Here is a 144,179-nt window from a genome sequence, read left to right as displayed (position 1 = left end):
AAGAGCAGGCCAATCAGTTAATGTCAGAGGCAGTCCCTGTTCCCATTACTATGGAACCCACTTGGACACTGAACTGCCATGGGCAACATTTGTGCAGGAGTTCTAGGTTATCTCCATGCATAGTACTTGGTTGGAGTATGAGTCTCTGGAAAGACCCCTGTGTGCAGATTTTTTTGGTTCTGTTGCTCTCCTTCTGGAGCTCCTGTCCTCTCCAGATCTTACTATTTCCCTCTTCTTTCATATATTTTAAAGCTCATTCTCCAAATAAGATGCATTTACTTTGGCTTGTGACTGCCACCATTTAACTCTCTACAGTTTTATGTTTCAGTACACTGAATTACCATTCAAGGAGGAAAGCCCTAGTGGACTTTATAATAACCCACTATCACCCTACAGATTAAACAAATAAATGAGCTCTTACAAACCATCATGGATGCATACTTAACCATCTCAGTGTCTCATTGAAGGAGAGGCTATGTGACAGAGGCTCTTGACTGGTAATGAAAGGATCTAGGGTTGTACTGGTAGAAGGAAGGGAAGATTTATAGTTTCACAGTTAGTTGGCATTCCACATAACATGCTTTCAATTGTTTTGTAAACTAACTGTAAGTGTGTTTAGTTCCAAATATGACCCAAAAGAGTTAGCAAACATAACTGTATGTGTTTTGTTGAAGAACTCATTACTTTCTTTAGATCTCACTACTTAATTTTCTGTAATTACAATTATATATAATCACTAAAACTTTCACTACTTTTTAGTATTAAAAGTAATGACATGCCACATAAAGACACTAATATTATAGTTACTGAAGCTTTAACTATTAAAACTCAGAAAGCCACCAAAATGGTTGAATATATGAAGAGTTCCACAGCTCCTACTGGTGATCAACGCAGGCTCCATACCTGAATTCCACATGATAGAAGGAGAGAATCAACCACACAAGCAAACAAGTTGCCTTCTGTCCTTATATGCATGCTGCATGCACCTACATACATACCCAAAAAATACATTAAAATGTAACAATCAAGAACAGATGTACATACCTGTAATCCCAGCACTCAGGGAAGCAGAGGCAGATAAATCTTTATGAGCTTGAGGCCAGCCTGGTCTACAAAGCAAGTCCAAACAGCCAAGTCTATACAGAGAAACCCTTTCTCAATAAATAAATAAATAAATAAACAAACAAATAAATAAGTAAATGCAAGAAAGAAAAGAAAAATATCACTACTTTTAAAAGATATTTTAGTGCAAAAGGATGCACATGGAAATAAGGAAGACACACAAAATGAATCATTAAGGCATAAGCTTAACCTGTTTGCAAAAGTAAATTCATTCATAAATATCAATATGCAAAAGTTATTTAATCCAGGTCTTAGGATATCCTGGAATTATACAAATGCTATCTCATCTAACCTCAAACTGAAACTTAGTAATTGTCTAATGAAAACCTTTAAAACTTGGAAAAAGATTATAGGAAATTATTTATAAAACATTTGTCATCGGGCTGACAGATAACAATTATGCATGTAAAATATACACACAAACACATAAATAGGCACACATGGAATTTATTTAGCATAGTAAAGAATTATCTGATGCAAATGTTTTAAAGAAATAGACAAAAGTGGAAAGAAACATAGATGGTAAAAAAGAGAATATATAGTATTATATGTATTTGTTCTTAAGGTCAGAATTAAAGCTACATCCTCCCCACCCGTAACTCTGATTGTAATGTGAGAAAAGTGTATTTTTGTATTTTAATAAATATTGTTCAATTTTTTTAAAAAAAGCTACATCCTTTTTTCACAGTTTACAATTGAGTCAAATATAATTTTGTCAGAAAACATAAATAATAAAATAAAACTTACTTTAATTCTATATATGACTATTTACTTGGATAAAACTTATTGATGCTTCTATTAGACTGCTAACAGCTAAGTAAAAAGTTTATGTGCCTATTTATAGTATTTAGATTTGTTTAGTCTGAAAACACCATAAAGCACTGATATGCTACGGAATATAAGCACTGCTTGACTTTTCTCATTCTTTCCAATTTTTTCTCAAAAATTGGAACCACATCTTCCTATGTTGTCAATCAGTAAATTAAAAATAAGCCTGATCCCCAAAGAAGTAAACACATTTTTTTCATTTCAAAAAGAAATTAATATTGATCCATCATCTTTAGTCCACTGGAGATCACACCCAGTGTCAAACTTCAAGATCTTCAGTACCACTGACAATTGAATTTCCTTTAAAGCAAAGATGTAGAGAATTGAATTTGTTTAGTGTAAATGGAAAACAGATTGGATATAGCCTGATTCCCAGAATGCTTTAAGCTTTTCTGGGTGAAGCATTATTAAATAAGATACTGGGTAATGGGCTCCAGTCGTCTTTAATTGTGTGTTTGAATCTGATTTCAAAACATGTCTCAGAAGTTTACATTTCAGCCACTTGGTGGTCAGAAAAAAAACAAGTGAGTGATAATTCATAGAAAATTAACAACAACAATAACAAAACATGTTGAGATAGGTGTACCAGTTTCCTTTCTTAAAATTTTATTTTTCTTATTAGTTACATTTTGTTAAATCTGTGTCCCAGCTGTATCCAGCTCCCTCATTCACTCCCCAACCCCACACTCCCTCCCTCATCTCCTCCCTGCCTCTTTCCAAGTCCATTGATAGGGGAGGACCTCCTCCCCTTCCATCTGACCCTAGTCTATCAGGTATCTTCAGGGCTGGCTGCAAAGTCCTCCTCTGTGGCCTAACAGGACTGCTCCTCCCCTGGGGGGGGTGGGGAGATCAAAGAGCCTGCCCTTGAGATCCTGTTAGAAATAGTCAGTGTTCCCCTTTCTTTGTGAAACTACTTGGTTACTGAGCTACCACGGGCCACATCTGAGCAGAAGTTCTAGGTTATATCCATAGATGGTCCTTGGTTGAGTGTCAGCCTCAGAAAAGACCCTGTGCCTGGATATATTTGGTCCTAGAGCAGCATGGAAACCTTTGAACAGTGATTCTGTTATCCATGTTGCTAGGCAGAGAAGTGTAATCAGGGGAGAAGGTGTCTGCTTGCCCTTCCTGAAAATTGCACCCAACAAGGAGTAACTATAAATGCCGTAGCATACTCCTGTCTCAGTTAAGCACATAGAGATATTTGCACTATTTTTCAGATACTGTAAAATATAATAATTAAGCCAGACTTTACCAGAAGATTTAATTCTTAAGCTGTGGTGAGTGACTGTGGTAAGTAGATGTATATAATAGAGAAGAGATGATGACAAGGGGAGGCTAAATTGACGATATGAAGTGTTTGTGTGCACACTGTAGGAAAAGCAAGTTTAGATCATATCTCTGGAGCTCATCACAGTACTGCTCAAAATCATTGCTTTTGGAATCATGGAGGAGGGACCTGTCTACTCCCTTGATAAGCCTTCACCAATTCATTATTACTCTGATGACCTAATATTCTTACCAATGTCTCCCTTAAAAATGCTTTCTCAATCATCTCAGTTGTGTCACTAGCCTCCAAATTCATGAACATTTATTTTGAACTTCAACACCCAAGTCTGTTGTCACCAGTGCAAAAATTCCAGTCTTACTGTGTGATTCTACCTCTTCTCTAATAGAAAGAAGCATGCCTAGAGAGTGTTACTCAGTGACACCCACTCATTGGCAAATGCATTTTCAGCTAATGTACTTTTTCACAGTTTTCTTTCTCACTAATCTTCTGTTCTTGTGAATTATATATATATATATATATATATATATATATATATATATATATATATTTTAAGTCATTATGCTTTATCTCTATTCTTTCATCTAGGTAAGTTATAGTAACTGATCTAAGTAATTGAATTTCGTTGTGATTATGACCTATACTAAGTCTCTTACATTTTGCCATTTAAACTATTTTTATTTAAATATTTTATTGTATAAAGTTGAAAAGTAAAAAATGATAGTTGTGTATACATATACATTCTTAGAGTTTTATTATCTATATGATAGTAGTTTAAAATACTCACTTTCTCCCCCAATTCTTTTTCTGCTTTTGTTGTAGTTGTTGTTAGAGTTCTTAAAATCCAGTTCATTAGAAATGAGCAATAAAATATTTTAACTGTGGTCTCCTGCTATAAGTTAGATTTTTAAATTTGCTCATACACATCTTACTGGAAATTAGTAATCTTTGATTTTCATCTCCTTTTCTCATCTTCCCCATCATTCTATTTATGGCTCTACTCGTTATATCTATGCAATCCATTATTAAATTATTCATATTAGTGAAATTTTGTGTTCTTTTCTCTTTCTAGGTTATTTCTGCTAGGACATTGTTCTCTAACTTCATTCACATTATTACAAAAGAAAGATTCTTCTTTATCCAAGGCTAAAAATAATATAATTGCATATCTTAAGTGTATATAAATTCAGTGTTTTTGTATTCATGTATTTAGTCTTTAGGATCATTTTGATTCATAAAAATATGCGAACAAGGCTGAGAAGATTCCATATGCTGCGGACCCATTCTCCTGATTACAATGACCTACATGACTGTGGTACATTTGTCATAACTAGAGAACCAAAGTTAAGGTGCTATTCTTTGCTACATATTATACTTGCATGAGGTAGACTTAGTTTTTTTTTTTTATGTAAAGATCATTACACAACCATTGCTCTAGCATACTGTCCAGGAAATTTCATGGTAGTTAGCCATAATATTTTACTACACTCTTCTTGACCATTGTGATATCCCAGATCGTGTTCTTGAACTGGGTAGTCTCCACTGCTCCTAGTCAGCTATTTTGTAGACTTTTCTCAAGTTCATATCTGCCTGTTATTTTTCTCTTAATCTGTTTTTTTGATTGAAATATCAAAAGGTGATGATACAAATCCTATCACCTTCTATCTAGGTAAAGGAATCAATACTAGCTTTCATCACCAACCTACAGTGGTAGGATCTGTCTCTGGTTTTCTCCTGCATGCCTGTTGTCTCTGCCTTATTCCACAATTCACTGTGTGGAAGCTACTCAAACCTGAGGAATGAGAATTCATGCTCCCCAAAGTTTGGAATATTTATATAAGCTCTTTAGTATTCTGTGTTACAAGTTTGTTTTTTCTCCTGATTTGCTTATCCAATCAATAATTCACCTATGTTTATGTTGGCCTGTGAATTTACTGCATACTTTGTATTGTAGTCTAATATTGCATTGGCCATCCAATTAAATTTGTTTTAATTATTGTAATTTCAGATAAAAGTTTCCATTAAGTTTGTTGTACATTAATAATTATTTTTTCCTGGAGGTCTAGTGATTTCTTCTCATTATCTTGCCTTAAACCAAAGGCCACTTGTCTCCTGAGTCAATAGACCAATGTTTATTCTAATATAGTACTTCTGAAATTATTTTAACAATATGTTCAAATTTGTGAATCCATCTTTAGTATCATGGTGATAATGGTTTATATTCCCTACATATTCCTTGCTATGGTATATATATTTCTCCTTTAAGTGGTCATCAAGCGCTCTTCGTTGTTATTTTAATTATGTGTTCATTATTTTAGACTGCATATTGCAGAGGTTCTATGACACTCCTCTCAGAGTCAGTTTGTGTTAATTTGAGCAGTTCAATTACTATGATTATCATGAACTTACACTTGATTTTCTGCCTTTTCCATCTAGATAAACCAGTTTCAAAGCTCTAAGTAAGCAAGCGTCAATATCTTATTCAACCTATATAGGTTTTCTTAAGTTCTAGCTTCAAACTGTCTTAATGCCTATCAGTAGAAATCTTATTCTACAACATGGATATAACTAAGCACGTCACTAACAGAGACTGAAAAAAAAAAAAAAAGCCCCAGGTTCTTAGGGACCAGATGTTCTCCAGCTCCTCTCACTCTCCCACCTATCCTGCAGCTTCAGCCTTGTGGCTGCTCATGTCTGTTACGGCTCCATGTTGCCATTCTACGCATACTCAGCCACATCCACATACCTGTGCCAACCCTCCACTTTGAATTCTGTGTATCTATATCTTGGGCACTGCCCACATTTTCAGATTATAGCTAAATCATTAACCAAGTGCTGATTTTGCCTTATTTTTTTTTGTTTGTTTTTAATAAAGAAAAATATCTTAAATGAATAGCATGCATTCAGCTCTGGCTAATGCTAAAAGAGGAATCAGCCTAGAATGGATATTGCATTCCACAAATGCTGTTAGTCTTGTCTCTTTTAGGTTCAGGCTCCAGGTTATACATAGAAGTATATTATTGGCGGCAGGGGATTACAAGTCTACCTTCTGAGGCAGATAGAAGTTTACGGAGTAAATCTATTCTCTAGCTCATAATGTATGATTGAAAAAAATAGATTTAAAATAGGTTTCAGAGCCACAATTGACATATGAAGGACCAAGAACACACATACAAAAAACATGTAAAATTCATTTAACACTACTTTGCTTGCAGTTCTTAGATGAAGACCTATAGCGAGCTTTTCTAACATCAGAATAAATTTGTTTTTGCCTCTGATCAGGCTGGCTAAGGGGCAGGCCAGAGCTGCATCAGTTCAGGACCAGAGTGAATTCATTTTACCTAGTCCTGATTGCTGTCTATCTCGGGGCTGTGGCATCACTGTAAAAAAACAAAAAAAAACAAAAAAAAACAAAAAAAAAAAAAACCAAAAAAAACATTTATGCTGAATTGTTTTTTTATTTATGTGGGTGTTTTGGTTGTAAGAGTCTGTGTGAAGGACCTGTAGAGGCTAGATCCCTTGGGAAAATTTATCCTGCCTACAAGATACAAGGGACAAAGATAGAGCAGAGATTGAAGGAATGCCCAACTAACATTTCGCTCAACCAAAGACCCACCATCTCAGAGAGTGCCAACCCCTGACACTATGAAAGATACTCTGCTAAACTTGCTGACAGGAGCGTGGCAGAATTCTCCTCTAAGAAGCTCTACCAATCTTGCATATATACCACAGGCAAACCAAGGAGACCAACACCAGAAGGCCTGCTAACGCTCCCATGCCCGCCCATTCCTTCAGATGATTCATGGCTGCAGCAATCCATGATGATAATCCTGTGGCTAGTCCTGCGTCCACTCTGGTAGAATTTACTGTGACAATGGCCACTCTCAGCTGCTCCATCGTAGTATCGAATTCTCCAGTCCAATTACCTAAAATATAGCTCGACAATTGTTTAGACAGATTTGCAGCACAGGAAAAATTCTGTGGTATATATGCAAGATTAGAGTCTCACAACAGTGTGATGCAGCCTTGATCATTCAGGCCTTTACAGCCATTGAAGCAGGACATTCTCCCCAAGCATGGTTGGATACCATAAAAAGCTAAAATGTTACGCTCAGGATGCGAGGCTAAGCACTGCACTCAGGGTCAGCCGCTTTGGACCCAGAGAAGAGCATGTCTGGTTGCATGCGGGTTGATGCCCCAGGTCCCGCCTCTGAGAAAAAGGTATCAGACGGGTCTGATGCTCTTTGGGTGGATGACACCCAAACGAACATCAGTACAAAGTCCCAATTTATTTCTAATATCAGAGATCAGACCTCTACTCTTGCCTGATGCATCTAAAACAAAAAGGGGGAACTGTAGAGAGCTGCAGAATGCTATGCCTTAAAGATGGAGCTGGTTTCTGCCTTCCACCTTCCCGATGGTGAGTGCTCTCTGTCACGAACAATTCCACATTTGGCTAAGGCTGAGGATCTGGCTTGCTTCCATGTATGTGGACCTATCTGCATTGCCCACATGGCATGCCTGGGTTGGCTACCCAGAGGCTATTTAAGCTGTGGGCTGGCTCTCCCCAGGGTCCGAGGATTGTTCAAGGTTTCTGAATAAACTGCATTGAAAATAAATAAATAAATAAACATAAACTAAAAAAAAAAAAAAGAAGAAGCTCTACCAAGCACCGCCTCAAAACAGATGCTGAGACACACAGCCAAACATTGGGGAATGCCTAGGTAGTCTTGTGGGAAAGTGGAGAGAGTGGAGAGAAAATGACCTGGAGGTGACAGGACTTCCACAAGAAGACCAACAAAGCCAACTAGCCAAGGCCCAGAGAGGCTTGCTGAGACTGAAGTACCAACCAAGGATCATGCAGCAACTCGACCTAGGCTCCCCTACAGAAAAATGGCAGATGGGCAGCTTAGGCTTCAAGTGGACCCTCTAGTAAAGCAAGTGGAGACTGCCTTGGACATAGACTCAATTGCCAGATTTTTGATAACTTTCTACTGGTGGATTGCCTTGCCAGGCCACAAGGGAAGAGGACATGTTCAGACCTGATGCAACGTGATGGGCTGGGCTGGATGGGAAACAGCACTTCAAAGTGAATAAACTGTAATTAATAAAAGTAAAAATAATTTAAGAAAAAGAAAAGGAGACGAGGGAAGGAGGTTGGGGGACTGGGAGAAGAGGAGGCATGGTGCTACCACAAGGGTGTAAAGTGAATTGTAAATATTATAAATAAATAAATAAAATTTAAATTAAAAAGAGAATAGAGACTGAATAGAGATATACCTTAGCAGTTATGAGCACTGGATGTTGCTAGGAAAGACACAGGTTCATTACCCTAAAACCATATGGCAGTTTTTATATTGCCAGTCCCAAGAGATCTGGCCTCTGCAGGTCCTGCACACAGGCACGGTTTTTACCTTCTTTGGAAACACAATATTAGGTGTTTGTATTCCAATTCACCATATAAGCCATTAAAAATTTGACCATGAAAGAGAACATGGGTGAGCCTGGGGTTTAACTTGCTTTATATAGGCTAATTTAGTGATTAAAAGCCTTGCATTTTCTCTTGTCACTGTCTTTAAAACAATCTATATAAGTGTATGATTGTATATTCAGGCACATAGTGCATTTAGATAATTTACTGACTGGTTTTGTTTTGCAGAGCTGTTGCGGCTCTACATGGAAAATAATGTCCTTCTAGACAACAACTTAGAAGTCTTTTGTGCATACACCACAACTATTATAACCTATTTCAGCTTTTACATATCTAAAATTTTACTGTACATTAATTCTTAATTTTCCATTGTCCTATGCAAAATGATAACTTTGCTATACAGAATGATGCATTATTTTGATGTTTCTTCTCTCATTTTTATAAACTTTCAAAGAATTTCTAGAATAGTTTCAATTTTAGTACTAGATAAATTTATGTGAGGAGAAACACAGACATACTTTGCAGAGATTTATATTTAAATATTTAGTAGCTCCTCAAACACAATTTGAGGTGGTTAAAAATAAAAGCAACTGTCAGTCTATCAAGGAGAGTCACCTTGGATCAAAGAAATATATTCATTTTTTCCGTTTATACAGTATTTTCATTCTCAGGTGCCAGTGGGAAACACTAAAGCTGAACTGACTGCCTTGTGTAGCTGTCTACTTAACCACCATCATAAAATGTGTGCTTTCATTATTAAGTTTATTCATGATGACTTCACCCATGAAATATTTTACCTGATTTTAGGACTGAATCTCAGCAGTCTCTATTCACTTAATATTTTAATAAGATGTGTCATTACCATCCACAAAGAGGAAATAGCCTATTACTTGAAGTTTCTACTATACTAGCTGTGTAGAGTCTTAATCAAAGCTCTAATCACATCATTAATTACATATCTACACACTTATTTCCCTTCCTATCTGCTATTTTAGAGATCAGAACCAATTTAAAAAATTATTACCGAGTTCTAGTATTGGTATGTAGTGTAGCAGATTTCATCACAGATGGTCAACAGCTTCTACTGATAACTACAATCTGCCAGAGTTGGCTCTGGAAACTAACTGGTGAGGAAATTATTATTTCCCCTTTAACTCCACCTCCCTCCCTTCATCGCAATCCTTGGTCTTACAATGTGATTCTTTGCATTCCGTGAACCTGACTGCACAGAAAACTGACGAACTGCCTGCAGATGGCATATTATGAAAAGGGCACATAAGGGAGAAAAATAAAGTAAGACTTAAAGTATACATGGGCGATCATAAAATAAATCATGGGGCAACCTAGGAAGGAAATGTCATAAAACAAACCTAAAGGGAAAAGTTCACAAAAGTGTTTGGATTCCGTTTATCCACTTCATATTGTTCAAGAGCTTTTGAAAGAGTTTTGGAGGCAAAGCAAGAGTTCAAAACTTTACCTGTGTTTTTGAGAGCTAGAGTAACTAAATTTTGTTTATGATATAACTATCCTTTTTCCTTAATTCTCTTGATATATCTTATTGCCAGATGGCTACATCCTCAACACTAAAATCTTATGTTCTTTCTATGATGTAGAAAGAAAGTCAAGAGGATCAATTTAAACATAAAGAGAAATATGCAATTTGACCAGTTTAGTGACTACCAACGATGAATATCAGCATTAATAATGACTTGCCACTATTTAATTACTGGCAGAGTTACAGGTAGATGGAAAAATATTTGCTGGAGTGAGGGGACTCTTGGTGATTTGTTAATGATAGTAAAATACACAGAAAAAAACCTGGAAATATGAAAAAGTCAGTTCAGATCAGGAAGAACATTTATTGGATAACAAATAATAAAGTTCACTAGCACCTGTTTAACCTCAAGCTATCTCCAATTGATATCTATTAACAAACAGAAAAATATTTTCTACAAGGTAGTCTCACTGGGTAAAAAACAAAAACAAAAACAAAATACTTTAAAAACAAGTCCCACGCCCAGCAGTAGACGGCCAGCACAAAACAAACTCAACCATTTCCCTGGATGTTCTTTGTCTCATAATGTTAAATCAGGAACTTAAAAATTAATAACAAAAAGAAAAAAGAAAAACTACTGCTCCTCTTTTGAGTGCACATTATCGTTTCCAGTTTTTTGTTTTCATGGAGTTCTTGTTCGTACAGATGTGTCGCTGATTCTTTATGTCCTTTGTATGATGTTTCTTTGTCTTGTTTTTTGTCCCGTTTCTATTCGTTTGCTTTTATTTTATCTTATTATATTGCATTTTATTTTGTTATTATTCCTTAAATACCTATTGTTTTCCAAAGAGAGACAGAAAGAGTGTGAATCTGAATGGGAGGGACATGGGGAGATACTGGGAGGACTAAATGGCGGGGAAACTGTAATCAGAATACATTGTATGAAAAAAGTTTTCAACAAAAACGAGAGCAGACTAGAAAAATAAAGTAATCATGAAAGTAAACAATTATCAAATTTTATAATGAAAAATGCATGTGTTATGTCATATTCAGCATACATAGCTGATTAGTGGTTTGCAATTTAAACTGATTTGATCAATACTAAATATTTTGATAATTTTATAAAATTTTAGATTAGACTTTTATACTCCTTTTTTGTTCTCCTTGCTTAATTCTCTTCCATCCTTTATTTTCTCAGAGATGCTAACATTTTCTGAATTTTCAGATTTTGCTTTTTACCCTATTTAAATTTTCTCTGTTGTCTCTGCCTTCATTTCACGTGGAAATAAAATCATATCAAGATGAAAGAGCCAAGACCAATTGTAAAATATTGGTGTCTACTCATTTTAAATTTTCTAGTAAAGTCACATGAGCAGTGAGTGTTCTAAGACAAGAGATAGTTGCTAAGTATGAATGCAGTAAGTCCTAATTTATCTTGGATCTGGTTTAATCTTTTAATAATGAAACCACATCTTTCTAGAACAGTGCTTTCCCAACCTTCCTAAAGAGTCATTCCTTTAAGTCATTTCCTCAGGTTGTGGTGACCACCAATGATAAAATTATTTTCATTGCTATGTTATAACTTTAATTTTGCTAGTGTTAAAAATTGTACTATAAATATCTGATATGCAAGTTATCTGATATGTGACACCCAAAAGTTTTGGACCCACAGGTTGAGAACCACTCTTAGACATTTCTGATGCTCTCAATATTTGGAAAACCTGGCCACTACATCTTATGATCATTATATACATAAGCAAAGTCACAGGATGAACTTTAGAAAAAGCAATGTTTATCAATGCCCATTGTTTTGATTGAATTTTCTGTCTTGGTATGCACTGACATACACAGTTCAATATCTTTTGCCTTTATCTTGTCTTCACTCTGCCATAGGCAATCTACAGGGGTTGAGAAATGGAAGGAAATGATGAACCTTACCTTTCTCAGTTCTCCCATCTTCAGTACATCTTTCAATATTTTTGTTCCACTTTCCCAGTTCTGGGGAGGAAAGATATTGTGGAAGTTTCAAGGCAGAACATGTCCATCTTTCCCCTGCTATTGTGCCAGTGCAGCTCTTTCCAGCATAGCGACTATGTACCAGGAGTAGGGCCCAGGTGAGTAGGGCCAATTTATGAGGAAAGAAATGAAAGCTGCAGTAAAATTCCAAGTACATTTTGTTGCTACGTATGTCCTTACTATTCCTGGAGTGCATTTTATATATTATAAAAGGTCCTCATTAAACAAAACATTTGGTGAATGAACAAATGACCTGGAATGAACAAGGCCTGTATATAAAATCTGAGGTGACCAGGACACCTTCCAATTTCAGACACTAATTATAGGCAGCTGTGACCCTCGATTGGTTATTGCTTCAGCTGGAACCCATAGAAATTCAGTATGGGAAAGAATATCAAAGTTATGTTGTTGAATATTCAAAAGTATGGCAGCTAGAAATTGCCTGAAATTTATTTTTGTTTATAGAAGTGTTCACAGCTTTAAAATGAACTACTCCTAAATTAGATGAATTATTTGAGTGAGGAATTCTCATGGGGTTTAGGAAGAAGTATAGACAAAGCTGAAGAAAATCTATACATGCATGGGACTATGCTAAAGAAGTCAGGCATTTTTCTTGAGGATTGCAGCACACATGGTGTCTGGCCCTTTTGAAGAAATAGCTAAAGGATACAGAGCAGCAGAAAGTCTTTGTGTATTTCCTGGTTCCTTATTCCCTCATCCTCACGACTGCCCTTGCCTCTACATGGTGCTTTGTCTAATAGTAGTAGTATTTACCTTTCAATTGTTTGTTTCTTGAAAGGTGTGTACATAGGATGGGGGCAGAGGTATTAAACACATTCATACATACATAGAAATACTCAGAAGTGCACTATCTTTAGAATTTACTTCAGGTAAACCACTGTGCATAGAACCTTCCTGTTTTGACTGAAGGATATCTCTTTCCTGAAGTACCTTTCTCCAACTGCAGCTTTAACACTTTTTTTTCTTGTTTCTTTTTTTAATTTTTTATTTTTTAATTTTTTAATTTTTTAATTTTTATTTTTTAATTTTTTATTTTTTTATTTTTTAATTTTTTTAATTTTTAATTTTTTAATTTTTTAATTTTTGTTTTTAAGTAATTTTATACATTCACTTGTATCCCAGATGTAGCCCTCTCCCTCTTTCCCTCCCAATCCTCCCCTCCCTCCCTCATCTCCTCCCTGTCCACTGAGAGAGGGTGTCCTCCTCTCCTTCTGTCTGGCCCTAGCTTATCAGGTATCTTAAGGATGGTTGCAATGTCCTTATCTGTGGCCTAGCAAGGCTACTCCTCCCTCGGGGGAAGAGGAAGCTCATGAGTTCATGTCAGAAACAATTCCTGTCCCCCTTACTAGGGAACCCACTTGGATACTGTGCTGCCATGGGCTATGTCTGAGCAGGGGTTGTAGGTTATATCCATGCATGGTCCTTGGTTGGATAAACTGTCTCATAGAAGACCCCTGTGCCCAGATATATTTGGACCTTGTGGGGCTCCTTGTCCCCTCTAGGATATATTAATTCCTCCTTCCTTCATATGATTTCTGACACTCTGCCGAAGGTTTGATTATGGGTCTCAGCATCTGCTTTGATACACTGCTAGGTAGAGTCTTTCAGGTGCCTTCTCTGGTAGGCTACTGTCCTGTTACTTGTTTTCTCCTGCTTCCATCCCCTTTGTCTTTCTAGATGAGGATTGATTATCTTACCCCTGGACCTCTTTCTTGTTTAACTTCTTTAGGTGTACATATTTTAGTATGTTTATCCTATCTTATAGGTTTTTTAGTTATTTTGAGCACATGTCTGAGATCCTGTTTCCAGAGTGATCAAGATCCTCTGCTTTTTCTTCCATAATGTAAAAGAGAAAATAAGAAAGCATGTAAACTGCTTGATTAAATTCTCCTACATTAAAGCCTCAAGTATTTTCTTTGTATTTGTGTTTGTTTGGTGTTTTACTTGTTTAATCTACTATAGAGAAAAGAAGTTCAGCTTGCCATACCATTCTTTTGATTGATTGACACATGGATTGGTTTCTTAGTTAAACAGCTGATGTTTTAATCAGGGTTGTGTTACATAGAGCCTGGTCTTTCCTCTGACTTGAAATATTGTCTCAATATCCTTTCCAAGTACTTGAATTATAGACTTAGGCCACCAAGTCTACTGTCTATGTCCTTTTTTTAGTGTGTCTTTGTTATTTGTTTTCTGGTGGGATACAATTGTATCCCAGACTTAAGGAGATACTTAGAATATATTCTAGTTCTCTACAGTTTATTTCTTCTTTCTAGAGTGGACTCATTTTTGGAAACCACAAGATTTTTGATCTCATGCTGTGGCAAGGGGTCATATCCTTTTCTTTTCATAAGCTCTAGAAAATGTTGATATTCTTTTCACCATTTAGTAAATATTTTTTGATGCTTTTTTCCAAATATAATCTGAGACAGTCTGTTTTAAAAACATTACTTCCAGGGGGTATAAAATGCTATTGAGCCTCATACATGCTTGTGTGACAAGGAAGTTGTTTAATGAACTGGGCATCGGTAATTAATTAGGGACACAGCTAATAAGAAATGTAGCTGTAGAAGTGCCAGTGTGGACCTGAATTCTTTTCAGCTTCACGAACATAAGCTTTGTGACACTAGGAAACTGCTTTTAACTCTCGGGAGATGGAACATCATCCAAGTAAATAAAAAATGACAAGTACAGTTTTGATTCTCAAGCACAGTTATGATTATAACCATCTTGAGTTATTCTTAGTTAAATTTTTCTTTATTAATTTTACACATGTACATAATGAACTGTGATTACTATCTTTCCCACACTTTTTTCTCCCTCCCATTCCTATTAAGGCCTGACATCTTCCTCTCCTTACTGTCCCTTTCCCACTTTTGGTAAGGTGTTAAGCCACATTTTGTTTGGTTTGTCTGCTTTACTTTACTTTATATTTGTCTCAAGATTTGTAAACTCTTGCCCAGAAGCAATTCTGGAAACTCTTTCTCAAGAATTTCCTTGCTGCAAATATTTTCTTGAAAAGTAGAAGTATATAGTGTGTAGCTGGTTTGGTACTTTGGGAAGCATAGGATACCCAATAAATGCCTAATATAAGAAATACACAGTACTGTTAAGTATGTACTTATATATATTTGCATTTAATACATTTATACACTTTCTGTAAGTATTAATGTATATATATAGTCTTTACTAACTCTTTTCTTACATAATTTTGGTCAAATAATATTCAAGGTTTATTTATTTCTGTAACCAGTTCTAGCCTTTGTCAAAAATTAATGAGGTTTGGACCTTAACACACACACACACACACACACACACACACACACACACACACTGTTTGTCATTATAGTGGAAATCTAAAAATTTATTCACAGATTATTTTTAAATTTATTTATTCGTTATTAATTACAGTTTATTCACTTTGTATCCCAGCTGTAGTCCTCTCCTTCATACCCTGCCAATCCCACCCACTTCCTCATCTGCTCCCTCCCATTGCCCTCTCCAAGAGTACTAATAGAGGACTTCCTCTTCCCCTTCTATCTGACCCTAGCCTGTAAGATCTAGTCAATACTGGTTGCATTGTGTTACTCTGTGGCCTGGTAAGGCTGCTTCCCCCCTCACGGAAAGGTGATCAGACAGACAGCCCATGAGTTCATATCAGAGACAGTCCCTGTTCTCATAACTAGGGAACCCACTTGGACACTGAGCTGCCATGGGCTACATCTGTGCAGGGGTTCTAGGATATTTCATGCATAGTACTTGTTAGAATCTAAGAAAATAAAAATCATTGCCCAGATTTTTTGGTTCTGTTGCTCTCCTTGTGGAACTCCTGTCTCCTCCAGGTCTTTCTATCTCCCTCTTCTTTCATAGGATTCCCTGCACTTTTCCCAAAGTATGGCTACAATTCTAAGCATCTGCTTTGATACCTTGCTAGATAGAGTCTTGCAGTGGCCCTCTGTGGTTGGCTCCTGTCCTGTTTCATGTTTTCTCCCTCTCCTGATGTCCTTCCCATTTGCCTTTCTGAGTGAGGATTGATTATGTTTCCCAGGATCCTCCTTCTTGCTTAGCTTCTTTAGGCGTACAGATTTTAGTTTGTTTACCTACATTTTCTGTAAGTGGGTATATACCATGTTTGTCTTTCTGCTTCTGAGATACCTCACTTAGGATGATCTTTTCTAGTTCCCACCATTTGCCTGTAAATTTCATGATTCCCTTGTTTTTAATAGCTGAGCAGTATTTCATTGAGTAGATGTACCATAATTTCTGTATCCATTCCTCTGCTGAGGGACATCTGGGTTATTTCCAAGTTCTGGCTATTACGAATAAAGCTGCTATGAAGATGGCTGAGCAAATGCCCTTGTTTTATACTTGAGCATCTTTTGAATATATGCCTAGGAGTAGTATAGCTGGATCTTGAGGTAGCACTATTCCTAATTGTCTGAGAATGTGGCAGATAGATTTCCAAAGTGGATGTACAAGTTTACATTCCCACCAGCAGTGGAGGAGGGTTCCCCTTTCTCCACATCCTCTCCAGCATGTGTTCTTACTTGAGTTTTTGATCTTAGCCATTCTGATGGGTGTAAGGTGAAATCTCAGGGTCAAATCTCAGGTTTTGATTTGCATTTCCCTGATGACTAAGGACTTTGAGCAGTTCTTTTAGTGTTTCTCTGCCATTCTATATTCCTCTATTGAGAATTCCCTGTTTAGCTTTGTACCCCATTTTTTAATTGGATTACTTGATTCATTGTTTTTTAACTTCCTTCGGGCTTTATATATACTGGGTATCAGGCCTCTGTCAGATATAGGGTTGGTGAAGATTCTTTCCCAGTCTGTAGGCTGTTGTTTTGTTCTGACAACAGTGCCCTTTGCTTTACAGAAGCTTTTAAGTTTTTTGAGGACCCATTTATTAATTGTTGATCTTAAAGTCTGTGCTGTTGGTGTTCTCTTGAGGAAGTTGTCTCCTGTGCCAATGAGTTCAAGGTTATTCTCCACTTTTTCTTCTAACATATTTAGAGTATCTTGTTTTAAATTGAAGTCTTTGATCCACTTAGACTGTAGTTTTGTACAGGGTAATAAATATGGATCTATTTGCATTTTTTTTCTACATGTAGACATCCAGTTACACCAGTACCATTTGTTAAATGCTGTCTTTTTTCCATTGTATGAGTTTGGCTTCTTTATCAAAAATAAAGTACCCGTAGCTGTGTGTGGGTTTATTTCTGGGTCTTCTATTCAGTTCCATGGATCCACTGTTCTGTTTCAATGCCAGTACCATGCAGGTTTTATTACCATTCCTCTGTATTACAGCTTGAGATGATCTGTTATACAGGATTTGTTTTAGCAATTCTAGGTTTTCTGTTTTTCCATATGAAATTAAGAATTGTTCTTTCAAGGTCTTTAAAGAATTGTGTTGGTATTTTGGTGAGAACTGCATTGAATCTGTAGATTGCTTTTGGCAGGATGGCTATTTTAACTATGTTAATACTACTGATCCATGAGCATGAGAGATCTTTCCATCTTCTGATATCTTCTTCAATTTCTTTCTTTGGAGACTTGAAGTTTTTTTCATACAGGTCTTTCAGTTGCTTAAAGTCACACCATGATACTTTATGTTATTAGTGGCTACTGTAAAGGGTATAATATCATCCATTTCTTTCTCAGATCTTTTGTCTTTCATAAACAGGAGGGCTACTTATCTTTTTGAGTTAATTTTGTATCCTGCCACTTTGCTTAAGATGTTTATCAGCTGAAGGATTTCTCTGGTTGAATTTTTGGGGTTACTCATGTATACTATCATGTCATCTGCCGATAGCAATACTTTGACTTCTTCCTTTATAATGTGTATCCTTTTGGTCAAATTTAGCTGGGACTTCAAGTACTATGTTGAAGAGATATGGAGAGAGTGGGCAGCCTTGCCGTGTCCCTGATTTCATTGGGACTGATTTAAGTTTCTCTCTGTTTAGTTTCATATTGGTTATGACTTGCTGTATATTGTCTGCATTATGTTTAGGTATGTGCATTGTATCCCTGGTCTCTCAAAGACTTTAAATATGAATGAATGTTGTATTTTGTCAAATGTTTTTTTGGCATCTAAGGAGATGATCATTTGTTTGTTCTTCTTCATTTTTTATACGGTGGATTACATTATGCATTTCCATATATTGCACCACCCCTGAATGCCTGGGATGAAGCCCACTGGGTCATGGTGAATGATAACTTTTATGTGTTCTTGGATTTGGTTTGCAAGTATTTTGTTGAGTATTTTTGCATCAATGTTCATAAGAAAGAAAGGTATGAAGTTCTCTTTTATTGGGGGGGGTTGTTTAGTTTAGGTATCAAGGTGACTATGGATTTACAGAATGAGTTTGGTAATGTTCCTTCTGTTTCTACGTTGTGGAATAGTTTGTAGATAATTGGAGTTAGCTCTTCTTTACAGGTCTCATAGAATTCTGTGTTGAAACCATCTGGCCCTGGGCTTTTTCTGGCAGGGAGACTTTTGATGACTGCTTCTGTTTCCTTGGGGGATATAGGACTATTTAATCTATTTACCTGATCTTCATTTAATTTTGGTAAATGGAATCTATATAGAAAATTGTCCATTTCATTTAGATTTTCAAATTTTGTGGCATATAGGCTTTTGTTATAAGACATAATGATTGTTTGAATTTTCTCCGTGTCTGTTATGTCCCCTTTTTTGTTTCTGATTTTGCGGACTTGGATAGTCTCCCTAAGCTTTTTAGTTAGTTTGGGTATGGGTTTGTCTATCTTGTTGATTTTCTCAAAGAACCAGCTCTTGGTTTCATTGATTCTTTGAATGGTTTTCTTTGTTTCTAATTCATTGATTTTAGCTCTGAGTTTGATTATTTCCAATTGTCTACTCCTTTAAGGTATATCTACTTTTTTTTTCTAGAGATTTTAAGTGTGCTGTTAAGTTGTTTGTATGAGATATCTGAGACTTCTTTCTGGAAGCACTTAGTGTTATGAACTTTCGTTTTAGCACTGCTTTCATTGTGTTCCATAAGTTTGGTTAAGTTGTGCCTTTATTTTCTTTGAATTTTAGGAAGTCTCTATTTTCTTTCTTTTTTTTTTTCTTTTTTTTATTTCTTCCCTGACCAAACTGTCATTGAGTAGAGAGTTGTTCATTTTCCCATGTGTATGTAGGCTTTTTGTTATTTCTGTTGTTGTTGAGGTCTAGTTTTAGGCCATGGTAGTCTGATAAGATACAAGGGTTTATTTTGATCATCTTGTATCTGTTAAGGCTTGCTTTGTGTGTGACTATATGTTCAATTTTTAGACGGTTCTATGAGGTGCTGAAAAGAAAGTATAAGCTTTTGAGTTTGGGTGAAAAGTTCTGTAGACATCTATTAGGTCCATTTGATTTATGACCTCTTTAAGTGCCTTATTTCTCTATTTAGCTTCTTTCTAGATGATCTGGCCCTTGGTGAGAGTGGAGTGTTGAAATATCCACTATTAAAGTGTTGGGATCAATGTGTGATTTGAATTTTCATAATGTTTGATTTAAAAATGTTAGGCGCTCTTGTATTTGGGGCATAGGTGTTCAGGATTGAGATGTCGTCCTGATGGATTTATCTTTGATGAGAATGAAATATCCCTCCTCATTCTGTTTGATTAATTTTGTTGAAATCTATTTAATTAGATATTAGGATAGTGACCCCAGCTTGTTTTCTCTGTCTGTTTGCTTTAAAAACGTCTTTTTTTTCCAGCCCTTTACCCTGAGGTAGTGTTTATCTTTGTTGCAAAGGTGTGTTTCTTCAATGCAGTAGAATGTTGGATCCTGTTTCTGTAACTATTCTGTTTGATGTCATTTAATTAGAGAATTGAGTCCATCGATGTTGATAGATAATAGTGACCAATGAATATTAGTAACTTTTATTATGGAGTTGGTGGTATTATTATGTTTCTATGCTTGTTTTCTTAATTCTTTGTTGTGAAGTTATTTATATACTGTGTTTTCTTGGGTGTAGTTGATTTCATTGGATTGGAGTTTCCCTTTTAGTATCTTTTGCAGGGCTGGTTTGCTGTGTAGATATTGTTTAAGTTTAGTTTTGTCATGGAATATTTTGTTTTCTCCATCTATGTTGATTGAAATCTTTGCTAGGTATAGTAGTCTGGGTTGGTATCTGTGGTCTCTTAGAGTCTACCTGATATCTGCCTAGGCCCTTCTGCCTTTCATAATTTCTGTTGAGGAGTTTGGTATGATTCTGATAAGTCTACCTTTATATGTTTCTTGGCCTCTTTGCCTTGCTGCTATTAATATCTTTCTTTCTTTCTTTCTTTCTTTCTTTCTTTCTTTCTTTCTTTCTTTCTTTCTGTCTGTCTGTCTGTCTGTCTGTCTTTCTTTCTTTCTTTCTTTCTTTCTGTCTGTCTTTCTTTCTTTCTTTCCTTTTTGTTGTAGATTTAGTGTTTTGACTATTATGTTATTATGTGACATGAGGAGTTTCTTTTCTGATCTAGTCTATTTGGTGTTCTGTAGTCCTCTTGTATGTTAATGGACATCCCTTTCTGTAATTTGGGGAAAATTTCTTCTATGATTTTCTTGAAAATATTTTCTGGACCTTGGTACCTGAAATCTTCTTTTTCATCTGTTCCTATTATTCTTAGATTTCATCTCTACATGGTGTCCTTGATTTCTTAGATGTTTTGTGCTTGGAACTTTTCTTATTTTACTTTTTCTTTGAGGGATGTATCAATTTCTGCTACTGTATCTTCTGTGCTTGAGATTCTCTCTTCCAACTCTTGTATTCTATTGGTGGATGCTTTCCTTTGTGGTTCCTGATCTTTTCTCTAAGTTCTCCAGCTCCATGGTTTTCTCTGTTTGTGTTTTTCTTATTGATTCTAATTCTGTTTCCATGTCTTGCACCATTTCCTTCATCTGTTTGAATATGGATTCCTGTCTTTTCCTGATGGCCTCTATTTTTTATTGATTTCCTCTTCATGTGCCTCTATTTGCGCAGCTATATTTGCCTGTATTTCTTTGAGAGCTTTGTTTCCTCTTTACATGCCTCTAATTCCTAGATAAGCATAGATTTGAGATAATTTTCCTGTATTTCTTGTGAATTATAATATCCATTGATTTGGGGGGTTGCTGGTGAAACTATGTTGTCCTGATTTTTGTTTGATGTGTTCTTATATGGACATGTAGTCATCTGCTTATCTGTAAATTTTGCAGTTTGTTCCTGGAGTCTGTACTTCAGAATGGGTCTGTCTGTCCCTGGTGTCTGGAATACTTTTCAGGAAGATGAGTGAGAAGCACTGGTTCAAGAGTGGATGTTGGTGTTTCAGCTGCAGCTCAGGGAGGAAAGTTGAAGGTACGTGTGTGCAAGCATGGGAGTATTTGTGCCAGTGTGCATTGAACTGTGCCTTGAAGGACAGGGTGCTAGAGTGTGTAGATTCCTGGAAGGGTGGAATTCAGGAAGTTCTGTTGGCACTGTTCGCAGGCACAAAGCACACACAGGGGTGCCCTGAATACCTCAGTGGCTTCAGGCCTGTCTACTGTCCTCCTGGTATTCAGACCTGTCTGGGATCCAGGAGTTGTTTGCCTGGACTATACTGGTAGACCCCACAAAACAGTGGCTTTGATGTTGAGAACACTGTCCCAAGGATTCCTATGTTGCTCACAGTGAGGGTGTGGGTGGGAGGGATCTACTGTCTGGCTCCTCAAGTAAAGGGACCCTGGACCTAGGGCTCTGCATACACTCACTTGAAGGTGCCCTCACTTGCTCCCAGGCCAAAAAGGAAAGCACAAGGGTTTCCCATTTTCTCTACTCTCAGATTTGGGTCCGCAGTGACCTGTACTTGGGGCAGCCACCCCTGCAGTCTCAGTGACAGAGCATGGAGGCTCCTGCTTGGCACAATCACTGCTGCCTCAGCAGAGCAGGGAGGCCTGTGCCGGGGGCAAGAGGAAATGCAGGGGGGTTGAGTATTCACCACCTTCAGTCCCGGGAGATGTCTATGGGTTACTCAACAAGCACATGCCCCATTGTTTTTCTTCTCTTTATCTTCCTTGAGGAGCTGCTCTAACTCCAAACCAGTGTTTGGAAGAAAGACTGCCTGCCACAGTTTTATTTTTTTTCCCTGCATTCTCATGAGTTGTTTCTTTACACAGCACAGGATACTTTACCATACCCTTAATATCTGCACTTTGTTGATCCATTGATTCCCGTTTCACTTATGATTAATTTTGGGTTTCTCCATTTCATTGACTTCTTCACTGTTATCCATTGTTGGAACGAACTCTGTTTATTGGATAGCTGTTTTCATTTTGGCCATATTACATCTGTTTGAAATAATAAAAAATCTGTTTGATTTTTTTTTTTTGCAATATATTCATTGTATATCTGGATTGTAGGCCCTCCCTCAAAACCTCCCAGTCCCACCCTCCCTTCCTCTTTCCCCCATCTGCTTCCCCAAGCCCATTGAAAGGTGAAGTTCTCCTCCCCTGTCATCAGCACATACTTTATCAGTTCTCATCAGGACTTCCTGGATCCTCTTCCTCTGTGGCCTGGCCAGGCTGCATTGCCAGGGGCAAGTGATTAAAGAGAAGGCACCAAGTCCATGTCAGAGACAGTTTCTGGTCCCCTACATGGAGACTGAGCAGCCTATGAGCTACATCTGAGCAAGGGGGCTAGGTCCTCTCCATGTATGGTCCTTTGTTGGTGCACTACTCTCTGCAGGACCCCGTGGGCTCAGATATTTTAGCTTTGTTGGTCTCTGATATTTTAGCTGTGTTGGTCTCCATGTCTTTTTAAGCCTTGTCATTTTATCAGTCTCCAATGTAAATTTCATCTTTTGGGTAGTTTTCATATCAGTTTCTCAACCTGAGAGTTATTACCTCTTTAGCAAACTTTGATTTTCAATAATATTTACATTATGATTCAGAATAGTAGCAAATTTACAGTTATGAAGTAACAGCAAAAGTAATTTTGTATGTTAATACTGTATGAAAGGGTCTCAGCATTAGGAAGTTTGAGAACCATTCCTTTAAATAGTTCATACTATTTCCACTTGCCTTGCTACAGAATGACTTTTAGCAATTGATGTCTTCACCCTTAGTGAGATAGTAGTTTTGAGTTCATTAAAATATGTTCTTTTTGTTTGTCTTAAAAGCTGATCAAATAGCAGGTTGATAATATAAATGGCTTGAAGTAATCAAACACAAGAGAAGTGATATCATAACTATATATCTTATAGTTTTAGAAATTGGAAAATCCAAGATTCCATTATTTGGAAAGGACTTTGACTTTTGTCTGGATCCTCAGCTGGTAAAGAAAGACAAAATTTTTCCTGCTTCTTCTCACAGAAGCACTAAGCACACTTAGTAAGCTCCACTCTTGTGACCTATGATCTAAGGAGGTCAAAATGCCTTCATTTTAGCCATTGTGGTGTCAGTACCTTAGTCCTAGGATAATGCAAATATGTAGCAAATATTGGTTATGTAAATAAAACATGTAGGAAAGGTTATACACTATCAAAATAAATTGTGGCACTTTCCATAGAGAAGAAAATTAGTTAGCCGATAGGTTATGGACAGCCATACATTTTTGGATATTTGCCTTGCTACATAAAGCTTCAATGTGATAGCAATCAAAGGCACTTTTAAGACAGAAGCCAAATCATCTCTGTATAATCATTCAGGTCAAAGTGAGGAGAAAGGATAAGGACTGTGATGTTCTGAAATACAGTACTTTTGCTGAATTTGCTGAAGAAATAGAAAACCCAAAGCCTTGGCCTCCTTGCTCTGAATGTTCATCTTGGTTTCTCTAACCTGACCCTCAGTGTAAGCTCTGATTCTTAGACGAGGTCATTTCCTGGCCAGTGGAGGAAGCCATTGCATTATATTTGAGACCCAATCACTGGAAGTCAAAGGTCAGGATATTTGATTGAAGACATGGCATTAGGAAAGTGAACATTTCAGTAATTGCTTAGAACTCGGTATGAGACAAATGATAAGGTAGAGACACCTTTGATCCACTGACCAGCTCTGCATCTTTTTGCTAGTGTTATATCTCTAGAGTTCATATAAATCAATTTACAGGAACATTATTTATTTCTCTCTCCAAGACAATTTGCCAGAATGAGGTCAGAATGAAAGATTAATATGACACCTAATACTGTAGCAAGAAGAAAACTGTTTTACAATTAGGGTTGAGTCTTAAAGAGACAGCTATTTTTTGTTTGACTAAAAAATATTAACTTTACTTTCCTCCACTAACTACCCTGTCAAAGTCTTTTAAGTGTATCCAATGGCAATGGAGACAAAGGCACATGGAAAGGAGTTGGGTATAAAATAAAAGAAAAGACACTTCAAAGTTCTGTGGCTTTTGGAAATGAGAAAATGTCATGGAGATTGTGTGAGGATTAAAACTGAGTAGTGATTTTAAAGGTGGTACACATGCAGGGTAAAATACAACTGAAACATAGAAAGTCATGGATCAGATCATTTGTGAAAATGTGGATGTGCCTGGACAACTTTCTTTCCTTGAATCTAGTCTCCAAAAAATATTCACTGCAGGACCTTGGTCATCTATGGAATCAGAGGATTGTTAACTTCATATAAGTTGGAAGGAAAATAGCAGTTACCACATACTGGGGAAATTATGGGCAAGGTAAATGGGGGAGGGTGTTCATTGGGAACAAAGGCCTAGTCGTAGGCTTACACAGGCTCATCATAAGGATAGGATTTCATAAAAAGAGAAAGTGGAATGTCTATAACTGTCCATGAGTTAATAGGCACTAGTTTAGTCATGAATGCCTAAACTACCACATTTGACTTCACACAATTCTACAAACACAGGGCCAATGAAAACCTAAATTAGTAAAAAAATAAAATATAAACAGTGGATGCTAGGGATTCTACCAGGAACATCTCCTTGGTAAACGTGGGGCTTTGATAAATTGTATCTATGACAGATCCAGGGTTTTCCTTCATTCCTTATACTTTTTTTTTTTGTAGAGAATCAAACATACCAAACCAAGAATTTGTATAGTATTTTTGTATTTTAAATTTACTTAATCATTACTAAACCATGGTTTTAAAATATATCAGAGCAGTCAGGCATAATGGATCATGCCTGCAATCCCAGCACGAAGAGAGGCAGAGGCAGGCAGATATCTGTTAGTTCGAGGCCAGCCTGGTCTACAATGTGAGTTCGAGAGCCAAGACTACACAAGGAAATCCATGTAGCAGAACAGACAAATGAAAAATTGAACAGAGAATAGAATACCTTATACTATTTTTGTACATGTTTCTTTTTTTTGTACATATTTCAAAGACTGAAATTTAATTGCAGAACTGAGGGCAGAATAGAGAACAAGTAACATGAAGTTTGTTGAAATTCCAAGCTTTTCCACTAACTCTTCTGTAGACTTAGGAATTTAAGAGAAATAAAAAAAAAAACAACTGGGAACTTCTCATTGTCTGGCAAACTGCAAATTCCTAGTATGGCCCATGGATAGGCAGAATGACAAAGGGGACTTAATTTTCTCAGGTTATTAAATATTGTCACTGTCCCTTGTTCTCTTGTACACATTATTCCTTCTGCAGTTATTTGAAGCATTGATTCTTTATTTTACATGAAGAAATTCAAATTCATTTGCCCTTTAAAAACTCAACTGCTAAATGTGCATGTCTTACGGTAAATGTTGCTCAAGCGTCAATGATTTGTTATAACTGCATGGGGGACACACATAAATCAAAAATGCATTTAGAGCTCTGTCCAAATTATAAATTCAATAACTTGGGTGCAAATTATAAATCAAATGACTGCTGTGCAACTGTCAATCAATTGAAATAGATTAATAACCCCAACTGAAGCAAAATGATGAACTACAGAAGTTATGGGAACAGCATGACTTCAGCTCTGATGTGAGAGTTGTTGATGGCTCAGGCTGAGTACTTCTGTAAGAAGCAAATAAGAAGAGGGTGATTTACCAATGGGCGGTGCAAACTCTGCTCAGCTCTGCTCTTGTGGTTGTTTTGAATCACGGCCACTTTCCATAAGATGTTTTGTAAGTATAAATGAGGGATTAAGGATCTCAGAGGGAATGCAGTTTGTTCTATACCAAATACCAAAAAACATAGAGCTGGATTCTTCCTCTGATATGGACTGCTCATCTGTTCTACCAGGCTGCTGTTCATGAGTTTCCAATGAGAAGAGGTTATCTGATGATTGGAATTCATTCCTACATCTTCAGTCAAATCCCACGTCCATGATTCGAGAAGAAAAGACTCTTAAGAAACCTGTATGTGAGAGAGAATATGTAACACATTGAACTTATTTTTATTTTTTAGAATGTGAAGGTGAAGGCTCTGTATTAAAGACAAACAGACCATAGACTATCGACTATATATACAAACACAGGAGCCCATTGGCCAAATTTCTGATTTAAGCTGCAATAATACACTATGCCTTCCATCCAGTCACCTTTTGTCAGGACTTTAATCTGATTCTATACTTAGTCCCGTGGTGACAGTGGAGTAATCAACACGAGTGAACTGATATGTCTACATAGTGGCCTGAGTGAGACATCCCGGTGGTCTCTGTTATGTTAACACTTGGGTCAGAGTGATTGTTGGTGTTTGGGTAGGTAGCAGACATGGCCTCATCTGGGGAGTTTAAAGATTTGTCTCACTTTTAGTTTACACTCTGCCTTGTGCTTGAGGTTCAAGACGTGAGCTATTCAACTTGCTTCCATGACCGTCCCCTCCCTGCTTCTCCCTGCCTTGATGAATTCTTATAAAATCTGGAATCATATGTCCAATAAAATCTTCCTTCTATAATTTGCTTTGATTGTGGTGTTTCATAACAGAAGTAGAAAGTAATGAATGCAGTGAAGGTATGCTGAGTTTGATTCTTCTGGGTATATATCCAGGGGTGGTAGTGGCTTACACGGAAGTCTTGGTTTTTATATCCAGGGGTGGTGTAGCTGGCTTATATAGAAGTCTTGGTTTTAATATTTTGGGAGACTTACTTACTAATGTTCATGGTAAATGGATTAATTTACATTACCATTATTGGTGTGTATGTGTTTCTTTATCCTGCATTTTTCTCAATATTTAGTATTTATTGTTTTCTTGACATTAGCCATTCTGACTGAGATATCATGGAAATTTAGTCATTTTCTTTTGAGTCTTCGTGATGGTAAAAGGTGCTGACCACCCTGTCATTATTTTATTGCCCACAGTAATTCTTCAAGAGATAAAAGCTCATTTCAAATGGATCATTTTATAATTTTATTTGCTTTCTGGGTTCTTCAAATATGCTAGACATTAACTGTCTATGTTATAAATACCTGGCAATTCACTTTTCCTCTTATTTAACCTATTTTCAAAATGGGCTTCTTTGGTAGTACGGAACATTTCTTTGATTTTTTTAAACATTATACAATAAACTTTATGAATTCTTGTCATTTTCAGAGGTATTAGAATATTTTCCCAAAGTAGCTTCTTCAATCTCAATTTTTGTGTTTCCTGTGTTGTTGTTGTTTTGTTTTTTTTTTTTTTTTTCTAGTACTCTCAAATTTGTAAGCCTTATACAAAAGCCATGGATTTACTTTTGGGTGATACTTTTAAAAATATTTACTTTGGTTCTATGTGAAAAGTTTCTACCATCGAGAGCTTACGTACACCACATGCAGGCCTCGTGATCATGAAGTCCTGAAGAGGGACTTTCATACCCAAATTAGGGTTACAGATCGTTTAAGCTGCCAGATATACTCTGGAAACTAAACTCGGATTATCTTAAAAAATTGTAAGGGCTATTTATTTCAGGAACATCACTCCAGCCCTTTGGACTGTGGGATGATGTTTCTGTACAGTTGGTAAATAAGAATCTATTTTCAGGATATTAAAATTTGAATATACAATTTGATCAGAAACTGTAACTATTGTGAAAAATATTACAGAAGGACAAAATACTCAAAAACATTCACAGATCACATGGAAAAACACATTAAAAAGATCATAGTTAATAATCAACTTAAAACATTCCTATAATTCAAACATACTTAAACATTTAAAAATTGATAAAGCAATACAGAATGTAAGCACAATTAACAGAAATGTTCTCATCATCATCTCAATAAATGCAAAACAAAACAAAACACAACAAATGAACATAACAAAACAAAAATCCTTCCACAAATTCTAGCATAATTTCAGGATAAAAACACCTACATGGTGAGAGAAGAATGATGACTCAACATGTACACTTAAAAAGTCAACAATCTTCCTTTTAGTTGAGCATTAATTCCTTTATGTACAACTAAGGCATGAGCTACATTGGCTAAATGATTATTCAAGGTCTGAGCAGTCTGCCCAGTATGACTCATGGCTAATGCCCTGGTGGTAGCTCCAACAGCCGTCAATGAGATGGTAGTAACAATGGTGGCTGTAGTTCCAAGATCCCTTTTCTGTCTGAAGAGAGTCATAGCGTGAGGGGCATCAATGGGCACAGGCACCCAGTGAGGCATGCGAGTAACCAGGGCATACCTAAATTTACTAGCATTCCAGCATTGGGCAAAAAAGCAAGTATCATTACCACAATTACTTGGCTCTATCTGGCTAATAATGAATAAAAATGGGGGATATAGACAAACAGGTGTGGGCTTATAGGAAATATTATGAGAAGCCTTAACCCCTCGTTGGAACATCCTGCGTCAGTTCTAGAACAAGCAGTGGTGGTGTCCGAGGTCTGAGTAGGTTCAGGAGACCATTGCCCCCAGGGGCGAGACGTGCTCCATGCCAATTGACTAACTCCATGTTTTCCTCCAATTTTGAAAGTCATTTAAGGTTCTTAAATTATTTTTTTCCCTTTTTTCTTAAATTTTTCATCAATTACACTTTATTCATTCTGCATCCCCCCATAAGCCCCTCCCTCCTCTCCTCCCAATCCCACCCTCCCTCCTCCCTCTGCTTGCATACCACTCCCCAAGTCCACTAATAGGGGAGGTTCTCCTCTCCTTTCTGATCTTAGGAAGCTTGATGGTGTTCAATCAGAGGATTGACCTCTTGCAGGAGCAAATTGATACCCTATGGCAAATCGCTCAACCTGGCTGTCAATGAAAGTATGCTGGACTTTGTGTCACTAGCATACAACATGAGAATTTTTCCTGTGCTGCAAATCTGTCTAAACAATTGTCGAGCTATATTTTAGGTAATTGGACTGGAGAATTCGATACTACGATGGAGCAGCTGAGAGTGGCCATTGTCACAGTAAATTCTACCGGAGTGGATGCAGGACTAGCTACAGGATTATCAACATGGATTGCTGCAGCCATGAATCATCTGAAGGAATGGGCGGGCATGGGAGTGTTAGCAGGCCTTCTGGTGTTGGTCTCCTTGGTTTGCCTGTGGTATATATGCAAGATTAAAGTCTCACAACAGTGTGATGCAGCCATGATCATTCAGGCCTTTACAGCCATTGAAGCAGGACATTCTCCCCAAGCATGGTTGGATACCATAAAAAGCTAAAATGATACGCTCAGGATGCGAGGCTAAGCACTGCACTCAGGGTCAGCCGCTTTGGACCCAGAGAAGAGCATGTCTGATTGCATGCGGGTTGATGCCCCAGGTCCCGCCTCTGAGAAAAAGGTATCGGACGGGTCTGATGCTCTTTGGGTGGACGACACCTAAATGAACATCTGTACAAAGTCCCAATTTATTTCTAATATCAGAGATCAGACCTCTACTCTTGCCTGATGCGCCTAAAACAAAAAGGGGGAACTGTAGAGAGCTGCGGAATGCTATGCCTTAAAGATGGAGCTGGTTTCCGCCTTCCACCTTCCCGATGGTGAGTGCTCTCTGTCACGAACAACTCCACATTTGGCTAAGGCTGAGGATCTGGCTTGCTTCCATGTATGTGGACCTATCTGCATTGCCCACGTGGCACGCCTGGGTTGGCTACCCAGAGGCTATTTAAGCTGTGGGCTGGCTTTCCCCGGGGTCCGAGGATTGTTCAAGGTTCCTGAATAAACTGCATTGAAAAAAAAAAAGTCAACAATCAGCCTCAAATTAAACATAAAGTTCCAAAATTATGTTCTCTTGAAATTTAGTATCGTTAGGCTATTTTTATTTATTGGAAAATGATGTAAAAATAATATTATTCTGTGGTTTATCTTTAAAATTATCCTAGTTGTTACAGACAGGCATTTTGTGAAAGATCATTCAGATGTCAAATTTTGTATAAATATTGGTCATCTATGAATACTCACACTCATGTATATATGTATGTATACATATTTAAATATACATATATATATATATGTTTAAGTGCTTCTCATTTCCCCAGCATACATTTTTGGTACATTTGTCAAACTCATGAAGCTGTCATTGGGGTTCATTCCGTTTGGGTTCTCAATTCTGTGCTATTGGTGTCGATATTTGTTTTTGTGCCAGTACCGTATTGTCTTCACATGATAGTTTGCAACCAGGGATGGTGACACATCCTGCAGTACTCTTCTGACTAAGGAGCGATTTGGTTACCCTTGGTGTTTTGAGCATCCATATAAAATTTTTAGTTTGTTTAATTTGTGTATATGATGAAGGGTTTTGTTGTTTTTTCAATTAAATTTTTATTTTTTATACTAATTACAGTTTATTTATTTTGTATTCCAGCTGTAGCCTCCTCCCTCCTTCTCTCCCAATCCCACCCTCCATCATCTCCTCTCTGCCCCTCTCTAAGTCCACTAATAACGGAGGTCCTCCTCCCCTTCCATCTGACCCTAGCTTATCAGGTCTCACCAGAATTGGCTGCAATGTCCTCCTCTGTGGCCTGGCAAGGCTGCTCCTCTCTTGGGATAGGGAGTGAGGGTCAAAGAGCCAGCCACTGAGTTCATGTCAGAGATAGGCCATGTTCCCCATCCAGGTTGCATTGAGTCTATAGGTTGCTTTTAATAGAATGACCATTGTCACGTGATTTATTATTCCAACCCGTTATCATGGGATCTCTTTCTGTCTCCTGCTATCTTCGTCAGTTTTTTTCCTTCAACCTCTTGAAGTTTTCATTGTAGCTATTTCATTTCCTTGATTAAGTTTATTCCTAGGTTTTTGTTTACACTTATTTCTTTGCTTGTTTGTTTGTTTGTTGAGGCTGTTGAATTTTATTATTTCCACAATTACTTTTTCAGCCTGTGTATCAATAAAGTAAAGGAAATCTACTGATTTTAATTCAATAATTTTGCATATCATGCATTTAGGGTCTCTTATGTATAGTTTGCCTTCTTTTTCTGTTTGTATCCATTTTATTTCTCCCTCTTGTCTTACTCATCTCCATTTGTAATATGTTAAGGCAATATTCTTGGCTTTGACTCATGAGCAGTAGGAAGTAGAATTTGGAAAGTGAATCATTGAATTCCATCAGTGTACAGAGTAATGAGACTAAATATAAAGAACACAGAACATCAAGGTACTCTCCGTCTAGCTCTGAACCTTTCTCTATTCACACATGTACACGTGTATACATGCGCACACACACGCCACACACGTTGCCTCTATGCAAATAGAATCACATTGAAAAATAGTACAAATGTTGCAACTATTTGTGAATTACTATAATTTGCATAACAAATCAAAGCCCAGCTGCAACACACACATCAAATGCCAAAGATACAAATTTCAATTAATATGTGGCTTCCAACCTCGAGCAGGAGGCTCTAAGGGCATTGCTGGGAATAAAATATACGCTGACTGAGCAGGCTCACTTTTTCTAAGACTAAAACTCTGACTTACAAATTCGGCCATTGTGAAGAATGCCAAACAAAGGAAAATTCGAAAGTGTTAGAATTAAAGTCACAATTGTCTCTGTTGTTCTTTTTTTTTTTTTTTTGAAAAAAATGTGTATTTCTTTTTTATTAATTTTTACAATTTTAGATATTTTTATTTTTAATTTTTTATATTATTTACAGTTTATTCACTTTGTATCCCAGCTGTAGCCTCCTCCCTCATTCCCACCCAATCCCACTCTCCTTGTCTCATCTTCTCCCATGTTCCTCTCCAAGTCCACTGATAGGGGAGGTCCTCCTCCCCTTCCATCTGGCCCTAACCTTTCAGGTCTCATCAAGACTGGCTGCATTGTGTTCCTATGTGGCCTGGTAAGGCTACTCCCCACTCATATGGAAGCGATCAAAGAGCCAGCCACAGAGTTCATGTCAGAGACAGTCCCTGTTCCCCTTATTAAGGGAACCCACTTGGATATTGAGCTGCCATGGATTACATCTGTACAGGGTTTCTAGATTATCTCCATGCATGGTCCCTGGTTGTAGTATCAGTCAAGTATCAGAAAGACCAATTAGCCCAGATTTATTTGTTCTGTTGCTCTCCTTGTGGAGCTCCTGTCCTCTCCATGTCATTCTATCTCCCCTTTCTTTTATAAGATTTCCTGTACTCTGCCCAAAGTTTAATTATGAGCCTAAGCATCTGCTTGGACACATTGCTGGGTAGACTCTTTCAGAGACACTCTGTGTTAGGCTCCTGTCCTGTTTCCTTTTTGTCCCTCTTCAGAATTCCATCCTGTTTGCCTTTCTGAATGAGGATTGTTCATACTATATCGAAAAATATGGCTACTAAATTTTTTTCTCTCTTTTTTCTATTTTATTTTTATTTGTTTTTATTTTATTAATTAAACTTCATTCACTTTGTATCTGCCCATAAGCCCCTCCTTTCTCCTTTCCCAGTCTTACCCTCCCTCTCCCTTCTTCATGCATGACCCTTCCCAAGTCTACTGATAAGGGAGGTCCTCCTCTCCTTCCTTCTGATATTAGTCTATCAGATCACATCAGGAGTGGCTGCATCGTCATCTTCTGTGGCCTGGTAAGGCTGCTCCCCCCTCAGGGGGAGGTGATCAAAGAGCAGGCCAATCAGATTATGTCAGAGGCAGTCCCTCTTCCCATTACTATGGAACCTACTTGGACACTAAACTGACATGGGCTGCATTTGTGCAGGGGTTCTAGGTTATCTCCATGCCTGGTACTTGGTTGGAGTATGAGTCTCTAGGAAGAACCTTGTGTTCAAAGTTTCTGGTTCGGTTGCTCTCCTTGTGGGGTTGCTGTTATCTCCAGATCTTACTATTTCCCACTTCTTACATAAGATTCCGTGCACTCTGCCCAAAAGTTGGCTATAAGTCTCAGTGTCTGCTTTGATAGTAAGCAGGGCAGGGCATTTAAGAGCCCTCTGTGACAGGTTTCTAGGTTGTTTCCCGTTTTCTTCTTCTTCAGAGGTCCATCCTCTTTGCCTTTTGAGATGGGGATTGAGTTTACAGATTTTAGTAGGTTTATCCTATGTTGTGTGTCTATATAAGTGAGTATATACCTTGTGTCTTTCTGCTTCTGGGAAAGCTTACTCAGGATGATCCTTTCCAGGTCCCACCATATAGCTGCAAATTTCATGATTTCCTTATTTTTCATTGTTGAGTAATACTCTATTGTGTAGATGTACCACAATTTCTGCATCCATTCTTCAGTTGAGGGGCATCTGGGTTGTTTCCAGCTTCTGGCTATTACAAATAAAGCTGCTACAAACATTGTTGAGTAAATGTCCTTATTGTGTACTTGAGCCTCTTTTGGATATATGCCTAGGAGTGGTATGGCTGGATCTTGAGGAAGCACTATTCCTAGATGTCTGAGAAACTGCCAGATTGATTTCCAGAGTGGTTGTACAAGTTTGCATTCCCACCAGCAGTGGAAGAGGGTTCCCCTTTCTCCACAACCTCTCCAGCATGTGTTGTCACTTGAGTTTTTCATCTCTGCCATTCTGATGGGTGTAAGGTGAAATCTCAGGGTCGTTTTGATTTGCATTTCCCTAATGGCTAATGAGGATGAGCATTTCTTTAAGTGTTTCTCTGCCATTCAATATTCCTCTACAGAGAGTTCTCTGTTTAGCTCTGTTTCCCATTTTTTAACTGGATTACTTGATTTGCAGCTTTTCAGCTTCTTTAGTTCTTTATATATACTAGATATTATCACTGTGTCAGATAAAGGGTTGGTGAAGATTCTTTCCCAATCTGTAGGCATTCGTTTTGTTTTGATGATGGTGTCCTTTGCTTTACAGAAGTTTTTCAGTTTCATGAGGTCACTTTTATTGATTATTGATCTTAGAGGCTGTGCTGTTGGTGTTCTGTTCAGGAAGTTGTCTCCTGTATTAATGAGTTCTAGGGTTTTCCCTACTTTTTCTTCTAATTGATTTAGAGTATCTGGTTTTATGTTGAGGTATTTGATCCACTTGGACTTTAGTTTAGTGCAGGTGATAAGTGTGAATCTATTTTTCTTTTTCTACATGTAGACATCCAGTTAGACTAGCACCATTTGTGGAAGACGCTGTCTTTTTTCCATTGTATGGTTTTGGCATCTTTGTCAAAGATCAGGTGTCTATAAGTGTGTGGTTTTATTTCTGGGTCTTCTGTTTTGTTCCATTTATCCACCATTCTGTTTCTATGCCAGTACCATGCAGTTTTTATTACTGTTGCTCTGTAGTACAGCTTAAGATCAGAGATGGAGGTACCTCCAGAAGATCTTTTATTGTAGAGGATTGTTTTAGCAATTCTGGGTTTCTTGTTATTCCATATGAAGTTGAAAAGTTTTCTTTCCAGGTCTGTAAAGACCTGTTGGTAATTTGATGGGAAATGCATTGAATCTGTAGATTGCTTTTGGTAAGATGGTCATTTTTACTATGTTAATCCTGCCAAGCCATGAGCATGGGAGATCTTTCCATCTTCTCATATCTTCTTCTAATTCTTTCTTCAAAGACTGGAAATTTTTTTCATAGAAGTCTGACTTGATTGGTTAGGGTTAGACCAAGGTACTTTATGTCATTTGTGGCTATTGTGAAGGGTGTTGTTTCCATAATTTCTTTCTCAGCCCTTTTATTTTTTGTATACAGGAAGGCTACTGATTTTTATGAGTTAATTTTGTATCTAGCCACTTTGCTGAAGGTGTTTGAAGCTGTAGAAGTTCCCTGGTGGAGTTTTTGGGGTCACTCACATATACTATCATATCATCTGCAAATAGTGATAATTTGACTTCTTCCTTTCCAATTTGTATCCCCTTGATCTACTTCAACTATCTTATTGCTCTAGCAAGGACTTCCAGAACTATGTAGAAGAGATATGGAGAGAGTGGGCAGCCTTGTCTTGTCCCATATTTCAGTGGGGTTGCTTTAATTTTCTCTCCGTTCAGTTTGATGTTGGCTATAGGTTTTCTGTATATTGCCTTTACTATGTTTAGATATGTGCCTTGTATCCCTGATCTCTCCATTACTTTAAACATGAATGGATGTTGAATTTTGTCAAATGCTTTTTCAGCATCTAGGGAGATTATCATGTGGTTTTTTTTTTCTTTCAGTTTGTTAATATGGTTGATCACATTGATGGATTTCCATATATTGAACCATCCCTGCATACCTGGGATGAAGTCTACTTGGTTATAGTGGATGATATCTTTGATGTGTTCTTGTATTTGTTTTGCAAGTATTTTGTTGAGTATTTTTGCATCAATGTGCATAAGGGAGATTAGATTGAAATTTTCTTTCTTTGTTGGGTCTTTGTGAGGTTTAGGTATCAAGGTGACCGTGGTTTCATGGAATGAGTTTGGTAATGTTCCTTCTGTTTATATTTTGTGGAATACTTTGAAGAGAACTGGAGTTAGCTCTTCTTTGAAGGTCTGGAGAATTCTGCACTTTAACCATCTGGTCCTGGGCTTTTTTTTGGGTGGGAGACTTTCAATGACCTCTTCTATTTCCTTAGGTTTAGAATTAAATATAGTTCTATTTAATTGATTTACCTGGTCCTGATTCAGCTTTGGTAAGTGTTTTTTAGGAGTTGCTGCTGCTTACCTCAGGCATAGAAACCTGAGTGGTAACTTTGGTCCTTGTTAGTCAAAAGGGTTCTCCTCTCACCTGGAGATGTCCTGAAGACAGCTGCCCTGCTTCTGGGTTTCTTGCTGTGACTTTAGTGATCTGCTGCTGTAAGGTGTGTGTCCTGTGGTTTGGTCAGTTTTGTTAGAGATCACTGGTTGCCCCTTGAAGCAGTATCTGGGGATTGATCTTGGGGATGCTGTGCTTTTGTAGGTCTGAGGTTCAGGCTCTGTGCCCCAGTACCCAAGCAGTAATCTGTGGTGGGTGGGTACTGCTCTCCTGTTAACAGCAGGTTATCTGGCACACAGCAGGTCCCTGGGTTGGGCAGGTTTGTGGGTCATTTTTCAGGGCTATACTGGGTGGCCTAATCAGTCTCCTTTGCTTTGTTCCCTGTGAGGATTTCTCCAGACAGTGACTCCCAGTCTCTGGTGTCCTGGGGCACACAGCTCTGTCTGTGCCAAAGAGCTGGACACACAGTAACTGTGTTCTTGGCTGGAGCCCAGTTCAGTGATGGCGGCTCTTACCCGCTGGTCTATGAGACTTCTTCCAGGGAAAGACTGGGTGACCCAAGTCAGTACCGTTTCCTTCCTTCCTTGTGGAGTTTTCTCTCGACTCGGACTCCCAGTCTCTATTGTTTTTAGTGCCCACCAATCAGCCTGGGAAGGTGATCAGGACATGCAGGCGTGTGGTTCTGGTCTGGAGATCTAGGTGCCTGCTAGACCCAGGATCTCTTCTGGGTTCTGGCTGGGTGACCTGATTGTGGACTGGACTGATTCCCACTCCATGGGGATTTCCTCTCACCTGGGAAACGCAATCACTGTTGTTTTAAGGCCCAGAGTTCAGTTTCTTTGTCACTGTATGGAAAATGTTGTCCTGCTCCTCAGATGCAGTGTTTTCCTGGTGCCACCATCTTATCCCTCCTTCTCTGTTGTTCTTCTTGTGGAGTTCTTGTTTCCTCTGGGTCCACTTATTTTTCACCAACACTCTTCCACAGGACTCCCCAAGTCCACCTAATGCTTGGCTGTGGGTCTCAGCATTTGATTCAATCAGCTGCTGGATGGGGCCTCTGAGGACAGTCATGCTAACTTCCTTTGCATAAACATAGTAGAGTATCATTAATGCTGTCAAGGGTTGGCTCTCTCCCATGGGGTGGGTCTCCAGTTGGGCAAAGCCTTGGTTGGACATTCTCTCAGTCTATCTTTGTCTCTATCTTTGTCTCTGCACATCTTACAGGGAGGGTAAATTTTGGGTGGAAGGTGGATTTGTGTTCCTCTCTCACCACTATAAGCTCTTCCTGGTTAGAAGGTGACCAACAGAGTATAAACTAAACTAGGCCTGTGAGGGATTACAGAAACAGAAGCACCAACCAAAGAGCATGCATGAACTGGAGCTAGGCCTCCTACACATATGTAACTGATGGGCAGCTTGATCTTCATGTGTGTCCTCTAATAAGTTTAGCAGGTGCTGTCTATGATATGGACTCTGTTGCTTGCTTTTCGATCATTTCCCCCTAACAGGGCTGCTTTGCCAAGCCTCTGTGGATGATGGTGAGCTCAGTCCTGATGCAACTTGATGTTCTGGGGTGGGCTGGCATTTGTGGGTGTGGGGGCTCCCCTTTTCTGAAAAGAAAGGGAGGGTGGATTGGGAAAAGAGTGTGTGAGAATGGTACCTGGAGGAAAGGAGGGAAGGGGGTATGAGCAGGATGTAAAGAGAATAAATAAATTAAAAATAGATTTTTAAAAAATTGCAAGTGTTGATCACCTCGCCCTGATGGGAGAGCACCCCTACCAGGCCACAGAGGAAAACAACACAGCCAGTACTGATGAGACCTGATAGGCTAGGGTCAGATGGAGGGGGAAGAGGACCTCCCTATCAGTGGACTGGGAGAGGGGCATGGGAAAAAAATGAGAGAGGAAGGGTAGGATTGGGAGGGAATAAGAGAGGGGGCCAAAGCTATCATACAAAGTGAATGAACTGTAATTAATATAAAAAATTAAAATAAATCGCAAGTATCATATCTCCACAAAAGGAGTTTTCCTTTCAGTTTTAGTTGTAGTAATCATAGGGGAGCAACTGAAGAATGTGATATTTGATTGGCTCTTCTGCAAAAATATTTAATCAGTAAGTATTAAGTATTACTCTTTTTTTTTTTAAATTGAAGAAAAAGCATCAGAAAAGGCTAGCATTTTCTTACACTACTCTAGATATTGTATAATTGACTGATTTAGATTTGAATGGACAACTCTGGTTAGTTGGAACATTAGTGAAAGAAAGGAATAATTCTTCAACAAAGATGTAATAATCCCTGAAAAAATAATAGATGGTAAATAAATGGATGCAAAATTAAACATTATGAATAAATAAATAATGGCATATAGTTAAAGTTCACAAAACTGCACTACCTTGTTGCAAGTCTCAGAACTGAAAATCCTTTTTCCCTTTCTGTCTCAACCTTCGTGAAATACAGTGAACATGTTTGTGAGGTTAAAATTCCCTCTGAAACAACATGAGATGTTCTTTATTCTATGTAACATCTCATTTCCTTTTGAGGGAAAGGAAGGATTTTTGAAAGAGGCTTTTATGTTTCCTTAACAAAATAAATACAGCTATGTGTTTTGAAGCCTTACTGAATGATACCATACGGTATGAATGGGTATGTGTGTGCGTACAGTGTATAGACTGAAGTCTTAGGAAAGGAGCAGTCTTGAGTCCTAATGATCAGTGCTTGTCAAAGGCTGACCTTGTAAGTTGTTATTCCTCCCTTGTATCCAACATCTTGACATACTCAATGAGTCAGTAGCTTGTTACTGTTTGAGAGTTTATAATCACCTTTGTTCATCTGGCTATGTCAATCTTCAGAAATTTCCTATGTTTTTCAGCAGGCAATTATAGTCAAGACAATATCCAGTTTTTAAGAAATCACATTTAGTAGATCATTAAATCGTATTTTGCTTCTGTAAAATCAATTTATTTATACTAATTTTAAATGTTGCTCATTTTGTAAAAAATATGAGAAAATTATTTTTTACACCAAAGTACTCAGCATCTTCTCATATTCTTTCACTGGTTATGATAGTATTATACATGAGGTAATGTTGTCTATTATATTTTAATTGAGAGATTGTAATAATATTTTAATATAAATTTACTGAATCAATGGGATTTGTTGATAAGAAATCAAAAACACATGGAATAATTAATATGTTACCTTATTTTTTATTTTCAATATTTAGCAGAAATTAGATACAAAATAGCTTGATAAAACCTGAAGAAATCTGGCTTCTCTTTTGGTCTTTCTAAAAGTAATATATATATATATATATATATATATATATATATATATATATTTACTACACACACACACATATTTACAATTTTTTGAAAAAAGAATCATAAATCCTTTACCCAAAATTATCTTCTGGCAATAGAACCTCGTTCTGCACTTCTCAGCCAGTTTCTATACCAGATATTTGTTGTCAATAAACAGTACACTTCAATGTTTCCCCACTGAAACATTTCATCATAAATGGAATGATTACTAACTATGCAAATCAAAAACAGTGTGCAGAACACTTTAGGTTCCATCTAAATTTATTTGTCCCTAGCATAGGAGCTATAATCTCATATAACGGAGATAGCAAGTTTTCTTAAGTGTTAGCCCTTCATAGATGATTGCTCATAAATGATGGCTATTTTAAAAATTGTCTGTGTACCAGATTGACTTCAGAACACTTAGGCTCTCTCACAGGAAAAAGAAGTATTGACATAAACAATGTAAGAAATGATGTCTCTGTATCATGAACATGTCTGTAATCATCTTCTTCTGAACCTCCTGATGTAATCTCTATGGTTTTGTGGATGAACAGAGTCGTCTATTAGCCAGATATCATCACACATTGTGTACACATAGAGCATCAAACTGTAATAAAAAACATCATGAATATGGACAAATTTCATGCTTCAAGAAGTAACTTAAATTGGAAATGAAATCTTGTAAATGACATTTATGGACCTATATGTTCCAGTACATTAAATAAAATTTCAGTAACTATTTTTTGAGGCAGGTAGCATTTCATTTCCCTGTTTGTTTAAAGAATATATTAATAACTGTGTAGGTACTAAATTGTCTTTCATATACATGTGTTTCCACATACATGAGCAAGAAAAAGAGAGGCAGAGACACACTTTCTATATTCATGTCTAAATAATATTCTATGTCATGAATAATTTATAAAAAATATACAATATATTCTTTGTATATGTACTAAAACAAGAAAAGCTGGATAATCAGAAATTTCATGTGGGATTAGATCAACATTCAAACAAAACTATATATTAAGGCCATGATAATGTAATTGCAGCAATCTAGACTGCAAAGTGAGGAGTAAGACAAGCATTGGTGACAGGGGCTTTAGCCAGTTGAGGCTAATGGAAAAGGTTAAACCCTTTGTCCTTGAAGACATAGAGGACTAATAAAAAAGATGAAAAGAAGTGGGGAATTAGCTAATCAAAACAAACTTTGATTAAATTTATTTAAGGTGAATGAATGAATGAAAAAAATTGAAGAAGGCAAATAAAATAATCAAGATGGATTTTCATTATATGAAAATATTAAAGAACATTGTGATGATTTACCACTAAAGAAAGTTATCAAAGAAAAAAAAAAACTATTGGAACTAACAAGAAAGTTGAACATTTTAAAAAAAAACACAGATAAAAAGCTCATGGTAAAATTTTACAAAATTACTCAACAGATTCTGTAATATAGAGTAAAACGATGTCATAACATGCTAAATGATGAAGCATTGATGGGTAAAGAAAGGAATGAACAAACACCATAAGAAGTACTTTCAGTCCACTGAAAGGCAGCAGAACCACATCTAGAGGGCACTGTTTTATGACACCAATTTGTGCTTCCCAAGACAAAACTGGAAAACAAAATGTTCCTCTAAAGGGCAAATAAAGATTTAATAACAACAGAAAAAAGATAGTTATCAAGTTTTATTTCTGCTTGGAACACATAGTACAACTAATAAATAAAACTATTCACGGAACAATAAGTGTACCTGGCTTAGGTTTGAGGATGTATGAAGCATATATTTAAAAAGAAAAGTTTAGAGCTTAGATGGGTACCAATAGTCATACAGATTCAGTAGTAATTTTTTTAACCTTTAATTTTTTATTTTTATTAATTACAGTTTATTCACTTTGTATCCCTCCTGTAGCTCCCTCAATCCCTCCCCTCCCAATTCCACCCTTCTTTCCTCTTCCCCACTAAGGCCCCTCCCCCAGTCCACTGAGAAGGGAGGTCCTTCCTTCTCCCCTTCCCTCTGATCCTAATCTGTCAGGTCTCAACAGAAGTGGCTTCACTATCTTCCTCTGTGGCCTGGTAAGGCTGCTCCCCTCTCAGAGGGAGGTGATCAAAGAGTAGGCCAATCAGTTCCTGTCAGAGACACTCCCTGTCCCCATTTTTATGGAGGCCAATGGGATACTGAACTGCCATAGGCTACCTCTGTGCAGGGGTTCCAGGTCATCTCCATGATTAGTCCTTGGCTGGAGTATCAGTCTCAGAAAAGACCCGTATGCCCAGACTTTTTGGATCTGTTGCTCTCCTTGTGGAGCTCATGTCCTTTCCAGGTCTTATCTCCACTTCCTTCATGTGATACCCTGGCTTTGCCCAAAGTTTGGCTATGAGGCTCAGTATCTGCCTCAATACCCTGCAGAGTAGAGCCTTTCAGAGGCCCTCTGTGGTAAGCTCCTATCCTGTTCCCTGTTTTCTCACTCCTCCAATGTTCATCCTCTTTGCCTTTCTGAATGGGGTTTGAGCATCTTAGCCAGAGTCTTCTTTCTTGATTAGCTTCCTTAGGTGTACAGAGTTTAGTATGTTTATCCTATATTATATGTCCAATATCCACTTATGAGTGAATATATACCCTGTGTGTCTATCTGCTCTGGGATACCTCACTCAGGATGATCTTTTCCAGTTCCCACTATTTACCTGCAAATTTCATGATTTCCTTGTTTTTAATTGCTCAGTAATATTTCATTATGTAGATGTACCACAATTTCTGTATCCATTCCTCAACTGAGGGGCATCTGGGTTGTTTCTAGCTTCTGGCTATTACAAATAAAGTTGCTACAAACATGGTTGAGTAAATGTCCTTGTTGTATACTTGAGCATCTTTTAGATATATGACTAGGAGTAGTATACAGCTGGATCTTGAGGAATCACTATTCCTAATTTTCTGAGAAAGCCAGATTGATTTCCAAAGTAGTTATACAAGTTTACATTCCCACCAGCAATGGAGGAGGGTTCCCCATTCTCCACATCCTCTCCAGCATCTGTTCTCACTTGAGTTTTTGATCTTAGCCATTCTGATGGTGTAAGGTAAAATCTCAGGGTCCTTTTGATTTGCATTTCCCTGATGACTAAGGACATTGAGCATTTCTTTAAGTGTTTTTCTGCCATTCTATATTCCTCTATTTAGAACTCTCTATTTAGCTCTGTAACCCATTTTTTAATTTGTTAACTTTATTTGTTGTTTTTTAACCTCTTGAGTTCTTTATATAATCTGGATATTAGCCCTCTGTCAGATACAAGATTGGTGAAGATCCTTTCTCAATCTGTAGGGAGTCATTTTGTTTTGAGGACAGTGTTGTTTGCTTTACAGAATCAGTTTCATGAGGTCCCATTTATTGATTGTTGCTCTTAGAGCCTGTATTGTTGGTGTTCTATTCAGGAAGTTGTCTCCTGTGTCAATCAGTTCAAGGCTCTTTCCCACTTTTTCTTCTAACAGGTTTAGTGTGTCCATTTTTTTACTCAAGTTTTGATTCACTTGGATTTATTTTTGTGCAGGGTGATAAGTACGGATCTATTTGCAGTTTTCTACATGTAGACATCCAGTTACACCAGCACCAGTTGTTGAAGATGCTGTCTTTTTTTCCATTGTATGGTTTGGGCATCTTTGTCAAAAATCAGCTGTCCTGCCCAGAGCAGGGCAACAGCCATGAGCACAGTAAATTTTATATATGTAAAATATTAAAATACATTAATGCAAAGAAATTAACAATAATGACATATTTTAGTGACAGAACAGAAATTAGGAGCCTAGTCAGATTAAAATTCTCTGTGAAAGCATAGAATGACACAGAAAATGTTGAGACTATCAATGTAATTGATAGTCTAAAAAATGAAGTACTTTCAGATGTTATATAATAAAACTACATTTCTAAGGTTAAAATTCTTCGGTTTACATTTAGAAATGTTAAGTATGCATTTTATTTTATTAATTTTTATTATTAGCTACATTTTATTAACTCTATATCCCAGCTGTATCCTGCTCCCTCATTCCCTCTCAATCCCACCCTCCTTCCTTCTTCTCCTCCTTGCCCCTGTTCAAGTCCACTGATTAGGGAGGACCTCCTCCCCTTTCATTTGACCCTGTTTTATCAGGTATCTTCAGGACTGGTTGCAAAGTCCTCCTCTGTGGCCTAGCAGACTGCTCCTCCCTTGGGGAATGGGGAGGTCAAAGAGCCTGCCATTGAGTTCCTGTCAGAAATAGTCCCTGTTCCCCTTACTATGGGAAACCCAAATGGTTACTGAGCTACCACGGGCTACATCCGAGCAGAGATTCTAGGTTATATCCACACATGGTCCTTGGTGTAGTGTCAGTCTCAGAAAAGACCCCTGTGCCCAGATATATTTGGTCCTTGTGGAGCTCCTATCCTATCCACGTCATATTTACTCCCCCTTCTTTCATATGATTCCCTGAACTCTGACGAAGGTTTGGTTATGAATCTTAGTATCTGCTTTGATACACTGCTAGGTAGAGTCTTTCAGAGGCCTCTGTGGTAGACTCCTGTCCTGTTACTTGTTTTCTCCTACATCCAATGCACATCTCATTTGTCTTTCTAAGTGAGGATTAATCATGTTACCCCTGGTCCTCTTCCTTGTTTATCTTCCTTAAGTGTATAGATTTCATTATGTTTATCATATCTTATAGGTCTATATAAGTGAGTATATAGCATGTGTGTCTTTCTCCTTCTGGGATATCTAACTCATACCATTTTCTTAAGAATTCCTGATAAGTCTACTACTCACTTATAATTCAGTATATACCATGTGTGTCTTTCTGCTTCTGGGATACCTCAATCAGGATGATCTTTCCTAGATCTCACCATTTGCCTACAAATTTCATGATTTACTTGTTTTGAATTGCTGAGTAGTATTCCATTTTGTAAATGTACCATGTTTTCTCTATCCATTCCTCCCCTGAGGGACATTTGGGTGTTTCCACATTCTGGCTTTTACAAATAAAGCTGCTATGAACATGGTTGTACAAATGACCTTGTTGTGTACTTGAGCATATTTTGGATATTTGCTTATGAGTGGTATAGCTGGATTGTGAGAAAGCGCTATTCCTCATTGTCAAAGAAAGCTCCAGATGGATTTCCAAAGTGGTTGTACAAGTTTACATTCCCACCAGCAATGGAGGAGGGTTCCCCTTTCTCCACATCCTTTCCAGCATGTGTTGTCACTTGAGTTTTTGAACTTAGCCATTCTGATGGGTGTAAGGTGAAATCTCAGGGTCATTTTGATTTGCATTTCCATGATGACTAAGGATGCTAAACATTTCTTTAAGTGTTACTTTGCCATTCTATATTCCTCTAGAGAGAATTCTCTGTTTAACTATGTACCCCCATTTTTTAATTGATTACTTGATTTGTTGCTTTTTAATTTCCTAGCTTTTTCTATGTTTTAGATAGTAGCCCACTGTCAGACATAGGGTTGGTGAAGATCCTTTCCCACTGAAGCTAAACATGAAGGAAGACCTCGGGATTGATGATAAATTCTCATTGAGAAAGACAAATGGGATGAACATTGGAAGAAGGGAAAAACAGGAAAAAGGACACAAGCCTATCACAGATGGTCTCTGAAAGACTCTACCCAGCAGTGTATCAAAGTACATGCTGAGACTCATAACCAAACTTTGGGCAGAGTGCAGGGAATCCTATGAAAGAAGAGGGAGATATTAAGACCTGGAGAGGATAGGACCTCCACAAGGAGAGCAACAGAACCAAAATATCTGGGCACATGGGACTTTTCTGAGACTGAAACTCCAACCAAGGACCATTCATGGATATAACCTCAAACCCTTGCTCAGATGTAGCCCATGACAGCTCAGTATCTAAGTGGATACCCTAGTAAGGGGAACAGGAACTATCTCTGACATGAGCTCACTGGCCAGTTCTTTTGTTCATCTCCTTGAGGGGGTAGCAGCCTTTCCAGGCCACAGGGGAAAACAATGCAGCCAGTCCTGATGAGACCTAGCCAGTCCTAATGAGACCTGATAGGCTAGGGTCAGATGGAAGGGGAAGAGGATATCCTTATCAGTGGAATTGGAGAGGGGCATGAGAGGAGATGAGAAAGGGTGCTACAGCTGAGATTCAAAGTGAATAAACTGTAATTAATAAAAAAAAATAAAAATTTAATTAAAAATTCTGATAAATGTCCTATATGATGTATGAGTTCTATTTCTGGCCCTTTCATCTTGATTAAATTTAACATTTTTCTAAATATATTTCATTGTTTTTATTGTTATTGACATTGCTGTGGTCTATTTCCTGGACTGGTTTTTATATAACATGTTCACCTTGACTATGGAAGTTCTCTGAATCATGGTGTTTTCAACCATGGAGAATCATCTATGCAGAATTTCAATATACCCAACGTCCAAGTTTCTCTATTGTTATAAAGCACAGAAACAAACAAAAAAAAATCAAGTTGGAGATGCATGGGTTTATATGGTTTAAATGTTCCAATCACAGTCTATAGTTGAGGGATATAATCAGGAACATTAGGAGAAGGAGCAGAGAAAAAAAATCAAGAAAAGCTGCTTACTGGCTTGCTTTATAACCATGTTCAGAGACTTTTGCTATATATCTGAGGACTATCTGCCTATGGGTAAGATGGTAAACAGTAAACTGAGTCACACATATCCAATATACATGTCCAGAGGCCAATGTGATGTGTGAAATTTTTCAATTGAGAGTCACTTTTCCAAATGAATCTCTAGTTTGGTGTTAAGCTGACAAAACCCTAACAGGTAGAGCAGAAACTATGAGTATTTTTGGTATACACACAAATTTATTTCAAAACCAACTTTATTACAAAACCATTTCAAAGACAGAAGGAATTCATTATATGTACGTTTTGAACTAACTTCTGTGTATGCTTTCTGGGTTTAATAAAATATTGGAGTATTTATTAATTGTTTCTGGAAAAATGTTTGTTACTATGAAGTTGGACTAAAGCCTTTTTTCTTTTGTACCTTGTTAAGAATGGCAGGAAAAAAATCCTCAAGTTAAGTGTGCTTTTAATTTTTTTTTATTTTGTATGGACTCTCTCTGTGTGTGTGTGTGTGTGTGTGTGTATTTAATTGTTTTTGTTTGAGAAAGAAGAAAAAGTTGGGTATGGATCTGGGAGGATGAACAAGTGTGTCTGTAATAAGATATAGCATCTTTGGTTATATATCCAGTGATAGAGCTGGATCCTGTATAGCTATACCCACAAATTAGGCACCCTTCAACTCTCAAAGAGAAGCTTCTTCATTCAGTAGTTGGCAATTGAAACAAGAGCTACAATGGGACAATGTGCAGTGAAGTGAAAGAACTTAGAGCATGGAGCACTCTTACATAAAATAATGTTTTTATCAACCCTCTACCCTCAAAGCTCAAAGACCTATGCAGAAGAGAATGTAGATATAAAGAACTAAAGAAGTTAATAAGCAATAAATCAAACAATCCAATTAAAAAATGGGGTACGGAGTTAAACAGAGAATTCTCTGTAGAGGAACATAAAATGGCAGGGAAACACTTAAAGAGATGCTCAACGTCCTTAGCCATCAGAGTGATGCAAATCAAAATGAGCCTGAGATTTTACCTTACTCCCATCAGAATGGCTAAGATCAAAAACTCAAGTGACAAAACATGCTGGAGAGGATGTGGAGAAAGGGGAACCCTCCTGCATTGCTGGTGGGAATGTAAACTTGTACAACCACTTTGGAAATCAATCTGGGCTTTCTCAGACAATTAGGAATAAAGATGCTCAAGTACACAACAAGGACATTTCCTCAACCATGTTAGTAGCAGTTTTATTTGTAATATCCAGAACCTGGAAACAACCCAGATGTCCCTCAGTTGAGTAATGGATACAGAAATTGTGGTGCTTTTGCACAATGGAATACTACTCAGCAATCAAAAAGGAGGAAATCATGAAATTTGCAGGCAAATGGTAGGATCTAGAAAAGATCATCCAGAGTGAGGTATCCCAGAAGCATAAAGACACACATGGTATATACTCACTTTAAAGTGGCTACTAGACCTATAAGATAGGATAAACATACTGTACACCTGAAGAAGATAAACAAGAAAGAGGACCTGGGGTAAGATGATCAATCCTCACTTGGAAACACAAATGGGATGGACATTGGAAGTAGGAGAAAAGAAGTAACATTACAGGAACTTACCACAGAGGGCCTCTGGAAGATTCTGCCTAGCAGTGTATCAAAGCAGATGCTGAGACTCATAACCAAACCTTCCATAGAATACAGGGAATCGTATGAAAGAAGGGGGAGTTAGTATGACCTGGAGAGGACAGGAGCACCACAAGGACCAAATATATCTGGGCACAGGGGTCTTTTCTGAGACTGATACTACACCAAGAACCATGTATGGATATAATCTAGAACCCCTGCATGGATGTAGCCCATGGTAGCTCAGTATCCAAGTGGGTATCCTAGTAAAGGGAACAGGGACTATTTCTGACATAAACTCAATGGCTGGCTCTTTGACATCTCCCTCTCCCCTCAAGGGAAGAGGAGCCTTGCTATTCCACAGAGGAGGAAGTTGCAGCCAGTCCTGAGGATACCTGATAAGCTAGGGTCAGATGGAAGGGGAGGTGGATCTCCCCTATTAGTGGACTTGGAAAGGGGCGGGGAGGAGATGAGGGAGGGAGGGTGGGATTGTGAGGGAATGAGGGAGCAGACTACAACTTGGATACAAAGTTAATAAATTGTAACTAATATTAAAAAATAAAAAATTAATTAAATAACAGAAAGATTATAAACACAAGTGGAGAACAACTGTAAGGAAATAAGGTTTTGCAGAAAAAAAAAGGGATGCATATAGACTCAGAAATTTTGACAGCACACATAGAAGACATTCTTACATTTCTGCCATTCATTTGAGGATGAGAAATGGATAAGAAATGGTAGATTTATGATTATGAACAATGTGATTTGCCAATGAAATAATCCAAAATATGTCACATACATTAATTTCATTAATGGAATTATGTTTGACTTTCAGAATCAGAAGTTAATGAATTTTTTCCAGAAAATTAGATAAATCTTTAATGCTTAAATTTCAAACACTGATTATAGTAGACTTTATACATTTGTGGAGACAATTATTAAGTAATCACATAAAGGAAATATAAAGTACTCAATTGCAAACAAGTGGGCCATGCATCGAGAGAACGTAGGTCCCCTGTTCAAAGGAAACCCATTGGCTGCTCAATTTCCAAATGGTTTCTGTAGTAAGGGGTACAGGGGCTGTCTCTGACATGAGCTCAGTGGCAGGCTCCCTGATCACCTCGCACTGGTGGGTGTAGCCTTGCCAGGCCACAGAGGAAGATGATGCAGCCAGTCTTGATGAGACCTGATAAGCTAGGGTCAGATAGAAGGGGAGGAGGACTTCCTCTATTAGCGGACTAGAGAAAGGGCATAAAAACAGAAGAGTGAGGGAGGATGGTACTGGGAAAAGACAAAGGTAGGGCTGCAGTGGAGATACAAAGCGAATAAATTTTAATAAATAAATATATAAATAAAATTTTTAAAAAATATTTCCTTAGCATATTTTGAGAATTGAGTACAGATATTGGTGAAGATGATGATAATCTTTACAACAAAGGATTAGTTTGTAATTGAGTACTTTATATTTCTTTCAAGTGAACCTAATAAATTTTAGGAAAGAAACTCTAAATAATTTATAATTGTTTTATCTTGCCTAACTGACATTTGTCTATCCAGTATAGCCTGTTCATTTTGCAAATAATTTAATTTGCTCCTTAATTATTCCACCTTAAAATTTTACTATTTTGGTAGTTGTTGGGATAAATGCAAGATAAGATGATAAATATACATTTTTAAAACCAAGATGGGTTTACTGTCTTGCTTTACAGATAGACTATAAAAAACATAACACCATCTGTTTCAACTAGCAAAATACCAGTAACCAAGTAGGAAAATATATAAATACAAAGATATTTCTTACAGGAAGGAAGAGACATGCTGAATTGAATTCTCTGATATGAGAACAATAATTTATAGTTATCCATCAGTGTATAATGTGGGGAGCTAGATGCCTGTTATACTGAAGAGTTAAGGGACTCTAAATTTTTTTTAAATAATTTTGATTTTTTATATTAACCACAGGTTATTGATTTTGTATCCCAGCCATAGCCCGTTCCCTCATTCCCTCCTAACCCCATCCTCCCTCCGTTTGAAAGCAAGAAAAGAAGTTTGGGTTAAGAATGTATAGTAAAACATAACATTGCATATGCATATGAACTCATCAAACAAGAATGTTCTAAATATATGATGTGTAAGCACTTGATGAAATCATGTAATCAAATACAGTCATCAAAAGTCCTTCTTCCAAAAGATAACACAACCATTTTTGTATGACTCCCTCTTCTTTTGTTATTAAAAATCAACAACCTAAAGTTATTCAAAGAGATGATTCCATAAAGGTATAAGAAATAAATTTTTCAATTGTTAAACATAGTGAATCCATGCATTGCCCTTCCCTGGGCTACTAGAAGATGATGCATCTTTTATTAGTGTATCCATGCTATACAGTCAACAATCATAATATTGGAGCACTCACGCTCCAATAATGTGGATTGTTCCTGATGGTTCCAAGATGGAAGAATAGAGATGTTGTATTTTGGACATGAAAACTGAAGATATAAAATAAAATGTTACCAGTTTGTAAAAAAGGAATAAAGAAAAATTGCTGTGGTTTCTGAAGTATATTTTAAGGAAATACCTTTTATCAACTTCTGCAGAAGCTCAGTGAGAATGTTCTATACTTGTTTTTACTCAAGCTGTAAAATCTACAGATAAAGTATGGTAAGTGGTGGGATAAGGTAGGAAAAATATAGCACCTACAGGTTTTGGTGCTATTTGTGGCTTGAGGGCACAGGATCTTTGAACATCCCCATGGATAAGGAGAAATTCTCTATATTTGGAATTAGAGTCCCCATAAGTACTTGATCCAGTGAGCTAAGCAGGAATATACTGGTCATTTTCAACTCAAGTGCAAATGAACATGATAACCTGTTAATTTTTATTTGAAGGCTATTTTTTTGAGGCTGAGGATGACCTGTTAGTTTTTATTTGAAGGCTATTTTATCTGAGCCTCCTTTAAAAAAAGAAAATGAAACTAAAAGTCATGTAACTCTGATAAGCATTAATCTACCCAGATCCTGTATACAGAATCTGTATACACAACAAAGTGGTGTGTATTGTTTGGGGATCTTGATAGGTCAGAATGAGACATCACCAGTTGTGATTAACAGTATAATTGTGAACTCATTTCTGCTACTGTATAGATTTCCTCAGACATAGCCCAATCTACCATTCAGAAAACCATTCTGTAAAACTACCTGAGTAATCACATGCCTGTAATCTTAGTACTCTGGAGCTGGGGGTTAGGAGGATCACAATTCAAAGCCAACTTCAGTTACAGAAAGAGTTGAGGGCTAGTGTGGGTTATAGGACAGTCTTAAAGAAAGCAAACCTAAACAAAAACTGATTCCCACATCAGAAGTGTGTGTTACCATGACATACCACTTGCTTTGATTAAACAGAATAGTGAAAAACACGGTAGTCTCATAGGACCGATAGGCAGCTCTCTGTAGTTAAGAATTTCTTATATGAATTTGGAGACATGTGACTGCATCCAGCTCAGGTTGCTCAGTGGTTAAACAGGGAGGAAAATAGTCAATAGTGTGGATTAATAATTGATAATCAATTAAAGGAACCAATGTGCCTTATGACCATGAGTACAGCCTATACTTGTGGTCTCCACTTTGTGGGTGTTTGTTGTTTGGAAGAAGGCATGCTCTTTTTGTGTGCCCCAGGAAAGAAAAAGTCAGTTACTGTAAGGATATCATCTTTGAAGATGATGTTTGGAGTTCATCACAATTTCAGGGTTGAGCAGTGACTTATAAGCCTGTCACCAGCAGAGCATCTACTTGTGTCAGCAGCTCCTACAGAAACCTGGGTCTCCTATGGCAATCAGCAGTGTCAACTCCCCCTTGCAAAGCCAAGCTTCCTATAAAACTTTTTATACATCTCGAATGCCCTGCTGCTTTTTCTCTGGCTTTCATGCTCTTTAAGCCAATTTCAAATATTCATTTAACTTCAGTTCATTTTGGTGAAAATATGTGACACAGGGAATAGAACACGGTGTGGTGTGCCTGAGGTTTGCAAACCCTGAAGGGTTTTTCAGGGCACATTCTACAACCCCTCCCCCACTCCTGCAGCGCATCTGAACAGTCAGCAGCTGAAGGAAAGCTCTGCATATTTTTCATTTTGGCCTAGAGCCAGCCCACTTTGCTACTCAGAGAGAGCTTTGAAGCCTGCAATTTATTTATTCAGGCATGGATAAGGATATGCCACTTGCTCTGTTCCTGAAGCCTCACCCTTTGATCCCAACTGGCTCTAGTGTTTATTTGTTTAACATAGAATATTCAAATTTCAAAACTCTGCTTTTTCACAAACAGCTAAATAACAAATTCCTTTGATGGCTTTTGTCTAATCTTGTGCTTTCAGCCATATATCTACAATAATGATTATCAGTTGAATATTTACATTTCTGTTCAACTCAAGGTTTAGTTATTTATTCTCAATTTCATGTAGGATACTCATTTTAAGTTATTATTATAACAAAAAAATATAAACAAAAATAATAATAGAAACTACCATTTTATTCAAAACTTAACTCTTTGCTGATATACATGATTACTGTGTGAATTCTCTGAATTTCTTTCTATATGGCTTTAAACATTTGGGGATAGATATTTGTTTTTATTTCATTTTTGCCTACAAACAGAGTCAGGGAAATTATTTATGGGAATCTACATTTTAAAAGTCCTCACTCTCTCAGGAAGTGTTCCACATCGCGACCCCCCCCCCCCCCCGATCTTCACCAGAACCACGCCCCCTCCCCCCCCATCTTCACCAGAACCACGCCCCCCCCCGATCTTCACCAGAACCACGCCCCCCCCCCCCGATCTTCACCAGAACCACGCCCCCCCATCTTCACCAGAACCACGCCCCCCCCGATCTTCACCAGAACCACGCCCCCCATCTTCACCAGAACCACGCCCCCCCATCTTCACCAGAACCACGCCCCCCCATCTTCACCAGAACCACGCCCCCCCCATCTTCACCAGAACCACGCCCCCCCCATCTTCACCAGAACCACGCCCCCCCATCTTCACCAGAACCACGCCCCCCCCATCTTCACCAGAACCACGCCCCCCCATCTTCACCAGAACCACGCCCCCCCATCTTCACCAGAACCACGCCCCCCCCCATCTTCACCAGAACCACGCCCCCCCCATCTTCACCAGAACCACGCCCCCCCCCCATCTTCACCAGAACCACGCCCCCACATCTTCACCAGAACCACGCCCCCCCCCATCTTCACCAGAACCACGCCCCCCCATCTTCACCAGAACCACGCCCCCCCCGATCTTCACCAGAACCACGCCCCCCCCCATCTTCACCAGAACCACGCCCCCCCCATCTTCACCAGAACCACGCCCCCCCATCTTCACCAGAACCACGCCCCCCCCCATCTTCACCAGAACCACGCCCCCTCCCCCCCCCGATCTTCACCAGAACCACGCCCCCCCCATCTTCACCAGAACCACGCCCCCCCCATCTTCACCAGAACCACGCCCCCCCATCTTCACCAGAACCACGCCCCCCCCATCTTCACCAGAACCACGCCCCCCCCATCTTCACCAGAACCACGCCCCCCCCATCTTCACCAGAACCACGCCCCCCCATCTTCACCAGAACCACGCCCCCCCCATCTTCACCAGAACCACGCCCCCCCCATCTTCACCAGAACCACGCCCCCCCATCTTCACCAGAACCACGCCCCCCCATCTTCACCAGAACCACGCCCCCCCCCATCTTCACCAGAACCACGCCCCCCCCCCATCTTCACCAGAACCACGCCCCCCCCCATCTTCACCAGAACCACGCCCCCCCCATCTTCACCAGAACCACGCCCCCCCATCTTCACCAGAACCACGCCCCCCCCATCTTCACCAGAACCACGCCCCCCCCATCTTCACCAGAACCACGCCCCCCCCCATCTTCACCAGAACCACGCCCCCCCCATCTTCACCAGAACCACGCCCCCCCATCTTCACCAGAACCACGCCCCCCCATCTTCACCAGAACCACGCCCCCCCATCTTCACCAGAACCACGCCCCCCCATCTTCACCAGAACCACGCCCCCCCCATCTTCACCAGAACCACGCCCCCCCATCTTCACCAGAACCACGCCCCCCCCCATCTTCACCAGAACCACGCCCCCCCCCGATCTTCACCAGAACCACGCCACCCCCCATCTTCACCAGAACCACGCCCCCCCCCATCTTCACCAGAACCACGCCCCCCCCCATCTTCACCAGAACCACGCCCCCCCCATCTTCACCAGAACCACGCCCCCCCCATCTTCACCAGAACCACGCCCCCCCCCATCTTCACCAGAACCACGCCCCCCCCCATCTTCACCAGAACCACGCCCCCCCCCATCTTCACCAGAACCACGCCCCCCCCATCTTCACCAGAACCACGCCCCCCCCATCTTCACCAGAACCACGCCCCCCCCATCTTCACCAGAACCACGCCCCCCCCCCCGATCTTCACCAGAACCACGCCCCCCCCATCTTCACCAGAACCACGCCCCCCCCCCCGATCTTCACCAGAACCACGCCCCCCCCCATCTTCACCAGAACCACGCCCCCCCCCATCTTCACCAGAACCACGCCCCCCCCCATCTTCACCAGAACCACGCCCCCCCCATCTTCACCAGAACCACGCCCCCCCCATCTTCACCAGAACCACGCCCCCCCATCTTCACCAGAACCACGCCCCCCCCATCTTCACCAGAACCACGCCCCCCCCATCTTCACCAGAACCACGCCCCCCCCATCTTCACCAGAACCACGCCCCCCCCATCTTCACCAGAACCACGCCCCCCCCATCTTCACCAGAACCACGCCCCCCCCATCTTCACCAGAACCACGCCCCCCCCCATCTTCACCAGAACCACGCCCCCCCCATCTTCACCAGAACCACGCCCCCCCCATCTTCACCAGAACCACGCCCCCCCCCCGATCTTCACCAGAACCACGCCCCCCCATCTTCACCAGAACCACGCCCCCCCCCCATCTTCACCAGAACCACGCCCTAGCTGTCGTGCTTAATTACAGCGCTAAATTTACATGTTCCGTCAGGTCTCACCCTCCCTACAGGCCCAGGAGAAACTATGCGTCTGTACTTGGCATGTCGCCCCCAAGCCAGATAATTTTTTCAGTTGTATTTTGCTTCCCTTCCTGAAATGACTGGGATTATCTGAATAACAAAAGAAAAGGGGAAGGGGAAGGGGGGAGGGGAGAAGAGGAGAAGGAGGAAAGGCAAAGCCACTCTGTGTGATGGTTAGTTTCAATCGCCGAGGTAATGAGACATAAAATGTCAGGGAGGAAGTGCCTCTCCGGAGGACTCTGGGAAGCATTTTCATTAGGGTACAGAGATGAAAAGTTCTGCCTAGTGTGAGAAGCACCATTCTTCGTGGCTTGAGCTTAGCACAACGTTAGTCAGTCACTCTGTGCTTCTTTATTGTAGATACCATGTGACCTCAAGCTCTGCCTGCTGTGACTTCTACGTCTTGATGTACTGTAACTTGGAACTGTGGGCTAATATGAGCCCTTACCCCCGCTTACAGCTTTGTCAGAATGCTTTCATAAATAACTCTTTAGATCTGATTGTTACAGTACTGTCAGTTTCTCACATTGTAAATGAAGTGGTGTGAATCTGTCTAGAGTTAAATGGGCAATACTTTCTCTGTTGTTTCAGACGACTAACACTGTCATTGGATTGTTGTTCTGCACATTCCTCCTATGCACTTATTTACCAGGATGATAAAACACTAATAGATTCTTATTACTAACCAGAGGGCAAAATGGGTTTCACTTTGACATTTTTGTGGTTGTCCTCGCATTTTGCAGTGAATGCCCAGAGCAAAGTAAAAGAGTTGGAATATAATAGAAATGAAGCAAAAATGTAAATGACAAGGCAGGGGGCAGATGGATATTTTTTGTAAAAATTATTCAATATAACCTTTTTCCCCTGAATAATGATCTACCGAGAGGATATTTTAAATTGCAGTTTCATAGATTTACAGGTCTTAAAGCTAAAGGTAAGCTGAATAATAATCTCTTGCAAACCAAAGCTTCTAGGCGGGAGATATATCACACTCCCTGTCCACATACTGGTTAATAATATCTTCCAAGATTACAAAGACGAGTACTTTTATTTTTATTTTATTTTTTTACTTCTGATGTAAAAATTGCATTCTATTATCTTTTTTGCGGGGGAGAAGGGTGGGATTGGAAGAGGATGAGGAAGGGGCCTACAGCTAAAATTAAAAAAATGAAAAAAATGTGATTAATAAAAAATGAATTAATTAATTTTTTAAAGAATGCATTATATTATCTTAATGTATTATAGAATTTAAAGTTTGAACCATTATATCCATTTGAATATTTAATGAGCAAAACATCAGATAAATGCTGATATCATGTAATAATTAACACAATGGAAGTATATCACACTGAAAAGGAAACAGGAATGTTGATATATCTATTACAAATATAACCAGTTAAGTTTTTTTTTCACAAAGAGAAACCTCTGCTTGATGAGGTGAATTATGGAGCTAGGAAATGATATTTCAGCCATTAGAGACCTCTTCTATAGGAACTGGGAACTATGTAAAAAGTTGGCATCCCAGGGTTGCTCAGCGATTACATGACTTATTGAAGGAGTTATGTGTGTTAATGGAGATGCAAAATTTATTTGTAAATCAGTTTAAAAATTATCCCGCAGAAGGTAGAAAGGAAAAAATAATAATCTATACCTTTAAATAAGAACACCAAAGTGTCTTCAGTACTTTTCCCATGGCTCTCAGATCGTAATTGACATAAGGAGGAGTTTGTTCCAGTGGTCACAGTTGTAAAGAGTACTATGAGGGCTTCTCAAGTAAATATTCTATCCCCCACCCCAATCCTAACCTTGCTCATGAGGGATTTGGAAATGGAGTTTCCCATTTTCAATGAGTCAAATTAGTAAATCAATTGCCATGAGAATCACTATAACTAGAGAATGATCATTTCTTGGGAGAGAAGCTAGAATGTAAAACTCTGTAGTTTATAGAGCAAGAATTTCAGAGAAACGATGATTAGAGAATATTTAAATACAATGGAGTTAATAAAAAAAAAGATTTCACAGAACCATCTTCCCCTGTCCCTGAAAACGTGTAGCAATAACAGAATTATATCTCGTATGAGAGTCACAGACACAAGTATGGAGTAACATGCACAGCATATGGCTGGAGAGTGAGAGAACGTCCTTATCAAACAACTTCCTGTAACCTGTTCTAAAGGACTTAAGTATTGTCCTAAATGGACAGAAACTCGAGAGATTTTGAAAAAGGAAGTGAGAATATGGACTTAAATTTAGTAAGATTTAATTTATACTTCTCCCTTTGAATCTCCAGCAATAAAAAGTTTGGAAGGCAACACATGGCCTCATTAGAAAAATATGTTGATCCATTATGGGGAGGCATGGGCTAGGGAAAGATTTCCCCCCACACACATACACCCCCCTCTCTGTCTATGCAATTAAAATTACCTTTTGATGTAGCTTACTGTGATTCGCTGTCTCAGGTTCCTGTGGCTCCAGAGTCTCCAGTCTCTTTGGACTTCCAGCTAAACTTTGAGAACTGTTGTTTCCTCTGGAGATGATGCCAGAAGAAATTTCTTTTCTGCAATTTTCTGTCAAATGTCTCTTGTCCTATGCAACATTTCTGTCTGATGTCCTCTGCTTTTGGCAGTATTTGGCAGTGGGCTTTCTCCTCCTCCAATCATGTTGGGTTTTCTTTCCAACCATGTAGGCCTCTAGATGTAATTGTTGTTTTTATTTTCTCCGAGAGGGGATGAATGGAGATTATTTCCAAAACTTTCTACATCTTTCTGAACACTTTCTGGCTTGTTCAACTCAGCTGTTCTAATCTAAACACCTTTCCAATTTGATTGACTCAAACTAGTTTCTCTTGGCCTCTGACTGAATTTATCTGCCTGATCTCAAACTAATTCTGACAATATGTTATATTCTTCTGTCTCCTTCTCATTCGCTGACTCATTCTGTCTTCACCTATGTCTAGTTTGTTCTCTCTGCAAACTGTTTCTGTAAAACTGTTTTGGTAATTGGCTGTAGGTAAAAAGTCCTCTCTTTCTCTTCCTGGGCTGCTCTCAAATAATCTCTTATCCCTGCCCTGTTCTTTTGAGAGCTGGGCATATCTTATCCCTTACCCATTCTGTCAGTTCTTTCTCTGATTCATCACTTTGCCTGTCCCTCAATTAGATTTCACTTTCAAATAAGGCTGTTTCTTTTTATAAACTGTTACCTTCATTGTTTAGGATTAAAGGTGTGTACATAAGGGCATGTCTGCATTTCAGCCAAATTACGAAGACCTAGAAGGTCTTTGGATATGATCCTTTGCAAGAGCAGCCATGTGTATTGGATTAAAATTCCTCTACATGCCTGTCCTGGAATGGTTAATAATTTTCCTTCTCCTAGCAGGTATAAGTGATAATTAAGTTATTAAGCTTTATCCTAGTGGTTAAGTTTTCTTTCTTTCAATCATTCATTCATTCATTTATTCGGGTTATAGGTGTAACGAAATAGAATATAATGAAATAAAACAACAAAAAATAATTCACATCGAAGTTTTACAGCACAAACCAACAGAAGGAAAAGACCCATGAAGAAGATACAAGAATCAAAGATCCAACTGGTTGCATGCTCAGGAATCCCATGAAACACTTAACTGAAAGCCATAATATATATCCAGAGAGCCTGGTGCAGACCGGTACAGGCCCTGCACATGCTGCTTCAGTCTCTGTGAGTTCTTAGGAGCTTTGCACATGTTAATTTAGAGGATATGGAATTCACGGTAACCTCCATCCCCTCTGGCTTTTATACCGTTTTTGACTCCTTTTCTGTGAGGTTCCCTGGGATCTGGAGGGAGGGGCTTAATGGAGACATCCTATTTAGGGCTGAGTACACCAGGGTTTCTCTGTATAATGTCTGGCTGTGGGTCTCTATTTGCTACTTACTTTCTTTTCTTCTCTTCCCACCTTCTCTCTCTGTCTCTCTGTCCTTCTGTCCTTCTTTCCTTCTTCTGTAAGTTTATATATACTGTGCATGCTTGTGTTAAGAGTATTCATATGTGTGTAGAAATGTAGACGTAGTGTATACATGCATATTTTGAAACATGAAATTGTAGTTGGGCCCTTTGTGGATGGCTTCCAACTTATATATTGTAGCAGGTCCTCTTGTTGAACTCATTAATCTCTTTCTAGCCAGTGTTTCCTGGGATTTAAAGTCTTTGCTTATGCTTGGATTAGGTATGGACTGCCACACCCACCTGACTTCTATGGGGGTTCCTAGATCTAAAATGGTCCTCATATTTATACATCAAGACCTTCAGCTCTGAGCCATCCCTGCAGCCTCCTAACATGTGTTTCTTTCTTTCTTTCTTTCTTTCTTTCTTTCTTTCTTTCTTTCTTTCTTTCTTTCTTTCCTTTCTTTCTTTCTTTCTTTTTCTTTACATTTTACAGATTCTTTATGGATATCATATTGTGCACCCCAATTCCATTCATTCCATATCCTTTTGTATCTTCCCTCCACCTTTGCAAACTCCCCGCACCAAATAAAATAATATAGAAAAAACTTTTTTTTGGAAGCTGTAGTGTGTCATAATATGCCATTAAGTATACCTTTTTGTCCACACACATTTACTTCCAAAAGTTTATTGTAGAGAATCATTGTTTTGCTTTGAGGCCTCTGGCTTCTGTTGCACTATCTATACTGGATATTCATGGGGATTCTGCTCAGAGATCCTGTTTTATCCTGTTTCAAGGAGATCTTAAGGCTTTGGATCTGTGGGACTAGCCCTTTCACATGACCCAGAAAATCATATACTGGGTAGATGTTCAGGTGGGCAAATTCAAAGCTATGGATCTGGGCCTAGGAGGGAGCTGAGTTAATCACGCAGCCAGCTCACCTGTGCCCACACCTCCACATTTAGCATCCAGCATGCTCTGTCTACCTCACACTATGTTGCAACCAGCAAGGAGCTGGGTCAGCTTTCCTGCTCTCATGTCCTCCAGGCCTGCTCGCTCATGCCTTCAGCACCAGGGCCAGCTCTGCTGCGTGCCCACGAAAGGTGCAGGGCCCACTTTCCCTCTTTCCCTGGTGTGGCAACCAGTAAGGACAAGGACCAGCTCTTCCACTCTCATGACCTCAGTGCCAGCTCACCTGACTGCCATAGGCAGAGGAGGTGAGGATAGAGGATCATTCCCTAGCCCATGCCGCCCCACAGCAGATCAACATACTTTTCTAATGATGACCTTTGTTGCCTTCCAACCTCTTCATTGCTGGAGAGTCAAAGGGAGAAGAAAAGCTATGCAAGCAGAAGTTAAATCTTACTAAAATTTAAGTCCACATTCTCACGTCCCTTTTCCTAATCTCTCCAGTTTCTGTCTGTTTAGGATGAAACTCAAGTCCTTTAGAACAGGTTACAGGAAGTTGTTTGATAAGGCCTTGAAAGGCCTTGATGAGGCCTTGATAAGGCCTCACTCCTCAGCCGTATCCTGCACCTGTTACTCCATACTTGCGTCTGGGACTGTGATGTGAGTTATACTTCTGTTATTGCTACAGGTTTTTGGGGACAGGGGAAGATGGTTCTGTGAAATCTTATTTTTTTAGTTTAATGTTTATTTTTATATTAATTACAGTTTATTTACATTGCGTCCTATCTGTAGCCCCCTCCTGCTATGGTCAGATGGAAGGGGAGGAGAACCTCCCCTATCAGTGGACTTAGAGAGGGGCAGGGAGGAGATGAGGGAGGGAGGGTGGGAAATCTTTTTTTAACTCCATTATATTTAAATATTTTTTTAATTATTGTTTCTCTGAAATTCTTTCTCTATAAACTGCAGAATATTACATTCTAGCTGCTCTCCTGAGAAATGATCATTTTCTAATTATCATTATTCTCATGGTAATCAATTACTAATTTGACTTATCATGTACAGAGGGAGTATTTTATACATGACAATAAATCTTTGAAACATGAAAAGTTTTGCTTTATACCACAGTATGTGGTCAATTTTTGTAAGTGTTCTTTCTGCTTGGGGTGAAATTCTCTGTTCTTGATTGTAATGTGCACTTATCCACTAGATCAAATTGGTTAATTGCATGATTAAAGTCTTTTGTATTCTTAGTGATTTCTCTCTGCCTAATTTACCAATTACCAAGAGAAGCATATTAAAATTCTCCTTCTCAATCATTTGATTTGTCCCTCTTCCCTGCAGATCTGTAAATTCCTTAGATATTTTGAGCTTGATTGTAGGTGCATGTAAGTTGTTAATCTTTACATTATGTACTGTACTGCAATTTTGTCAGTGCCTAGAGACCCTCACGGCTAAGAGTCCCCGTGTGTCAGAACTCTGGCTATGACTTATTTGCGTCTTCTATTAATGCCATCTTCACATAGCAATCAGCGGGCATGTTGTATCTCTTTTCTGTAACCAGACTCCCTGCTGTGCATTCATTCAGCTATGCACTGGAGCAAGTTTACAACGCTGCAAACTGATGCTATTTCCGTTAATTTCAATATTTTTGTCTGTTTTCTAAGTACAAAAGAATCCCACACTACTTTAAAAAAGAAATTATGTTTTATGTAAACATAGTTAAATATTCTGTCCTAGAGACCCGTTTCCTTCTTATGTGCCATGCAGTAGAGATATCTGCCTTGCAATGATAGTAAAATATATTTTGTATGTTATAGAATTGCATTATTATTAATGAAAATCAATCTTTATAATTGGAAAGATGTCAACTTTCAAAATTATTAAAATATTCCACATTTTAATACTATAAGTAATATGTGACATCATGCTAGGAAGACTCTGCTAATATTCTAATAGTAGTAATCTCCTACATCTATTAAGCCATGAAGTTGAAATAAGAGTAACTTTCATATATACATATATGTGCATTAATATCCTGAAACAACAAAAAAAGGTCCATGAAAAAAGGAACAGAACAAGGACATTTAAAATTTTTCGAATAATGAAGAGAAACTACGAAGAAAAAGAATCATGGGAACTCACATAGGCCTCACAATGTACTTCGAAGAAAAATTGCTACTGTATGCACTTAGAAAGAACAATGACGTGTGGACTTGTGAAAAACATACCAATTAACCTGGAGATTCCTTAGTGAAATATATTAAAATAGATAATTAATTGATCCAAACATTATTTCCCCTGATTTTTCTTTCAGTAAGCATAGTTAGCAGTATTAAACCCTTCAATCAAGGCGTTAGAGATGCATCCGGTCTTCATGTCCTTGTGTAACCTCCATCACTGTAGTGAGAGCAATTCTCATCAACAAGCTTTTAGTGACCAACACTTGGCAGAAAGGGCAAGGTCTCAATTTTAAAATACATTCATGAAATGGTTGAAGGGTTCATATTTTCTTTTTCCCATTTGCTTTCCCTTTCTTTCTCAACTCGGTTTCCTCCTCAGTTCTCCACTGTCCTCCTCTTGCTCCCTCCATTTTCCAGTGAAGTAGAAGCTAACTGCAACCTCTACAGGAGAGTTCATGTGTTCAGCTAGAGGACAGGAACAGGAGACACGCTGTCACCATAAGCGAATCAGCCCCTTTGATGCAGAGCCTTCCAGCGACTGCCACACAGTGGGCACTGTAATGGATATCTTCTGCACAGCTGCAGGTTGAAACAACTGTTCAGGTCGTGCCAAATAACCTAAGATCCTAAGATCATAAAATCCTGCACCTGCAGCATTAGGAAACACACCTTTTCTCTCAAACTTTCAGGTCTAGGAGTAATTTGTACTCAAGATTAGAGAGGTAAAATACAATGTGTATCAAGATGATATACTATAGATTCAGACACAGAAAAAGATGGGGCACAGTGACAACTTAAATTTCAAGAATATATATTTTAAAAACTGTGTTTTTACACAATTTAATGATAAGCATCTTTAAAAACATTTTCTATATAAAATATGTACTAATTCTGCATGAAGGACACTAAAGGTTTTATTAAAACTCAATTTTCATTCAATTCCTTTTATTTCTAGATATTTAAGGAAAAATTCAATGCAGGCTTACTGGTTTAAAGAGGTAGAATCAACAGCTGTGGGTGAACTGACATTATAATTGTTTGTATTGAGGAATGAAGAAAAAACACAGAATCAGAAACAGAAAATAGAAAAGAAATGAACTGCATCAATAAAAAAAATGCATTATTAAGATGATGGAAACAATGTAGTAACTTGCTCACCACTTAAATTATGTACATTTTTCAGAGCATGTTTGGAAGAAACCTTTTCTTTACCTCTTCTATGGTGTTCCCTGAGATTTGGGTATAAGAATTGCACTGAAGATGTATCATTGACTGGAGCTCTGCACTCTACTGTCTCTCATTTTCTTCATTTAACCAGTTGGGATCTTTGTGATAGTCTTCATCTGCTGCAAAAAGAAACTTCTTTAAGAAGAGTTAGAGCTGTCCGTTGGCTACATCTGTACAAGTGGCCTACGCCCATTTCATGCACAGCCCTTGGTTGGTGCTTTGGTCTCCTCAAGACCCCTGCACCATGTTAGCTGGCTCTGTTGGTGCTTTTATGACTCTCCTTCCCCCTCCAGGTCCTTCTATCCTTCCCTCTAGGCTTCCATAAGACTCCCTGTTCTCCTCCCAATGTTTGTCTGTGAGTCTCAGCATCTGTTTTTATTTGCTGCTGAGTGGAGCCTCCCAGAGGACAGCAATGCTAGACTCCCATCTGCAAGCATAGCAGCATACCCTTAATAGTGTTAGTGGTTGGCTCTTTCCCATGGTGTGGGTCTCAGGTTGGGCCAGGCCTTGGTTGGACATTCATTCAATCTTTGTTCTATCTTTCTTTATCCCTGCACATCTTGCAGGCAGGGTAAATTTTGGGTTGAATATTTTGTGTGTGTAGCGGGGGGGGGGGGGGGGATGTGGCCGGTAATATCTCTGACATGGACTCTGTTGCCTGCCTTCTAATCACTTTCTCTTGGTTGGGCTGCCTCGCCAGACCATAGGAGAAAAGGATTTGTTCAGTCCTGCTGAGACTTGATATGCTGGAATGAGTTGTCAGGGGACTCCCCTAATCTGAGGAGTAGGGGAGTGGATGTTGTGAAAACTAAAAAGGCTATTTAATAGCAACAGAAGCAAAAAAAATTGGGCAAAGGGGTCTTTTCTGAGACTGATACTCCAACCAAGGACCATGCATGGAGATAACCTAGAACCCCGGTATAGAGGTAGCATACGACAGCTCAGTCTCCAAATGGGCTCCCAAGGAAGAGGAACAGACTCTGTCTCTGACATGAACTCATGGGCTGGCTCTTTGATCACTTCCCCTGAGCTGGGGGCAGCCTTACCAGACCACAGAGGAAAACAATGCAGCCGTCCTGATGAGACCTGGTAGGCCAGGGTCGGAGGGAAGGGAGGGAGGACCCCCTTCCATGGGAAAGGGACATGGGAGGAGAAGAGGGAGGGAGGGCGGGATTGGGAGGGGATGAGGGATGGGGCTACAGGTGTGATACAAAGTGAATAAATTGTAATGAATAAAAATTTATAAAAGGCTATTGATGCCTACTATTAATAGCCTATAATTTTTATGGTGATTCTAACCCACTACCATATCAGTAAAAGACATAGCCACCTGTCGTATTTTTAATATGCCTTAAAACATGGGGCTTGTCAGATATAAACTACCTAGGCTACCTTATTACCTCCCAAACTGACGTCCCAAGCCATTTGCTTTAATAATTCTTCTCTGGGCTACTTCTGATCCATAATTCCATAAATATTTGCTTATGGTATTTATTTGGGCTGCTTCTCTCTAGCCATGCCAATCTTGCAAATAAGGTCTGCTAACCCATCAGTCTCTGCTTCTTCATCTATCTACTTGTCTCTCCTTCTCCTGTGATCTTTCTGTCCTCCATGCCCTCTAACCTTGGCTGTGCTTACCTCACTTCTTCCCTGCCCATGTGCAGACATTTTTTTTGGTCAAACAGGGAAAGTTTGGAGGCAAGGTTACACAGCAACATTTGGAGTATGTGACAGTCTGCTCTTAAATGACACCAAGTAGACACCATAAAGCAAAATAATCAACAATCAAATATAAAGCACCTTACAGGGGAGGAGGAACAGAGGAAGAGAAATGGAGGATGGAACTGAAAAGACAGGAGGGAGGGAGCTACAATCAGGATGCAAAGTGAATACAAAAAGGAGAAAAGTCTACCTGCCAGGGATTAAAGAAATAGAAACAAGTAAAACAATAGCTACACTTACTTTTTGTAAAGATAAATATTTAGAATACATCTCAAAATTACTTATGAAAGCACAGTAACCAAAATGCGTTCTTTTTAAGTTATAATTTCATTTGTTCATGTTTTCTAATAACCAGTTTTGGGCTGACAGAGTGTCCCCTTATCTTTTGTTTACTTACATTGTTAGATTTTGCTTTTATTCAGTTTTCTCCACTTGTTTGATTGTTTGACTTAGACTATCTTAGTAACATTTTTATACCTTTTTTATTTTTTATTAATTACAGTTTATTCACTTTGTATCCCCCCATAAGCCCCTCCCTCCTCCCCTCCCAGCTCCATCTTCCCTCTCCTTTCTTCTCCCTTGCCCCTCCCAAGTCCACTGATAGGGGAGGTCCTCCTCTCCTTCCTTCTGATCTTAGTCTATCAGATCCCATTACTTTAAAAACTGAATGTTACAATTTTCTGGATAGATCTTTGTCTCACAGCTTTGACATGTAATATTTTATGATCTTCATCTTCATACAAGTACTTATTTCTCAATATGGTTTCTTTGTAATCTCTGATACAAGTTAATTATAGGCGAGAATTACAGCATGAAAATATGTGAGTTGCTGTTATTTACTTCTCATTACTTTTTGTCTAATTTTATTTTTGTCAGAAAGTAAAAAGGTTTTTGCTAATCAATTTGCAAATAGTAACTTTTCTTCTCTTATTTATGGTCAAATATATCACCCATTCCTTAATAAATCATACACATTTCAATAATTTTTAGTTATATTTTACATAAATTTATGGAGTAATTAATAAATGTGTATCGGTTTTATCAAAATTAATAATTATGTTTTCAAACATGTACTTATTTTTTATTGCTTTTGATCCATTTCCTTTTTTTCTTTACTAATTACACTTTATTCACTTTGTATCCCCCCTGTGGTTCCTTCCCTCCTCCAGTCCCAATCCCTCCCTTCCTCCACCCTCTGCATGCATGACCCTCCCCAAGTCCACTGATAGGGGAGGACTTCTTTTCCTTCCTTCTGATCCTAGTCAATTAGGTCTCATCAGGAGTGGCTGCATTGTCTTCTTCTGTGGCCTGGTAATGCTGATTCCCCCTCAGGGGGAGGTAATTAAAGAGCAGGTCAATCAGTTCATGTCAGAGACAGTCCCTGTTCCTATTACAATGGAACCCACATGGATACTGAACTGCCATGGGCTACATCTGTGCAGGGGTCTTAGGTTATCTCCATGAATAGTCCTGGTTGGAATATCAGTCTTATCTCCAGCATTATGTTATTACTTGTTTAAAAATCATTAAAATTCTGTCAACTTTTATTTTTTATACTTTTAGTTTATGTTTTGACAAAAATGTTGTTTTGACATTTAAAATCACTTTAATTTTCTTTTACAATACTCTTTGTATGATACAATGACCCTCTTACTACCAAGCATGGTTCTTTCGGACATTAATACTGTATAGTTCATGTTTGTAATCTAGGTCAACTCTATTTTATCCTTGCAAGTTATCATTTCTCCACACTTTTACTTCAATTTCACCTCTCCTTCTGACTTCATGTTGACTCATGTTGAAAAGAAAACCTATTCCTCTTTTCATTGCTAACTTTATACTTACTCATGGATCATAGGTACTCATTTCACCTTGCTTTAATTTAGATTGAGGAAATTCATTTTTCCAAACTTTTCTTTTATTCTTGACTTTATATTTTTAGTTTTATAAACAAAATTGCTCTCCCTCACCACTGTAAAGTACTAGGAACAATCAAAATCAGATATTTTCTTTACCCATTTCATAGAAGATTCACAACAAAATTTAGCTTTTAAATCTAATTTTTCATCTCTAAAAGCAGGAAACAAATGTGTTTCCACAGTTATTCATAGTAATTCACATTTATTAATTTCTTTGTTTAATTAGATTTAATTTGTTCTATTTTATTCTTTATCTTTTTAAAGTATAATTTTATAATTTTGTTAATTAATATTTTATTTCTGAAATATCTCTGAATTATTTTTGTTGTTTCTATCTATAATTTGGGTTGATAATGCCTGCACACACATACACATACAGTTATTATCTCCCCTGTACTATTAGTTTCCTCCATTTCTTAACTGGACTGTGCTCTTTCTACAGTTAGAGAACTCTATTGCATGTGTCATAAATAATGTCCATGACATAGTTGGGGTAATCTGAAGAAATAAATCTGTCCTGTCCTCACTGCCTGCTGTATCTTTACCAATAATACCTTCTGGTCAACACTATGTGTTATTTTATCCAACTTTTGAGAAGTAATGAAAACCTTTTTCATGTACAATAGTTTTTGATAAGAGTTATTCCTGATTAGCACTATATCGAAAAAAGACAAAATGATATTCATTATCCCTTTAAGAAAATAATCAGTCTCTAGTTGCAGTTTTTCTGGTCATGCAGTTGCCTAAATATTTAATTTTCAAAATGTCCACATGATCATATTTCAGGAAAGTAATGGAAACTTATTCCTGAGCCCAGACGATAGCTGCATTGTATTATGAATTTAATTTGGGGCAATATATGGTTTCTAGAAAATCTTAATAAAATAGAAAACATCTCCTTTGTTTTCCAAATGGCAACAACAAGAGGATTATTAAATCTTTCTAGTCTTCTTATCTCTGATATGAAATCTGAAAAGAAATTCTTATGTTGTGATTTCAAAGCAGCTGCTTTTTGTGCAAAGCAAGCATCGCTTAATTCCTAGGATCGGCAAGGCTAATATCAGAGATTTACCCTCAACATTTTAATAACCACAGCTGTGCTTACTCATGGGCAGAAAAAGGCAGAAAAGCAGAAATCTCTAGCATTTGTGTGATCATCAAAAATATCATTCCTTAGGGTGACCACAGTCCAACCATCAACCATTCATATTCTGCAAATAAACTGCATAATTAGCAAGATGTCGAACTCCCAAGGTGGAAAAGCTATATTCAGACAGAATTAAAAAACTGACTGAGTTTTTTTCTACATTATTTTTATGTACAGAGATTTATATATTTATAACTGTAAGATACAGCTGTTTATTTACTAAAAGTCATGATAATGCATTTAACATATATTTCAAAACTGTCTTTTCATACTGTACTAATTGGACTAATAGAGAAGAATAATTTTAAAAGATGACTATTAAAACTTTTTAAAAATTGCATACATTATCTCATAGTCATTCTATTCAGCACCTTCTATTGACCAAATTTTTCAGTGGTATGTATCACCACGCTGAATGCAACCTTTTGAACAGTAATAATAAAATTATGTCTTCTTTTGTATTCTAAACTTGGCTTCTTTCGGGTATACCTATTTTCATCAAAGATATTGTTAAAAATAATGTGGTATACAACAGAATTTCCTAAATTCATAGTGTTCCACCCCCAATGCTTCTGTTATATCTGAATGTAGATAATGGCTGCTCCTTTGTATATTTACATAGCTTGTCTCCTCCTAAGTAAGCCTCCTAATCATAAAAGCAGGAATAATTAAGCAACAGATGTTCACACAGTGCGGGAAGACTGACAGCTTTCCTTAATCAAAACTGAAGAAAACTGTGAAAAAGATAGATTAACACCATTAGCCAGAGACAAAATACATCATGGAGTTGCATGCACAGTGACAGGTATTAGACAGGTATCAGGGCTCAATACATTTCTGTGCCCAAGAACATTAGAAGCTAACACTGTTCACATTTATTAGTGCCTGAAATTTATATATAACTGTATAGTAACTAGACCTTAAAGTACTTTTAACTTCTTACACTTAGCATAGTTTGTGTAAAGAACCTCTGTTCTCTCTTGCTAAAACTTGCAGGAAGGGATCTGTGTAAGAAACAGAGATAGAACAAACATACCATCATCAAGTTATAGAACTCAGCTCAGTAATTTTTAAATATAGTTGTATAATTCATAAGCAGGCTAGTGATCTTACTTAAAATATCCCTATAACAAGTGGTCAGGGCTTGACTAGTAAGCACAATGTTCTGGGTCTATTCTCAGAACTAAAAACATAAGCAAAGCAAAGCTGCTACAAATGTGGTTGAGCAAATGTCCTTGTATACTTGAGCAAATTTGGGTAAATGCCTAGGAATGGTATAGCTAGGTCTTGAGGAAGCACTATCCCTAATTGTCTGAGAAAGCGCCAGAATACTACTCAGCAATTAAAAATGAGGAAATCATGAAATTTGCAGGCAAATGGTGGGACCAGAAATGATCATCCTGAGTGAGGTATCCCAAAAGCAGAAAGACACACGTGGTACATATTCACTTATATAGACCTATAAGATAGGATAAACATACTGAAATCTATACACCTAAAGAAGATAAACAAGAAAGAGGACCCAGGATACAATGATCAATCCTCACTTAGAAAGACAAATTGGATGGACATTGGAGGTAGGAGCAAACAAGGAACAGGACAGGAGTGTACCATAGAAGGCCTCTGAAAGACTCTACCTAGCAATGTATCAAAGCAGATATTAAGATTCATAAACAAACCTTCCGCAGAGCGCAGGGAATAAAACAAAACAAAACAAAACAAAAGTGTGGAGGGGGGGAGTTACCCTGAATTGGAGAGGACAGGAGTTCCACAAGGACCAAATATATCTGAGCACAGGGTTCGTTTATGAGACTGTTTCTCCAAACAAGGACCATGTGTGGATGCATCCTAAAGCCTCTGCTCAGATGTAGCTCATGGTAGCTCAGAATCCAAGTGGGTTGCTCCGGCCAGCGGAGCTTGTAATTCGGGGGATAGAAGAGAATCCGATCCTGTGAAAAGATGAGCAAGAGAAAAGAACAAGTCCAAGCAAATAGGTGCTTGTCAAGGACTAACTTTACTGAGCAGAATCAGCTTTTATAAAGGGTTCAGGATAAGGAAATAGGGCGGGTAAAAAATTACAGATTCTTCTCGGCCAGGGGCCTGAAACATCTTGTGATAAGCCACGGTTCTGTGAGCACATCTCTGCTGCTGCCAAGCAGTATGTTTACCGCAGGTAAGGAAACAGGCAAGTTGAGGCAGGTTGGTGAGTTTCCACAGGTGGTCCCTGACATCTCCAAGCAGTATGTTTACTGCAGGTAAGGGAACAGGCAAGTTGAAGCAAGTTGGTGAGCTCCTACAGGTGGTCTCTGAAGTTGGCGAGTTCCCTCAGGTGGTCCCTGACAGTGGGTACCATAATAAGGGGAACAGGGACTGTTTCTGACATGAACTCAAAGGGAGGCTCTTTGACCCACCCCCCACCCCACCCTCCAGGGAAGAGCAGCCCTGCTAGGCCACAGAGAAGGATATTGCAGGCAGTTCTGAAGACACCTGATAAACCAGTATCAGATGGAAGGGGAGGAGGTTCACCCCTATCAGGGGACTTGGAAGGGGCAAGGAGGAGATGAGGGAGGGAGGGTGGGATTGAGAGGGGAAGAAGGAGTTGGATACAGCAGTGATACAAAGTTAATAAACTGTAACTAATATTAAAAAATAAAATTATATTAAAAAAGAATTAACAGAAATTTTGAAATAAACATGAGCAAAAGAAGCTAGGGGAAAAAATAAACAAAGCAAAGGAAGAACTCTAGTGTATTTACCAGAAGATTGTTTTCATTTTCCTCTGTGTTTTTCTTTTCATGGGTTCTTATATTCATTTGTTTATTTGCTTTAGTGTGTTATGATTCAGACATCATGTCTTGAGAAAGATTATTACATTGAACAGAGAATAGTTGGGTAGAGGAAATGGTTCAGTAGGTAAGATGCTTGCAGTGCAAGGGTCAGGATCTGATTTCAAATACACAGAATCCATGAAAAAAGCTATGTGGATGTAAGGGTCTATAATCACATCTTTCCCAGAGAAAGATAGGTGGTGCAGACAGGGAGATGTCCAGAAGCTCACACCCAACTGATGTTGGTGTATATAGCTGGCCTGTCTCCAACATGGTAGAAAACAAAAGTCAACAAAGGAGTTTGTCCTCTGACCTCTACACCTGTGCCATGCTATGAACACCAGCAGTGTGTGATCCCACATTCAAACATACATACATACATACACACACACACACACACACTCAGAATAAAAGACAACATTATTATTATTAATTATTATTATTAAATAATTGTTATATTTACAATGGGAAGAAATAACACGGAAAAATACATCATCCCAAGAACATAGGGTCATGTTTTAAAGAGCAGCTTTTGAATTTGTTTTCTGTTTTGTGGTAAACATCTTGATTAAAACAACTTGTGAAAAGGGGGATTATTTGGTTTGCACCTCCATATCACAGTCTACTACTAAGGCAAATAATGGCATGCTCTCAAGCAGGAACCTGGAGGCAGGAACTGAAGCAGAGGCTATGCAGGAACACTCCTTATTGGCTTGCTCTCTATTGCTTGCTTAGTTTGCTTTATTACACAACCAAGGACCAACCACCTACCTTCCCAGAGTGGCAAGAGTAGAATAGGCTCTTCCACATCAACCATGTAAATAGCCCACAGATTTGCCTACCAACCAGTCTAATGGGGGCAAATTTTCAACAGGCTTTCCCATTTGCCAAATGACTCTGACTTACCTAAAATTGATAAGTAAGAAGCACAACATGTTTGAAGAAAATGTCCCGTCCAGCAGGAGTTCAACGGGTTCCTAAGGAGGGGCGAAAAGAATGGGGGCGACAAGAGACACAAAGAATGAGAGCAAATCTATAGTCTGATCTCCCTCTCATTTATTTGAAAATTTTCACACAACATTATAGGGAGAAGGCAGGAAGGGAAAATGTGTCAGCAATATAGTTTACAAAACATAACAGGGTGATTAATGATGATGCAGAACATTGCAAGAATGTTTACTAAAAGAGATACTACAAGAATGTCAACTAAGACATCTCAAAATGTCTAGCCTGACACACAGATGTCTCATAGGTTCCAGAAACATAAATCTCTCACCTATGACCTTGTTGCAGCTGTCTGTAACTTTCTACTAGCCTTGGCTCCTGGCATCTCCTCCCTTTCTCAAATAATTTAAGAGGCTAGCAGGTAGGTTATGAACATGAGGTCTTTTGAAGACAGTGGGCATTAACCAGAGGGGAGAAGTAGTGACCTGATCCTCCCAAGGATTTTGCAGCCTTTTTGGGTGTCTTTTGGGGGAGGAGAGGAAGACCCCATCAACACCTGAGGGCATCACCAGCAGGTTGTGGTCAGGGGTAATCAGACACCAACCTCTATGCAATCAGGTTCGCTTCTCAGGGAACTCAGAAGCGGACAATTGGGTCCTTCCCCTGCAGTATCTTGTCCTATACCCCTGTGGTGCCAATGCCACATCAGGCAAGCATTTATCTGAGTTTCATCCTCTTCTCATGGGAGCCAAACACAAACAATCAAGACCCATGTGATGGACTGTTACCAGTCTTCCTCAGGCTCAGCTAAGCCTCTGTCAGCCAAATCAAGTCTGTGATAATGAACTTGTATGGGTTTAGATGCCAGGGAGAAAATTTGCTGTTTTACAAAGCTAGTAAGCCTTTGTATGGCCCATGGGCCAAAATATATGAGAAAAAGGAAGCCCACCATGGGTCCCAAGAATGAAGGGAGGAGAGTGGTGAGCAAGGGAGAGGTTGAAAACCAATTATGAAACCAACCTTCCTCTTGTTTTCTCCTCTCTAAGCCCTCTCTAACTTTAGCCATGCAGTCTTTCAAAATGCCAGAACAGTCCATGTAAAAACAACATTCTTCCTTGAGGGCAGCACATAGTAGTCATCTTGACTGGCAGGGTCTTCTTTGACATTATCATTATCAGGAGAAAACTCCACATCCACTTGTTGCACCAGGCGTTCCAGCAGCCATCAAGCTGCATCATTTTCCTGCAGAAAAAATAAATAAATAAATAAAACATACAACTCCTCGTCCCCATATGAGTACAGGGTTGGTTCCATGCCATTGATTTGTTAAAAGATGCCTCCATTTTACTTAAGTAAAAGATTTTTGGTTTCTGTATGCCAAAATCTATCTGCTGCACATTTACCAAGTTTATCCAAATTTTAAAATTCAGATCTATTTTTTTTTAATTTAGGTGTCCAGGGGAGTGGCTCCTCTTCTTTGTTTTTTGTAAGTAAATCTTAATTGTTTAGTGGGCACGCTCTAGCATGCCTTGTCCTTGAGGATTGTAAGGTATTCCAGTTATATGAGAAACTTGAAACTGTTGACAAAATCTTTTAAAGGATTTGTTAGTATATTCTGCTCCATTGTCAGTTTTTAAATTGCTTAGGAACTCTTAGAACATTAAAAGCCTGTAGACAATGAGCAATAACATTTTTTTTTTGCAGCTTTTCCTGGTTGAGGAGTGGCAAAAATAAATCCAGAATAGGTATCAATGCAAACACACACACACATACACACACACACACACATATATATATATATATATATTATATATTAATATCCATTTGCTAAATCTGATTTGGAACCAGTCCTTTAGGATTGACTACCAAATGAGGAACAGGCTGAAATTGAGGATTTGTACTACAAGCTTTGACTATAGTATGGGCCTATTCTTTAGTCAACCTATATTTAAGTATCAAGGTTCGACGATGAAGATAATGCGTGTTATGGACATCCTGGGCTCTTTTTAACTGTGAACAATAAACTTTGGTGGCTTTATCTGCCAATGAAATTCCTTTAGACAGGGGTCCTGGCATATTAGAATGAGCCCTCAAATGTCCTATAAAAAAAGGGAAAGTTTCTTTCTTGTATCAAGTTATGAATTTGTAAAAATAAAATTCCAGCAGGAGAAAATATCTGAATTTCACCTGCAGTCTCTAACCTAGGCAAAGACTGAGCTACATATGCACTATCTGTAAAAATGTTTAAAGACTCCTTATTAAAACTCTGAAACACAGCCAACACTGTAGATAACTCTGCTATTTGTGTAGATGTGCTAGTCACTTGAGAAGACATTGTTGCTGCACAGGCAGCAACACCAGATAACGAATCATCAGTAAATACCGTTAAAGTACCAACAATTGGAATAACTTTTGTTTTAAATGGGAAACCTATAGGTTGCATCTATAAAAACTGAGTTAATTCGTTTTCTTGGCCTCAACAAGTTGGACTCTGTCATAAAGCTTATATATGTTAAAATGTAATATTTTTCAGATCTCTGACAAGTCTGAGAGCCAGAATATTTGAGTTACTCTTTGTCATCTGCTCTAAACTGTATACTATGAAATGAGATGTTTTAATCTTAAATTTTCACATATATTTTAAATGTTTTAGAACCAAATATTAGGTAGATCTATATAGGCAAACTTTATGGTTACCCATTTTAATATTAACCTTAAAAAACAACCTAAACAAAGAGATTAGGTAAAATTTAATCTTCTACTCAACTATAATCTTTAGCATAACTTTAAATCTGCTCTTTTTAAACTAAAATCAAAGCAAAACTTTTAATTAAACATAATTTATAAAGTGGCTAGCAAATCTTATTAATCCTATCATATTTTATTAAAACTTAACAGTAAAAAATTAAAGGATGAAAGTTTTATTTAGCATTAAACAGAGAACTATACTTAGCCTGCAGTCTTTAGCAAAAATAGACTATTCTGGCCATACCAAATCTATAGGCCAGAAAGAAACAGCATTAAATCATTTATTTTAGGTACTGGCAGCCAGGCATATATTTTATATAATGTTTAACAATGATCTGAATATAACCCTGCATAACATTGGGCTAACATGGAACTGTAGTCCTTTTTGTCCTGTAAAAGAACCTAAGCAAACATTTTGCATTGAAGAATCTCCAGCCTTTTTAAATGAAGAACAACATATTTTATAGGTTTTTTTACATGATATATTATAATAAGTGCAGTTTTTGTTTAATTGGCTTCAACAGCATGACATGATTTTACCTTGTAAAATTAATAAAATAAATACCAAGGTCTTTTGACCTTCCCCAAAGGGTTGAGAAACTTTGTTGTTAGACTGTCCAAGGGTTATTATTTTAAAATACCTGATAAATTTTGAAATGTTTTATAGATTAACTCTGATGGTCCAGGACCAAACTTAGAGGTATTGATTTAAACTATCTCATGTCCAAAAATATTAATATCGTCAGTCAGATTTTAAAATACTGCCAATTTAAGTCCACATATAAACACATACACACATAGATTCCAGAAGGATCAGAGCCCCCATGGCCCTCTCTTCAAAAGTTCCAGCGACCCTCTTGCCTTTATGGGCCCTTTCCCCCGGGAACTGGGGCGTCCCCCAGACTCCCTTGACCAGACTGGAAACTCTCCAAGTTTCCCAGACCTCGAGAGCAAACCAAAACCAGAAACCAAAACAGACAGGCAGCAGACAAAAACAAAATACAGAGACAAAGACAAGAACAACCGCAGTACCTGCTTTTTAAACATTTAAGTATATTTTTTTAAAACCTGTTCTTGTAATATTAAAACAAACCATTCTCTTTAGGAGTGAGTTTATAGAGCATAACCATGATTTCAAAAGTCAGAACTAGACTTAAAACTAAGAATTTATCAGTGCACACAATTTAATCTTTGAAACTAGAAGTGGCTCCATCACTCTGGCCCTTGTCAGAGATCTGACACTGACTGAAACCTGTGGGAGAAGGGATGAGCAGAGGAAGGGGGCAGAATGATGCTGCTCAGGTCAGCATCCAATTTTGAGGGTGAGAGTGTTCCCATCCACCCTAGTTCTGCGAAAGCCATTTAAGCCATCCAAGCCTCGCCCGCTGTAGGGGGAGGGAGAAGAAGAAGTGCAGCGTCCCCGTTCCTCTGCTCACCTAGCCCCGCTCCATGCTTTCTACCCCAGACTGCCTGGAGGTCTTTTTTGTTGTTGTTTGTGTTAGAGGGAGGCAGGCACAGGAGGTCAGTCTGAATTATGAGGCTTGGCAGTTTCCTTCTCTGACTGTTTTATACTCATTATCTAGAGCTTGTCTCCTAAACCATTTTTTGCTCTCAAATTACACAAATCTGTTTGAGCTCCTTTATGAACATTTGAAATAACCTTAGAAGTACTTTTTTTTTCTTTTTTTTTTTTTGCCTGTTTGGCTGCTCTAATTTTCCAAGTAGCTCTTTAGCTTGTGAGATTCTTTTTTATTTGCCATTACTCCTTGTGTGTTTAAGGACTCATTGAGACCCTGTAAGAATAAGTCATGCTTACTCAATTCTTGTCCCATAATTCATCGTTCTGATTTACCTTTCTGGATTAGACTCAGACAGATGGCTCTGTGGAGATCTGTCATGCAGGATCTTCGCTCACTTCCCCTGTAGAAACGGCGATCCTATGAAATTGTGTGGGCCCACAAAGAACGACATTCAATTCAATTCCCATGCCTCAAGTTCACGTTGGGCGCCAATTATGTCCCATCCAGCAGGAGTTCAACGGGTTCCTAAGGAGGGGCGAAAAGAATGGGAGCGACAAGAGACACAAGAATGAGAGTAAGTCTATAGTCTGATCTCCCTCTCATTTATTTGAAAAATCTCACACAACTTTATAGGGAGAAGGCAGGAAGGGAAAATGTGTCAGCAATATAGTTTACAAAACATAACAGGGTGATTAATGATGATGCAGAACACTTCAAGAATGTTTACTAAAAGAGATACTACAAGAATGTCAGCTAAGACATCTCAAAATGTCTAGCCTGACACACAGATGTCTCATAGGTTCCGGAAACATAAATCTCTCACCTATGACCTTGTTGCAGCTGTCTGTAACTTTCTACTAGCTGGCCTTGGCTCCTGGCATAAATGGATATAATGTCTCAAGAAAGAGAAAAGAGAAGTAACATGATATTGTGATATAAATAACTTCAGGTATATTGAAATTGGAAAATGAGTGCACCTTCATCCCATAATGTCTTGGGCTCAAAATGCCAACACAGTGTCACCCTAGCTGTTCCTCAGTATACCTCTCAGCCTTTTCTTCTAGCCTATTTTCATTTCTTTGTTACTTTATCAACCCACAGAACCACTTTTCTATCACATACCCACAGCTGCCACCCTAGACTGGGATTTAGGATAGAGCATTGTTCAACCCTCATAAGAGAAGCTTATTCTCTCAGGAGATGACAATTAGCACAGAGAGCCACAACAGCACAATATGAGAGTTAGATGACATCAGGGCACACATCCATAAATGGCATGATTTCATAAAACTCCTCTTCTCAAAGCTCATGGAGCTATGCTGGAGAGAAGGAAAAAGGTTACAAGAACCAAAGATGATGTATGACTCCAAGGAAATAGGATTTTTCAGACATAACAGTACTGCTATACATGCAAATTGACAGAGACTGGGACAGAACATAAAAGATCAGAACAGGTTCAAATCAGACAAAATCCCAGCATTAAGAAGAGGAGATGGTGGCAGGAAGGGAATCCAAGATGTCAGTGCCCGGGGGACATTGTGTCTGAGGAGCAGGACAGCAATGTCAGCACACTGACCAACAGACTGAACTCTGGGCCCTAGAACACCAGTGACTGTGTTTCCCAGATGAGAGAAAACCCCACAGTGTGGGAATCAATCCGGTCCATTCTCAGATCACCCAGCTAAAACCTGGAAGAGTTCCCAGGTCCCAGCAGGCACTCAGTTGCCAGCCCAGAGCCACATGCCTGCATGTCCTGATCACCTTCCCAGACTGAACTGTGGGCACTGAAACACCAGAGACTGGGATTTCTAGTCACGAGAAAACCCCACAGTGAAGGAAGTAAAGAGGATCAACCTCAGGTCACCCAGTCAATCCCTGGAAAAAGTCCTGGGGACCTTCACCTGTCTAACCCACAGCTGCCAGCCCATACACCTGATGGTGATTAGACTCACCATTCAAAACAGAATTGTGGGCCCCAGGCACCAGAGACTGGGTTTCTGTGTTGGGAGAAAACATTACAGTGAGGGAAACAGCAGGTCCCCCTCCCACACACACACATTGAAAAGTTCTCCAGAAAAGTTCCCGGGTTCCTGCAGGTGCCCAATCGCCAGCTTGGAGCCACTATACACCTGGCCTGCGTGCTCTAAGTGCCACCCCAGACAGAACTGTGAACCCCAAAACACCACAAAGTTTGTCTCCCTATTGGAGGAAACCCCATGGTTGGGGAGGAAATATCTGGTCCAACCTCAGGACATTCAGCACTGAAAAAAATTCTGGGTCCATGCAGGCTCCAGGCTCTAGACTCCTGCTGCATGCAGGAGTGCTGTGCTCACCTGCCACCAACCTCAGACTTATAGAAGCCTGGGATCCCTGAGATCAACTCCCAGATACTGCTCCAAGGGGCAACCAGTTTTCTCTAACTAAACTGAACAAACCATGGGGGTCCCAGGTTCTACAAGAAGGGATGTGCCTAGAAAGGAGTGTAAGAACAACAGCAGCATCTCACTAAATTCAGAGCAAGAAGCACAGCAACAAGGCAGCTGTCTCTAGGACTTTTCTGGGTGAGAGAAGAGCCTCCCTGACTAACAAAGACCACAATTACCACTCAGGTCTATATGCCTGAGGTGAGCTATGGCAATTTCTGAGAAACACTGGCCATTCAGTGACCATACCCCAAAAGGTAAGGAAGCCCCCTTCAGAAAAAATCATCTTCTTTTCAAATGGATTCTCCCCATCCCAGAATTCCAGGAAGCACCAGACACTAACAGCCAACACCTAAGAGAGGCCAGTGGGTAGAGTCCAGTGTGAAAACTTAACCAACAAAAGACAGAGCAATATGATATCTCCAGAACCCAGTTATCCAGGGGCAGGCAGCCCTGGACACCCCAGCATAAGTGAAATTCAAGAAGATGACCTTACATCTATGGTTATAAAAGGATAATAGAGGAAACAAATAAAATGCATAAAGAATTAGAGGAAGATAAACTCAAATAGATTATGGTCATCCATAGAGAAATGGAGGAAGATAAAGACAAACAGATTATGGCCGTCAGTAAAGAAATGGAGGGTCCAGCCAGGTTGTGGACTTTAGGGAGGAAATAATTAAATCACTGAAAGAAATAAAAGAAACAGAGGAATGTTCAAAAAAAAAAAAAAACAGCTGAAGAAATTGAAGGAAAATATAGTCAGACAAGTGAAGGAAATCACCTTCAAAACAGCTCCAAATCTGAAAATAAGAAACAGCTCAAGATCTGAAGAGAGCATTGGAAAAATTAAAGAAAACACAAATGAAGGAAATTATGGAGAGGAAAAACTTAGGGAAGAAAACAAGAACTACAGAGGTAGGCATTACCAATAGACAACAAGAGATGGAAGAAAGAATCTTGGGTGTGGAAGAAATCAATATATCCATCAAAGAAAATGATAAATCTAAAAAATTCCTGACACAGTCTGTCCAAGAAATCCAAGAAAATATGCAAAGACAAAACCTAAGAATAACAGGAATATAGGAAAAAGAAGATTCCCTCTTCCAAGGTCCAGAAAATATTTTCAACAAAATCATAAAAGAAAATTTCCCGAACTTAAAGGAGAGGCCTATAAGCATACAAAAGACCTACAGAACACCTAATAAATTAGACCAAAAAAGAAAATCTTCCCACCACATAATAACCAAAACAGTAAGCATACAGAACAAAGAAAAAATACTAAAAGATGGAGGGGAAAAGCCAAATAACCTATTGTGGCAAACCCATCAGAATCACACCTGACTTCTCAACAGAGATTATGAAAGCCAGAGGACCTTGGCGGATATCATGCAGACCCTATGAGAACACAGATGTCAGCCCAGGCTACTATACCCAGCAAAACTCTCAGCCCTCATAGATGGAGAAAACAAGATATTCAATGACAAAAACAAATTTTAACAATATCTACACACAAATCCAGCATTACAGTAGATACTAGAAGGACAAATACAACCCAGGAAAGCTAATTACATTTAGGGAAAAAATAATCTCATTACAGCAAAACTAAAAGTAGCCAAGCACATAAACACACTACCACAGTCAACATCAAAATCAAAGAATCTAACAACCACTGGTCATTAATCTCCCTCAACATCAATGGACTCAACTCTCCAATAAAAAGACACAGACTAACAGAATGGATACATAAAAGAGGTCCAACAATCTATTGCATACAAGAAACACACTTGAATCACATACAAAGACATTACCTGAGGGTAAAGGGCTGGAAGACAGTTCTTCATGGAAATGGACCCAAGAAGCAAGCAGGAGTAGCCATTCTAATATCTAATAAAATGGATTTTCAACTAAAAATAATCAAAAGATATAGGGAAGGTCATTTCATACTCATCAAAGGAAAATTCCACCAAGAAGACATTACAATTCTGAACATCTATGCCCCAAATACAAGAGCACGCACATATGTAGGAGACACATTAATAAAAGTGAAACCACACATAGATCCCCAAACCTTAATAGTGGGAGACTTCAACACCCCACTCTCAACAAAGGACAGGTCAACAAAACAGAAATTAAACAAAGAAACAATGACTCTGAGAGAGGTCATGAATCAATAGGACCTAACAGACATGTACAGAACCTTTCAAACACAAAAAATTTACCTTTTTTTCAGCACCTCGTTGAACCTTCTCCAAAATAGACCATATAGTTGGTCACAAAGCAAGCCTCAACAGATACAGGAAGATTGAAATAATCCCTTGTATCCTGTCTGACCACCATGGACTAAAGCTAGACCTCAACAACAGAAAGAGCAAAAAGCCTACACACACATGGAAACTGAACAATGTGCTACTCAATGACAGCTGGGTCCGGAAAGAAAGAAAGATTTCCTAGAATTCAATGAAAATGAAGGCACAACATACACAAACTTATGGGATACAATGAAAGCAGTGCTAAGAGGAAAATTCATAGTATTAAATGCCTTCAAGAAGAAATTTGAAATGTCTCATACAAGCAACTTAAAGGCTCACCTGAAAGCCCTAGGGAGGGCGGAGGCGGGGAGAAGCAGACATAACCAAGAGGAGTAGACGACTGAAAATAATCAAACCCAGGCCTGAAATCAATAAATTAGAAAAAAATAAAACAATTCAAAGAATCAATGAAACCAAGAACGGGTTCTGTGAGAAAATCATCATGATAAACAAACCCTAAGCCAAACTAAGAGGCAGAAAGACACCATCCAAATCAACAAAATCAGAAATGTAAAGAAGCACACAACAACAAACACTGTGGAAATCCAAACACTCATTAGGTCTTACTTCAAAAGACTATATGTTACAAAATTTAAAAATCTAAATGAAATGGACAATATTCTTGATAGATTGATTCCACTTACCAAAACTTAATCAAGATCAGATAAAATAATTAAATAGTCCTATATCCCCTAAGGAAATAGAAGGTGTCATTAAAAGTCTCCCATCCAAATAAAGCCCAGGGCCATATGGTTTCAGCACAGAATTCTACCAAACCTTCAAAGAAGAGTTAACACCAATACTCTTCAAATTATTCTCAAAGGAGAAACAGAAGAAACATTACCAAACTCATTCAATGAAGCCACAGTCACCTTGATATCTAAACCACTCAAAGTCCCAACAAAGGAAGAAAATTTCAGGCCAATCTCTCTTATGAACATTGATGGAAAAATACTCAATAAAATACTCACAAAACAAATCCAAGAAATATCAAAGATATCATCCACTATGACCAACTTGGCTTCATCCTAGGTATTCAGGGATGGTTCAATATTCAGAAATCCAACAATGTAATCCACCATAAAAAAATAATGAAAGAAAAGACCACATGATAATCTTCTTAGATGATGAAAAAGCATTTGATAAAATCCAACATTCATTTATATTTAAAGTCCTGGAGAGAGCAAGGATACAAGGCACATACCTGAACATAGTAAAGGCAATATACAGCTAGCCTATAGCCAACATCAAACTAAACTAAATGGAGAGAAAATTAAATCAGTCCCACTGAAATCAGGGACAAGGCAAGGCTGCCCATTCTCTCCTTACCTCTTTCACGTAGTACTTGAAGTCCTTGCTAGAGCAATAAGACAATTAAAGGAGATCAAGAGCATTCAGTTCGGCAAGGAAGAGGTTAAATTATCACTATTTGCAGATGATATAATAGTATACATGAGTGACCCCAAAAATTCTACCAGGGAACTCTTACAGCTGATAAACACCTTCAAAAGTGGTTGGATACAAAATCAAGTAAAAAAAAAAAAAAAATCAGTAGCCCTCCTGTATACAAAAGACAAAAGAGATGAGAAAGAAATTAGGGAAACATCACCCTTCAAAATAGCCACAAAAGACATAAAGTACTTTGGTATAACTTTAACCAAACACATGAAAGACTTGTATGAAAAAAAAAAATTCAACCTCTAAAGAAAGAATTAGAAGAAGATATCAGAGGATGGAAAGATCTCCCCTGCTCATGGCATGGCAGGATTAACATAGTAAAAATGGCCATCTTGTCAAAAGCAATCTACAGATTCAATGCAGTTCCCATCGATTTACCAAGATAATTCTTTACAGACCTTGAAAGAACAATTCTCAACTTCATGTGGAATAACAAGAAACCCAGAATAGCTAAAACAATACAGTACAACAACTGATTTTCTGGAGGTATCTCCATCCCTGATCTCAAGCTGTACTTTAGAGCAACAGTATAAAAACTGCATGATACTGGCATAGAAAGAGAATGGTGGATCAACGCAATTGAATAAAAAACCCAAAATAAAACTACACAATTATGGACATGTGATTTTTGACAAAGATGCCAGAACCATACAACTGAAAAAAGATAGCATCTTCAACAAATGGTGCTGGTCTAACTGGATGCCATCATATAGAAAAATGCAATAGATCCATACTTCTCACCGTGCACAAAACTAAAATCCAAGTGAATCAAAACCTGAATATAAAAATGGACATACTAAACCTGTTGGAAGAAAAAGTGGGGAAGAGCCTTGAACTCATTGACACAGGAGACCAATTCCGGAACGGAACATCAATTGCACAGGCTCTAAGATCAACAATCAATAAATGGGACCTCATGAAACTGAAAAGCTTCTGTAAAGCAAACGACACTGTATCAGAACAAAAGGACAAACTATAGATTGGGAAAGGATCTTCACCAACCCTGTATCTGTCAGAGGGCTAATATCCAGAATATATAAAGAATTTAAGAAGTTAAACAGAAACAAAGTAATCCAATTATAAAATGGGGCACAGAGCTAAACAGAATTCTAAACAGAGGAACATCGAATGGCAGATAAACACTTAAAGAAAGGCTCAACATCCTTAGTCATCACAGAAATGCAGATCAAAATGACCCTGAGATTTCACCTTACTCCCATCAGAATGGCTAAGATAAAAAACTCAAGTGACAACACATGCTGGAGAGAATGTGGACAAAGAGAACCCTCCTCCATTGCAGGTGGGAATGTAAAATTGTACAACCACTTTGGAAATCAATCTGGTGCTTTCTCAGACAATTGGAAATAGTGCTACCTCAAACCCAACTATACCACTCCTAGGCATATATCCAAAAGATGCTCAAGTATACAGTAAGAACATTTGCTCAACCATGTTCATAGCAGCTTTATTTGTAATAGGCAGAATCCAGAAACAACCCAGATGCCCATCAAAGGAGGAATGGATACAGAAATTGAGGTACATTTACACAATGGAATACTATTCAGCAATTTAAAACAAGGAAATCATGAAATTTGCAGGGAATCGGTGGTATCTAGAAAAGATCATCTTGAGTGAGGTATCCCAGAAACAGAAATACACACACAGTATATACTCACTCATAAGTGGATATTAAACATATAATATAGGAAAATTATACTAAAATCTGTACATCTTACTATGCTAATCAAGAAGGAGGACCCTTGGTAGGATGTTCAATGTTCATTCAGGCAAAAGTGATGTACTTTGGAAGATGGAGAAAACAGGAAACAGGACAGGAGCTTACCACAGAGGGTCTCTGAAAGGCTCTACCCAGCAGGGTATCAAAACATATGCTGAGATCGTAGCCCAACTTTGGGTAAAGTGCAGGGAATCATACAAAAGAAGGGGTAGGTAGAAAGACCTTCAGGGAACAGCAGCTTCAGAAGGAGAGCAACAGAACCAAAAAATGTGGACACAGGGGTCTTTAGTTAGACTGATGCTCCAAACAAGGACCATGCATGGAGATAACCTAAAACCCCTGCAACAGAACAAGCCCATGGCCTCAGTGTCCAAGATGGTTCCCCAATAATAGGAACAGGGACTGTCTCTGACATGAATGAACTCATGGGCTGGCTCTTTGATCATCTCCACCTGAGGGGAGAGCAGACTTACTGGTAGTCTGTTCAGAGGAAGACAAAGAGGTCAGCCCTGATAAGACCTGATAGACTAGGGTTAAATGGAAGGGGAAGAGGACCTCCCCTATCACTGGACTGGGGGAGAGCCATAGGAGAAAAAGAAGGAGAGAGGGTAGGAGTGGGGATCCTACCCCACTCAGCTGGGATACAAAGTAAATAAACTATAATTAATAAAAATAAAATTAAAATTAAAAATGAAGAGGAAATATATGCAAAATTCCATAATAATCAAAAAGCCTATTTGTAATTGATACTTATTTGAAAAAGAAAAATTATTTTTTCTTCAATGGAGTGTCGTGGGATATATCAACTATCCTCCATTGCAGGTCGCAAGTCCAGGAGTAGTTAGCCAGCATAAAACAAATATTTTGTTTCTGTTGGGTGTACTTTACTTTTGTTTTGATTTTTTTTTTGAGGTTGTTGCTGTTGTTCTTTTGTTTTTCTTTACTTTGTTTTGACTTTGTTTCTTCGGATGTTGTTTTTTTTTTTTTTCCGATTTGTGAGAGACAGAAAGTAGACAAAGATGAGAAAAAGAGTGAGAGAGAGAGGAACAGAGAGAAAAATTGACTGTTTAAGGAGGATCTGTGAGGAGCTACAGGAAAAGAAAGTGTATGATCAAACGAATTGAATGAAAAGAAATTTGCAATAAAAGTAAGCTAACTTTTATACAGGATAAAGAGAAATTAGAGTATGAGAAGAGGAGATATGAGGAGAAAAATAATTACTTTTACAGTAAGATTAAGGCACTTCAATGAGCATTCTCTAAGTTATTGCTATTGTTAGTGATCTATCAGCTGAAAACAAGTCAACTTACTCATTACTTCTCAGTCTTTCCCTATGCAATTCCTCTTCTCCATGCCACTTAGAGAGATGTACCAGGGTAAATATTGTGGCTCATTCTGTGAGAAACCTTCATTAGTCTTCTCCTCAACTGGCACTGAGGCCCTTTTCAGGCTGACTATTTTACTTGGGATTGGAATTGTGGATAAATATGATTTCTCAGAAGGGCAGTAAAACGGACCATTAAAAACGTAGCACAAATTAGCTTTTTCAATGTAATTGACTGCACACAGAGGGACCATAAGGGATTTGGGACAAGAAGTAGGCCCATTTCAATGCAAATAGAAGGAACAAGAGAATTCAAAAGAGGGTGTGCTAGGCAGTCAGGGAGAGACCTGAGCAGAAAACAAAAATTAGACTTTTAATAACCTGGAAGACAAAGATTAGCTTTTAAATATCAACCTTGAAAAATATTTCTACAGTGTCTTCATGTGCTGAAACTGAAATCAGCTGTGCCAGTGTAGTTCTTGATCCTTCTCACAGAGAAGGACAAATCCCCTTTCTTCTGTCTTTTATTGGAATAGCAGACAAGAAGTATGAGGTTATATGGCTTTAAGCTTCTGCCGAGCACTGACTTCAAACACTCATGATTCAAATAGTATATGCTTGGTGAACATGTGTGTGTGCATATGTGCATGTGAGAACACATGTATGTGTATGTCGGTACATTTGTAAACATGGTTTTGTGTGTAGATGAATATGATTGTAAAGCCAACTATTTCAGCATTTCAACATGACCAAGAAATGAGAATTAAAAGAAGTTTTCTGGAGTTTTTATGGCTTGTCTCAGTTCACACATGGAGACATTCTGAGAAGTATGGTCATTTTACTTATCCTTTATTTTATCATCAATATAGAAGGCATAATCAGAGATTAAATTCGCAAAAAGATGAAATAATATCAAATTTTGTTAAGTCATGACAACAAATTAGTACTTAAAGGCTTTTTCTACCTCTAAAACTTTTAGAACCTAGATCACATAAATGACAGTGTTCTAGCTGTGGCTGAAAATATTTTCCATGAAAAATTAGATGCAATAGATAAAAGACTGTCTTGCAAGAGTTATCTTGAGTCTTTAAAATTCTGTGGACTTCTTTCAGGAAGACGTCTCATTTACATAATCAAGTATACTGCATCCCCAATACACCTAAGCCATTCTGGGTCAGATTTTTATTCTTATTAATTTACTTATTTATTTGCTTTACATCTCTATCACAGCTCCCCTCCCTCCTTTCTTGTCTTTGATTTGATTCCACTCATCAACCTGTCTGTTTCATTCCAATACCATGTGGTTTTTATTACTATTGCTCTGTAAATACAGCTTGACATCAAGATAGTGATAGCTCTAGAATTTCTTTGATTGTACAGGAATGTTTTAGCACTCCTCGGTTTTTGGTTTTTCCATATGAAGTTGAGAATTTCTCTTTCAAGATCTCTAAAGGATCATGTTGAATTTTTTTAATTTAATTTTATTTTATTAATTATACTTTATTCATTTTGTATCCACCCATAAGCCCCTCCCTCCTCCCCTCCCAGTCCTACCCTCCCTCCCCCTTCTTCATGCATGCCCCTCCCCAAGTACACTGATAAGGGAGGTCCTCCTCTCCTTCCTTCTGATCTTAGTATATCAGATCACATCAGGAGTGGCTGCATTGTCATCTTCTGTGGCCTGGTAAAGCTGCTCCCCCCTCAGGGGGAGGTGATCAAAGAGCAGGCCTTGGTGGGAATTACTTTAATTTGAATTGAACCTGTAGATTGTTTTTGGTGAAAGGGATATTTTTATTATGTTAATCCTACTAAACAAAGAACATGCCAGATCTTTCCATCTTCTGATATCTTCAATGGCTTTCATCAAAGACTTGAAGTTCATTTCAGAGAACTCAGTTGCTGGCTCTTTGACCACCTCCCCCTGAGGGGGGAGCAGCCTGACCAAGCCACAGAAGAAGACTATGAAAGACAATCCAGATGAGACCTTATCAACTAGGATCAGATGGAAGGGGAAGAGGTCACTATCAGTGGACTGGGGAACAGCATAGGAGGAGATAATGGAGGGAGGGAAGGTGGGATTGGGAGGGAATAAATGTGGAGTCACAGTTGAGATACAAAGTGAATAAATTGTAATAAATAACAATTATATTAAAAGAGACTTGAATTCTTTTTTAACTTATATATTTTTTAATTACAGTTTATTCGCTTTGTATCCTAGCTGTAGCCCCCTCCCTCATTCCCTCCCTCTTTCATCTCCTCCCTGCCCCTCTCTAAGTCCACCAATAGGGGAGGTCCTCCTCCCCTTCCATCTGACTCTAGCTTATCAGGTCTCACCAGGACTGGCTGCAGTCCTCCTCTGAAGCCTAGCTAGGTTATTCCTCCCATGGAGGGTGGGAGGGTCAAAGACTTCTTGTCAGAGACACTCCCTGTTCCCATTATTAGGACACCCACTTGGAAATTGAGCTGCCATAGACTATGTGTGAGCAGGAGTTCTAGGTTATATCCATGCATGGTCTTTGGTTGGAGAATCAGTCTCAGAAAACACCGCTGTGCCCAGATATATTTGGTCCTTGTGGCAGTCCCATCCTTTCCAGCTCTTCTTAACTCTCCCTTCTTTCATATGATTTCCTGCACTCTGCCCAAGGTTTGGTTATGAGCCTCAGCATCTGCACTGGTGGGAATTTAAACTTGTACAACCACTTTGGAAATCACTCTGGCACTTTCTCAGACAATTACGAATAGTGTTACCTCAAGATCTAGCTATACCACTCCTAGGCATACATCGTAAGATGCTCAAGTATATAACAAGGACATTTGTTCAACCATGTTTTTAGTGGATTTATTCTTAATAGCCAGAATCTGTAAACAACTCATCAATGGAGGAATGGATACAGAAACTGTGGTACATTTACACAATGGAATGCTACTTACTCAGCAATTAAAAACAAGAAAATCATGAAATATGCAGGCAAATGTAGGTTCTAGAAAAGATCATTTTGAGTGAGGTATCCCAGAAGCAGAAAGTCACACATGGTATATACTCACTTATAAGTGGATACTAGACCTATAAGATAGAACAAACATAATAGAATCTGTATACCTAAAGAAGCTAAACAAGAAGAGGTTCTGGGGTATGATGATCAATCCTCACTTAGAAAGACAAGTGGGATGGACATTGGAAGCAGGAGAAAACAAGAAATAGTATAGGAGCCTACCATAGACGGCCTCAGGAAGACCCTGTAGGTCTTTCTATCACCCTCTTCATTCATTAGATTCCCTGAACTCTGCTCAAAGTTTGGTTATGAGTCTCAGCATCTGCCTTGATACCCTGCAGGTAGAGTCTTTCAGAGGCCCTCTATGGTGGGCTCATGTCTTGTTCCCTGTTTTCTCCCTATTATGTCCATCCTGTTTGCCTTTTTGAATGAAGATTGCTCAACTTATCCAGGGTCCTCCTTCTTGCTAAGCTTGTTTAGGTGTATAGATTTTAGTGGGTTTATCTTATATGTCTAATATCCACTCCTAAGTGTCTTTCTGCTTCTGGGATACATCACTCAAGATGATCTTTTCTTTTCTTTTTTTTTTTTTTCAATGCAGTTTATTCAGGAACCTTGAACAATCATCTGACCCTGGGTAAAGCCAGCCCACTTTAAATAGCCTCTGTATAGCCAACCTCAGCATGCCACGTGGGCAATGCAGATAGGTCCACATACATGGAAGCAAGCCAGATCGTCAGCCTTAGCCAAATGTGGAGTTGTTTGTGACAGAGAGCACTCACCATCGGGAAGGTGAAACCAGCTCCATCTTTCAGGGGTGGCATTACGCAGCTCTCTACAGTTCACCTTTTTTGTTTTGGACGCATCAGGCAAGAGTAGAGGTCTGATCTCTGATATTAGAAATAAATTGGGACTTTGTACTGATGTTCATTTAGGTGTCATCCACCCAAAGAGGATCAGACCCGTCCGATACCTTTTTCTCAGAGGCGGGACCTGGGGCATCAACCTGCATGCAATCAGACATGCTCTTCTCTGGGTCCAAAGCAGCTGACCCTGAGTGCAGTGCTTAGCCTCGCATCCTGAGTGTAACATTTTGGCTTTTTATGGTAGCCAACCATGCTTGGGGAGACTGTCCTGCTTCAATAGCTGTAAAGGCCTGAATGATCATGGCTACATTACGCTGTTGTGAGACTCTAATCTTGCATATATACCACAGGAAAACCAAGGAGACCAACACCAGAAGGCCTGCTAACGCTCCCATGCCCACCCATTCCTTCAGATGATTCATGGCTGCAGCAATCCATGATGATAATCCTGTGGCTAGTCTTGTGTCCACTCTGGTAGAATTTACCATGACAATGGCCACTCTCAGCTGCTCCATCGTAGTATCGAATTCTCCAGTCCAATTACCTAAAATATAGCTAGACAATTGTTTAGACAGATTTGCAGCACAGGGAAAATTCTCATGTTGTATGCTAGTGACTCAAAGTCAAGCATACTTTCATTGACAGCCAAGTTGAGCGATTTGCCATAGGGTATCAATTTGCTCCTGCATGAGGTCAATCTTCTGATTGAACACCATCAAACCTCCTTTTAGTTGAGCATTAATTCCTTTTTGTACATCTAAGGCATGAGCTACATTGGCTAAAAGGTTATTCAGGGTCTGAGCAGTCTGCCCAGTATGACTCATGGCTTAAGGGAAATGCAAATCAAAACAACCCTGAGATTTCACCTTACACCCATGAGAATGGCCAAGATCAAAAACTCAAGTGACAACACATGCTGGAGAGGTTGTGGAGAAAGAGGAACCCTTATCCACTGCTGGTGGGAATGTAAACTGGTACAACCACTCTGTAAATCAATCTAGCGTTTTCTCAGACAACTAGGAATAGTGCTTCCCCAAGATCCAGCCATACCCCTCCTAGGCATATATCCAAAAGAGGCTCAAACACACAAAAAGGAAATTTGCTCAACCATGTTTGTAGCAGCTTTATTTGTAATATCCAGAAGCTGGAAACAACCCAGATGCCCCTCAATTGAAGAATGGATGCAGAAAATGTGGTACATCTACACAATGGAATATTACTCAGCAATGAAAAATAAGGAAATCATGAAATTTGCAGGTAAATGGTGGGATCTGGAAAGGATCATCCTGAGTGAGTTGTCCCAGAAGCAAAAAGACACACATGGTATATACTCACTCATATAGGCATATAACATAGGACAAACCCACTAAAACCTGTGCATCTAAAGAAAGTAAGCAAGAGAGAGGACCCTAACTAAAATGTCCAATCCCCATCCGGAAAGGCAAAGAGGATGGACATCAGAAGAAGAAGCAAACAGGAAACAACCTAGGAACCTACCACAGAGGGCCTCTGAAAGCCTCTGCCCTACAGACTATCAAAGCAGATGCTAGGCCTGATGGGCAACTGTTGGGCAGAGTGAATGGAATTTTATGTAAGAACTGGGAAATAGTAAGAGCTGGAGAGGACAGGGTCTCCACAAGGAGAGCAACAGAACAAGAAAATTTGAACACAGGGAACTTCCCAGAGACTCATACTCCAACCAAGGACTATTCATAGAGATAACCCAGAACCCCTGCACAGATGTAGCCCAGGGCAGTTCAGAGTCCAATTGGGTTACATAGTAATGTGAAGAGGGGCTGCCTCTGACATGAACTGACTGGCCTGCTCTTTAGTCACCTCCTCCTGAGGGGGAGCAGCCTTACCAGGCCATAGTAGAGGACAATGCAGCCACTTTTGATGTGAACTGATGGACTAAGATCAGAAAGGAGAGGAGAACCTCCCCTATCAGTGGACTTGGGGAGTGGCATGCATGCAGAGGGAGGAGGGAGGGTGGGATTGGGAGGGGAGGGAGGGGCTTATGGGGGGATGCAGAATGAATAAAGTGTAATTGATGAAAAATTTTAAAAAAAGGGAAAAAATAATTTAAGAACCTTAAATGACTTTCAAAATTGGAGGAAAATATGGAGTTAGTCAATTTACATGGAGCACGTCTCGCCCCTGGGGACAATGGTCTCCTGAACCTACTCAGACCTGGGACACCACCACTGCTAGTTCTGGAACTGATGCAGGATGTTCCAACGAGGGGGTTAAGGCTTCTCATAATATTTCCTATAAGCCTACACCTGTTTGTTTATATCCCCCATTTTTATTCAGTATTAGCCAGATAGAGCCAAGTAATTGTGGTAATGATACTTGCTTTTTTGCCCAATGCTGTAATGCTAGTAAATTTACTAGCTGGTTACTCGCATGCCTCGCTGGGTGCCTGTGCCCGTTGATGCCCTCACACTATGACTCTCTTCAGACAGAAAAGGGATCTTGGAATTACAGCTGCCATTGTTACTGCCATCTCATTGGTGGCTGTTGGAGCTACCACCACGGCAAGATGATCTTTTCTAGTTCCATCCATTTGCCTGTAAATTTATTGATTTTCTTGTTTTAAATTGCTTAGTAGTATTCCATTGTGTAATTATACCACAATTTCTGTATCCATTCCTCCTTTGCGGGGCATTTGGATTGTTTCCAGATTCTGGCTATTATGAGGGAAGCTGCTACTAACATGGTTAATCAAATGTCCATGTTGTGTACTTGAGCCTCTTTTGGATATATGCCTAGGAGTGGTATGGCTGGATCTTGAGGAAGTGCTATTCCTAATTGTCTGAGAAAGCACCAGATTGATTTCCAAAGTGGTTGAACAAGTTTACATTCCCACCATCAATGCAGGAGGGTTCCCCTTTCTCCACATCCTCTCCAGCATGTATAGTCACTTGAGTTTTTGATCATAGCCATTCTAATGGGAGTAAGGTGAAATCTCAGGGTCGTTTTGGTTCACATTTCTCTGATGACTAAGGATGTTGAACATTTTTTTAAGTTTTTCTCTGCCATTTGATATTCCTCTACAGAGAATTTTCTGTTTAGCTTTGTACCCCATTTTTTAATTGGATTACTTGATTTCTTGCTTTTTAACTTCTTGAGTCCTTTATATATTCTGGATATAGCCCTGTGTCAGATATAGTGTTGGTAAAGAGCCTTTCCCAGTCTGTAGGTTGTTGTTTTGTTCTGATGACAGTGTCCTTTGCTTTACAGAAGTTTTCAATTTCTTGAGGTCCCATCTATTGATTGTTCATCTTAGAGTCTGTGCTGTTGGTGTTCTCTTCAGGAAGTTGTCTCCTGTACCAATGAGTTCTAGGCTCTTCCCCATTTTCTTTTAATAGATTTAGTGTGTCTGGTTTTATGGTGAGGTCTTTGATTCACTTCAACTTTAGTTTTGTGTAGGGTGATAAGTATGGATCTATTTGCATTTTTCTACATGGAGACATCTACGTAGACCAGCACCATTTGTTGAAAATACTGTCTTTTCCCCATTTTATTGTTTTGGCTTCTTTGTCAAAAATCAAGTATCTATAGGTGTGTGGGTTTATTACTGGGTCTTCTATCTATTCTATTTCTCCATCATTCTGTTTCTATGCCAGTATCATGCAGTTTTTATTTCTATTACTTTGTAGTACATCTTGAGATCCGGGATGGAGATACCGCCAGACAATGTGTGGTTGTACAGCCTTGTTTTAACTATTCTGTTTTGTTTGTTTGTTTTGTTTTGTTTTTACATATGAAATTGAGTACTGTTCTTTCAAGTTCTGTAAAGAATTGTTTTTGTATTTTGATGGGAATTGCATTGAATCTGTAGATTGATTTTGGCAGGATGGCCATTTTCACTACGTTAATCCTACTGATCCATGAGCATGGGAGATCTTGCCATCTTCTGATATCTTCTTAAATTTTTCCTTCAGACACTTAAAGTTTTATTTATACAGGTCTTTCACTTTCTTGGTTAGAATCACACCTAGGTACTTTATAGTATTTGTGGCTATTGTGAAGGGTGTAGTTTCCCTAATTTCTTTCTCAGACCTTTTGTCTTTCCTATACAGAATGGCTACTGATTTTTTTTTTTTTTTAGTTAATTTTGTATCTAGCCAATTGGCTGAAGGTGTTTATCAAAGCTGAAGGAGTTCTCTGGTTGAATTTTTGGGGTCGCTCATGTATACTATCATATCATCTGCCAATAGTGATATTTTGTCTTCTTCCTTTCTGATTTGTTTTCCCTTAATCTCCTTTAGTAGTCTTATTGCTCTAGCTATGACTTCACGTACTATGTTGAAAATATAGATAAAGTATGGGCAGCATTGCCTTTTTTTTTATTTCAGTGGGATTGATTTAATTTTCTGTCCATTGAGTTTGATGTTGGCTATAGGCTTGCTGTATAATGCTTTTACTATGTTTAGGTACGTGTCTTGTATCCCTGATCTCTCCAAGACTTTGAACATGAATGGGTATTGGATTTTCTCAAATGCATTTTTGGCATCTAAGGAGATATTCATGTGGTTTTTTTCCTTCAGTTTGTTTATATGTTGGATTACATTGGTGGATTTCTGTATGTTTAACCACCCTTGCATGCCTGGGATGAAGCCTAATTGGTCATGGTGGATGGTATCTTTATGTGTTCTTGGATTTGTTTTGTGAGTATTTTATTGAGTATTTTTGCATCAATGTTCAGAAGAGAGATGGGTCTAAATTTTTCTCTCTCTCTTTTTTTTTCCTTGGGTCTTTGTGTGGTTTAGGTATCAAGGTGACTGTGGCTTTATAGAATGAGTTTGGTAATGTTCTTTCTGTTTCTTTTTTTGGAATAGTTTGAAAAGAATTGGAGTTAGTTCTTCTTTGAAGGTCTGGTAGAATGATTCTACCCTGTAACCATCTGCACCTGGTCTTTTTTTTTTTTGAAGGGAAACTTTTGAGTGTTGCTTCTATTTCCTTGGGGGATATAGAACTTTTAATCTATTTACCTGATCTTGATTTAATTTTGGTAAATTGAATCTATCAAGAAAATTGTCCATTTTATTTAGATTTTCAAATTTGTGGCATATAGGCTTTTGTAATATGACCTGATTATTGTTTGGATTTCCTTCTTGTCTCTTGTTATGTCCCCCTTTTCTTTTTCTGATTTTGCTAATTTTGCTAGTTTCTTTCTGCCTTTTAGTTAAGTTTGTCTATCTTGTTGGTTTTCTCAAAGTACCAGCTCTTGGTCTCATTAATTCTTTGAATTGCTTTCTCTGTTTCTAATTCATTGGTTTCAGCTCTGAGTTTGATTATTTTCAATGGTCTACTCCTCTTTGGTGCATATGCTTTTTTTTTTTTTTTTCCCCCTTGGGCCTTTAGTTAAGTTGTTTGTATGAGATGTCTCAAACTTCTTTCTGGAGGCACTTAGTACTATGGACTTTCCTCTTAGCACATTTTTTACTTAGTACTATGGACTTTCCTCTTAGCACTTCTTTCATTTAGTACTATGGACTTTCCTCTTAGCACTAACTTTCATGTCCCGAAAGTTAGGTAAGTTGTTCCTTCATTTTCATTGAATTTTGTGGTCAGATTTGACCTAATCATCTGGGCTTCCCAAAACAGTGGCCGGGGACACATGGCAGAAAAATCACTTTGGAACGTGTGTGCATTTTATAAAGGGTCAGGTTGTCTGCTTCATCATACAATTTCAGGTTTGTGGGACATTACATCAAGTTAGTATCCTAAAAATTAACTGAAATTTGTGAATATTTGTGTTTGTGAATGAGAACTTCTGGAAAGCAAGTGAGATTGTGGAGACTGACTTACCAATTAAAACTTCAACACCTAGGAAGACTGTTGCAGGTACTGAGCCTAGTTAAAATTTACCTTGGGTTATCTTCAGTTCACTCAAGAGCCATTCTTTGCTCAACCCAGTGTTCAACCTAACATCCTGACAGTAACTAAAGAACATTTTGGAGTGTATTTAGTTAATAAACTCTAATTTCCCACAAACTTAAAGGCTGAATAGCATCAGATAACATCTGGAGCTGATATCGAAGTTTCTCTACTACGCTGTAACTACCACTTCATGATTCTATCAGTGTATTTATGTGCCTTCATTTATGACTTCTTTTGATCTGCTACTATACAAACTTTGTGAAGTCAATTTGCTGTTGGTACATGGAATTTGGAGAAACCCAAATCTATATATCTGGATCACAATCAATCAAAAGTGTTCCAGAACAAAGTATCTTTTATTCCCTTTAAGGTGATATGTGTCTATAATCTTTAATAAATATATCTTATTCAGAGATTATGGATTTCGAAGATGTCAGTAGTAAGAGCCTATGAGAAACTTGAAGAGAATATGCCCAAGCTGTTCCTATATATGTCTCCAGCTCCACTATTCTAAGTTATGAAGGGACACAGCTATTGTTATCTGAAGTCCAAGGAAACAACAAGAGAAAACATACCTTTTGACTGACAACTAGTGTCTTTGGAACAAGCTCAGATGACTATAAGGAACCAAATAACTCTAAAAAATGTGAGCGCAGTCTTTTCACCTGTGACTTGTATGGCTTCTTCTCTTGATATAATGTGTATTCTCCCATAAAAATCACACTTCAGCTCACATGGATACTTAGATCCCAAGTATAAGATTCATTCTGGTGCAGGCCTTTGAGGCTTTAATTAAAAACAAAATTAAAACAGAAAGATTGTCTTTGAACTCGTGTTGTTGCAGGTGTTCTTCAGACTTTATTCATGAGCATTCCTTCTACAATCATTTCAAAAACTTTCAGTAAGGCAGTATTTCAGTCATACAAAACCTGTCATCATATCCTTAATATAAGCCAGACGTATGATATGAAAATAAAACCATTGGTGTTTTGTGCACAATGTTGTTCATCTTAGAATTGAAGGCAATATGGCAATGAAACATAATGAATGAACTAACAAGCTGAAAAGTCAGCCTCAGATCTTCCTGTCTTTCTCTTTCTAATCCCTATGTTTTGATGAAGAATTTGCACTTTATCGTTTTAGGTACCTTTTCATATTTTATTTATTAATGCGACCTCCAACACAAAATACAACAAGAAAACAATCCATTTTTATATAGCATTTCTTGTTTACACCATGAAATTTAACAGATTGTGAAATATGGAATGATGCATGAAGCATAGGCTCATTGAAGATACTAAGACATATTTACCTCAGAAATTCCATAAGCAGGTAAGTTCGAAAAATTATTACAAGGAACCAAGGATAAGTTTAAGCCATTAAAATGTGTTATCAAAGAGATTTTTTTCCATCACAGAGACATGGAAATGTTATAATAAAAATTTCATACACAAAAAATTTCTATAAACAGAAAAATTTAGTATAGTACAAATTTCTTTCTTGTGATAAAATCCAGTGTCATTTTCTGTTAACCACCTGGCAGTCATTAAAAAGTTCATGGAAGATGGCTGAATTCACCTTCTTATATCATTTTAAGTGGCCTAAGTAGGAACAGGTGTCTGTGCCTTATCAAATGTAAATGACCCTTTACAAACACCTGCCTACTGGAGTCCTCTATGATCCTGGAATACTGCTTTGCTACCAAGATTTATTTCAAAACTTATATTTTATTCAGTATTCTTTAGATCATCTAACTCTATAAATTCCCATCATGTATGTACAAGAAAACTAAAAACTGAACACCATTTCCTGCACCTATTATACTCTGCATCATTGATCTTTTACATGAAAATAAGCATGTTCTTATAAAGAGGACCAGGCATTTTCCAATGTCCAGGAAGACAATTCCCAATGCATACTAGGTTGTAAAGGCTGCTGAAGTTATACATAAAGCACATATTTAAAATTCCACATGCACACAATATTTAAATTAATTAATTGAAAAATAATCACTGCAATCTTTCATATAGACTAATGAATTCAAAGGCATAACATGTTAGGAACTAAAAAGAGAATGGAGGGCATGCCAAAGAAAACTCCTCAATTGAATTGCCTAGGGCAAATTTGCTTGAGGTCCCCCCTGGGAGGGATTTTCTTAATTGATGTGGCTAGATTCAACCCACTGCAAGCAGAGTCATCCTCAGGCAGGTTGGGCCTAGGCTGTGTAAGGAAGTTATCTGAGGAAGCCAGAAAGCCTATAACGCTTCTACTTTAAGCTCCTGCCTTGGCTTCCTTCAACAACAGAATACAAGTTGGAAGATTAAATAAATCCTTTCTTTCTCAGGTTGCTTTTGGTCATGCTGTTTATCACATCAACAAAAGCCAAACTACAATAATGTGATATATTCCATCCTCCTATTTATGGATATTCTGCTCTAATGTTTAAAAACTATTGCAATTTTCATAGTGTTATTTCTTCTTTTGAACATGTATTTTTTAAATATCTAAAAGTGGAGTCATTGGGTTATAAGTTATTCATACAATGAATTTCATGGAAGACTGCAAAACAATGTTCAATTTTTTGTGTGTTTTAGTTATCTTCTAATTTTTGATGTCTAACATGCACATATCATTTCTTGCAATTGACATAGCATTCTTTCTCTAACACACACTCTCTCTCTGTGCGTGTTTGTGTGTATGTGTATTTTTGTGTGTATGTGTGTAATTTTAGTAACACATTAAGATACTCAGCTTCTCCATAAGCAGACATTTGGGGAACTGGACATTTAGTATCAATATTAGGTTTTGAAGAATGGAGGGCATACAATTAAACCTGTAGTAGAGTTCTCAGGAACACACGCACACACACACAAAATCTTTGCTTAGTTTTCCTATCTAGTTCAAAGACTTTTCTCTAGTTTAGTTTGTTTATACCAGTTAGGAATTTAACTTTTTTTCATCATGTCATCTGATTTTGGCAGCATTGAATGAGGGGAATTTTCTTTCCCCACTGATTTTCTTCATTCCCCTAGTTAAAATTAAAATTAATTGGCCATGTTTATGATGCTCCTGTCTAAGATTGAAATTGGCAGTATATTTGTAAGTCCATCTCTGGATTTTCTAGTCTATTACTTTGAGATATTTCATCTATCCCTCTGCCAATAACCACAATATGTTAATTACTGTACTCATCTCCTGTATGAGAAATGTACAGAGGCTTCACAGTAAATCCCTGAAATGGTTGCTTCATTTGCTAGCTGCCTTAGCACCTCCACATCAAATTCTTTGATTTCTCCTGTAAGAAGATTCATCCCTTACCCCACCATGCTTTGTTTCTCTGCATTATAATTTAGAAAAGGGTTTTCAATCAAAAAGTACAGTAAGTATAGGACATGTATCATTTTTGTTAATAATTTCAGTCCTGCACTATCTGAAGTGATAGTTTATTCACACATTCTTCCTCTAGCTTATTTGTTTACTGTGGAACCTTGTCTGTAACCAGAGAATCTATCACAACAGAGGCAACAACCACCTGTATTGACTTATTATGTAATAGAATGATGTAATCAATATAATTAGCAAAATATAATGATATAATATATTATATACATTATATATATATTAACTGATGTTTAAAAAATTCTGAAACCTTGCTTTCCTTCAAAGAGAATCATACAAACACTTAGCATTGGCATTCTTTAGTACAAAAAAATGGGTGAGAGTTAAGTATGTACGTATGCCATTGGGTTTGTTGTTCAGGAAGACTCAGCCTAGGCAGTTGAGTTCAGCAATATATACTTAATTCATGGGTTTGGCAGAAGTACATATTTAAGGTTTTGTAGAAATAAAAATTGCTAATAATGTTTATGATTGAAAGCTTACAATTATTATGGTGCTATTATTTAGCTCTCTGTCATAATCAATAAAAAAAAAACACAGATACCTAATAGATTTTACATAGGTCTATTTCTTGTGGAGCTGTGCTACCTTGTTAAGCTACCTTGTTACCTCCCGGTCCCTATCCCATGCCATCTGCTTTAATCGTTCCTGTCTGGGCTACTTCCCATCCATAATCCCAAAACACATTCATATGCTTTCCATCTGGGCCACTCCTCTGCATGCAGTTCTCAGAGTTCATTCCTCCTGGCTGGCATGGTTCTTTACCTATCCCATGGTGGCTGTCCTTCTTTCCCCTCTCATACCTGTCATCCCTTGAGCCTCTACTATTTCCAGTGATTGAACATTGGCCATGCCTCCCTAACTTCTCTCTTGCCCAGGTGTGTAGGCATTTATTCAACCAATCAGGTATATTTTGGAGGCAAAGATTACAAACATCATTTTGGGGTATGTGAGTGTCTGCTCATAAAAGACGGCAGGCAGACCTCAAGGGGAAAAATAATTGAAAATCAAATACAAAGCACCAGACCATGCCATTATGCCAAGGCAGAAAGAGAGAGGCTTTTCACAAAGATCAGAATCCTGATCCTGGCACACACCTGTGGTGGAAGGCCACTGTTCCACCAGAGGCCATACCAGCACCCAAATCCCCAGGTAAACCTTCCCCTGTTTGACGACCATCAACATTTTTCTGGGACCCACCCAGCCTAATCCCAGTAGCTGTTTCTCTTCTTCTTATCACTTTACCCCAGCCACACCTCCAGTGGGAACCCACTGATCCACTAGAAGCCATATGTCACCAAGAACCCCTAAATCAGAGTCCATGCTGGCTACCAGAACTCAAGACCTCAACTCAGGCAGAAAACCTCTGTTCCATCATGGGCCACCCCAGTCATCAGAAGTCCATCCCTTAACTCAGGCAGAAAACCTCTCCTCAAACACAGACCATTTCAGTCTTAAGACTAGAGAGGAACAAAGAAACAAAATATCCATCCAACAAAGACAAACTCTGAAATCAACATCTAGACCTATAATCACCCCAAATCCAGATGCCTAGATACCAGTATAAGAACATAGCCAACAATGGCTAATGCAATATCAGAGCTCAGCTATCTTACTACAACAAGCCCTGAATACACACACACACACACACACACACACACACACACACACACACGTGCACATGTATACACACACATATACACATACACCTTAAAACAAACTTTATGATGATGATAGAAAGCCTTAAACAGAAAAATGAATAAGCCCATTAAAGAAATTGGAGAAAAGACAAAAATTATTGAGGGCAATGAATAAACCCTTTAAAGAAATATAAGGAAAAATAAAGAAACAGTTGAAGAAAACAAATAAACAGTTCAAGACCTGAAAGTGGAAATAGACCCAGTAAAGAAAACACAAATTGAGTACATTCTGGAAATGGAAAGTCTATGTAAGCTAACAGGAACTACAGATGCAAGTATCACCAACAGAATATGAAATTAAAAGAGAGTATTGCACTGAAGATACAATGGAAGAGATAAATACATTGGTTGAAAAAAAAAGTTAAATTTAAAAGATCCCTGTCACAAAACATCCAGGAAATCTGGGACATCATGAAAAGACCAAATGTAAGCATATTAGGAATAAAAGAAGGGGAAGAATCCCAACTCAAAGGCCTAAAAAATTATTTTTAACAAAATCAGACCAAAAAAAACTTTCCTAACCTAAAGAAGGACATGCCTATAATGGAACAAGAAATTTGCAGAACAGCAAATAGATTGGACCAGAAGGAAAGTCAACTTATCTTATAATAATCAAAACAGTAAAAGGCACAGAAAAATGAAAGAATTTTAAAATCTCGAAAAGAGAAGAAAAAAGAAAGTAACACATAAGGGTCAACTTGTTATAATTACATCCAACTTCTCTGTGGAGACTCTAAAAGGCAGAAGGGCCTGAAACAATGTCCTGCAGATGCTAAGATACAACAGATGCTGGCTTAGTTTGCTATATCCAGGAAAACTTTTAATTGCCATAAACGGAGAAAACAAAGTCAAGTTTAAACAATATCTATTTGCAAATCCAGCCTTACAGAAGATACTACAACAAAAAATTCTAACCCAAGAAGGTTAACTACATGCAGGAAATACAGGGAATAAATAATTTCACAGCATCAGAAACCAAAATGGGAAATACACACTTCATCACACACTCACACACACACACAAACATAAACACACACACAAATATACTACCACCACCCCTAACAACATAACAACAGAGATAAACAACCGTTAATAATATTGACCATTGATATCTCTTAATATCAATGATCTCAAGTACCCAATAAAGTGACATAGGCTAACAGAATGGATATGAAAACAGGAGCCATCCTTCTACTGCATAAAAGAAACACACCTCAGTAACAAAGATTACTTCAGTGTAAAGGGATGAAAAAAGATTTTCCAAAGCAAATGAAACTAAAAACAAGCTGCTGTAGCCATTCCAATATCTAACAAAATAGACTTCAAAGTTAACCAAAAGAGATCGAGTACACTTCATACTCATCAATGGAAAAATCAACCAACGTGATTTTCCAATTCTTAACATTTATGAACCAAACACAAGGGCATTCAAGATGGAAATTCTACTAAAGCTAAATTACACAGTGACCCTTAAACATTAATAGAAGGAGAATTCAATACCCCTCTCTCACCAATGAAGAGGTCATCCAGACAAAAATTAAACAGCAAACTACTGGAGTTAACACACCTTATGAATGAAATGGAACTAAAAGATATATACTGAACATTTCACCCAAACACAAGAATATACCTTCTTCTCAGTACCACACAGACCATTCTCAAAAAAAATGACAACATACTGGGTCATGTTGCATGTCTCAACAGATAAATAAGTAAGTAAGTAAATAAATAAATAACTAAATACATAAATACATAAATGAAATGATCCCCTGCATCCTATCAGACCACCACAGATAAAACTGGATTTCAACAACAACAGATACAAAAATACTAAAAAATGCTCACAAACCAAATTTAAGAACATATCAAAAATATCACTCATCATGAGCAAACAGGATTCATCCCAGTTATTAAGCAATGATCCAGCATACAAACATCTGTCAATGTAATCTACTATATAAATGAACTGAAATTTTAAAAAAATCACATGATCATCTCATTAGATCCTGACAAAGCCTTTGACAAAATCCAGCCATCCTTCATGATAAGTCTTAGAGAGATTATGTATACAAAGCACGTATGCAAACATAATAAAGGCAGTATACAACAAGATTATAGCCAACATCAAATGAAATGGAGAGAAACTCAAATATGTCTGCTAAAAATCAAGCACAAGACAAACATGTCCATTCTTCATGTCTATTCAATATGGTACTTGAAGTTTTAGCTAGAGCAATAGGACAACTAAAAGAGATCATAAAATACAAATTGGAAAAGAAAAAAGTGAAAGTATTACTTTTTGCAGTTGATATGATAGTATACAAAAGCAACCCCCCAAATTTCATGGAGTTCCTACAGCTGAAGAACACCTTCAGTGGAATGTCTAGATACAAGGCTAACTTAAAAAAAAAAATAGCCCTCCTAAAACAAATGACAAATGGTCTGAGAAAGAAATCTGAAAAACAACTGTAACCTAGTAAGTGAAACACCTCTATGGCAAGAACTTCATGTGTTTGAAAAAAGAAATTTAAGAAGCTTCAGAAGATAGAAAGATCTAACATAGTAAAAATAGCAATATTACCAAAATCAACCGACAGATTCAATGAAATCCCCATCAAAATTATAACATAGTCCTCACAGATATTGAAAGAATGATACTCAACTTTATATGGAGAAATGTTAATTAAGGATAGCCAAAACAATCCTGTAGAGTAAAAGACCTGGAGCTATCTCCATTCCTGATTTCAAGGTACCTTGCAGAGCTATAATAATAAAACCCACATATTACTAGCATAAAAACAGGCAGATTGATCAAAGTAATAGAAACAAAAACCCAGACATAAAGTAAATCCACACACCTATAAACACCTGCATTTTTATAAAGAAACCAGAAACATGCAGTGGAGGAAAAAAAAAGTATCTTTAACAAATGGTGCTGGGCTAAGTAATGTTTGCATGTAGAATAATGCAAATAATTTCGTATCTATTACTCTTCACAAATTCAAGTCCATGTAGATTAAAGACCTCAACATAAAACTAGATACAGCGAACCCGATAGAAGAGAAAGTGGGGAATAGTTTTGTACACTTTGGCGCAGAGAGACTACTTCCTGAACAGAACACCAATAGCATAGGCACTGAGATCAACAATTAATAAATGGAACCTTATGAAACTGAACAGCTTCTGTAAGACAGTGTCAACAGAACAAAATGGCAGCCTACACAATGGAAAAAAAGAATTTCACTGACTCCATATCTAACAGAGGGCTATTATCCAAAACATGTAAAGAACTCAAGAAAGGAGACATCAGCAAACCAGATAATCCAATTAAAGTGGGGTACCTAATCTAAACAAGAAATATTAAGAGAGAATTATTATCTCAAATGGCCAAAAAAGAACCCTAAAAATCAGTTAAACAGATGTTTAATATCCTTAGTGATAAGGGAAATGTAAATCAAAATGACTTTCATATTTTATCTTGCATTTTTATCTTAGAATGGCTAAGATAAAAACCACAAGTGACAGCTCAGGCTGGTGAGGATGTGGAGCAACAGGAACACTCCTCTATTGCGCGTGGGAGTGCAAATTTGGACAGCCACTCTGAAAATCAATTTCTCGGTTTCTGGGAAAATTTGAAATAAATCTACCTCAAGACCCAGCTATACTACTTCTGGGAATTTATACAGAACACTCTTCATCTTCCCTCAAAGACATGTACTATGCTCATAGCAGCCTTATTTGTGGTAGCCAGGCACTGGAAACAACCCAGATTTCCCTCAATGGAGGAATGGTTAAAGAAAATGTGATGTATTTATACATAATGGAGTATTACTCAGCTGTTTAAAAAAAATCATCAACTTGCAAACAAAAGGATGGACTTGGAAAGGAATTATCCTGAGTGATGTAACCTTGACCCAGAAAGGTAAACATGCTATGTATGTACTTATAAGTGGATATTAGCCATAAACTAAAGGATAATCATGCTACAATGCACAGAGGGTAAGTAACAGGGAGTACTCAAGGAGGGGACACACAGATATCCCTGGCAAAGGGAAATAGAATAGATTTACTTTGTGGGCCAGGGACTGAGGATGGGAACTGTAAAAATCAAGCAGAGCATGAAAGGAGAAAATACAGTGAGATATGACTGGATGGGGGGGGGTATTTTCTTGGCAAGGTAGAAACCTGTTGCAATGGAAACTTCCAGGACTCCACAAGGGTTATGCTAGTAGAGACTCCTCATGATGGGGAGCCGGAATAGGCCATCTTCTCCAACTAGGTAAAGCTTCTAGGGGAGTGATTGGAGCACCAACCTAGTCAGAAAACCTGTGATCAACAATTTGTCCTTCTTGAAAGTTTTCTGACATGAACTCAATGGCTGGCTCTTTGACCCCCCCTCTTTCCCAGGGAGGAACATCCCAGCTAGGCGACAGAGGAGGACATTGCAGCCAGGCCTGAAGATACCTGATAAGCTGGGGTCAGATGAAAGGGGAGGAAGTCCTCCCCTATCAGTGGTCTTGGAAAGGGGCAGGAAGAAGATGAGAGAGGGAGGGTGGGATTGAGAGGGAATGATGGAGCAGGCTACAGCTGGGATACAAAATTAATAAACTGTAAATAATATTTAAAAATAAAAAATACATTAACAAATTACTATCATGCAACAATAAAAATAAAAATAAAAAAAGAAAGATGTGCTAGAGTAAAGGCAGTCCCAAACTTGTTGGAGTATCCAATCAATGTCTAGCCAAAGTTGGAGACCCACTCTAGGAGAATGAGTCCACACCTGACACCACCTGGAGTGCCAGTAGCCAGAGTCTGGATATTCCAGAGATCAATATAGAAACAAACACCACTGGCAAAAACAAGCAAGCAAGCAAGCAAACAAACAAAAACAACTCAGAGACCAGGGAGCCTAGCATAATTTTCCTCAGGAAGGCGTCATCCAGCAACTTATAGGAACGGAAGCAGAGACCCAGAGCCAAACTTTAGTTAGAGCTGGGACAAACAATGAAAGAGGGTATAGAAAGATTATAAGAGCCAGAGGAGGCAACACAAACAGGCTCCAAAATCAATTTAGTAAAGATTACAGGGTCTCACAGAGACTGAAATGACAGTCAAGGAGCCTGTGTGGGTCTGACGTAGGCCCTCTGTCCATACATCATGGCTGTATAGCTTAGTGTGCTTGTAGGAATCCTAAGGGTGGGAGCAAGACATGTCTGACTCATCCACCTGCTTTTGGTACCATTTACCTCCTACTGGGTTGCCTCCTCCAGCCGTATTAAGGAAAGTGTCTAGTCTTATTCTGATTTGATATGCCTTATTTGGTTGATACTCCTGGGACATGTATTTCTGAAGGGAAAGGAGAGTGGATCTGAGGAGGAACGGGGATGGGAGAGAGTGTGTGAGAAGAGGGAGGGGAAACTGTGGCCTAGATGTAACATGTGAGATAAGAATAGATAAAAATGAAAGAATATTCAGAATCTGAGGAAGATTCAAGTACTTCATGGTGAATGGTAAGTACATTTTTGTGAAGAGCGCACTGTTAAAGAGCAACCTTTGGAGATACACGCCCTGTGAAAGACTTACTTGAGACCTCGATATATTTGTTATTCACCGCTCATGCACTGATCTCTGAATAGGTTCAAGTGCGCAGTAACTAATTCTTGACGAGGAGGTGCTTCAGATATCGACACAGCTCATATGTACAATAGGACCATCGAGTACCTGGCTCTCACTGTGAGCATCACCGACAGAGAGCTGCTGTCTGTAAGAATTTAGCGCAGTGCTCTCATCAGGCACCAGAAGCAGCAAACGTCTGAACCTTCTGTGAGATGGATATCACAAACATGATGAATAAGTGACATGTTCTGGAGCTTTAAAAGACAGCATAACGGGGGATTATAACATTAATGCATACTGAGAGAAAGGTCAACCCTTCCAAATTCAAGTTCCTAGTATATTTTGAGAAAATACGTTTAATATCTACCCTTCAATATACTACAAATATACCATAAATTCCCTTAACTTATGAATATCTTGATTTCTTTTTTTTCTCTTGCTGTGATAGTCTATTTTGGCTAAAGCATCTAAGGAAGGAAGAGTACATTTTAGGTCACAGTTCCAGGTAGAGTTTAGCGAGGCAGAAACTCACAACTGAAGGGGGTGCTTGCAGTTATTCTAAACTTTTATCAAACTGAAAATGAAGGCTAATTATCAGAAAGTATAATTCTCAAGGATAGAGATATAGGATGAAATATACAAAAGCATGTGTGATATATGGAATGTACATAATATAGTCATAAACATGCATGGTAAGAATGCACAAACAATGAATTTTGTATTTTCATCTTTCTTGCTGAAATTAAAATAGTAGTTTTTAGTCTACATGATGAATTTCAACTTCGTATAAATAAATGATTTTTCTTTAATTTTGACATTACAATTTCATCAGTTCCTTTCCTCTCTCCAAATATTTCAACATACTCCATCCATGCACTTTCAAAATCATACCTCTATTTCATTAATTATTTTACATGAATATATGCATATACATACAAATTATTCTATTAAATTTTACATAGGAGTAGTATAATTTAAAAACTATTGATTTGCTGCATCTTAATAATTGTGATGCATTTTCTAAATATTTTCTGTCTATCCCAAAAATAGTTGACCAATGTTTACACAACTTGAAAATACTCATGCCACTAGAGAAAGCCCATGCCTGTCATTGCCTGGATGTCCAGGAAGAAGAGGCAGGACAGCACAGACACCCAGAACAGAACTGAACAATAATTAATTATTTATAAGTTTAAAAGCCAATAAAATAATTTCATTTTAAATAAAATTTTATTTGATATGTTAATTACAGTTTATTCATTTTGTAACCCAACTGGAGCCCATTCCTCATTCCCTCCCAATCCTGCCTCCCTTCCTTATCTCTCCCATGCTGATCTCCAAGTACACAGGTAGGGGAGGTCCTCCTCCCTTCTGTCTGACCCTGGCTTATAAGGTCTACTCAGGATGGGCTGCATTGTCCTCCTCTGGCCTGTCAAGGCTGCTCCCCACTCCGGGTGGGAGGTGATCAAAGAGCCAGCAAATGAGTTCATGTCAGAGACAGTCCTTATTCCCCTTATTACTGTACACAACATGGTGACTGAGCTGCCATGGGCTACATCTGAGCAGGGGTTCTAAGTTATATCGATGAATGGTCCTTGGTTGGAGTAGCAGTCTCAGAAAAGACTCCTGTACCCAGATTTTTTTTTTATTCTGTTGCTCTCCTTGTGGAGCCCCTATGATTTCCAGGCCTTACTATAGCCCCCTTCTTTCATCAGATTCCTTGCACCCTGCCCACAGTTTGGCTATAAGTCTCAGCATCTGCTTTGATACACTGCTGGGTAGCGTTTTTCAGAGGCCCTCTGTGATAGGCTCCTGTCTTGTTTCCTGTTTTATCCTTCTTCCACCGTCCATCCTATTTGTCTTTCTAAATGAGGAGTGATCATCTTAATCAGGGTCCTCTTTCTTGCTTATCTTCTTTAGGTGTACAGATTTTAGTATGTTTATCCAATAGTGTATGTCTAATGTCCACTTATAAGTGAGTATATGCCATGCGTGTCTTTCTGCTTCCTGGATACCTCACTCAAGATGATATTTTCCAGTTCCCACCATTTACCTGCAAATTTCATGATTTCCTTGTTTTTAATTGCTGAGAAGTATTCCATTGTGAAAATGTACCACAATTTCTGTATCCATTTCTCTGTTGGTGGACATCTGGGTTGTTTCCATCTTCAGCCTATTACAAATAAATCTGCTACAAACATGGCTGAGCAAATGTCCTTGTTGTATACTTGAGCATAATTTGGGTATATGCCTAGGAGTGGTATAGCTGTGTCTTGAGGAAGCACTATTCCTAATTGTCTGAGAAAGTGCCAGATTAATTTCCAAAGTAGTTGTACAAGTTTACATGCCCACCATCAATGCAGGAGCAGGTCCCCCTTTCTTCACATCCTCTCCAGCATCTCAGGGTCATTTTGATTTCCATCTCCTTGATGACTAAGGAAAGATGTTGAACATTTCTCTAAGTGTTTCTCTGCAATTCTATATTCCTCTACAGAGAATTCTTTGTTAGCTCCGTACCCCATTTTTAATTGGATTACTTAATTTCCTGCTTTTTAACTTCTTTAATTCTTTATATAATCTGGATATTAGACCTCTGTCAGATATAGGGTTGGTGAAGATCCTTTCCCAGTCTGTAGGCTGTCATTTTGTTCTGCCAACAGTGTCCTTTGCTCTATAGAATATTTTCAGTTTCATGAGTCCCATTTATTGATTGTTGATCTTAGAGCCAGTAATGCTGGTGTTCTGATCAGGAAATTGTCTTCTGTGCCAATGAGTTCTATGACCTTCCCTAATTTTTCTTCTAACAGATTTTGTGTTTCTCATTTTGTGTTGAGGTCTTAGATCCATTTGGACTTTAGTTTTGTGCAGGGTGATAAATATGGATCTATTTGCACTTTTCTACATGTAGACATCCAGTTGGACCAGCACCATTTGTCAAAGATGTTCTCTTTTTTATCCTTTGTATGTTTTTAGCTTATTTGCCAAAAAAAAAGTATCTGTAGGTTTGTGGGCTTATTTCTGGGTCTTCTATTCAATTCCATTGATCTGCCTTTCTGTTTCTATGCTAGTACCATGTAGTTTTTATTACTATTGCTTTGTAGTACAGTTTGAGATCAGGGATGGTGATACCTCCAGACAATCTGTTGTACCAGATCGTTTTGGCAATTATTTGTTTTTTGTTTTTTTTTGTTTTTCCACATGAAGTTGAGACTTTTTCTTTCGAGGTCTGTAAAAGAATGGTGTTAGTATTTTGATGGGAATTGCATTGAATCTTTTGGCAGGGTGGCCATTTTCACTATGTTAATCTTACCGTTCTATGACCATGGGAGATCTTTCTATCTTCTGATATCTTCTTAAATTTCTTTCTTCAAAGACTTGAAGTGTTTTTTTTTTTTTTTTTTTTTTTTTTTTTTTTTTTTTGAACCAGTCTTTCACTTGCTTGGTTAGAGTCACACCAAGGTACTGTATATTATTAGTGGCTATTGTGAAGGGTGTTGTTTCCTTAATTTCTTTCCAGGCCCTTTTGTCTTTGGTATACTGGAGTACAGGAGGGTTTTTGATTTTTTTTTAATTAATTTTGTACCAAGCCACTTTACTGAAGGTGTTTATCTGCTGAAGGAGTTCTCTGGTTGAAATTTTGAGGCCTCTCATTTATACTACCAAATCATCTGCAAACAGTGATACTTTGCCTTCTTCCTTTCTGATTTGTATCCCCTTGATCTCCTTTAGTTGTCTTATTGCTCTAGCTAGGATTTCAATTACTTTGTTGAAGAAATAGGGAGAGAGAGGGCAGCCTTGCCTTGTTCCTGATTTCAGTGGGATTGATTTAATGAAGTTCATCATTTGTCTATGTAATATAAAATGTGAAAAACTCAACATATTTTCAAAAAAACATGAGTGATAAGAGCTTTCATCTTTCGCTTTTGTTCAGCATATTCTGCAGTTTACATTACTATAGCAATAAAAGTTAAAAAATAAAACAAATACAAATATCAGTGGAAGAAATGAAATTATTCCTATTTGCAGACAATAGGATCCTATACTGAAGAGATACTGATGATTTAAGAAAATTGTTAGGACTGTTACACACTTTTGGCAGAGTAACAGGATACAAAATCAGCGTACACAAAACACCAGCTTTCTTGGATACGGATAACAAACATGCTGAGAAAGAAACCGAAAATCATTTCTCTTATAGTAACTTCAAGAAATAAATGTAAGAAACTTAAGCAAGGAAGTAAAAGATACTGAATAAAAAGCTGAGTTAAAAATTGAGAAGCATACTAAGTGACGACATTATCAAAAAGCATTCTATAGATTTAATGCATTTATCACCAAAAATCTTAATGCATTCTTCAAACAGACAAATAAGTTATAAAGTCTATGCAGATAAGCTCCTGTCCTGTTTCCTGTTTTCTCCTTCTTGTGATGTCCGTCTTGTTTCCTTTCTGAATGAAGACTGAGCATCTTATCCAGGTCTTCTTTCTTGATTAGCTTCCTTAGATGTACAGATTTTAGTGTGATTACCCAATAATATATGTCTAATATCCACTTATAAGTGAGTATATACTATGTGTGTCTTTCTGCTTCTGGGATACCCCACTCAGGATGATCTTTTCTATATCCCACATTTGCCTGTAAATTTCATGATTTTTTTTGCCTGTTCTTTTTTTTTAATTTTTCTTCATTAATTACACTTTATTCACTTTGTATCCCCGCTGTGGTTCCTTCCCTCCTCCTGTCCCAATCCCTCCCTTCCTCAAACCTGTGCATGCATGACCCTCCCCAAGTTCACTGATAGGGGAGGACTTCTTTTCCTTCCTTCTGATCCTAGTCAATTAGGTCTCATCAAGAGTGACTGCCTTGTCCTCTTCTGTGGCCTGGTAATGCTGCTTCCCCCTCAGGGGGAGGTAATTAAAGAGCAGGCCAATCATTATGGCCAACCTTTGGGCAGAGTGCTGGGAATCTTAGAAAAGAAGTGGGAAACAGTAAGATCTGGAGAAGACAGGAACTCCATAAGGAGAGCAACGGAACCAAAAAATCTGAGCACAGGGGTCTTTCCTGAGACTGCTATTCTAACCAAGGACTATGCATGGAGATAACCTAAGACCCCTGCACAGATGTAGCCCATGGCAGTTCAGTATCCAAATGGGTTCCATTGTGATAGGAACAGGGACTGTCTCTGACATGTTTTTTTTTTTTTTTTTTTAATTGCTGAGTGGTATTCCAGTGTATAAATGTACCATAATTTCTGTATCCATTCGTCAACTGAGGAAAACAGGTAACAGGACAGGAGCCCATCACAGAGGGCTTCTGAAAGACTCCATCCAGCAGGGTATCAAAAACATTTGCTGAGATCATAACCAAACTTTGGGCAGAGTGCAGGGAATCTTATGAATGAAGGGGGAGATAGAAAAACCTGGAGTGTACAAGAGCTCCACAAGGAGAGCAACAGAAAGAAAAAAATTTGGGCCCAGAGCTCTTTTCTGAAACTGACACTCCTAACAAGGACCATGCATGGAAATAACATAGAACCCCTGCACAGAAGTAGCCCATGGCAGCTCAGTGTCCAAGAGGGTTTCTCAATAATAGGAACAGGGGCTTTCTCTGACAGGAACTCATGGGTTGGCTCTTTGATCACCTCCACCTGAGGGGGGAGCAGACTTACTGGTCCTCAAAGGAAGACAAAGAAGCCAGTCCTGATAAGACCTGATAGACTAGGGTCAGATGGAAGGGGAGAAGGACCTCCTCTGTCATTGGACTGGGGAAGGGGCATAGGAGAAAAAGAGGATGGGAAGGTGGGATTTGGAGGGGGTGGGGGAAGGGCTACAGCTGGGATGCAACGTGAATAAAATGTAATTAATAAAAATAAAAAAAAAAACTATGTGGAAGTGCAGCAGACCCCAAAAATCCCAAACATTCTGTGTGGCACATGAGGTACCACATTAAGTGATTTCAAATTTTGCTGCTGAGGCAAAGGATCAAACAGTATGGTACGGCCACAAAAAGACAAGTCCAGTGGGGTTGAATAGAAGATCCAGAAATAACTTCATGTAGCCATTCTACTTTAACCCTGTCTTCCTCGTATGCCTACATGTGAGCATGCACATATGCTAACACGCATCCATGTATACTTCACAGTTACAAACACAAAACAACAATGAAAAGGAATAAAAAAGAAAATGTTTTGGAGGAAGGCAACCTCTTCAGCAAACGGTGCTAAGAAACTTGAAACTACACAAAGAAGACTCAAACCAGATGTTTTTCTTCCCCAGACTTTTCTAAATCTAATTCACAATAAATCAAAGACTTTAATGAAAGAGCTGAACTCTCAGAAACTAGAAAAGGAAAAAAAACCACACACACACACCAGGAAACAGTTGAAGTTATAGGAATAAGTAAGGAGTTTTTAGAAAGGATTAGTAGCTCAGAGAGAATGCCAAATGCCAAATGGGATTAGATAAAATGTACACACTTCTTTGCAGCAAAGAAAATAGTCAAGTAAAGAAACTGACTACTGAATCAGAGAAAAGCTTTGCAACTTGTACATATAACAGAGAACTGATGTCTACAAATAATAGAGAACTCAAAATCAGGACCAAATTACTCCATGCATCAATAAGTCAATGAACAAAATCAATGGACAGCTCTTATAAAATAAAATAAAATTATCAGAAAACAATGTTTAATATCATTAGCATTCAAATCTACATTGAGATTTTAACCCATACAAATTGGAATGTCAGTCATTAAAATAAGCAACAATAAACACTAGTAATGTGGAGGTGTGGGAGGTTGCTTATGTATTGATAGTGGGAATATCAATTAGTCTAGTAGTTATGGTAATTAATGACTTCCTTTAAGAAAACTATTTAATACATATAAATATAGATACACACAATGGAATTTCAGCCATCATAGCACAGAGACACTTGTATGTACATGCTTATCAGCCATGAAGAAGAGTGAAATTTTTATGTCCAGGAAATAGATGAAACAGGAAGCATCATATTATGCAACCTTGGACTAAAAAGACAGATTATATATTTTTCCTCACATATATGGGTCATACATTAAGTGCTAGCCACCATACTGACTCCACAGGATCACGATCACTGACAGTACAGCCCGCCCAATCCCACAGTGACAGAGAATATGCTGTATACTCACCAAAACCAGGCAGAAACACCATACAAGCTAGGCACACCAGGCACTGGGCCTCCCAAGCTTGGAGAGCACAGTGGAGAGCCCCTAGGACTTCCCAGAAAGCATCTGGACTAGCAACCCAGTCTCCAGTTACAGCAGGACTTCCTAACCTGGTGGCAGAGCAGCACTGATCTAGGGGGGCACATCAGCCCTCCAGCTTAAGACCAACCAGGGCCAAACCAGAGAACAGAGAGCCTGGTTACTCTGATCCCTACTGAGGTGACTGCCTTGAGATCTCCAGCTGCAGCGGGACATCCTAACCTGGCAGTGACAGCAGCACAGAGCTGCTGGCGGAGCACATCAAACAAGCAGGGCCAAACCAGAGAGCAGAGAGCCCTGATACCCCTATCCCTCCCAAGTGACCTGCCTGTAAGTGAGTGCACCCTCAAGAATCTGCAGATCCCTAGATCCAGGGTCCCTCTAAAACAGAAGCCAGGCATCGAACCCCTCCCACCCACATTCCCACTTTGGGAAACAGAGGGTCACTTGGGACATTGAAGCCCCTGCTCTGTGGGTCCAATTGAGGATTCAAGGCAGTAAATGCCAGAAATTGCACTGTGACCATCACTAAAGCCTGCTACATATACAGTGCAGAGCCCCTCCCACACACTCAAGGGTTCAACATTATCTATCACTCTGCCCCCTGAGGCACACTTCCACGCACACACACACACACACAAACATACATAAACACACACACATACACACATACATGCACACCTGCATTTGCATCATTTGCACCTGCGTACTTTTCTCCTACAGGTACAGCTAGTCCTCACCACACGCTGAGGACATGGGACCTCTCTCAGCTTCTTGAAGAATTCTCCAGATGCTAGAGAGAAACAGTACTAGTCTGAACTGCAGAATCCAAAAACAAACAGGGAAGGTTTCAGATAAGACAATGGCTAGGGGTAGGCGAAAGAACAGTTCCAACATAAATTAGGATATCATGACTTCACCAGCAACCCCCAAAACTGACGGATACTCCAATTCAATAGAAGCATAGGAAAATGACTTTAAAGATATGCGTACCCAACTATTTGAGGCTCATAAAGAGGAAACAAACAGCTCTCTCAGAACAATAATCATGCAAATTCAGTCAGTTAAAGAGGAAATGAACAAATCTTTCAAAGACTTAGCCAGTCAATTGGAGGTAAAAAAAGAAGAAATAGACAAAATTCTCAAAGAAACACAGGCAAACATAGCCAAACAAATAGAGGCACAAGTAGAGATAAAATTAGTGGTATATAGAAAGGAAATGAACAAAAAATAGAGACCATTATAGAGAGACAGAAATCCACATTCAAACAGATGAAGGAAATGGTGCAAGGCATAAAAACAGAATTAGACTCAATAAAGAAAACAAAAACTGAGAAAACCCTTGAGCTGGAGAACTTGGAGAAAAAAATCAGGAACCACAAAGGTAAGCATCACCAATAGAATACAAGAGATGGAAGAGAGAATCTCTGGAGCTGAAGATATACTAGCAGAAATTGATACTTCTCTCAAAGAAAAAGTAAAATCAGAAAAGTCCCAAACACAAAATATCCAAGAAATCAAGGACACCATGAAAAGATGAAATCTAAGAATAATAGGAATTAATGAAAAACAAGACTCCAGGCTCCAAGGTCCAGAAAACGTTTTCAAGAAAATCATAGAAGAAAATTTTCCCAACTTAAATAAAGAGATGTCCATAAATATACAAGAGGTCTACAGAACACCAAATAGACTAGACCAGAAAAGAAACACCTCAAGTCACATCATAGTCAAAACACTAAATCTACAGAACAAAGAAAAGATATTAAAAGCAGCAAGGGAAAAAGGCCAAGTAACATATGAAGGTAGACCTATCAGAATCACACCGGACTTCTCATCAGAAACTATAAAAGTCAGAAGGTCCTGGGCAAGTGTCATGGATACTCTAAGAGATCACAAATGTCAACCCAGACTATTATAGCCTGCAAAGCTTTCAATAAACATAGATGGAGAAAACAACATATTCCATGACAAAACTAAATTTATGCAATATCTACAAAGCAAACCAGCTCTACAGAAGATACTAGAAGGAAAACTCCAATCCAATGAAAACAACTTCCCCCAAGAAAACATGGCATATTATTCCAAAAAATATTCCAACAAAAATGATAATATTCCAATAAAATGAAAAGAAAACAAGCAATGAAACCCAGTAAGATCACTGACTCCAATACAAAAGAAACTAACATTTATTGGTCACTATTACTTATCAACATCAATGGACTCAACTCGCCAATGACACAGACTAACAGAATGGGTGCATAAACAGGATCCAACATTCTGCTGCATCCAAGAAACACACCTCTGCAACAAAGATAAACACTACCTCAGAGTAAAGGGCTGGAAAATGTCTTTCAAGCAAACGAACCCAGAAAACAAGCTGGGTAGCTATCCTAATATCAAATAAAATAGACTTTCAACCAAAATTAATCAAAAAAGATGAGGAAGGATACTACATTCTCATCAAAGTGAACATCCAACAAGAGGACATCACAATTCTGAACATTTATGCCCAAAATACAAGAGTGCCTATGTTCATAAATGAAACATTAAGAAAACTTAAATCACACATCGATCCCAAAACCTTGTTAGTGGGAGACTTCAACACCCCACTCTCACCAAAGGACAGATCATCTAGACAGAAACATAATAAGGAAATAAAGGCACTTACAGAGGTCCTAAATCAAATGGACTTAATAGACATCTACAGAACTTTCCACCCAAATGTAAAAGAGACCTTCTTTTCAGCACCTCATGGACCCTTCTCCAAAATAGACCATATAGTTGGTCACAAAGCAAGCCTCAACAGATACAAGAAGATTGAAATAATCCCCTGTATTCTATCTTACCACCATGGAATAAAGCTGGACATCAACAACAATGGAATTAGAAAAAAAGCCTACAAGCACATCGAGACTGAACAACTTGCTGTTCAATGATAGCTGGGATAAGGAAGAAATAAAGAAAGAAATTGAAGACTTCCTAGAATTCAATGAAAATGAAGGTACAACATACCCTAATTTATGAGACACAATGAAAGCACTGCTCAGAGGAAAATTCATAGGACTAAATGCCTTCAAGAAAAAAATGGTGACATCTCATACAAGTAATTTAATGGCCCAGCTGAAAGCCCTAAAGAAAAAAGAAGCAAATGCACCCAAGAGGAGCAGATGGCTGGAAACAATCAAACTCAGGGCAGAAATCAATCAATTAGAAACAAATAAAACTATTCAAATAATCAATGAAACCAAGAGCTGGTTCTTTGAAAAAAATCAACAAGATAGACAAACGTTTAGCCAAACTAACCAAAAGTCAGAGAGAAAATATCCAAAATCAGCAAAATCAGAAATGAAAAGGGGGACATAACTACAGACACTGAGGAAATCCAAACAATCATTAGATCATACTACAAAAGCCTATATGCCACAAAATTCGAAAATCTAAAAGAAATGGACAATTTCCTTGATAGATTCCATTTACCAAAATTAAGTCAAGATCAGGTAGGAAGATTGAATAGTCCTATTTCTCCCAAGGAAATAGAAGTAGTCATCAACAGATTCCCTTCCAAAAAATGTCCTGGGCCAGATGGATTCAGTGCAGAATTATACCAGAGCTTCAAAGATGTGTTAACTCCAATTCTCTTCAAACTATTCCACAAAATATAAACAGAAGGAACATTACCAAACTCATTCTATGAAGCCACAGTCACCTTGATACCTAAACCAAAAAAAGACCCAACAAAAAAAAGAGAACTTCAGACCTATCTCTCTAATGAACATTGATGCAAAAATACTCAATAAAATACTTGCAAACCAAATCCAAGAACACATCAAAGATATCATCCACCATGACCAAGTAGGCTTCATCCCAGGCGTGCCAGGGTGGTTCAACATATGGAAATCCATCAATGTAATCCACCACATAAACAAACTGAAGGAGAAACACCACATGATCATCTCCTTAGATGCCGAAAAAGCATTTGACAAAGTTTAACATCCATTTATGTTTAAAGTCGTAGAGAGATTAGGGATACAAGGCACATATCTAAACATAGTAAAGGCCATATACAGCAAGCCTATAGCCAACATCAAACTCAATGGAGAGAAACTTAAATCAAACCCACTGAAATCAGGGACAAGACAAGGCTGCCCACTCTCTCCATATCTCTTCAACATAGTACTTGAAGTCCTAGCCAGAGCAATAAGACAACTAAAGGAGATCAAGGGGATACAAATCAGAAAGGAAGAGGTCAAAGTGTCACTATTTGCAGATGATATGATAGTATATATGAGTGACCCCAAAAATTTAACCAGAGAGCTCCTCCAGCTAATAAACACCTTCAGCAAAGTGGCAGGATACAAAATCAACTCAAAAAAATCTGAAGACCTCCTGTAAACCAAAGACAAAAGGACTGAGAAAGAAATAACAGAAACAACACCCTTCACAATAGCCACTAACCACATGAAGTACCTTGGGGTGACACTAATCAAGCAAGTGAAAGAACTGTTTGAGAAAGACTTCAAGTCTCTGAAGAAAGAAATTGAAGAAGATATCAGAAAATGGAACGATATCCCGTGCTCATGGATTGGTAGGATTAACATTGTGAAAAATGGCAATCCTCCCAAAAGCAATCTACAGATTCAATGCAATTCCCATCAAAATACCAACTCAATTCTTTACAGACCTTGAAAAAAAGATTCTCAGCTTCATATGGAGAAACAAAAAACCCAGAATCTCCAAAACAATCCTGTACAACAACAGATCATCTGGAGGTAGCTCTATCCCCGATCTCAAGTTGTACTACAGAGCAATAGTAATAAAAACTGCATGGTATTGGCATAAAAACAGAAAGGAGGATCAATGGAACCGAATAGAAGATCCAGAAATAAACCCACACACCTATGAATACTTGATTTTTGACAAAGCAGCCAAATCCATTCAATGGAAAAAAGACAGCATCTTCAACAAATGGTGCTGGTTCAACTGGATGTCTACATGCAGAAAAATGAAAAAAGATCCATATTTATCACCCTGCACAAAACTAAAGTCCAAGTGGATCAAAGACCTCAACATAAAACAAGATATTCTAAATCGGTTAGAAAAAAAGTGGGGAACAGCCTAGAACTCATTGGCACAGGAGACAACTTCCTGAACAGAACACCAACAGCACAGGCTCTAAGAGCAACAATCAATAAATGGGACCTCATGAAGGTGAAAAGCTTCTGCAAAGCAAAGGACACCATCATCAAAACAAAACCACTGCCTACAGATTGGGACAGAATCTTCACCAACCCTTTTTCTGACAGAGGACTAATATCCAGTATATATAAAGAACTAAAGAAGCTAAAAAGCAACAAACTAAGTGATCCAATTAAAAAATGTGGAACAGAGCTTAACAGAAAATTCTCGATAGCGGAATATGGAATGGCAGAGAAACACTTAAAGAAATGTTCAACCTCATTAGCCATTAGGGAAATGCAAATCAAAACGACCATGAGATTTCACCTTACACCCATCAGAATGGCCAAGATGAAAAACTCAAGTGACAACACATTCTGGAGAGGTTGTGGAGATAGGGGAACCCTCCTCCATTGCTGGTGGGAATGTAAACTGGTACAACCACTTTGGAAGTCAATTTGGTGCTTACTCAGACAATTAGGAATAGTGCTTCCTCAAGACCCAGCTATACCACTGCTAGGTATATATCCAATATTTGCTCAAGTACACAACAAGGACATTTGCTCAACCATGTTTGTAGCAGCTTTATTCGTAATAGCCAGAACTGGGAAACAACCCAGATGTCCATCAACGGAGGAATGGATACAGAAATTGTGGTATTTTTACAAAATGGAATACTACTCAGCAATCAAAAAGGAGGAAATCATGAAATTTGCAGGCAAATGGTGGGATCTAGAAAAGATCATTCTGGGTGAAGTATCCCAGAAAGAGAAAGACAAACATGGTATATACTCGCTTATATAGACCTACAAGATATGATAAACATAATGAAGTCTATACACCTAAAGGAGATAAAGAAGAAAGCAGACATGAGGTAAGATGATCAGTCCTCACTTAGAAAGACAAATGAGATGTCTACAGGATGCATGACAGGAGTCTACCACAGAAGGCATCTGAAAGACCCTACCAAGCAGTGTTTCAAAACAGATACTAAGACTCATAACCAAACCTTTGGCAGAAGGGGAGTTAGTATGACAGGGAAAGGATAGGAACCCCACAAGGACCAAATATATCTCGGCCCAGGGTTTTCTTCTGAAACCATTCCTCCAACCAAGGACCATGTACGGATATAACCTAGAACCTTTACTCGGACGAAGCCTGTGGTAGCTCAATAACCAATTGGTTTCCCTTAGTAAGGGGAACAGGGACTATCTCTGACAGGAACTCAATGACTGGCTCTTTGACTCCCCACTCCCTAGGGGAGGAGAAGTTCTGCTAGGCCACAGAGGAGGACTTTGCAGCCAGCCCTGAAGATACCTGATAAAACAGGGCCAGAGGAAAGGGGAGGAGGTCCTCCCCAATCCGTGGACTTGGAAAGGGGCAGGGAGAAGCTGAGGGGGGGAGGGTGGGATTGGGAGGGAATAAGGGAGGGGGATACACCTGGGATACAGAGTTAATAAAATGTAACTAATAATAAGGAACAATAAAAAAATTAATAAAAAACATGAAAAAGCAGATAAGATTTTTTTTAAATTGAATCTTTTTAGTTTTATTTTTTAGTTTCGTTTTAAAATTTATTTATTTTTTAAAAATTATAGTTTATTTACTTTGGATCCCAGCTTTAGCCCCTTCTCTAGTTCCCTTCCAATCCCGTCCATCCTCCCTCTTCTCCTCCCATGGATTGTGTCTTAGTTATAGAACTGAGGACCACCAGCCAAGTGATGGCACCACTCACAATGGGCTGGGCCCTCCCTCATCAATTACTAATTAAGAAACTACTTTACAGGCTTGCCTACAGATCTTATGGAGGTATTTTCTTAACTGATCTTCCATCCTCTCAGATAATTTTATTTTGTGTCAAGTTGACATAAAATTATCTTTTTTTTTCCATTTTTTTTTATTTTATTTTTTTTTATCAGTTACATTTTATTAACTCTGTATCCCAGCCGTGTCCCGATCCCTCATTCCCTCCCAGTCCCTCCCTCCCTCCCTCCCTCATCTCCACCGTGCCCCTTTCCAAGTCCACTGATGGGGGGGACCTCCTCCCCATTCATCTGATCCTGTTTTATCAGGTATCTTCAGGACTGGCTGCAAAGCCCTCCTCTGTGGCCTAACAGGACTGCTCCTCCCTTCGGGGGTGGGGAGACCAAAGAGCCAGTCATCGAGTTCCTGTTAGAAATAGTCCCTGTTCCCCTCACTTTGGGAAACCAATTGGTTACTGAGCTACCACAGGCTACATCTGAGTGGAGGTTCTAGGTTATATCCATACATGGTCCTTGGTTGAATGTCAGTCTCAGAAAAGACCCTGTGCCCAGATATATTTGGTCCTTGTGGAGCTCCTATCCTTTCCCCATCAGACTAACTCCCTTTCTTTCTTATGATTCCCTGTACTCTGCCAAAGGTTTGGTAAAATTATCTTGTATGGTCTTTAGATATTATGATTTTTAGAAATACATAATACAGACTATAATATGCAAGAACATAAAATGATTTGTGGTACCTTATAGTAATACTAATGATACAGAATTTATAGTAGCCTATACCACTTTGGAAATTAAAAATTATAGTAACCAAGTAACATCTATTTGTGCTTACTTGAACACAAGTCATGGAATATAATGTGTACCATTAAATGTATGCACATCTTTCGTACATTCAAATGCATGGAATCTTGAAATTTTCTGATTTCTTCAGTGTGCTCTCCATCGCTTGGAAGTTTTGTTTCTTTGTGATAAAAGCTCTTCTGCATGTTGGCTCTCTTTCTATCAGTGTTGTATGGACAGTCTTCTAATCTTTGGGAAATTCTCTGCCTGAGTTCTTTCACTCAGCAGTATTGTCACTAATGTGGTTGCCTGGAATCACGTGCAGACTAAGTCCCTTTCCAAAGTGATGCATATAAAACCAGTGACTGGACAGTGGAGGAACTTAAGGACAATGACATATGCCACTTGTTTATTCATATAAGGAGGTATGGTGTGTGGGGCATTCCAGTGAGTTTATGGTTCACACTGTTACCGTTTGATCTTTAACTGGTGACTATGGTTCTTTCTAATTTGCAATCACACAGCCTAATCATGCCAAGCTTGGAGGATCTCGGCATGTTACCAGCTACCCATGGTCCCTCCTAAGCATTTAGTCCCTGCACATATTCTACATAGAGGCACTTATCTGCTTGCAAATCAGACCTTTATGGCAGTGCACATCCATTTACCTGAGAGCCAATGTCTTGCTGTTTACAAACTTAGGTACAAAACAGAAATTTTGCAGTTTCTCCTTAAGTTTATTTAACAAACTAATAAATGGTGATCAAGTAACAAAATGACAGTTGCATTTTTAAATCGTTGATAATTGTTGCAAGTTATTTTTACCAGATAAGTGGCAAGCTTTGAATGAGATAGTTTATAAAATACTTTAAGGTCCAGTGAGGAATCCCAAAGCTGCCTAAATGAATCCAACAACATCTTAGACTGGGAGACCATTTGATGAGCTGTTTAGTTTTATTGGTCTTGTTCTACATAATTTGGCTATCACTCTGAGGAAGTACCATATGGTGCCAATAAATAAGTATTCAGTGTGTTCCACTTATCCTCTAAAATGTACATTAAAAGGGTCAATTATCTCTAATTAAGTCACTATTTTATTTTGTAAGGATGTGTATGTTTTTCCACGTGAGCTCCCTGGGAGGTAACAGGTTTTTTTTCTTCATGGTTTATTAAGGGCAAGTCAAAGGTATGGGTCAGGAAAAAAAGTTAAGATACCAAACATCTACAAACAAGTAGCATACATTGATTTCTTTTTCACCTTGTTACTATACTATGTTGTCTAGTTTATAATTAACCCATGTTTTCAAATCCCTGTATCTTTTGCTAGGTGAAAAGAACATAAGAATAATTTGAAATCAGATCTTCTCCTTAGAGACTGGAATGAAATTTTTGGAAAAAAATCCTTAATTTTATATACTATGAGCTGAAGCATCGATGTAGAGGAAGGTCCACAGGTGATCGGCTGTTGGAACTAAATAACAGGAATGCCAGAATTACACAGGATTTGAAAGAAGCTGGCTAAGCACTGTAATGTGGTAGACTCCCAGAACAATATATACACTCCCAATAATATATATTATTTTGAATGAGAGGAAGTGAACACTTAGAAATGTGAGTTAGTAAAAGTTTTCAGTCAAACTCTGAACTATATTAAGAAACTAATTTGAGCATGTCAATCTGTACACAATTTGTCATAGTCTTAAAGCCTGAGTCACTTAGAATTTTTAAGAATAAAATAACCTCAAATAGAATGGGATTAGAAAACAAAACATCAAAGACATGATTAAGCTGTGTAGGCAGAGTCCTTATGATTGAGTCTGATGAACATACAAAGGCATCAAATGATGTCTTTGCATTAAGCATGCTAGAAGCTAACACTGAATAAAATTCCTATCCTTGCTTACTCCCTCCAAACATTAAATCTGTTCTTATCTTGAACTTGTTCTTCCCAACATTATTCTTAGAAGCTTAAATGTCTGTGAATAAACAATAAACTGTGAGATATGCCTATATATGGATAAATATGTATATATATGTGTGTGTAGTTATGTATGCAGTTAATGTTTTATTATTAAAGTACATGGGTACAAAGGAAAAAAAAATATTGAAAAGCATGAACCCAAGCATATTGAGCTAAATTATTTCTGATAAGTCAACAGAATGGGATGGGAGAAATAGCTCTACATTTAAGAGTGCTTACTAGTTTTCCAGAGTACTAGAGCTCAGTTCCTATCACCTATGCCCTTGGGAAGGTCGCGCTATATCTTTTGGCCTCTTACGGCATTTGCAGCCACATGTATACATGAACATTTAGACTAGATTGTGGCTAGATTCCCTGTTCACAACATGGAATTAGCAAGATCCCACAGATTACAGAAAAGCACACAAAAAAGAAAGACTCAGGAGGAAGGGAAGTCTCCATTACTTGATAAAGACATGGACTGAGAATCAATAAAACAAACAAACAGGAAAACTAAGATGGAAAAATTTTAATGGAAAAGTTGACCAGGCGTTAGGTAAAGGTAGGGGTCAAAGAAGGGTTAACCAAAATTAAGGAAGTATAAAAAAGCTCCGTAAGGATCTGTTTCTTTATATGTTGTAGGTGGAGCTTGAACAGAGCTGCACTGCATGGGTGGATAGTGCTGCACACAGACATCGTAGGTTTTTTAACCAAATGCCAAGTATAAAATACCTCCCTATTAGTGCGTCTAAAGCTCCCAACCAATACAGCTTAATATTACTGTTCTTGGTTTCCCACTAGAATCATTCAGCAAGAACCTATTCCTGATGATAAAACATTTACCACAGTGCCAAAAAGGTGCACTTTTAAATATATTTTAAAATTACATGACTATCTCTATAAGTATATTACACATATTCACATGTATGTAAATATATCATATGTGTAAATATATGCTGTATATATATAAATACATAAGCACATATGTACAACTTCATATATATATATATATATATATATATATATATATATATATATATATAATGTTACTTGTGTATATATTTTCAGGGCAGAATATTTGGTACTGGACAGCCAACTGGTGTGCTCTTCCCTAAAAAAGACTATGCCTTGCTGGTGTGTTTTGATTTTGAGAATGTGTTTATATATCTCAGGTTGGATACTCTTGAACTTCCAATTCTCCTGTCTCCATCACTTAGTACTCAAACTCTAGGCATGCCTCACAAGAGGGAAAATATGAGGGAGATGAAGAGACAGTGAAAGATAGAGATAGATGATAGATAGATAGATAGATAGATATAGATATAGATACAGAGAGACAGAGTAATGTGAAAGATTCACATTTGAAGACATGAAAATTACAATGAGAAATACATAAAAATGGAATTTTTGATAATTATACAGAATATTTCACATTCATTTTCTGTGGTATGGCTTGGTGAGGATAGAACTCAGAGCCTTGAGCATGTATCAATATGCTATATCTCTAGTTGAAAAATAAAACTTTTATGGTTAGATGAGAAATTAGGTCTACTATATATTAAATTACTTTTAATGATGCACAGTTGTATATAAAATATTGATTGAATGATTCTACATTAAAGATTTACATGTACATAACACAGTTATCCATGTACATATAGTCTCCTGTATAAACAATAATTTATGTATCCTTATTATGTTTAAAATTTTCACTTACTTAATAAACAAAATATCAAGGTACATGTATATTTTTCTTTTTTATTTTAAGTACTTCTTTTTTTTAAATTTTATTTTTCTTATCGGTTACATTTTGTTAACTCTGTGTCCCAGCTGTATCCCGCTCCCTCATTCCCTCCCCAACCCCACACTCCCTCTCTGGTCTCCTCCCTGCCCCTTTCCAAGTCCACTGATAGGGGAGGACCTCCTCCCGTTTCATTTGACCCTATTTTATCAGGTATCTTCAGGGCTGGCTGCAAAGTCCTCCTCTGTGGCCTAACAGGACTGCTCCTCCCCTGGGAGTGGGGTGGGGAGGTCAAAGAGCCTGCCCTTGAGATCCTGTTAGAAATAGTCCTTGTTCCCCTTACTTTGGGAAACTACTTGGTTACTGAGCTACCACGGGCCAAATCCGAGCAAAAGTTCTAGGTTATATCCATAGATGGTCCTTGGTTGAGTGTCAGAAAGGGGAACCCTCCTCCATTGCTGTGGGAATGTAAACTGGTACAACCACTTTGGAAGTCAATCTGGTGCTTTCTCAGACAATTAGGAGTAGTGCTACCTCAAGACCCAGCTATACCACTCATAGGTATATACCCAAAATTTGTTCAAGTATACAACAAGGACATTTGTTCAACCATGTTTGTAGCTGCTTTATTTGTAATAGCCAGAACCTGGAAACAACCCAGATGTCCATCAACGGAGGAATGGATATAGAAATTGTGGTATTTTTACAAAATGGAATACTACTCAGCAATCAAAAAGGAGGAAATCATGAAATTTGCAGGCAAATGGTGGGATCTAGAAAAGATCATTCTGAATGAAGTATCTGAGAAGGAGAAAGACAAACATAGTATATACTTGCTTATATAGACCTACAAGATACGATAAACATAATGAAATCTACACACCTAAAGAAGATAATCAAGAAAGCAGAAACCAGCAAAGATGATCAATCCTCATTTAGAAAGACAAATGGGATGTGCATTGAACATATGACAGGAGTCTACTGCAGAAGGAATCTGAAAGACTCTACCTAGCAGTGTTTCAAAGCAGACACCAAACCCTAGGCAGAGTGCAGGGAATCATATGAAAGAAGGGGAGTTAGTATGATATGGAAAGGATAGAAGCTCTACAAAGACCAAATATATCCTGGTACATGTATATTTAAATATCAGAATTAAAGATCCACAATAGAATAATTAGACTATAAATGGGGTTTCTTCCTTTTCAACTGAAATTATAATGAAATATATAAACATAAAGATATAAGTGCATCTGTTGCTCTCCTTGTGGAACTCCTGTCTTCTCCAGGTCTTACTATCTCCTACTTCTTTCAAAAGATTCCCTGCACTCTGCCTAAAGTTTGACTATGAGTCTCAGCATCTGCCTCAACACTCTGCAGGGTAGAGCCTTTCAGAGGCCCTCTGTGGTAGGCTCCTGCCCTGTTCCCTGTTTTCTCCCTCTTCTGATGTCCATCCTCTTTGCCTTTCTGAATGGGGATTGAGCATCTTGGCCAGAGTCCTCCTTCCTGATTAGCTTCCTTAGGTGTACAGATTTTAGTGCAACAGAACCAAAAAGTCTGTGCACAGGAGTATTTTTCTGAAACTGATATTCCAGCCAAGGACCACTCATGGAGATGGTCTGGAGCCCCTGCACAGAGGTAGCCTATGGCAGTTCAGTATCCAAATGGCCTCCATAGTAATGGGAACAGGGACTGTCTCTGACAGGAACTGATTGGCCTGCTCTTTGATCACCTCTCCTGAGGGGGGAAGACTTGCCAGGTCACAGAAGAAGACAATTCAGCCACTCCTAATGAGACCTGATAGACTAGGATCAGAGAGAAGGGGAGGGGACCTCCCTTATCAGTGGACTGGGAGAGGGACACGGGTGGGGAAAAGGGAGGGTGGGACTGGAGGGGAGGAGGGAGAGAGGTACAGCGGGAATACAAAGTGAATAAACCGTAATTAATAAAAATAAAAATAATGAAAATATTAAAAAAATAAAGACATGCTAAAGTCCTAAAAAAATATAAGTGCAAATAATTTGTTTTTTATCACAAATTAAACTTTTCCCATTAAGATTGTTTTCAAATAATGCAAATCTTTTTTTTTTTTTCAATGCAGTTTATTCAGGAACCTTGAACAATCATCTGACCCTGGGGAAAACCAGCCCACAGCTTAAATAGCCTTTGGGTAGCCAACCCCAGCATGCCACATGGGCAATGCAGATAGGTCCACATACATGGAAGCAAGCCAGATCCTCGGCCTTAGCCAAATGTGGAGTTGTTCGTGACAGAGCACAGATGTAGCCCAGGGCAGTTCAGAGTCCAACTGGGTTACATAATGCAAATCTTAAAGTTAGTAATAACTGAATAGGAATCTCAAAGTCACTACAACTTTACATAAGTCATGAGTTTCATTACTTTTACACTTCAACCAATGATGAGTTTTGTGTGAAGAAATATTAATGTTCAAAAGCTTTATGATTTATTTTGTGGAATATTATAAAAGTGTAATTTAATTGCGGTTGAATACATTATTATCCTCAAATGTATAAAATTTGATTTTGATTTTTCTGTACTCCATAATTTAATATAGAATTTACGACTTTGCATTCCTTCATCCTTCCTACAAGATCAAATAAGAACTAATACAGCAGGTGACAAATGCTCACCTTCCTTTAGTCTGTTTTGCACACTGGTCTGTGTGTGATATATGAAACTGATTCTGCTAGATATTATTCAAAACACAAGAGTCAAAATAATTTAGGAGTAAATCACATTGTCTTAAATTAAAACTGTAAATTAGCTTAGGTAATTGATTGGGTCAAAATTTCAATGAGTGGATATTTAATGCAAATGTTTTCAAATTCAAAATAATAATACAAGGTATCATCTTTGAGATTTGATAAGATTACATGCATTTTTGTTTCTTATTGGTAATCTAATGTGTTCCATACAAAGATTTCTGCACTGAATGTACTTTATTGGGGTTAGATTCTTGATTTTCATTTTTCCAACGGTGAAGCTCCAAGTTCATGCTCAACCACCGTCTTTTTATTCTGTGTCATTTCAGTGCTTAGTAAATTACAGCTGTCTCCATTCTTTCCCTACTTACCGTCTCTCAATCTGTTTCTTCAAAGGACAAATGCTATTTTGAAGCATAGGATTTTGCTTTGGTCTTCAGTGTAATCATCCTTCCAAATCCTGCCAATCATCTCTGGACTAAAGCAAGTCTTCTCTTCAGATCATAATATGACCTTTACCGCTGTCTGTCATCTCAAGTTTATGCCATTATAAGTTGAGACTGTGTTCTCTTTCATTCTCAACACTGAGAGGACTTAAAGAAGATCTCAATTTTATTCCGTTTCCCACATTTTGACAACCTCAGACTCAGGATGACCTGTCGTTCTGAACTCAATATAGACTTACTTTTGCCCAGACTCTGTGATTGGCTCCCTGTAAGATGAACAGGAGACCTTGAATTCATCCTTATAATCCCATTATCTTTCTCGTCATATTTAAGGTCCTACTTTTGAGTCTGCCTCAGAATATCATTCAGAAAAAGCATCAGAGACACTGCTACTTTTAGCTACTTATTACAGCAAAGCAGAATGCTCTAGTTGAATAATTGTCTAATAAGTATTGATCTCTATGGATTAAAGAGGATGGATATAAATTGTTTCCTTGCTTACTGTCTTCCTATAAGTTCTTGCAAATCTAAAGTTCTAATCACTTTAAATACTTTAAATGAATGGGAATTAAGACAGAGACATATTTACAGATTAACCAGTTAATTATTGCCCTTTCCCTCCGGCATGAATACTGTTCCACTCAACAGGCCCCCCCAGCTCTTGTTAGCATTGTCGATAAAATTTCAGCCTCCTGGATAATGCCCTCTTATGACATTTTTACTGTCTTTTCTGCAGTAGAAATTGATTCCCCAAACCCAGGACTACCTTCTGTTTTATTTAAAAATGCACACCCACTACGTAATAGGACAGGGCATGACACATATTAAGTACTTCATAGATCACATTTTACAACTACTACTCTCTCCTCACATGCGATAGGAGAAAGTTTGTAGAATGTACTTGAAAATGCTATTTTTTTTCTTTTTTTAATTTTTTTATTTTTTATTTTTCTTTATTAATTACACTTTACTCACTTTGTATCCCTCTCATCCCAATCCCTCCCTTCCTCCACCCTCTGCCTGCATGCCCCTCCCCAAGTCCACTGATAGGGGAGGACTTCTTTTCCTTCTTTCTGATCCTAGTCAATTAGGTCTCATCAGGAGTGGCTGCATTGTCTTCTTCTGTGGCCTGGTAATGATGCTTCCCCCTCAGGGGGAGGAAATTAAAGAGCAGGCCAATCAGTTCATGTCAGAGACAGTCCCTGTTCCCATTACTATGGAACCCACTTGGATACTGAAATGCCATGGGCTACATCTGTGCAGGGGTCTTAGGTTATTTCCATGCATAGTCCTTGGTTGGAATAGCAGTCTCAGGAAAGAACCCTGTGCTCAGATTTTTTGGTTCTGTTGCTCTACTTATGGAGTTCCTGTCCTCTCCAGATCTTACGATTTCCCACTTCTTTCCTAAGATTCCCTGTACTCTGGCCAAAGGTTGCCCAGAAGTCTTAGTATCTACATTGATAGTCTGCAGGGCAGAGATTTTCAGAGGTCCTCTGTGTGAAGGTCCTGACTTGTTCTCTCTTTTCTCCTTCTTCTGATGTCCAGTCTCTTTGTCTTTCTGGATAGGAATTGAGCAGAAAATGCTATTTTTATTACATTTACTTGCATCTTTTCTCTCTATCCTTATATATATTTACAGGTATAAGCTGTTATTCTTTACACTCTATAACCTGTGCAACTGAATTTTTATGAGTTTCTAGATTCCTAGACACTCAGTCAGATAGATAAGTTGAAGTGATGCATAGCATAGCACATTTGCTAACGAGGATCACAAACCTCATAGAAAGGAGGTGACCAATTTAAGTAGAGCCATAAACAGTTTTGAATGAAGGCGATTTTACCTTTTAAAATTTTATCAATTCTTGATTGTTCACTTTTTTTGTCAGTGTCCTTTTCTGCTCGCTTATGTAGATCCATTCTTCTTCATTGCAAACCAAAGACCGCAGGGACCCATGCGTGCAAAACCTAGCTCTAAGGTTTGAGAAGTAATCTTCCTGAGAACTGTTTCTAACCCCACCTCCCCCAAACGCTTAAACTAAAAACATGAAATAGAACAGTTTATTAGCAAAGATTAAGATATATCCCTGTGTATATCAAAGCTACCTTGACAGAACAATCATTTAAGTTTAAAACATCTGCCTTAGACATCAGCATATTGAGATTTAACATAATCCAGTCACCTTTCTAATTGAATATTTGACTTGTAAGTCAGTATTATGTTCCCATAAATTACTGTGACTCTTGTGATTTGAAATATGTTTAGCAGGGTCAGTTTCTCAAATCACATGAAGAAATTCAGTGTGCAAAACAGATTAAAGGAGGGCAAGAAAATTTTCGGCTTCTGCCTTACTAGTCTAATATGTGGAGAATTTAAAAGACAAATACTAAGTGCCCAGCTCTGCACTTTAAATGATCTTATTCTAGTTTGCAGGCCGCAAGTTGTGTAACACTCGAGTCTTCAACGCCTTGACCCTTCCAAAAAATTTAAATTTCATAAAACTCCTGCAAGTTTTCAGCACTGGTATTTATGATGAAATGACCCAGAATTTTGAGCCGGCATGTGCATTGCAGTCAAATATGTTATTAAATATACATGTTCTCTGTATTCAGATAAACAATAGATGGCCAATGGAACCATTTTTCCTCATTTTTAAGTCATATGCTCATTTTAGTCTGTAATATGAAAGGCATCGCATCCATGCTGCTGACTAGTACTATTCTCAATAATTATAATGCCTCTCTACTTTTGTGGGTAGCAATTTCTGTATCCATAATGTGCATTACAATTCATTACATTTCCTTCTTTGCCTCTTAAAGAGCTCTCTGTTCAAATATTTCTCATGCTTTTTAAATTCCCCAAACCTCATGTATTGATCTCTTACTACACAACAGTCTTATTTATAAGCCATTCCTTTGCAATTCCATCATGGGATGTTTTCATTAAAATACTGTTTTTTAAGCAACTTAAGTGTGATGAGTGTTCTATAGTAGAAATACATTTTTTGCTCCAGGAAACTATTTTAGATATAATAAACACTCAGAATTTTTATTAAATTAATTTCTTTGCACGCCATTAATTTCCGAGTATCTGGGTGACTTTTATTATGTGTTTCCAATATCTCACAGCTACAATGTGCTTAATAGAGAAAAGGAGACACTCAGACAGCATTAAATCTATTATATTGCCTATTAACATAGCGAATATTTATATATAACAAATCTCACGTGAAAGGATAAACGTCTTGAATAAACTCTGAGAATACTGTTATTTCTATGAAAAGAATTTTCTCAAGAAATGGTGTTAAATACAGCATGACCCACACATTACTACCACGTGAAGATAATAACTTCATGAGCTACCATGCAACTCTTTTATCACGTGTTCAGTGTAAGATGCTGTCACCAGCTCCAGTGAGTCAGGCTGAGACATCAATTAATAATGATAAATTATTAACGATCTCCGTATTTCTTGCTTGTAAATGGTTTTTAATGTCATTGATCTGGTAAGCAGAATTTATTAGTGTGACTTTCCATAAATCTATGATCCTTTGGATATATAGACATCTACTGATTAAGGAGAGATCTTCAAAGCAGATTGTTCCTTGAACATTAAATACAAAATGTCTTATGGTTTTATGGAACCAACTAAAAATTTCCTCAAATACTAGAGGGATTTTGCAATTTTGTGAACTTACCTTTTTATGATACATAAAAATTCGACTGCATTACATTCTAAACTGGACTTCAGACACAAATTCATTCATCAAATACAGAATAAAATCTAGGTGACCCCTCATGTACCATGTCATAAGAATATAGTTGAGACAAAAACAGAGTTCTTTACCTATGGTAAAGACTAGTGGTAAGTATAAGATAAATATATACCAATATTGGAATATTGGTAAATAACTTTAGTGTGATACTTGCTTGAGTATCATGGTCATGGAGGAGAAAGATAAAGGTGAACGCAAAAAGTCTTCATTGGTTTGATTTCAATATCATCTTTTACAACATGAGAACTTTAAAAAGAGTAAAAAGATCAATGTCATCTAATCATATGAATATTCAAATTTTGTTGGCTTATTAGCTAGCAAGTAGACGTTTGTCTCATTTTCCTTTTCTGATTGTTACACATAACCTTGTTTTGAACATTGGTCAAATCTTTTTGGACAATTGTTGCTTTATTCAGTTTGGATTTGTTACTTCTTTGAGCATGTTATTTTGCCCTTGTTGTATTCAAGATCCTTGTGTTTAATTTTTTTCTCTGATTTGTGAACTTATCCTACTTTAGGGTGGTCATACTCCTTAGGAGTTATATTAATATTCTTTTAACAAATTTCAAAAGTTGCAGTGAAATATCATCTTTATGTATGAAACCTTTCTCCATCTTCAGTCTTCCCTTCTGTCCTTCTCCTTCCCTTTTTTCTCTGTGATCGTGTGTGGTGCACATGCCTGTTTATATACACTTTTCCTATATGTGGTATGCTTCTGGGGGTGCACTCTGTCCAAAGGTGGACTATGAGTCTCAGCCTCTGCTTCAAAACCTCCATCAGTAGAGTCTTTCAGAGGCCAACTGTGGTAGGCGCCTGTTCTGTTCCCCGTCTTCTCCTGCTTCCAATGTCTATCCTATTTGTCCTTCTAAATGACGATTGAGCATCTTTCCTGGGGTCTTCCTTGTTGTTTATCTTCTTTAGGAGTATAGGTTTCAGTATGTTTGCCCTGCTATGTTTAATATCCACTTATAAGTGAGTATATAACATGTGTGTCTTTCTGTTTCTTTGTTACCTCACTTAAGATGATCTTTTCTGGTTCCCACAATTTGCCTGCAAATTTCATGATTTCCTTGTTTTTAATAGCTGAGTAGTGTTGCATTGTGTAAATGTACCACAATTTCTGTATTCATTCCTCCACTGTGGGACATATAGGTTGTTTCCAGTTTCTGGCTATTATGAATAGAACTGCTAAGAATGTATTTGAGCAAATGTCCTTATTGAATGGTGGGGCATCTTTCGGGTAAATGCCTATGAGTGACAGCTGGGTCTTGAAGTAGCACTATTCTCAATTTTCTGATAAAGCGCCAGATTGATTTCCAAAGTGGTTGTTCAAGTTTATATTCCCACCAGCAATGGAGGAGGGTTCCCCTTTCTCCACATCCTCTCCAGCACATGTTGTCACTTGAGTTTTTGAGTGGATGAGACCTTTTAAAATTTTTATGTCTTTATATTAATTATAGTTTATTCAATTTATATCCCAGCTGTAGCCCCCTACCTCATTCCCTCCTAATGCCACCCTCCATCTCTCATCTCCTCCTATGCCCCTCTCCAATCCACTGATAGGGGAGGTCCTCCTCCCCTTCCCTCTGACCCTAGCCTAACAATTCTCATCATGCACTGTCTTCCTCTGTGTTGTGGAAAGGCTGCTCCCCGCTTAGGGAGAGGTGATCAAAGAGTCAGCCACTGAGTAGGTACACTAGTAAAGGGTACAAGGACTGTCTCTGACATGAACTCAGTGGTTAAGACTCTTTAAAAACTTTGAGTGCATGTTTGTTTGTCTGTGAGAAAGTGCATTTAGGTACATTCAGGTGATGGAGATCAGGAAGTGACTCCTGACTCCCTACATCTGGAGTTACAGGTGGTTGTGAGATACCAGCTATGCGTGCTGGGAACCAAGCTCATGCTGTCTGCAAGAGCAGCCATCATTCTAAACCACTGGGGCTTTTTTGTAGCCCTAAAATAATTTCATTAAAAAAGTATACAACAAGGATATTTGCTCAACCATGTTCATATCCACGTTATTTGCAATAGCCAGAAGCTGGAAACAACCCAGATGTCTATCAGTTGAGGAATGGATACAGAAATTGTGGTTCAATTACACAATGGAATGAATACTACTCAGCAATTAAAAACAAAGAAATCATGAAATTTTTCAGGCAAATGGTGGTATCTAGAAAAGATCATCCTGAATGAGGTAACCCAGAAGCAGACAGACACACATGGTATATAGTCACTTATAAGTGAATATTAGACATATAATATAGAATAATCATACTAAAATATGTACACCTAAGGAAACTAATCAAGAAGGAAAACTATAGGTAAGATGCTCAATCTTCATTCAGAAAGACAAATGAGATGGTCATCAGAAGAAGGAGAAAACAGGAAACAGGACAGGAGCCTATCACAAAGGGCCTCTGAAAGACTCCACCCAGCAGGGTATCAAAACATATGCTGAGATTCATAGCCAAACTTTGGGCAGCGTGCAGGGAATCTTATGAAAGAATGGGAAGATAGAAAGACCTGGAGGGGACAGGAGCTCCACAAGGAGAGCAACAGAGCCAAAAAATCTGGGCCCAGTGGTCTTTCCTGAGACTGATATTCCAACAAAAGACCATGCACGCAGATAACCTAGAACCCCTGCACAGAAGTAGCCCATGGCAGCTCAGTGTCCAAGAGGGTTCCCCAATAACAGGAACAGGGACTATCTCTGACATAAACTCATGGGTTGGCTCTTTGTTCACCTCTATTTGAGGGGGGAGCAGTCTTATCAGTCCAAAGAGGAAGACAAAGAAGCCAGTCCTGATGAGACCTGATAGACCAGGGTCAGATGGAAGGGGAGGAGGTCCTCCCTTATCATTGGACTGGGGGAAGTGCTTAGTAGAAGAAGAGGGAGGGTGGTATTGGGAGGGGATGGTGGAGGGGGCTATGGCTGGGATACAACATGAATAAACTGTAATTAATAAAAATTTAAAAAAATAAAATAATTCCACAATGAATCTTCAAATGAATTTTGGATTAGGAGTAGAACAGGACTTCCAATATTTTCTAGATCAGACCTTTTCATGCTTCTGTCAGTGTGTATTTCATACACATGTGAAGTGGAATGTCCAGCACTGATAGTTATGATTGGAAACAATGATCTACCATGAAAAATATTTAAGACGCACTGTGTTTTGCAGCACCAAAGAATCTAGCTAAGATTTGTTTACTCACCTGAAAATAAACAAGCATAGAAACAACACACTCAGTTTACATAGGTATATATGCAGGGCTGACCATTTGGTTCTAGATAACCAACTAGTGTGCTCTACCTTGGGGATGACTATTTCTCTGTCTCTTAGCATTCCTAGTTCCCTTGTGTATGGTATGTTACAACGATTAATGGTAAAATATGTGCTGGAAAGTGAACAAGGACGATTGTACGGGAAAGCTTGAATGGAGGAAAGGAAAGGGAGAAATTATGTCATCATATAATCTCAAATATTAAAATAATAAAAAAATCTCCTATTTCACACATATGTAAATTTTCTTTTTTATTTATTAAACAATAAAATTGCATTTATACTAAGGAATTTTTCAGGATAATTTTACTTAAAACTGACTATCCGTAAATTTTTGATTTATATTTCTATATTTTAAATAAATAAATAAATAAATAAATAATCTTTGGTTTTTCAAAACAGTGAGTCATTACATAGCTCTGGATATCCTGACACTATATTTTGGAATAATTTAAAGATATTTATTATGATTAGTTTCAGATCTCTATCCCTCCAATATACAAAATGAATTGTTAAATAATTAATGTTTTTTATTTTATTGAAAATAGGTGGCTTTTATCGTATCCTGATGATTTCCCCTCATTCTGCTTTTCCCAGATAATCCCCACATTCCGTCTCATCCAGACACCCCTCCTATCTGTCAATGCCTTAGATCGGTTCCTTGCTCAGCCATCATCAGAGAAGCTCCTTCCTGCAGCTGTTAGAAACAAATACAGAAACCTACAGCTACAAATTATAAAGAAAGTGAGAGATCTTGGAACACTTGGCTCTAAATGGGATATATCCATCAAATCCCTCCTGTCAGCCATAGGGATAATATTAAAATAAAATATAATAAGGTCTTAAAAAAGTAACATGTCAGAAGAGGAAAAAATAAATGAGAGAGAGAGAGAGAGAGAGAGAGAGTCTTAAAAAACAGCGCAAGAAACAGATATGGACACCGAGACCCACTCATTTGCAGTCAGGTCTCCTCTAAAACCTCAAAACCATAAAGGAATAATATATAAGTAAAGAATCAGTATAGTAAAAAAAGATATTTTTATTTAAAAAATTTTAATTTGCCCTTCTGAATGAGGATTAAGCCTCTTCCCTTGGGTCCTTCTTGATTAATTTCTTTAGGTGTAAAGATTTTAGTGTGTTTATCCTATATTATATGTCTAGTATCTACTTATAAGTGAGCATATATCATGTGTGTCTTTCTCCTTCTTGGATACCTCACTCAGAATGATCTTTTCTAGTTCCATCCATTTGCCTGCAAATTTCCTGATTTCCTTGAACCTCTGCTCAGATATAGTCCATGGAAGCTCAGTCTCCACATGGGTACTCTAGTAAGGAGAGCAGTGGCTGGCTCTGATATGGACTCAGTGGCCTCCTCTTTGATCACCTCTCCCTGGTAAGGTGTCCTAACTAGGCCACAGAGAAAGAGGATACAGACAGTCTCGATGAGACCTGCTCCGCTAGGAACAGATAGAAGAGAGAAGAACCTCCCCTACCAGTACACTAGGGGAGGGACTGATTTCCACAGGGACTGTCAAGTTTGGCCTCCTATCAGTAATGGAAGTGTTCCCCTTCATCCACATCCATGCCAGCATAAGCTGTCATTTGTTTTGTTAGGTTATAGTCATTATGATGGGTATGAGATAAAATCTCTAATTTGTTTTTATTTGCATTTTCCTGATAGGCTACATAATCTGACCACTTTTTAATTGTTTCTCAGTCATTTGAGTTTGCTTTATTTTGAAAAATTTATGTTTAGATCTGTCTTCTGTTTTGTAGTTGGGTTATTTGTTTTATGATACCCTTTGTTTTGAGTTCTATATATTTTGGATATTAGCCCTCTATTGGCTGTGTAGTTAGTAAATTTTTCCCCTTTCTGTAGACTGTCACTTTGTATGAATAATGGTGTACTTTGATGTGTAAAATCTTTTCAGTTTTATGTAGTGTCATTTCTTAATTGTTAATAAATTTTAATAATAGTAATAATTATTTTTAGCTTGTGCCAAAAAGTATTTTGTTCAGAAAATCTTCCCTGAACCAATGAGTTCAAGGTTATATCCATTTTTTTTTTTCCTAGCAGATTTCATGTATCTGGCCTTTGTTGAGGTCCATGGTCCATCTGGAGTTGAGTTTCTGCAGTGTGATGAGAATGAATCTATTTTCATTCCTCTACATGCAGACATCCAGTTTGACCAGCACTGTTTGTTGATGCTGTCTGTTTTTCAGTTTGTATTTCTGGCTTCTTTACTACAAATACGGTATCCATGGGTGAATATATTTATGTCTCCATCTTCAATTCTAATCCATTGATCAATGTGTTTGTAATACGGTGACCATTTTTACTATATTAACCTACTGATCAATGAGCATGGGAGATCATTCCATCTTCTGATATTTTCAGTTTATTTCTTCAGCATCTTAAAATTTTTATCATACAAGTCTTTTACTTTTATTTAGGGTAGAGTTTCCCCAAGAGATATTATTTGTGTTTATTGTGAAATGTGTTTTCTCTCTGATTTATTTCCCAGTCCACTTGCCATTTTTATATAGGAGAGCGATAATATTTTTTGAGTTAATTTTGTATCCACCTACTTTGCTGAAATTATTTATCAGTTGTAGAAGTTTTCTGGTGTAATTTTTAGGGTCATTTTTATATATTCTTATATCACCTTCTTGTGTGTGTAAATTTTCTTGGACTTGCTTTGTTTTCAAATATGTGGTCAGTTTTGAAGGAAGTTCCATGAGCTATTGAGACAGTACATTCTTTTGCGTTTGAGTGAAATGTTAATACCTGGTAGATCTATTTAATGTATTATGTCAGTCAGCTCCAGCTCTTATTTAGTGTTTATCTGGATCACTTGTCTATTAGCAAGAATAGAGCATTGTACTTAACCACGATTAGTATAGGAGAGTCAATATGGGATTTATGCGGGAGCAGTGTTTCCTTTACAAACCTGGATGCCTTTTGTTTGTGTGCACAGTGTTACAAATTGCAATATATTCTTCATGGATTTTTCTTTTGATGAGTATGTGTGTCTTTGTCATTCCCTATCTTTTCTGATTAGTTTTGGGTTGAAATACATCTTCTTATATATTAAAATGGTTATGCTGGCTTTTTTCTAAGGTTCATTTACTTGGAATATATTTTCCATCCTTTTACCCTGAGATGATCTATCCTTGATGTTAAGGTGTGCTTTTTGGAAAGAGCAGAAAGATAGATTTGGTTATTTTTAGTCTGAGTCTTTTAATTAGGAAATTGAGACAACTGATGTTGAGAGTAATCAGTGAGTAATGTTTGTTGATACCTGCTGTTTTGTTGTTTTGGTTTGTGGTTCTCCCTCCCCTCCCCCCGCAATACACACACACACACACACACGCACACACACACACACCCTTTAGCTTTGCTGATCTGGGATTATTTACCCCTTGTTTCTTCCTGGGCATCATTAACTTCTTCAGATTCAAGTTTTCCTTCAAGTGCCTCCTCTAGGACTCAATTTGTAGGTCAATACTGTTTAAATTTGATTTTATCATGGAATGCCTTTCTTCCTCCATCTACTTTGACTGAAATATTTGCTGGGTAGAATAGTCTGAGGTGGCATTTGTGGTTTCTTAGTGTTCATAGACCATCTATCTGCCCAGGCCCCTTTGGTTTTTAGAGTCTCCATTGTGAAGTCCAGTGTTATTTTAAATGCGTCTGTCTACTTTTATTTCTTATTTGACCTTTTTTCCTTGCAGCTTTTAATATTCTTTCTTTGTTCTATATGTTTAATATTTCGGTTATTATGTGCCAAGAGGATTTTTCTTTTCTAGTCAAGTATCTTTGGTGTTCTATATGCTTCTTGCATCTTCAAAGGCATCTCTTTCTTAAAGTTAAATTTTTTTCTATTTTTAAAAAATATTTTCTCTGCCTTCAACCTAGGTTTCTGCTCCTTTATCTATTTCTTTTCTTTTCAGACGTGATCTCTTCATAAGATCCCATAGTTCCTGGATATTTGTTGCCTGGAGTTTTTAGATTTTCTTTGGTAAAGAAATCCATTTTTTCTATCTTGTCTACAGTGTCTTAGAATCTGTCTTCATCTTTTGGATTCTCTTGGTGAGGATTGATTCTGAGTGAGTTTACTGTTTGAGTTCCTAAACTCCATTGTCATATTTCCCTCACTTTCAGTTTTTATTTATTTTAAGTTACTTTTTCTATTTACATTTTTAGTTCTCTAAATGTTTTATTCATTTCCTTCCATTGTTTGTGTTTTTATATATTTCTTTAATGAATTTATTTATTTACTATTTCTACATGTCTGTCATATTCATGAAGGCTGTTTTAATGTCATTGTCTTTTGTTCTATTTATGTTGCAGTTCTCAGGGCCTACTCTAGGAGGGTTGCTGGACTTTAGTGGAGACATATTTTGCTGGCATCTAGACATTTGGGGTTTGAGTGATTGTAAATGTAGGTGCTGGTGCCTGGTCTTGCCTTTATTGAGGTTGTTCCCTGTTTTCTGTTTCACTCTTGTATCCTTAGGAGAGTGTTGTGGCAGAGTGTTGCATGGTAGGGTATGATTCTGGGATCCTGACAAGTGCGGCCACTGGGGATTCTGTGTAAAATGTGTTTCCAAGTATTGGAAGCTGACACTTAAGGATGAAGATGGGCTAGAACAGGGTTTGAGTGTGTCCAGAGGTAGGAGTTATTTTAAATGCGTCATAAACACAACATAATACATAATAAATTGCTTAGTACCCTGGAAATGGGGTCAGAAAAGGCACAGAGGTTACAACAAGTAGTTTGCTAAAGAGGTTGGGTAAAACAGGGCAGTTGAATTTGAAGGAGAGGAGGGATCATGAACATCTGAAGCCTAACTACCTGCTTTGTTTTGCTGGCTTGGAAGGTAGGAATTGGAGCTGATTCAAAGGAATGAGTGGGGAAGAAGGTTACATGTAAATATCTGAGTTGTCTGCTGAAAATGGACTCCCCCAGGGAATGAGCAGAGTCCACAGCAAGTAGTATGCTATAGAGCTGGGAGTGAGACTGAGAATTAGATTTGGAAGAGAAGATGAAGAAGGGAAGACCTACCATTGGGCTTACCTGCTTCCCTTTCTGGTATGTCTGACTGCTGCGTTCTCAGAAAATGCCTACTGGATTTGAGGACTGGGAGAAAGAGTGTATTCCTCTTTTATGTATTTATGTAGCCAAGGTTAATTAATTTTTTCTTAGAAAAATGGTTCACAAATGGATAAAAATTAAGAAGCACTAATCTAAAACAGGATTCTTTATAGACCAATGAAGTTATTTCTACTTGCAAAGAAATCCTTACCACAAAAAAAGAGAAAGAAAAAAACTGACTAATGTAAAGTGGAGAATATATTTCATTTATTTTAAATGGTATATTTTTCCAAAGAATATGCTCATAACCCCTAAAATGCAGTGACTTTGCAGGTCACCATTGCCTGAGAGTTCTGCTTCAGAAAGTGACTATCAGCTTACTGGTATTAACCCCAGGATTATGAGACCTAATTCTTAATATAAATTTTTATGCTTAATAAACCTACAACATAAAGTTTCTGCCTAACTTTCATCTTTGAGACATTTCTGCAATCCTGTAAAGTGTCATTCTTGCTCCTGATTATACTATGATTATTAAGGTTTTGTCAATATCCTAAAGATGGAATTGGAAAATATTTTAATCAGTCAAATGTAACAATTTAATTTGTCTTTCAGGGTTACTATTATATCATAAAAACAGGGAAAAGGACTATTTTTACACTGTGAGAAAAAATTCCAGTTTACAATTGTATTAAAAATACCTAAGGAATGAATCCCATTACTCATGGTCCAGTTCTGACAGGCCCCAAGTTGCTGTTTATTCCAGGTGCTAGCAAGACCATCTGCCCGGAATGTGGGTTCTTTGTGTGCTTGCTCCGTGATTAACTACTTCAATGTCAGCTGAATGGAAACTATGCTTTTAAATACATATGTATTCAAAATGAGAACTTTCATTTTTCAAAATGATAGTTAAAGTGAGGTGGCTCTGTTTTCCAATAATAGTATTCCAGTGTGTTCTTCACCTTCAGTCTTCTCTACTCTGGGGAATAAAATAGAGAAGTAAATATGCTAATAAAAGACTTGAAAATAAATTCTGTAATATGTCTTTTAGACTGCTTAACAACTAAACACAGTCCTATGGAAGATCAAGAAAAGGATGACCTATAAATGACTTTATTCCCCTTTCTTCATACAACTGTGTAAAAGGAGTCCTTTCTGGAATTGTGTTTTGTGTTTTTTCTTCTTGACGTCTGTTCCAGCACTATTTAGGGTTTTTGTTTATTTGTTTTGTCTTCTTCTTCTTCTTCTTCTTCTTCTTCTTCTTCTTCTTCTTCTTCTTCTTCTTCTTCTTCTTCTTCTTCTTCTTCTTCTTCTTCTGGGGGAGGAGCTGACATTTTCCCAAAGAAGGTAAAAATGCTTAACCTATGAATAGGGACTTTTCTCACAGGGTTTGTTTAAATTACTGGAAACATAAATTAGTCCATGTGGAGAAAAATACAGTCTTTCTGTACACATAGTTCCAAAAAATGACATCCCTTAACTCAGGCTTGAATAGCACATTTTCTGATAACTGCTTTAAATATTTTATGTACTTTTCTAATGTTAATAACTCTTTGAATATTTCGCATCAGTAATGCCTTTACAGTTTACACATTACTTCACATAATTTATGTTTTTAATGTAGTGATCATAGCCACTGGAGGAAGGTATTATTAGAATCCCAAATTACAAGGAAGAAATCTGAGCCCACATGAGTCTCTACATGAAGAATGTTATAGTCTTCTCTCCACATTTGCTTTAGGTAGTCCATGAGAGGCCTGTACCACATAAGTAAATGAAATAAGAAACATTAATAATGGATTATGCCATTGACTAAGCTAGGCATGTTGCAAGTACTATCTACAATCTCAGATCCACTTCGGAACAAAAGTTTATTACTATGGTTACTTTCATGAACTTGAAGAACCTAAGCTTGTAGGACAACTAAAGTCCTTAGTAAGTGTTGAACCTGAATGAAACTCCAAATATCTTGATTCCAAATCACAGATTTTTACCTCCATCCTCTACACCTAATTACTTTGTAGTAAAAAAGATAAATGATTCCTGTTAAGCCAATTGAGTGATTCTATTGCTATCACAGCTTATTAGTTATATAGTTTATTAAGCCAAAACATAATAAGATTAATTCTTAGTGACTATACACATTTATCATGTATACATGAACGATTTCCAATATTCTTGGACCTTTACTTTTGTTTCTGTTATATTAATTTGGGGAATTGGGACTTAGGACCTTTCTTAGTTTTTCCCTAGAAAATGTTGGAAATCAACTATAATACTTTCTGCTTCCTCTTCTGAATAGATCCACAATCCTTGAGGGGGGTAATTTAATGAAGAGATACTCTTTAAGACTGAGTACTCTAAAGTTTCTCACTCTCTGCATATTGTTCAGTTTTGGGTCACTGTGTTGATTCCCATCTCTTACAAACAAAACTTCTCTCATGAAGACTGAGCAAGACACTGATCTATGGGTAAAATAATATGTCATTAGTAATAAAAGCCCCAACTAGACATCTCATGTAACTAAGTAAAACCTCCAATGGCAGGAATGAGTTCCATCTTGTAGAGTCACTGGTCAAACATGTCCTATGGAACCTTCCTAACAACACAAGCTATTGCTAAGAATGTTCGTTGTTCTCCATAACTTTATGGTAAGGGCTTATTGCTGAAGACAGTGATTACTCCATGGTGCTGCACATGGAGAAGTAGATCTGGTGCCTGACTAGATGCTTTACTCAGAGTACTGGAAGGTACTCTGAATGGTATAAAGGGATGAAAAGATTTACCTATATCACCTAGATTGAAACTCTAAGACCTGCATTCAAGGTATAAAAACTTGATTAGTATTAAACATACTTATTTCTGATATGATAGAGATGGGGAGCCAGTCAATTAGATCAAAGTCAGATAATTTAGAAAATTTAGTGTATATTTCTGTTTTCCTTTCTTTCTGTCTTTTTTTATTGACGGGGTAGAGACATAGAGGTAACACTAATTTCAATAATAACAATATATTTTCCAATTGCTTTATTTATTTTTGTTTTTTCTTCTTTTTATTTTTATATTAATTATAGTTTATTTATTTTGTATTTCAGCTGTAGCCCCCTCCCTCATTCTCTCCCAATCCCACCCTGCCTCCCTCATCTCCTCCCTGACCCTCTCTAAGTCCACTGATAGGGGAGGTCCTCCTCTCCTTCACCTGACCCCAGTAATTGCTTTATTTTAATGAGTTAAATCACAGTAATTACATCTTTGTATCTGCTATGTATTCTTTTTATTTCACTTCATGAGAAACTCAGAGAAAACAATAGCTTGAAAAGTATCACATATGGGTTGTTTCCAGGTTCTGGCTATTACCAATAAAGCTGCTACAAAAATGGTTGAGCAAATGAACTTGTTGTGTACTTGAACATCTTTTGGATATATGCCTAGAAGTGGTATAGCTGGATCTTGAGGAAGCAGTATTCCTGATTGTCTGAGAAAGCACCAGATTGTTGTCCAAAGTGGTTGTACAAGTTTACATTCCCACCAGCAATGGAAGAGTGTTCCCATTTCTCCACAACCTCTCCAGCATGTGTTTTTACTTGAGTTTTTTATCTTAGCCATTCTGATGGGTGTAAGGTGAAATCTCAGGGTCATTTTGATTTGCATCTCTCTGATGGCTAAGGATGTTGAGCATCCCTTTAAGTGTTTCACTGCCATTCTATATTCTTCTACAGAGAATTCTCTGTTTAGCTCCTTACCCCATTTTTTAATTGAATTGCTTGTATCAAAACTTCTTTAGTTCTTTATATATTCCAGATATCAGAACCTGGAAAAAACCCAGGTGTCCATCAAAGGAGGAATGGATACAGAAATTGTGGTACTTTTACACAATGGAATACTCAGCATTTAAAAACAAGGAAATCATGAGTTTTGCAGGCAAATGGTGGAATCTAGAAAAGATCACCCTGAGTGAGATATCCCAGAAGCAGAAAGACACACATGGTATATACTCACTTATAAGTGGGTACTAGATCTATAAGATAGGATAAACATACTAAAATCTTACACCTAAAGAAGATAAACAAGGAAGAGGACCTGGGTAAGATGATCAATCCTCACCTAGAAAGACAAAGGGGATCAACATTAGAAGTAGGAGAAAACAAGTAACAGGACAGGAGCCTACTGCAGAGAGCATCTGAAATACTCTACCTAGCAGTGTATCAAAGCAGATGCAGAAATTAATAACCAAACCTTCAGCAGAGTGTAGGGAATCATATGAAAGAAGGAAGAGTTGGTATAATCTAGAGAGGACAGAAGCTCCACAAGGACCAAATATATCAGGAAACAGGGGTCTTCTATGAGACTTTATCTCCAACCAAGGACCATGCATGGATATAGCCTAGAACTCCTGCTCAGATGTAGCCATGGTAGCTCAGTATCTAAGTGGGTTCCCTAGTAAGGGGGACAAGGATTATTTCTGACATGAACTCAATGACTGGCTCATTGAGCTCCCCCTGCCCCCGCCCCTGAGGGAAGAGCAGCCTTGCTAGGCCACAGATAAGGACATTGCAGCCAGTCTTGAAGATACCTGATAAGCTAGGATCAGATGGAAGGGGAGGAGCACCTCCTCTATCAATGGTCTTGGAAGGGGGCAGGGAGGAGATGAAGGAGAGAAGGTGGGATTGGGAGAGAAAGAGGGATGGGGTTACAGCTGGGATACAAGTGAAT

Source organism: Meriones unguiculatus, chromosome 3 (genome assembly GCF_030254825.1).
Source record: "Meriones unguiculatus strain TT.TT164.6M chromosome 3, Bangor_MerUng_6.1, whole genome shotgun sequence".
Taxonomy (NCBI): Eukaryota; Metazoa; Chordata; class Mammalia; order Rodentia; family Muridae; genus Meriones; species Meriones unguiculatus.
The sequence above is the reverse complement of the archived record's forward strand: the minus strand, read 5'-3'. Positions refer to the sequence as shown.